At 53.0% G+C, this 141,902-nt stretch overlaps 2 protein-coding genes across 11 annotated transcripts; one reads left to right on the plus strand and one right to left on the minus strand.

Moving 5' to 3' along the window:
- Nucleotides 1–10,947: 10,947 nt before the first annotated feature.
- On the minus strand, nucleotides 10,948–93,177 carry BCOR (BCL6 corepressor). 10 transcript variants are annotated; one of them, XM_048289367.1, is made up of 15 exons: nucleotides 92,960–93,177; nucleotides 50,155–50,284; nucleotides 48,579–48,657; nucleotides 44,825–47,653; nucleotides 44,077–44,130; nucleotides 43,440–43,623; nucleotides 35,223–35,504; nucleotides 34,472–34,825; nucleotides 28,447–28,775; nucleotides 27,856–28,125; nucleotides 21,796–21,962; nucleotides 14,848–14,993; nucleotides 13,633–13,710; nucleotides 13,270–13,420; nucleotides 10,948–12,071 (listed from the first exon to the last, which is right to left on the minus strand). In XM_048289367.1, exons 2-15 carry the CDS (start codon nucleotides 50,238–50,240, stop codon nucleotides 11,777–11,779), a joined length of 5,304 nt encoding a protein of 1,767 aa, XP_048145324.1. In that variant the 5' UTR covers nucleotides 50,241–50,284; nucleotides 92,960–93,177; the 3' UTR covers nucleotides 10,948–11,776. The 10 variants fall into 10 exon arrangements, with proteins under 10 accessions (XP_048145324.1, XP_048145316.1, XP_048145295.1 ...); XM_048289359.1 differs by lacking the exon at nucleotides 92,960–93,177 and adding an exon at nucleotides 69,624–69,680; XM_048289338.1 differs by lacking the exon at nucleotides 92,960–93,177 and adding an exon at nucleotides 69,013–69,591.
- Nucleotides 55,766–58,709, plus strand: LOC125321173 (homeobox protein engrailed-1-like). Its single transcript, XM_048293567.1, has 2 exons — nucleotides 55,766–56,330; nucleotides 56,788–58,709. Exons 1-2 carry the CDS (start codon nucleotides 55,766–55,768, stop codon nucleotides 57,015–57,017), a joined length of 795 nt encoding a protein of 264 aa, XP_048149524.1. The 3' UTR covers nucleotides 57,018–58,709.
- Nucleotides 93,178–141,902: the final 48,725 nt, after the last annotated feature.

Raw genomic sequence — 141,902 nt, forward strand, 5'->3', positions numbered from 1 at the left:
GGCAGAGAAGCTCTTGTTTTGCTCAGGCACCATGCATTTCCCATCCTCTCCAGAGAGAAACCCCACTGTTGCTTCCATGGTTGCTGTTGTGCAGGCCTGATGTGAGAGGTGATGCTTCTCTTGCCCAAACCGTGGCAGTCTTGTCTCCTGAGGGACAAAGTGCAGCTACTCAAGTGCTTGTTCTCAAGCAGCATGTCCAGAGCAGACTGTCTGCTGCTGGGCGCTCCAGGGGCTTGGTGCTGAAGGAAGACTCCACTGAGCCTCAGAGCCACAGAGACTCTTTTACACCCAGTCTTCAACTAGAGAGAAACCCAGTTTTCAGCCTAAAGGTTACGTGGTTTATGGCTTTTGGAATGTGTTCTAAAGCTCTAATGTGTCACATGTGGCCCCCTGCATGGCTGTGCAAGCATCCCAGCATTTTACTGTGCAGATACTCCTGCCTTCAGATGGAAGGGGATGTTGAAACTAATGAAAAATAGTCTGATTTTATACTAGACCTGTAACAAAATAATTTGAGGGGAATGTGTTAACTTTTGTTTTATTTAACTTTGCCAACTTTCAAGTCAGCTCTCAAGCACCCAGAAGGTTTTAGAAAATGTTTAATCTAACTCAGACAATTTCCTGAACTCCCTAACTGGACCACCCCATTTTCTGAAACACTGCCAAAAGGCCTCAGTTACTTACAGGCTCCGGCGTGCTGCTCTTTCACAACTCCTTGCTGTCCTCTCACCCCACTCTTGAGCCGTTGTGTGTGCCTTAATATAGTCCAGAAAGAGGAACCTCCCAGACCTCGCTGTCAGTGCCTGATGGAGCAAACGCTGCCGGCAGGGCTGGGGTGCCTGGTGAACCACTGCCTCAGCTGCTTCCAGGCTGTGCATGGTGTGAGCATGGGCACCCAGCCTGCTTGCTTTAGTCTGCTGCTCCATATGTGCCCTGCCCACCCTCCCAGCTCCCTGCCTTTGGCATGAGCCTCTGAGCTCAGTGTCTGTCCCTAGAGAGGCAAGGGAGACTCCCTGTTGGCCCTACAGGACAGTGGTGAAGCCTTTCTTCACCCTAGCTCACATGCTGGGTTTGCTGTCCTGATGCCTCTGATCCTCCCTGCCTGTGCTTGGCAAAAAGCATCAGGGGCTGTTTCCCATGGTCCCAGGACAGAGACCTCTCTTCTCTCACCTCCCTCACCACTGCACGCTGAGTCCATACAGCTGTACACACAGGGGGCACACACAGCACACACGGATGCCAGAGCCCTCAAAGATGCATCTTTCAGACCTTAAGAATTATTTCTTTTTCTAGCAGAGCCAGAGCATAGCACAGTTTTAACAAAGTTGCAGCAGACTGGGGTTTTGGTCGCTCCCTCACGGAGAGGCGCTTTGCTGTTTGGGGACTTACCATCCCGTGATAAAAGTTTCCTCCTCAAACTTAGTTTCCTGCTCTTCTCCTGTGTTTCCCTCTGTTGTCCACCCACGCTGCTGATTCCAAATAAGGGCAGTGAGCTCTCTAGAGCTCTCCACCACCTACTCATCACCCTGCTGTCCTTCCTCCGCTGCCTACTTGCCCTGTCCCCTCCTGGTCACAGAGGAAGTGGAATGACAAGAAAAACCGGCTCAGCTTTTCCAGGGATTTCTGGACGAATTTGTTCCCTGGACCTGGACCTGAACCTGGACCTGACTGACTCATCTTTAGGATTTTTACTGGAAGAGGTGTTAGGCACCCACAAATCCAAATGAAATAAAAAGCTGGGGGGGAAAAGGATAAAGACAGCAATAAGAAAAGCGATTAATGAAGCTGCTAGGGTCTGCAGCTTCTTGCTGGTTAAAACTGTCACAAACCTCACCAGAAGCCATCCAAAGTGCTGGGGTCAGAGCTTGCCTTGCAGCACAGTCCTGCCATGGGATGCTCAGTCCCAGCATGTGCAGGAAGCTGGTGGCGCTCCCAGCTCCCCAGGGAGGGCTGGAAGAAGCAATGAAACCTCCAGGGCACAGGGCTTTCCTCCCCCCTCCCATGGGAAGAAACTTTGCTGCAGGGAGGGGACACTGCCAGTAGGGAACAGTAATTTTGTGAAGGCAAAATATTGCCAAGAGCAAGAGCTTTCCTGGAGGCAGAACCATCTGGGAATGGTAGGGCTGGGTTCCACATACTCAGAATGGATGGCTTTCCTTGGGTCTTGTAGGTGACATGCAGCTCTTAGGAGGTTAAACCTCCTGCTTCCACTCACTGGAAGTCTCTGCTCTGATCGGGATGGCACACAGGGTTCCACAACTTCCGAGTCAAGGAGTTATTGCTCAGATATAATTTCCCTATCCTTCACAGAATTATTGCAGCAGGGAGAGGATTAACAGGTATGCAAATCACAGTGGAGGTCGGGGGAGAGCTATGCTAAAAAATTAATAAATGCCACAGTGGTATTGCTGTTCAAGCTCTCGGGTGCCTTTTTAGGAAAACTAATGTGTTTGCAGGGTGACTGCAAGCCCGATGGGAAGAGAGAGCCGAGAGCCAACCTCCTCCCTCCTGGCTCCTGCTCTAGGTCAGGTAATAGGATCTCCTGCACAGCTGGGGCTGGGAACAAGCAGCTAGCACCCCCTTTACGTGCACACACACACACACAACCACAGACTGTGCACAACTGCAGCATGTCCCTCCTCAGATGCTCAGGACTGCTGCATGCTGAGGAGGGGAGGTGGCAAATGATGGCAGAAGCACAGCCAAAGCTGCCTGTTAAGCCAAGTGAGAGAGGGAAGGCACTCACCAGAGTGTCTGTCTCTGCTGGGACTGGCTGTGGTCCCTGACACGCTGGGCTGCGTTGAGACCTCATGTCATCCTGCAGCCACACGGCACAGCCTGCTCCTGCCGTCTGGCCGTCATCTGGCGGTGGCCAGCAGGGCCAGGCAGCAGCCGGGGTGAGCAGGCAGGTGAGTCCCTCCTTCACCCCGGGTCCCTCCTTCACCCTGGGTCCCTCCCCAGCCACTCTGTCCCAGCTCCCTGCCCAGGTCTGATTTAAACCAGCGGCAGCACATCTGCACCCCCACCTCAGCTACCCCAAGAGAGCACACAGAGTTTCAGGGGGTGGCTAATGGCAAGCCAGAGTGATTTGAGTAAGTCCCTTAGTGCCCAATCTCAATTTCTAAATAAGTCTGCTTTAAATTACATTGATTTATGATTCACATATTTTTATTTGATCAGTCAGTGGTGCTGCAAACCTTCAGGCGCTTTAGGTGTTTCTAATCTCTCCATCCTGTTGGATGGAGGCACCGCTTGCAAAAGGCTTGTTTTTAACCCCTGAATCCACCAGCCACTCAGCCAGGATGGCCAGAAGCCTGTCTCCTGTCCTCTTACTGGGGCTCTTTTCCTGGTGTCCTGGTGTGATCATAGCATAGATTATCCAGCGTCTCTAGAGTCTCCTGCTGTCACACCAAGACACTCAACAAGAAATCGGGGTGAGGATATTTTGGACACTGGTTGTGACAGTCCACACCTCTGGGAGTTTACATTTTAACATTTGTACCAGGAAATCAGTTCTCTCAGTGTCACGGGGTTAGACAAATACCTGATAAAGAAATAAACCTGTCAAATAAATTTACTTTACAAAGGACCAAGCCCTGCAGAAGTCTCTGTTGTGTATTTTAAAAACTGCCTCACGCCTTCACAAACAGACTGCCTGGGATACTGCATTCCTGTGCACTTGGGAGCCGCTGGCAGCCAAAGAGGGACTGTCCTTGGGGCTGTTTTGCTGTGATTCAGCACGAGCTGCTGAGCAGGTCCGCTCTGCCGATCCTCCTCCCTCACATCTTCATCCTCATCCTCCTCCTTTTCCCCCAGCACTGGCTGGGTGAGGGATGGGGCTGACTCACTTTGTTCTGCCTCCAAAGCAAAGGGCCCTACGGAGCACCAAGAGTTACTGCAGGTGAAGTGAAAGCAAACACTGAGCAGGAAAGGCTTTAATGTTGTTAGAAACTTCGTGGGGTGTTTGAAGCCCTGGCAAGTCAAACGTGGGCTGAGCGTGAGGCTGCGTTTTTGAGGTGATCTGCAGCTGGAGAAATGAGCCTGGGAAGGGCTTTCTGGATTCCCCCAGCCTGCACTGCCTGTGCCACATCTCCTGCTGTGCTCTCAAGACAGCCTGGGAGTGCCTGGGCGGCGGTGGTTCCTTCCCTCCTGACAGCTCTTGTTTACTATTAAATAACCTTGAAGACGGAGACGCTGCTCTGTGTCCACAGAGCCGTGCGCTGGTCTGAGCCGCTGCTTTCTCGGGAATAACACACTCTCCCTTCTCCAGCGTTTCCCAGCACACAGAGCGGCTGCTTCCCGCTACCCAGGGGCCCAACTCCCAGACTTACAAAGCACCTTTTTGCTGCAGCGTATTTGCATCTCTTTGTTGATTTTGCTAATCAAGCTCACTCCTGAGCCTTTGAAAACAGCGGTACTCAAAGGCACTCCGTCTCTTTTGGCATGGCAGCCATTTCAGGAGAGGTAACCCCTTGGGGACCAGCCAGGTTTGGTCACCAGGCTGTTAGGGGCTGTGTTGGGAGCACCAGCTGGTGGATGGGCAGAGCATCCAGGTTTCGGAGGCACAGGCTTACCCAACTTTCTGAGCCAAGGTAACGCCACACTGCCACCAAAAGGGCAACATTTCCCTGCCTGTGCCTGACCCCTCGCCCTGCTCCCAGACCCAGGCAGCACTGCCTTCTCCCCTTGCAGGGGGATGGGTGATCTCCCACCCTTTACCATCCCTCCCTGTTCTCACCCACCCTGAGGGGCTTCTGCTGGTTTAGGGAGTGCAACCAGCCCAAGTGGGGACGTTCCCAAGCACTGCCGTGTGCTGAGCTGGCCCTTCAGGGAGGCGCCTCAAATCCCCAGGTGCTCACAGCAGCCACTGGGTAGCACAGGTACAGTCCCTGGGCTGGGGAAGCCGACTTGTGCAGGGCAGCCAGGCAGCTACAAAGCCACCCTCGTGCCATGGAGCTAGGGGACAGAAGGATGAACTCACCCTGGAAACCCAACTCCATCCCTTGCTTAACTGCCCATGGGTTGGCCCAATTCAGAAAGAAGAATTACGTTTGTGTAGACTGGCAGGTCACGAAGATACTTAAAAGTGATATTTACCCTAAGATGTCGTGAAGTGGGGAGACAAGATACCCAGCTCCAAACTATTTGTTTCAGTTCCCTTGGTGCTTTATGCCATCAGTTCCAGCACCTCAGCAAGGGAGCCCAAGCCCAGCCCCACTGAGTGGTCAGACGCCAAATGCCCATTAGATTCCTGTGATGGTGGAGGAACTTCTCCTCAACAAGCACCCACAGACCACTGAGATAACACGTGGCAGTGGCAGCCCAGGTCTCCCCACTCCCCGTGCTGGGCTCTGTGGTTTGAGAGCAGCCAGACCAGGCTGTCACAGAAGAGTCCCTTCGGCTCATGCTGGCTCCAGCACTGAATTTGCATACTGTATTTGCCAAGGGTTATTAGTGTTGATCAGCTGTTAAATAATCTGCCCTTTTCATTTCAGGAGGCCTGTCAGGACTTGTCTTCACAGAGGTTTTACTTAAACAGGAGTTTTATGGCACATTGGAAAGGGGTTTTCATTAGGTAGCCTTTTCCTTGAAATTTCGACAGTTACAAATACTAAACACTGTCTCTGACATCATGAGCGTCTGACACGTGTTGCCTAACCCTCTACATCCTCAGTGAGTGGAAAAGCCTGCAGCCACAGAGCAGTGGAAATTGGGCTGCAGTCCCACTGGCACTCCTCATTGTGCCAAGGGAAGACCCAAGCCAGGAGATGAAGATGAAAGCAGATCCCACATCAGAAAATTAAATTATCCCCTGTTGGAGAAGGGCTCTGTGAGCTTGCTGTACACAGGTTTTAAAAACAGCCTCACCCTGCTCTGCACCTGCAGGGATACAGTCTTTGGGGTGACTTCTGGTTGCATTTCAGAGTCCTTGGTTTATCTGTGTCTCTTCAGGGCCATACACACTTTGCCATTAGCCAGAAACAGGAGCTCCAGAGCCTGGGGAGGCTGGGAGCACAGGCTGGTGGTTTAAAGAGGGGGGCTTGTGACTCACAAGGCAACTGCAGGATGGGGTAAGAACCGCATTTTGTGGTTAGGCAACACCGTCAGTGGACTCTGGAAAGTCAGGTCAGGAAAAAAACCTCACTTCAAGACTGAGGGGAACTGCAATAATCAGCTGGTTTCCTCACATGCAATTATTCCCACTACCCTACAAATTTTTAGAAGAGCCAGAAAGGAATGAAAAATATGGATGTGGTAGTAGGGATCTGAAGAGGGGGTTGCTGTGCATACTGGATCATCTTGAATAGCCCAGTAGAAAAAAGCTGTGCTACTTCATGGGCAAAGGACCTTGGCTGTTACCAGCAAGTGAACTAAAACACCTGCCTGAGGACAGCCCTGCTCTCCACACCTCCCGTTCCTCCCACCTGCAGATTTTGGGTGCCTGTTGAACTCCAAGGGCTTTTCACCACGGTTCCTTCAGCACAGGGGAAGAAACCCACGGTGCCAGGGGAGTTTGCTGCCCACTGCCCACCCACCATGCTGGGGGCAGAGCTCTGCCCTCCTCCTGGCCAGGGCTGAGCCAAAGCTGGTGTCTCTGCCTGCTGGCAGAGAAAAGGGGGAGCAGGGAGGTCCCTGCAGAGCCAAGATGACCATATTTTCCTCAGCCCTGCCCAGTAAGACAAGAGGGTGACAGTGGGTACCACAGCAAGCTCAGTCTTCACTTTCTCTCCCACCACTCCTCTGGGGAGAAGAAACAAAAGCGACTGTGAAAACCAACCAATTTGACTGTAACGAGCCATAAAACATGGGATCAGCTCTCCACCTCTGGCTCACCTCGCCAGCACAGTGGCTTGGCTGTGCCTTGCTGGTACTGCCTGTGTTACGGTCATCAGGCAACAAAGCCAGCATTTAGAATTGATTAATTGATTTGTACATTAAATAGGTATTTGTGCTCAATTATTGGCAGGTTTGTTAATGGATTACTATTTAAACAATTGTGATATTTTAAATTACACGTTATTTTATAGATGCACATTTACTTAAAAAAAGAGCGCCCCTTGCATCTATTAACATATTAAAAAGAAAATAAAACATTCAGGCTGTTATAATGCACAATGTGGCATTACTCTGGGCGCTTCCTAAGCTAGGGAAATCTTATTTGTTTAATAATAAGTTAGCCATGAATATGCAAATCTGCATCAGTGCAGTACCTCACTGCTGTCACTATTAATGAGTTGCAAATTAATGTGACAACAAAAGGAAAATCTATTTAGTGACAGATTTGTGGTTCATACCTGGCTCAAGAGAGCAACCGTCTACAGTCACGTCAGTCTGCTGGAGGAAAATGTGCACATGGCGTGGACGGGGTTTTCTTCAAGACCGGCAAAACAGAAACAAGCAATGGCTCTCTTCACCCCAAGGGCAGAAGGCACTGCTGCTCCTCAGGATCCATCACTTAACTTGCAGGAAAATACTCTCTTCACTATGCAAGCAGGGGAACCCGTGCAAACCACTTTAATGGGTGAAACGCAGAACTAGCAAGACTGATGCAGATGGGCATCATGGTGGGGTGCTTAGAGCTTCATCTTCTTCAGATCTCTTTGGAGATTTTTGTCCTTGACATCACTCCAAGTGAAACTTGTCGGATGCCTGTTACCTTCTCCTGCTCCTCCTTCTAGCAGAAATGCAACAGTGAATGAGCACACTGAGAAAAGATCTGTGTCTTCACAATTAATGGCATTCAATTCTCCCACCTTGTGTGGTGGTGCCAAGCCCTCTCCTACCACCACTGGTCTCGTACTGAAATGAAAATATGTTCTGCAAACAATTTGAAGCAGACAAAATGCTATTTTTCCAGTTACCTTGGATCTGTGCAAGTTTAAAGTAATAATGTGTGCCTTTTCCCTGTGCAAACTGATGATGCTGAGTGTTTACCAGCAGCTCCACAGAGCCTGGGAATGGCAGCTGCCTGCACTTACCACCCCAATCATTAATGCTCAAATGATGGGTCTCATCTATAGTTTCATTATTTAGCACAGAAATGAAGGGAGGAGTCAGCTTCAAACTCTTTTGATTCATGGAGTGAGCTTGGCCCCTGGGAGCAGTTTTTAAAATAATTTCCATCCTGCTCCTGCTAACTAAAATCATAGAATCATTAAGGTTGGAAAAGCCCTCCAAGATCATCAAGTCCAAAGGTTAACCCAGCCCTGACAAGCCCACAACTAAGCCATGTGCCTAAGCACCACATCTACTCTTCCTCTGACCCTTGCTTGCCACTCACTGCATCAGTGTCCTTGGCACAAGACTCCAGCTCAGCCACCACAGCAAAGCAGAAGAAATGAGAGGAGTGGCTGGAGGGAGAAATGACCCGAACGGGAAACTCCCAGGGCTGACCCCACACTGCAGAACTCCTGGGTAAGGCAGGAAGGACAAAGAGGGGTTCAGTGTTTTGGTCCTCAGCAGCATCGCTTATCTCAGGGGAATCCTCTCAGCGCTGCCGGTGCTGTGACTTCCCCTTAGCCTCCCCACCAGGCAGCCAGCCTGGAACTGGGTATTCCCTGGGATTTCCCAGCCAGCAACAAGTAAAAATTTCACAAAGGAACCTCTTGTAAGCGAGGCTCATCTGCCGGCTTTAGCTGGAAGTAGGGTTTTTCCCTATTGCACCAGTGGTTGTCCAACACCTCCACAGGGCAGCACAGAGTCCCAGCCAAGCAAATCCAAGTGATAAGCAGGGGAAATTCAAGGAAACACCTTGGCTTTGTCCCCAACAGCATCAACACCATGCTCTCACCTTGCAGAAGGCAAGAAACAGGCTCAGCAGGGTTTTACCATCCCCAAAGGCTGCGTTTCCATTTCCTTGGTTTTTTATTAACCTGGAGCAAAGCCAGCAGTGTGAAGCAAGCATCTTTGGCCCAAGGAGGATGCACAGGAAAGTGCTTTAAAGGAGAGCAGTGTGAGATCAGAAACTGAACCGCTGAACACAGCCCCCACGCTGGCTGGAGCTCACCCAGTTCCAGCCCTGCAGGATCCAGACAGTCCCAGCGCTGGCCAGTGTTTCACTGCCCTGCCCACACTCAGACTGTCACAAAGTTCACTCCCTGCTGGCACACTGCCATCTCTGCTCTCCCAAGGTAACTCTCCCCTCGGCTTGCCTCCTGCAAAGCTACACCTGCATCCAGCCTCTCTCAAACCACCAAGCACAGGGGCAGCCAAGCCAGCCTCGTGTCTCCTCCTGCTCCACTGAACCCTCTGCGTTCCCTCAAGCACCCTCACACAGCCAAGTCCCTTTAAAGAAGTACATCCCAGAGTATAAAACGGCTACGTTATGCCAAGGGACAGCGCTGGGATCAGGTGTTCCCTGCCATGGCCCTATTTTTAGAGCACAGACGCCCAGGGCAGGCACACACACTCGCATTACAGCAGCATAAGGCTGTTACTGTATTTGAGCACCAGGCAGGAGCCAGCGTGGAGAAGGCCCAACTGTACCCGGTGGAGGCGGGGGAAAGCTGACTAAGCAGAGATGCTCGGGGAGCACGTGCTCAGGATTCTTTGAGGAGGAGCTGGCCAGAAGAGGAAGCCGTGTCAATCTTTTGTTTGCCCGAGGGGCTCGGCGAGAAGTGAGGTGTCTGCCACGCACCCCGGGAAGTGGCACAAAGCTGATTTATACCCAGCTTAAGCCATCCAAGCATTACACAGCTGATCAGATAAAGATGTCTGTAACAACTGCTTTTAATGTTCTCCCTTGCCTTAAATTTTCTGGCCCACCTCTTTTTGCTGGGAAAACCAGGGGATGAAAGCAGCTGGCACTATAGAGGTGTCTGTGTTTCAGTTCCTTGCAAAGCTGGAGACTGTTTTAAAAGGAAATACAGCATGCACATAAAAGCTGTGCAGGAGAGACCATCATCCTCCTTACCCAAAATCTGGAAAAAAGATGTCGGCAGATGTATTAGGACTAAAAACTCCCTGTCCCGGGCAGAAATGGGACTTCAGCTTCCAGCAGCAGGCAGCTCTTGGACCCTTCTCTCACCTCTTGGCTCAGCTACAAAACCACCTTACCCACAGGAACAGCCCCGCTGTAAAGCCACACAGTACAAACGTTTGGCAGGAGACTCACCAGCAACGCACCGCAAGAGGCAGCAGCTCTGAGTCTTCCCCTCCAGGGCACCTTCAGAAATGAGACATCATTCCCCCTTACCTTCAGCCTTCAGGACAATGGAGAAACTTCTTCCCAGATTCTTCTCCCAGACTGACCAGGTGCTCTGCTCAAGACCCTCTGGGTGGGGTCCTGGCCCTCATCAGAAGAGCAGTGTGATTTAAACACCTCAGAAGCAATTGACTATCATAGGACATACTACTCTTAATAACAGCCCCAAATTAAAACTCAGGAGTTTGAGTTCACAGCAAGAACTTCCTTCCACAAGGGGAAGGCAGAGAGGGTCTGCCCAAGCCCAGAGAGCCCAGCCTCTTAGGTGCAAGTTCCCAAGCTATGCAAAAGTGACATTCTGGTCACTGTCCCTTTAGATCCCCCCAAAATGTGCTCATAGCTTCAATGCTCCACATTAAAACGAAAGCATTTCCCCTGCTACTGTTTTCCTCCACTCTGCAGGCTTCATTGAAAAGAGAATTAGCCAATGGAAGTTATAAGGATGTCAAAGGAGGGAAAATGACCCAACCTATTCACAATTCTTTAGCAAAAAGGTGCAGAAGGTATTGTGAACACCATTTTTAAACCTCTGTCCCACCAAAAAGCCTGCCTGATGTTTTCTTGCAACATTGAATTTAGAAAGCCAATACAGATTGTATTGGCCCCGATTTCATCAGCTGCTTTGCCTGCACCTCTACCAGCCCTGCCCCACTTCAGAAACTACTCCCTCCTTTCATAAACACTAATGAGATGAAGCTCATGTCACAACCAGGCATGGAGTTAATGGGAGTCACTTTAGCCTCTTCATTTCTCAACAGTTTTATTGCCTTTAAGAAAATTTTTGTAAAATATAAATACAAAGGCAGAAGATTTACTTACAAAGTTAAAACACAGATCTCAAACATGAACACACAATTCAGAAAATTTAGTTTATGTACAGTTTCAAGCAACTTCAACATATGTTAGTTTTTCAATATTTTACAAGGTACAGAAAAAATAGTTCAAAGTCTTCTTTAAATAAAGAGCATAAAATGTTTAAACATATATAAACAATCCGGTTTGATGTGTGAAAACTAAATTTCACAGCTTTTAAATTAGGATATAAAAGTTCTTACAATTAGTTGATGCGTATGGATATGGTTTAATTTATATTACAAACTATTGAATTATATTCAATAGTGCTTACCTGGCCAAAGCAGGTAATTCTGTAAACAAAAAAAATGAAAATAATATCACCAAGTGCCTTACCGAATTCTATCTCCCAAACAAGCCACACGACTTTGATCACATCACCTAGAAAAAGTATGTTCTGTGTAATCAGTGCTTTGTATGAAACAAAGTCAATGTGTGTGGGTGTGTTCTTTAAAAAAAAAATGTGTTCCGAGTAATAACAAACTTATCCCAAAGCCTGTGTGCATTTAAAGAAACATTATATAACAATTTTGTAAAAACTGATTGAATTTAAAAAAAAATTCTTCCAAAATCCATCCAACTGGAATTCAGATCTCTTATATAAAGGAAAGATATTTTCATATTTAATAGTGTCCTTTCTTTACAGAAACAATTTCATTTGAACACATATACATAAAGAAGTAACTGTATAGAGCACTGTACATTAAATGGCCTGAAGGTTCACCAGAGGATGTCGAAGGGAGGGTCCTCGTGCGGATGCAACCAGTGAAGCTCGGAGCCGAGCAGAGTCTTGAGCTCGCTTGTGAACTCTACCAAGTCCAACAGCTCTTTGCTCTCTGGGTTAAAGGCTTCAAGGTCCGTAGCACAAGAGAACAATTGGCTGAGGGAAGTCTGTTTGTAAAACTCTGCCTCCGTGATGGTGACGACTTCCAGGTTGGGGAAGTTGCAGCGGAAGATGCGAGATGACATTTTTAGCCTCTTCACCACGTCCGAGAGCAGAAGCCAGTTCCGTGGTCTGCAGAAGCAAAGGAGAAAGAGGCTCCAATAACTGACATTAAGTCACAGGATTGCTCCAATTACTGACATTAAGTCACAGGATTGTTGACTCTTCCCCACACTGCTCTGTGTAAAACCCTCCCTGATCCCACAAACGACCCCTCTGAAATCAAGGCTGCTGCCCAGGGGTCAAATGTAACAGATGAGCAGGTGTGTATGTATTTATTCAGAGTACTGCTGCCTGCAGCTTTGAGGAAGGAGGGATCCAGGCACACAGGGGCACTGGAACCTATAAAACGTGGGCTCCTCAGTGCCCACGTGGGCCAGTAGCCACCCCAACTCATACAGCTGAAGGTTAGCCCAGCTGAGCCCAACTTTCAATCTGCAAATTAGTAGATGACTTATAACCACAAAATTCAGCACCTCTGACTTCTAGTGATGCCAATATTAAATAGAAGTCAACAGTGAGTTGGTTTTTTGTCAGATAAACAACACAGTTTTTAAATTCAATCTTTGTAGTTGTCTACTTCAGGGAACTTAAGTTATATCCATCACACAAGTAACAAAATCATGCTAAAACCCACACTCCTGCATGATGAGTATTTAAAACCAGCTGTCATCAAAATCGGTGCAAATGGTGAACAACAGTTGTATACAAATCTAATTTATATCTTAAATATAATAGATAATACAACTTTCCAGGTCTTTGCTTATTATTAAGTATCATAGAATCTTCCCAAAGAAGCTTATTTGTTTATTCCAATTCAGAGCTTTAAACCAGTTTTGCAACAAAGTCTAGAAAAGCAGTAATGGTGTCCTTTTTTCATCCACAAAAGCGTGTCCACTCAGCAGCAGAACAGGAAAGCCCACAAAATACAATTAACACCTTACAAACATGATATCCAAATTTAAGTGCTAGAAGCACTTCTATTTTGGGAAGTTATAAACAAGATGCCTGTCTGGGATGAGGAAAGGGATTTGTGTTCAAATGTCACTTGTCCTGCTTCAGAATATGGCAGTAAAAACTCAGCCCTGACAAACCAGACCCTCTCACCTCCTATTAGTTTATTTCCAAAAAACCCCAGCAGCTAAAATATTGATCTCTCATTTATGTTAAAAATGTATGTCTTGTGCTTTTCCCCACCATCACAAACTGCCACCAACCCCAAGCAGGACATCCCACATGTTTTTACCCCAAAACCTGTACTTGTTCTTACCCCTGAGAGAGACACACTTGAATGTTGTAACACGGTAAGGGAGGCTCATCCAAAAATTCAAATTCAAACACATCACTGAAGCCATCTTCATCTTCATCACCTGGGCCAGGAGGATTTGCCAAGACATCAAATCCAGATTCATCTTTTGGATCTAAATAAAATTGAATAAAGGTGCTAAGTCAGCAATGAAAAGACTGTTGCAGGTCTTGCTTTTTTTCTCAGTAACGTGATCTGTAAACAAAATCAGTTTGCTTCCTTCCTAGCTTCCTCCACCACAACAACAGAACAGCCCCCTCCACCCCCACGTGCCCCATGTTTTTAAAGTCTCTGCATACAAAGAAATAAAGGGCAACATTTGCTCACCGCACACAGAGCTGCCATAGAAATCCCAGTACAAACCAGGGTCATCAACACTTCGACCTTGCAGGTCAGTTAAATACTCTGGAGAGGAAAAAACAACAACAAAAACATACTGATGAGAACAAAAAGCTGGCAAGTTTAGCAGACCGTGCGTCACAGAGCCTCAATACGCGTCCTCCATACCTTCCATCAAAAAATCCCTCACCATATTCCTGGCACACATGCTACAAACAACAGCATATACACGCCATTCCCCCACATCAAATAATGACACACCACATCAAAGGTCTAACAGGGACAGATCCAAGCTTCAGCTTCAGAAACTGAGAGCAGCATCTCATTTTTGTGAAGATCTCATTTTTTTGGCCTTCACATTTTACACCGGACACCAACTTGAGGGTGAAACTGTGGCCCCCAAATAAACTGATGAACAAGGTTTTTCCACACAGATATGTTCAGAAGGTGTAGTTCTCTTCTACAGATATAATTTGGGAGATTTACAAGCTGAATTGGTGAAAAGATACTGGGATTCAGGATGCTAGGAAGTCAAAGATGCTGGACTTTGTATCAGACTGGAGTCCTGATACACTTATGTGCCTTCTATACTGCACCCTTTAAACAGGTAAAACAGGTGAATACTTAAAACTCATGGACTGTGAATGCTCAGAGGTAAGTTATTAGGGAATGTAAGTGTCTTCATCCAAAACTAAGAGGAAAAAACCCCTAAAACCATGTTACAGCATGGACATGTTTAAAGACAAGAGCCTTTAATGTAGTTTTACAGTATTTCAGATATAAAACACGGCAGAACTGGCAAAACCAAAAATAGTCCAAGATAAAAAGCAAGACCATGGGAAAACATGAGTATGTTTAACAAACAGCTATTTGAATTGGCAAGGTTCTTGTTTTCACATTTCAAGCAGAAAACTGAAGGCACTGAAACAGCCCGCTGACCTCCTACCCACCTATCAAATCTGACAGTGGAATAATCCTTATGACTTATTAAGAGTTTCAATTAGAAGGAGCCCCCAAGCATGGCTGTGCTTCCCACCTGCAGCCTCTGGGTTTTTGCAGGCACAGAGGGAGCTACTGCAGCCCACCCCACCCCATGGCTCCTTGGCATGAAGTCACCCCTGCCAGGAGGGTGGGACTTTTTGGGACAGGGAACAAGCCCCCATCTGCCAGGACCAGAAAGCCCTATGCAATGTGGGCACAGACCTGTGAGGAAGGTCTCCATGAGTTCACTGTGGGTCATTTTCACAATGGTCCTCCCAGAGTAGGTTGCAAGTGTTGGATCAGCACCATAGGACAGTAACAGGCGGACAATTTCCAAGTGGTCATTTTCGACCGCATCGTGGATTGGTCTGGTGTGAAGGAAAAGAAAAATCACCGTGTTACATTTTGACTCAACAGTATTATGCAAATGTTTTTGACAAGAAACTTCTGACTGTAGATCAAAGTTATTTATAGAATGTAACACTATTAATACAGCTGCCAATCATCTTATTGTCGGTTTTACTTGCACATCATCCCCTCCCCTCTTGTCTTCAGTCAGATTGCTCAGGGCAGGTATTTCTGTTACGTCTACTCCTTGCTGTACACATTTTCGAAGGACAGTAAAATAATTACACCGCTGTAACAGAAAGCAGGAGTTTGTGTGAAGCCTCACAAACATCATTTTGCTGCAAGTCACTCTACCGTTCCAAATCTCTGCCAATTTAACAGCGTGTTGTGGAGAAAGGCTCATTCAGCCTGCCTCTGGGCAAGCACGGAAATCAGTTACCCAAAGCTTCTAAATTACGTACACAGAAATAAGTTATGAAAATTTGCTAGGAATTAAACTTCCATGCAGAACATCCTCTTTAAACAATACTTGTGAATATATTTGCAGCACAATTCAACCCTTCTAATCAGAGAATAGAAAAACATGTTATTTTAAAGTGTAGTCCACCCAGAAATTAACGCATTTTATGCGGCATGAGCAATCTATACAAGCTCAGACATAGATTTTGTGAGCCTTCAGAAGGATTATTCATTAATATACAGCCCTGCAATTCCAGGTTTAGAATTCCTTATCACTAATTATAAATCGCATTAACTTTTGCCTTTAAAATTGATTATATGTAACGGGGAGTTGTCTGGAAGTAGAACATATTACCCTTCAGACTAATGAAGATGTGTTAAAATCCCATCTTTTCCTTAGACAGCAAGAGCAGGGAACTAAAAGCAGAGTCCAGTGTGTGGACAGGGATCATGGCAGTCCAACTCAGCTCAACACTCCTCCTTTGGGCTGTCAATACTGCTACCCCCCAACAAGGCTTTCAAGCTCTCAGGAAGCTTGTATTTAAAGGCAAGGAAGGACTTTAACCGGGATCACACACTGCCTTCCTGGAAAGCTTTCACAATGACGTTAAAAAGGGGAAGTCATCTGGAAGCACAGCCAAGCAAACCTCTCCGCTCCATCTCCCCATCTGCCAAGCGACGCTCTGCTGACAACCGGGGCTTCAACTCTCTCCTGCCAAGAGGTCACATCCCACCACTCCTGCCTCACATGGCAATGTCCCCTCTATGTCACCACTGCTTTGGCGTGACCTGGCATCCACGTGAGCTCAGGACAGAGGAGGGGAGGATCCAAGCGGTCAGAAGACAACAGCATACCACTGTTTTCCCATCTATCACACCGCACTGCTGGTAGGAAGGGGAGGAGGGGGACTCTGGTAAGTCTCTAAAAGATGTTCCAGATATATTTACTCCAAGTACTTTCCAGTAGGCTGTGTGTGACTTAGGGTGACTAACACAGGCTACACGTGAAGGGTTCTTGCTTGCCCCCATCTTGCTGGAAAGCTGCATGTCATACCGGTTTTGACATGTAAACAAGAGACTGACATGAGGAGGTGTACTTGGGGACTTGCTGGCTTGTTCCCTATGGAAAGAGGGCTTATCCCATGCTGCCTGCCTCCTATACACCCCATGCCAGCAACAGAGTGAAGAAGCAGGTGATCCTCGAGCTGCTGAGCACAGTCCTCAGTCCAGCTTGTGCCAACCCTCAGACCCTTGGCAGCAGAGAGCACAACACGTGGACGCCTTCAAATCCCAACATATCACTCTTCAGAAAGCCACCTTCACATTTTAAGACCAGAGAGGTCCATGAGGATCACTTGCAAAGGGTCAGGATATCCCTTTCTCAGTTTCTGAGGGAATGTCTCTAACATAACACTGAAACTGATGCCTTTGACCCAGACAGGGCTGGAGGAGCCAGCATTCCCAGGATGCCCTGCAAGTCTCACCTTCCCACCTCCACCTACTGACTCAGTGCTTCCCCACAGGGGAAGCATCACATCCAGGATCTGGTCAGTGCTGTATCACAGTGTCACATCCCAGGTGACACCAAGCAGGAGGCAACAAATAACAGAGGTGCCGACACAGAGGATGCAGAAGTATCGGGTGTTCCTTGCTGTCAGCAAGCATCTGAGGCCTGAGCTGCTGGGTCACGGCACTCTGAGCAGCTACAGCAGCAAAGGTCAGCCTTGCTGCAAAACCTCCTGTCCTCCACTGGGCACGAAGCATCCCTGGCTGAAAGTCTGGCAACAGGCACCGGGAGCAGATGAGAGTTACGGCTGTTGCCAAGTGCTGGGAATGCCCTTTCTCCCCCACTCCCTCGCTTTACTGGAGTCTTTAATTTTGAACTCTCTTTAAATTTTATTTCAGAATTACAATTTTCTGGTTCTGGGAGGGGGTTGAGGAGTGTTGTGGGATTACTGGTTTGCGGGTTTTCTTGTTTGCATTTGGGTTTTATTTTAAACTGACTTACCTAAGTGGCTTTTGAAGCAGTAATGAATTCAAGATGATCCCTTAACTTATTAAAAACAGCATCTAAATCACCGCCCAGTGTTTCAATTGATTTAACGACACTCAGACGAGTTTATTAAAGGGTGCCTGGGCATTTCCCAGGAAGGAAAAATTGCAGCACATGGGCTGTAACCCTGTGATGGAACCTCCTTCTCCCTTTTTACAGGTCACCAAGCCCAACGCGGTGCTGCAGACAGAGGCAGCAGGGAAGGCAGACCCAGATTCGTCATCTAAGAGTACACAGGGAGGCTGCCCGGGCATGAGAGGGGAATTTATAGAGGCATGGGGAAGGAAAGGCGTGTAAAGCAGTGCGGAAGAAGGAAGAACAATAAATAGAAGGAAGGAAAGAAAACACTGGCAGGGAGAGGGGGGGAAAGGAGATTCCCCATAGATAAGTTAAGGGAGAAAAGGCCAAAACAGAGCACTGACAGACTCTTTTACTGGCTAGAACAGCTTCTTGGCAAGCTCAAGAGCGGGACCATGCAAAGGCACAGCTACTCGTTTGCTTCTCCCAGCAGGGCCAGCAGAGGAGGGAGTATTCTTCGGTCTTGGCAGAGTTTAACCATCCTCTTTGTAGGATGCAAAAGCAACTACTGGAATAGGCAACTTTTTCAGAAGTGGGGGGAAAAAAGATCCCTGGGAGTCCTCTCCTGGGCTGCTTTGCCCATACAATCTCTTCTGCCCTGAGCTTCGTGGAAATAAACACTCTCTATCCCTAACGGTATAGTTAACGTAGCACAGCTCGTTTCTAAAACAAACCCTTCAAAAGGCCCCAGAAGGATCTGAGGACATTCAAGAGCTGCAATATCCTACGAAAGACACACATCTCAACCCTCTCTTGTGTACTGTCGAATTCTTCCTACTATTTTTACCACCACTAGAGTTAGGAAAACATTTCACTGGGGGTTTATCATTCCACCACCAAAATTATAAACTATTTAGACCAGTCAGGGTTTGCTCTCAGCCTTCCAGGCACCACCAGAATTCTCCTCGCTGCAGTAAGAGGTCCTGTAACTCGCCGAGCAATGCCATATTTTGGCGTTGTGTTTTTGTTTCCACCCGCTCCGTTACGCAAGGCTGCCCCACGGAAGAGGCACAGCACGAGTTGCAGGAGGGCAGCTACGCAGGCTGACTCTTCTTTAACGCAATTAGCTGCTGGAAGGTATGGCTCTGCCAAGACCAGCTGAAAGGACACAGGAAGAGAGCCATCTTGGCATGGTCCTCGCAGGGAAAAAAATAAAAAAGGCTGAGCTCATCAGCTGCCAGCGGGAAGGATACAGCAAAACTGGCTGCGGAGAGAGAATCCAGCGAGCGAACTCTGAAGCAACGTGAAGCCCTCGCTAATAGGCAGGGGACGCCTGTATTTCTGGCATGTGGCTTTGTTTCTATAGTGGCACGGGTTCAGCTAAGGCATGCTGCAGAGGTAAGAGGAGAGGAACAGCGAGATGAGGCCAAACAGACGCGGCAAACAGCCTTGCTCATGTCAGTTCGAACACCCCTTGTCGAGCTACTGCACTTTCTGGGGTCCTGTCAGGGAAGGGAAGCTCTCACCTCTTAAGCACGGTCTATTATTATTTATAGGTAAGACGATTAAGAGCCCTCAGTGACTGCAGCACCTCGGAGACAGGTCTTAAAGATCTCCGGGTTCTACAATAATCTTTGATTAGGCACTAATTGAGCAGCAGAGTGCTTGTGTATTCAGGGTCTGCAGGCACTGCATGCGGTCTATCAGCACAGAGTTTAAGGGGAAAAACATCCAAGACCTACCACATATAGCCTGGCCAGATGTGCTGTGAATAGGGCAGAGAGGGACATCCTGTGCCGAGCTGCGGTGAAGAGAAGGGCTGCACCATTCCCAAATGCTGTCACCTCCTTGCCCCTACACCACAGTCTGGCGCTTTGTTTGATTCTGACTTCACCGAGATTCCTGATACTATCAGGAACCAGAGGCTGAACGCGTGCCTCATCCCAAAACACACACATGCAAAGCCAGCACCGTGATCAGAGGACCCGCAGCACTTCAGACAGGACTGAGAGATGCACAGAACTTCCCTGCATCCTTCACACTCACGTGGACATCCTGTACAGACCAGAGCCATATCCTCACCTGCCACAACTTTTCAGAGTGTCCTCCAAAAAAGCTGACGGCAGAGGCAGCAAATAAGAGCGCCCAAAGCTTCAGGTGACCCCTCACTGCCACAGCTGCACTAACACAGCACACGCAGTTGCATCACAGTTACATCACCCCTGTGCGCTGCTTGACACTAACTGAACAGAACTACACACACCCACTGTCACCGTCTGCAGCTTGAGAGCTTCCACAGCACGACCAAAAGTACCTCTGGATAGGTGAGGTGGCAGAGGGGAAAACAAAAAGCATATTAAGTGTCATTTAAAGAGCAGGGGAGGAGGACAAGTCTTTATGGTGAGTTATTTTGGGTTTTATTTTGGGGTTTTTTTGTTGTTCTGTTTAAGACTTTATTGTATTTCTAAGCGTTGAACATGTTCAGGAATTTAATTTTAAAACCAACACAGCTGAGGAAGACTGACACATCTTTCCTCCTAAAAGTTAAAGGAGAAAAACTTTCAAGAGAGAAATGGGACTTGTCTTATGAATGTCCTGTTTTACTCTACAGAGACAGAGAAGTCTGGTTCCGCCAAAAGGCAGTGCATTACACAGACCCAAAGTTCCTTACAGAAGCTTCTGCTCTCTCTCCTGCCCAACTCAGACCATCTTTCCTCTGTATATTAGTTGTGTTTTGGATTCTTGCTGTCTGTTGGGCAGCTTTCCAAATGAAAAGTAAGTCTGCCCTCAGAAAAGAGAGGCTACAGCACGCTGAGTTCTGACATTATCATCTATGATCAGATCATCATTATGTTCATTTCTAAAATCCATTTTCCCCAAAACAACTTTTCAGGGTACATTGGCCAAGTTTCTTTCTTGAAAATCAGCTCCGTCTGTGACTAGAAATCAAAGGTGGACTCTGAACTGGCGGGTGATTAAGACCGATCAGACACTTCCCGGGGATAATTTTCTATATAGGTTATTCCAGCAAGTGAGACAAAAATAATTTAGGATTCTTTTTACGGCAACTCGCTGCTGTTGGCACAGGTCACGTATTAAAGCTGAAGGCAGCAGAAAATGCGAGGCTGTTTGGCAGCCTGGAGAGCTCAGAACTCTTACAAAGAAGTGGGCGACAGAGGAGGAATCTGACAATCCAGTCAGGGTTTTAATGTTTCTCCAAAAAGCTTTCCTTTGGGCTGTAATGAGCTGGTGATGGGCCGGTAACAATGGACCATCATGAACTTTTAATGGACCATCCTAACCAGCTCTCTTTTTGTTTTCATGACTCCTCCCTTCCCAAGTTAATAAATAAAGAGCTTAAAAACAAAAGAAGCAGGCTCTTAGTTACGCTAATTTTACCTCCCTGGCTATTTGGATGGTGATAGGGAAGGCGATAAACCATTTAAGATAACAAGCTGCAGGAGATTGGCAGAATACAAAGCGACCTGTCCCCAAAATGCATAGACTGAGTAACGCTCTGCATATGCTCAGGACAAGTTACCCCAAGGTCAGCCTCGCAGAGGTGGTCAAAGAGGTGCTTTAGGAGATACACAAGAAGCTTAAAAACAGATCCGGAGCAGCATTTTTTTTCTCCACAAAGCAAAAAAAAGAAAAGCTCGCTATCTATTCTGGCAGCACAGGAACTAAGCACCCCTACTAATCTGTGAAGGAAACTGGGAAAAAAAAAAAAAAGGCTAATTCGGGATTAAAAAAAGAAAAGAGAAAAAGTAAATCCAAAATATCAAAGGAGCAGATAGTTTAACAGTTCAGCAAACAACATTTTTATACAGCATATACAGGGCTCGCACACCCGATCGCCACAAAAGCCTGAAGTGCTCTCAAAAGTAACCCTGCTAACAAGGCAAACTCCACTCTTTTGGCACAACTCAAAGGACCTGGAGGGCACATGAGCAGGACTGCAGCTCAAGTATCACTCCTTCCTGCCCTGCAGCTGGCAATTCCACTAACTAACAAAAAACAACCAAAGCACAACTTATTAAAATTCCCAGAAGAAAAAAAGAAATTACCCTGAACCCGAGTCACAACAGAAGCGTGTCCCCACTGCTTTATTAACCGGAGAGCAGAGGAGGTCACCGAGTCCTGCACGCCCCTGCCCAAGGAGCAGCAGTAAGGCAGCGCTACCTGCTTTGAGCGTCAGAGGGTGGGATGGGGGGACAAGGGGAGGATAAAGGAGAGGCACAGAGGGAAGGGAGGTAGTGATGAGCCGCGGGTGGGCCAGGGGTGCTGCTAACCTGGTTCCATCCTGAGCACTGCAGTTCACGTCCGCGCCGTACTCGAGGAGGTGCCGCACGATGCTCAGCCAGCCTCTGGCACAGGCCTCGTGCAGGGCACAGTAACCCGCGTTGTCACGATGATTCACATCACACGCCTTGTTTTCCAAACAATACAGAACCACTTCCTGGAAACAGGAGGGAAGACAGATGAACATCGAGTTATTTCTTGCTGTGTAAACGGCGCAGATTTCTCTGCTCGAAGGAAAAGGGGGGGGGGGGGGGGGGAAGGGGACATAAACACAAAACCCGTATGATATGCTAAGTTACCCTCTACGAGATGGGCCAGTCAAAAGGAAAATAAAAGGGAGCTGTTGACAGTCCTGTCTGTTCAGGAGACAGCAGAGACCACGACTTCCCTGGGCAGACTGATTTGGGCAAAGTGACATCGAGAGCTCCATGACCCACAGAACCCTGTAACCCTCAACATCAGGAACTGTCACAGAGGGAGAATGTGAAAATTTCAGACAACACTCATGATGTTCCACTTCTGAAGACTTCCACACATAAAGCTAGAGGGAAGGTTGTTACTCTTACATCTGCATTTTTAGCAGAAAATTCTGCGAGTGTAACAGCAGCACAGCCGACATCAGTTTGATTTTAAAAAGTGCATGACCCGAAACATTTAAGACACACAAAGGATGGTTTGCTATCAGCAAACAAAAACCAGCCCGGCTCTATCGAGATCAGGGAAATCCCATTTTCACCCACCCCGGTTTTCTGCATGCAGAACTAAAGCCAGGCGCCAGGTTCCAATAACGAGCCCGGCGCCGCAGGAAGCCATGTGAATTTAACACAATTCATCTTGCAGTCAAATACACCACGCTCCAGAGCCTGGGCCAGACTCAGCTCTGCACTGCCATGCAGCCTTGGAACAATGACTGCTCCATCACTCAACCAAAAATTTAGGATGGTGCGAGTCTTCCTCGACTTGTGTCGGATGCAAAAGAAAGCAAAAAAAAAAAAAAACCAAAACACATTTCTAAGAGATGTTGAATGCATAAAACAGCCCCCACGTTCCCAGATTAGTGGTAAACCATTCATTTTGCATTTGAGTGACATCCTTGCAAAGCCAGATACGGCACGGAGGGGGCGAGTGCTTGTTTTGCCAAAACAAGAGAATAAAACAGAATTGTCGGGCGCAATGCATTTGTTCTTCTCGTTTCAAAATAAACCGGAAAGCCCGCAATAATCTGTGCTCTGGGCACACCTGACTCGAGAGCCGGTATCCAGGATACAGCATGAAGCTGCTCTTTTAGCAGGCCCCCACTAACCAGGCTAGAGCTGGGAGCTAATGAGCTGCCTGTCCCAGGCTCCAGAGCACCCCCTCCACCTGCCACGAGGGATGCACCCACCTACCCCTGATGCACCCCCCGGTTTAACCCGGGACCCCCACAGTCCCACCTCTCACCAGACAGGGGCTCTGAATGCTCCTACTAATCAGCCCAAAGGCCAGAAATCAGTCCAGAACGGATGCTCTTTACCCTGCACATGCTCGAGCCCACAAGAAAGGGCTGTGCAAATTATACTCCAGAGGTATGAATTTTCCTTCAAAACCAGACCACCCTGCCAGGCAAATTAGCAGATGGATATAGGTAGCAGAAGCAGCTGCTGTATTCAGCTCCACTTTTAGCATGCAGTCACCATTTAAAATAGATTTTGCAACTCAAAATAAAAGATGTTTCATCTATTTTTGTAGAAAGGAAAGGCTCATCCTAGGGTGGAATACCTACTACTGGACAAAAAAGCTAATTTTGTCGGGCAGTTCTGTGTTAAGAGGCTATAAGAAGAATGTCATTAACCACAAAATGTAACCATAAAGACCATAAAACTCTACATTGTTAATTAATTAAATGCCTCATTAACTTTTTTTAACATGATTTATTCAATTCACAAAAAAATTAGCCATCACTGCCGAATACAGGAACATGTGGTGCCACAAACACACTTTTGGTTTCACAAGCATTTCTCACTAAGGTTCGGGGAAGGCTGTGAGAGTTGCAACAGGGCACTTTAATGTCTGTTCAGGTGCTCTATTTAAACCAGCAATCTGAAAATCACTCGCAGTTAATCCAAAAAGTCAAACCAGAACATAACTGGACACTTCCACCTCTTGCTGCTTGCAACGCCAAAATGTGCACATATGCATGATCCATCCTCATATGCAAGGAGCTGCCCTTCTTAGGTACTCCTTTACCAGGGGAAGAGGTCTGCATCCCCCATGCTCCAAGAAGCACAGTTCCCCCCACACCCAACCTGGAAATGCCCTTGGGTGAGGCATTATATGCTGAGCCTTAACAGTTCCCCCAGCATCACAACAAACCCCAGAAGCGTTGCCCATTGCTGGGCAGGATGCAGGAACGCTAGGGGAGCTGTGCAAGGGCAGGATGATGCTCTGGAGCTCCTGCTCCTGTGACAGTGACACTGGGAACTCCCCGTGCCTGGATAAGCTCTGCCTTCACGTGTGTTTAAACACCCTACCACACACTCCACTAATTTCACTGCCTTCCCAGGAAGGATTTAATACCAAACTGATGAGAGAACTTTCCAAGTCCACTGTCCACTGGTTTCACCCCAGCCAGCAGCCAAGCCCCAGGCATCCACTCAGTCACTCCCCCACCAGCAGGACCAGGGAGAGAATTGGAAGGATAAAAGGTGGAAAACTCATGGGCTGAGATAAAGACAGTTTAATAGGGAAAGCAAAAGCCTTGCAGACAAGCAAAGCAAAACAAGCAATTCATTCACTGCTTCCCATGGCTGGGCAGGTGTTTGGCCACCTCCAGGAGAGCAGGGCTCCATCACGTGTATCAGTGACTTGGGCAGACAAACACCATCACTCCAAACGTGCCCTCTTTCCTCCCCCAACTTTATACACTGATCCAGGATGTCACATGGTCTGGAATATCCCTTTGGCCAGTTTGGGTCACCCATCCTGGCTGTGTCTCCTCCCAACCTCCCATGCACACCATGTGTACATGCCACACCAGTGTGGCAGTAGGACAAGCAGGAAAGGCCTTGGCTCTGTGTAAGCCCTGCTCAGCAATAACAAAAACATCCCTATATTATCATCACTGTCTTCAGCACAAATCCAAAACACTGCCCCATACCAGCCACTGGGAAGAAAATTAATCCTACCCCAGCCAAAACCAGCACATCCAGACACACACGAAAAAGCAACACGAGGCACAAAGACAGCCAGTGTTTCCTCTCATGTCAAATTCATTACACAAGCTTTTTGTAATTTTTTTTCCCAAAAAGACTCTACGCTCCCTGTAATTCCCACTTCACAAAAAGTAAATTACAGTTTTAAGACTACCATTATCTCAAGTAATTTGTTTTAAATGGGGGAAACAGAACGGATTCAAGAGTGTCCATACCCTGGGATGGGTTGGTAACATCCTGCTGAAGCATGGCCCGGTGCAGAAACCTAGGAAGGAAAAGGCAAAGCTTCCCACCAGCTTCATCAGGGATTTCCAGGGCCAAAGACCATTTGCTGCACTGTCTTTAAGTAGCCTTGGTGGCTGCAGCCCTGCAATTTATCTGACCAGACACAAGCCATGCTTGTCCTTCGGCATTTCACACTCGCGTCAGCTTTACACACCGAATCATATCCACTTGTGTCCTGCTTGTGTCCTGCTTCCTACGATGCAAATCTGCACTGTGGGACTGAGAGAAGGACAGAAGCTCATGGCCTCGCAGCATTTGGGCTCCCCACGGGCCCCAGAGTGATACACACAGCTTGCCAGCACCTCTGCGTGCTGAAGGGTTTGGAGTGGGATCTCTGCACAGCCTCAGGGCATCCCTGCTGCAAAGGCAGGCAGGCTGCCAAGGGCAGGCACGAGCTCATCCGGTCTCAGGGCAATACAGCATTCCTGCCAGGGCTCAGTGGTGCCCTGCGGTGCCAGCCACTTCCAGCTCCGAGTCCTGAATCAGCACTCGGCTCCCTCTGGGAGCTGTGGCCCTGATGATGCAAACTCGTCTGCCTCTCCTGCCACCCAGCTGGTGAAGGGCCGCCAGGCTGCCCTCAGGCTGCCATCACAGCAGCCAAGGGAAGCCCCCATGTGCCCCCAGAGGTTGCTGCCCTGCTAACAGGGGTGGAAGAAAACTGACCTGTGTACTTGCCACAGGTCACTGACCAGCATATTACCTCAACTCATGCAGGTTTTTCTTTTTTTTTTTTAATAGAGGAATTACTGACTTCTTGGACATCTCTCTCTTTCTGCAAACAGAAGAAATTCAGCTTTCTACTAACTGCAGTAGTCTCGTCGCTAGCAAGAAAAACCCCTCAGCTATGGAGCTTCCATGGATGATTAAACTATCACAGCTCACCATGGGCCAAACAGCTCCAACAGGGTGGCACAGCCACCCCCACTCTGAACCTTGAAAGACATGGACAACATCAGATTCTGGCAGCAGTTTGGGTGCATGGACTGGGCTCTTTCCCTGCCCCACGCTCCTCCAGCAACAGAACTGACTGCTGCACAGTCAACACCACCCAAACAATCAAATCAAATGGGCTGAATATTTAAGCCTATTAAAAGCATGGTGTTCGCTTGAACTTTTGTGTGAATTCAAGTCAGAAAATCAAAATCCTCAACCAGCTGATACTGGAAAGGCGTGGTGGCACACAATGTTACCTACACCTTGGTGATCCTGGGTATCCCCACCTTCCTGCAACCAGGCAATGCAGCAGAGAGCTCCTGTTATCAAAGCAAATGGAGAGCCCTGGGTCCCTGCTTGAACAAGATGTCAGCCCATCATTAAGTTCGGGAGCTGCTCCCATTGAGCAGAGGTGGCAGGCACAGAAAGCCAAGTGCCCAACAGCCTCACCCTGACAGACCCCATGCAGGAAGAAAATACGCACCGATAGTTTGGAGCACATCCTACAACACATTTTGATTTTGAACCCACAGAAAATAAAACCATTTAAACTATGGAGAATCCCATAGCAATGTTGTAACAACCACTTCTCCCAGCTAGAGCTGAAGTGCCCTGAGTTAGAATAAGCTTTTGTCTAGGGTAAACGAGACCTTTCCAGTAAACCCTGCCTTCCAGAGCTGGACAAGGCCTTGCTCCACAGAAAGCTCTCTCCAGCTATACAAAGGGCATTTCAAGGTTTCAGCAAATCCCCAAGGCTGGGCAGGCCCCACCTGGACCTGGGCTGATGCCACCTTCCCACGTGGGGCTCAAGCCCAGCTCCATGGTCCAAGCAGCCCTCCCACCAGCACAGCAAACCCAGCAGCCATGCCAAGGGCAGCAGTCACTCTCTGCAATGAAACACCTCTGCACCAGATCTGAAATCAAGCAACAATGGTGCTCATACCTACATGCCCATATTTCCCCAATAAAAGCGTGCTTCAAAACAGCAGAGCTAAGGGATTCATCGGTTTCTGATTTTTGTAGCAACAGGGGGTCCCTTTCATTAGACAACATTGTTCCAGCTATACCAAGCAGCTCCAGACGCTGAGTATAAAGCATGCAGAGTGCTCCTACGATGCGTCTGATCATGCAAGAGGACACTCCAAGCGCTACATCCTGTGTCACATACCAGATACTCCTTGGAGAGAACAAAAAATAAAACCCTTCTCCTAAACTACACGCTCTTCACGAACAATAAAAGCAGAAAACATACAGCTCATTAAAGATCACCATAAAGATTACTTGGGGGGAAAAAAAAATAAATAAAAGACATTTGTTCTGTTTGCAGATGGTTTATATTTAAAGGGAAGTGAGGGTTACCAATAAAACTTCACCCTTTGCTCATTCCCACGGGATGCTGCTCACCCTGCATCCCTGCCAGCTGACCCAGCAGCGGTGGGGTGTCATTCCCACAGCAACCTGCCTCCAAACCCCACACGCCAGGGAAGGGAAAGCAGCAGGGCAACGGGGGCTACAAGTTTCGACGACCCAATTGAAAGCAGCTACTTCACAGAATTTCCATCTACAAAACCAGGAAAAGGATTTTAACTTTTGAAATATTAAAAAAACCCATCCTCCCGCAGGGCGCCGAGGGAGCCTTACCTCATAGCCCAGGCGAGCCGCCCGCTGCAGCAGCGTCTCCCCCGCGTTCTTGTTGACGATCAGGCGCCGCGCTTCGGGCGGCATCGGCCGGCTCGGGGTGGTCTCCTGCGGGGGGCTGGCGATGGGCAGCTGCGCGGGCGGCGGGGCGGGGAGCAGCGAGGGCGTCTGCGGCAGGCGCTCGTACGGCTTCTGCTCGTACGGCTTGGCCGGCGAGGAGTCGCAGTCTGAAGTCGGCTCCGGTCGCTTCCTGACTTTCCTCGTCACCGTTACCTGTCAAAACCATTATGGTGGGGGGCTCTTAATCTCTGTTTGCACGGTACAGTGATGGGACTGTGTTTTGTCAGCAAGGAATTACACCTTTCTACTCGTATTTGATTTTTTAAGAAAGACCTGCTACAGCTTTTAAACACAAGATGCTTCACCCCTGCAACAACTAAGGTTAAGAAAAGCAAACACAAAATGTGCAAAGCATCCACAGACGAATCTGAACGCAATGCCCGCTACCCTGCATGCACGACAGCGCGTTGGTTTTAAGCAAGCTGGCTCTGCCTTCTCAGAGGCCGGTGGACAATTAAGTCTAAATAAAGATACCTTATCTTCAGCATTTTCGATATCTGTGGTGTCATCCCCTGTCAGAGATGACCTCCTTCTCCTCTCCTGCAGTGCCAAGTGTTTTGTTTTACACTGACGTTTCCCTGATGGCTTCTCACACTCGCTGTATTTCGGCAGCAGAGATGCATGTTGGAAATCCTCCTCTTCGTCTGTGTACAGCCCATCTGTCTTCCGGCTTTCTTTAATTTTCTGCTGTTTGGCAGCCAACCTCGAGGCTGGAGTACAGCTTGGCTGAGCCTGCCTTTTGCTGTTTGCATTGGTGGATGAAAGGCTCTTCATGTGCGGAGACACCGGGAATACGGGCAAGCCTAAATGGGAAGGAAAGGCATTACACATCGCATGGTGCGTTAAAAGGAAAATGCATTGCTAGCACTTAACACAAGCTCCTCGACTGCTTAAGAGATCTACAATTACATTTTCAAATCATTAATATTTTAAGCGTTCCACATCCAAACTGTAAATAGCATCTCGCCCGTTGATGCTATGCTAACAGTTATCGGGCTCTAATAAAAATCCCTGAATGAAATGCCCCGCGCAGGTGCCGGGCAGTGCCAGGGCCACAGGGATGCGTGCCAGGCCAGCTTGGCAGTGCCACAGCCCGGCCACCACGGGCGGAGTGGAACCGCTGCAGCACCGCCCCACTGGGGGAAAAACTCGCCTCCTTACCTGGGACTGGACTGCCTGATCTGAAAGGGAACCAACTCCTCCAGCAGCCTGGGCCCAGCCCGGGTTGTCTCAGTGGGGTTTAAGGGCAGACACAAGGATGGCAAGGGAAGAGGGAACAGGAAGAGAGGTGGGAGCATGGATCAGATTTTAATGGGACAGCACAGGTGAGGACACTGAGCTTAGCCCCAGGATGGCCGTAAGACAGGGAACATCTCCTCGGCAGCATTCTGACTTCAAAAACAATCCAAGAGAAGAAAGACTACTCAAGGAGCCATCCTTGAGAAGCCCTGTGCAAGCTCTCTATCAGAAAACACAGGGATTTTGCAAGAAAAGCAATCAGATGGTTTTTTTCCCCCAGAACTCCATCCAGAAGTGAGTCTCTCTGGGACATTGGGACAGTAAGGCCAGTGCTCTGCTGCCTGTGGCAGGATACTGGTAGGGCTGGGTTTTCTCTGGGGGTTAGCTCCAGCAAGCTGGATCCCACAATCTGGGCCACATGCAAAAAGCATGGTTAGTTTTGGGGTTTTTTTCAGAGTGCAAGCAGGCTTACAACAAAACGACGACAGGAAAGTTGACTTTTTATAGTCTGAATTTCCCTTGGGAAGAGAATTGAGGTGACCTCAGAACCAACTCCTCTGCAGAAAAATTAAAGGTTTCTGGAAAGGAAGGGACACTTCAGCCAAACAGTACCACACCACCAAGGGAAAGCGTGGAAAAAACCCTGAGAACTTGGAAGAGGCTCCCTTGCTCCAAGAAGTCTCTTAAGTGATGCTACTTTCAGAACACAAGAGATGGCAGGAGCAAATAAGCAGGTGCTCAGAGGAGAGACACCCTTACTTAAAGAGATTTGGTCTGGAACTAGTCAGTAAAAAAGAAAATAAAATCTAGAATCCTCCTGGTGGGCAGTTTCACACTTTAGTCTTCCTTTAAATAGATCTGTGAAAGCAACTCACAGAAGGCTTTCTAGATTAAGGATGAAAACAGAAATCCCTCAGTTCTTTTGAGCCACTTTCTAGAAAAAGATGCATACCACGGCTTGCCAAGCAGATGTCAGGGAATTTATGGGACACATGATGTGCAGATTGTTCAGCAAAAATCATGTAAGTTTTTCAGGCTTTGCAACACTGAAGGAAGGCACCTAGTCATAGGCTGAGCCTATGGATGCAAGGCTGTCTTTCCAACTCTGTAGACAGCACAAATTAAGGAGTGTTTAATTCTCATGTTCCCAACTAACCTAATTGAGTAATGTGAAAAGCACAATTCCAATGCAGAAGCACCATCATTACCTACTTAATCACTTACTAAAAAAAAAAAAAAATGGAAAAGATGCAATGCAGCAGTGAGGAGCTCTGGTGAGTGCAAAAAGAACCAACTGCTGCATGCAGAAAAACTACAATAGAATGAAAAACTCACAGGTCTGGCAAAGGACAGGAATACTGAAAGGATGGAGGAAAAAAAAAAAACACAGGAAGCTTATCTCAAAGAACTGCAGACTTTCCCATGCAGAGATGCCGAGGCATTGAAAGCAGAAGTTTAATCACCACAAAACCTGTGTACCCCTGCCTGCAAACTCGTCATCAATTCTGCTTCACTTTGACCCTCCACAGTGGTGACAGCAGGCACCAGGCTAAACATGCACTGGAGCTAGGAGATGGAGAGAGCTATGCTATGCCCAGGAGCTTCAGGATCAGTAACACTGCAAGAGGCCAGCACTACACAGAAAAAGCCAAGCATCAGCCTGGGAAATGCAAGACAACACGGGCAGAAAAGCAGCAAGTGGTTAATCCTGAAATCCCACCCCGTCTTTCTAACCACGTGAAGGCAGAAGAAAAACAAGAGTGAGGACGAATATACCTAAATATCCACGGAAAAAAAGAAAACCCAAACCAAAACCCCCAAAAAACTCAGGCCTCTGACTGATGTGGGTTGTGGCAAGTCTGACTCAGAGCAGGACCTGTCTCCCTTCCCGCAGGAGCGGGCTGCTGAGAGGTCCGCGCGGAAAAGCAGCTGCTGCCGCGTCACCTGAATGCTCGCTTGTTCAGCTCCCACCCCAGCAGCTGCCTCCTCCTGCCTGCCAAGCCCGGGGCCACCACGCTGCCTGCAGCCCCAGGCAGCTCCGAGGGGCTGGCACAGGCTTCCCGGTGGGAGAGATCCTCCTGGCTCCTCTCCTCAGGGCTTTTGTTTCCGCGCTGTTCGAGCTTTCTCCTCGCACCGGGTGAGCGGCTGCGGCTCCCCAGGGGAGCATCAGCAGAGCTGGCTCTGCACCGCCAGCAGCACAGCGTTATTGCCCAGCTGGGACCCCCACAGAGACCGTGGCTTCTGCCTTGGTCATGGGGCTGGGCAAGCAGTGTGATGCCCTGAGGCTGCAGTATCCCCATGTTCATGGACCTGCTGCACCCCGGAGAACCAGCACGGCAACATCACTTTGCAACAGGATCACAGAACCACAAAATGGTTTGGGTTGGAAGGGAGATTGTCCCTTAAAGATCATCCAGGTCTAACCCCCCTGCCATGGGCAGGGACACCTTCCACTAGACCAGGCTGCTCAGAGCCCCATCCAACCTGGCCCTGAACACTTCCAGAGATGAGAGATGAGGCAGCCAGTTTCCCTGTGCAGCCTGTTCCAGTGCTTCACCACTCTCACAGTCACGAATTCCTTCCTAATAACCTAATCTAAACCTACTCTCTGTCAGCTTAAATCCGTTAGCACTTGTCCTATCACTATATGCCCTTGTCAAAAGTCCCTCTCCAGCTCTCTTACAGCCCTCTTTAGGTACTGGAAGGTGCTCTATGGTCTCCCCAGAGCCTTCTCTTCTCCAGGCTGAACAATCCCAACCCTGTCGGCCTGTGTTCATAGCAGAGGTGATCCAGTCCCCTGATTATCTTCGTGTCTTCCTCTGGACTTGCTCCAGAGCAGGTCCACGTCCTTCCCACGCTGGGGACCCAAAAACTGGACACAGCACTGCAGATGGGGTCTCACAGGAGCAGAGCAGAGAGACAGAATCACCTGCCTTGACCTGCTGCCCACACTGCTTTGGATAAATATAACTGGGGTGACAAACCCAGAAGTCAGAAACATCCACATTCCCAGAGATTTGCAGGCAGGGGTGGCAAATCATCCTGATAATGTCAGACTAAGGCTTCAGAGGCACAGAGGCAACCCTCATGTCCTGTTACAGCCTGTTCCTCGGGATACAACCAGCTGCCCAGCAGCAGAGACTACCACAACTGCAGGCAGTGCTTGAGCACAGAGAACAGCTGTTCCCAGCCCCAAATTAAAAAAAAAAAAAAGCTGCAAGTGATGGTGTATATTCTCACATTGACAGTCTCTGCTTGCTTAAGAAGAGTTTGAGGACTGGTCCTGAGCAAGACAGACAAGCTGGAAGTCTCCATCCCCATGAGACTGTCATGCAGAGGATGCTCTGTCACACAAATGTCCTCATCCCAGTCAACTAAGAACAAGGAGATTAAAAAGTTTACACTTCAACAGGGCTGGAGAAGTACCAGCAAAATTATCTGGATGATATCCAGTGTCTTTGAACAATGAATAGCGAGGTGCAATTTAGTCAAGTTTATGGTTTTATAGCAGCTTCCCAACCTAAGAGTTTTTTCATAGCCACAGGGCAGCAACTGAACCTAAATGCCTTTGGGAATGGTGCATAAACTGGGAGCCACCTCTTTTTCTTTCCCAAGGTCATGAGCCCATCACTGCCACAGGAGGCATTGCAGGGGAAAGTGAGAGCATCCTTACATAGTACAGCTTCTTGTCAGTGACCCTCGTTTAATCTCTACAAGGTATCTCTCTCTGAAAGTACAAAGGTGAGGGGCAGGGGTGTTTGAGCCGACACCATGCCCGCCAAGGCAGCACATAAAGCAAGGAAGTAAGACTCAAGGCTCCTTTTAAACCAAGTTTTGATCTCCTGCTCCACAAATCCTTTTGGAGAACCTTCCCCATCAATAAGCATCAAAGTTTGGGGGTTTCTGCCTCAGATAGTCCTACCAAGGAGAAGGACAGATGAGGAGCTTTAGGACTGAAGGGAAGCTGATATTTTTGCCTGTGACTGTTTCACAGACACTACCAAGGAAAGTCCTCACTGGCACAGGATGATCTGGACTCGGTCCTCTCCATGGCACGGGACAAGAGGATCCACTCTCCTCATGCTTCTCTCTTTAAAGGGGATCTCAGCTAAACTACAGGTTAGGCCAGCTGGAATGTGAACATCTTCCAGTCGATGAAGCTTCCAGGTTTGTGAAGGAGGAAGGAGCCCAAATGCCATACATGGAGCTCTCACTCCCAGAAATAGTCTTTCCTCAAAAAAACCCAGAGGGCTTGGAGAGTAAGAACAGAAGAGAAAGAAAAGAAAAGGACCCTGTGGACTGTGTGATTCCATTCCCCATCAGTTCTTCAGCCAAGCTACAGCAGCAAAATGTTGCAGGGAAGGAGAAAAGCATCAGAGAAGAAAATGTGCCCAGGGGCTGAGAACAGTGAGGACAGGAGAGTGACCTGTCCATCCCAATGAAAATCTGGCAGATTTTTTTTGGCAGAGATCCACAGGTTCTCCCCCAGGGTAGGTAATTGACAGAAATGGGAGGGAGGATGGGGAAAGGAGGAAGTGGAGTGAGGGGGAAAGAAGAAACCAGAAACAAGTCAAGGAAATGTGTGATACGCTTCGAGGAAGCAATCCCTTAGGAGAGAGCTGCTGGAAGATCTCTGTCAAGGGGCCGGGAAGTAGGGTGACAGGGGTTTACAGGACATGCTCAGGACGAACCAGCAAAGCATCCTTCTCAGGAGGAGGCTGAGCTTTGCTCTTGAGCATATGTCCTGGCAAAGGCAGGGAAAGCTAGCAGAGCTGAGGGTGCTGGAGGTGTTGGGTTCCCGAGATCAAGAGCTGCTATAGCTGTGCTGACTCTGTTTCAGAAGCTCACAGCCCCTCAAGTCCTATGCGTGGTTAAACACCCTTACACCAACTAGCAGCCTGTTTGCTCCCTGTCTCACCCAAAAGCATGCCCACGTTTTATGACCCCCACCCCGCTCTCCTCTAGAGCCATAAACTTCATCTTCACATCATCTATGAAAATATTTAAAGCCAAAACACACACACACAAACACATAGTTACACACACATACACAAACACATTTTCTTGTCTGACAAATATCAGCTACAGTGCCATTCTTAAAGAGGTTTCAGTCCTTATACAAATGGACATCTACAGAAATATATATAATTTAAAAAAAAAAAGAAAGAAAAAAAGCTCTCGACAATTCCTTAACATCGGTGGCAGCATGCGTCACTGTAAATGCTAAAGCCAGCTGGTTTCCCTAGTAGTCTCTGCATACCTTGTTCATTGTCACTTGTTTTGAGGGACTCTTCAGACCAACTTCTATTGCTTTTGGCCTCTGACCTTTTCTTGGTGTGCCTTTCTTCTGTGAAGTCTTTGACCTTTGCAGTGGCCTCTGGCTGAACAGCCTCAGCTAAATCTTTCCTGCTTTGCCGGCCCAACTTGCCGGACGGGGATCTCTCTGGTGACACCTGCTGCTCCCATAGTTCCCTAAGATGCTGCAGGTGACGCTGCTTTTTGGGATGGAGCCCTGTTAATTCAATGCACACCTTCAGGTTGGTCACCTCATTACAATTGGGCTCTTCTAAGTGGTTAGAGGAATTGTTTGTCATTTCCCTCTCAGGCCAGTCATCTAATGGAAAAATAACTAAAAATTAATCAAAAAGCCCCCTCAACTTAAAACAAAAGCTACATTTCACTTTCGGGGCATATAGTCTCAGCTTTAGCACCACACTATGCATTTTAAAGGTTCGCTCATTAAGGGTTACATGCACTACAGTAACTTGCACTGCTGTGGCTACAGTGTCCAATGACTAGTGCTTTATCCTTACATACCAAGTTTTTTTATATATACATATATATATACACATATATATACATACATATATATACATATATATAATTTAAAGTGAAATGACAGTGCTCACATTAGTAACTAGCAAGTTCAAAAATGGAAACACATTAAGCCAAAGCGACGTTCCCTTCACAAGACATTCCTTGAGAGAGACCAAAGCAAAATGCTGTCTTACCTTTGGAGTTCTTCTTCTTTTTTGCTTTTGATATAACTTCATCCTGCAGTTCATCCACAAAGCTTTCGTTTTGGCTGCCATCATTTTGCACTCTCTCACCAGAGTGTTTACGTTTCCTGTCCAGACGTGGACATGAATGTTGGCCAATATCTTCTGTTGGCTGGTCTTCTGCCTTTTCATATACAGAATGCCTCTCTAAATAACATTTCTCATTTGAGAGATCTTTTTCCTCTGGAGTTTCCAGAAAGTGACCTCGGTTGTTTTCAGTACTAGTAAAGTTACCTAAAAATAAAAAACAAACAAACACCACAAGACCTAATAAATACAACACAATTCACTGTGAGAAGGCTTTGCTCTCAGATCTCTTCAATGTCATCTCCATCATGACTTACGGCTCATGAGGCATGCAAATAAACACAAAACTGTACTTGGGAACAAGTCTCCTCTGGCCAGCAGTTTTCTCAACAGTTAAGCACAAAACCCCCAAAAGCACACTACTTTGTGTTGTTTTTACATTAATTTAAGAAGCACAACATTCACAATGCTTGTATCCATAGAAACATCACAATATGCTTTTTTAAATAAAGAAACATCTTTAGATACTGAAAGCACAAACCCTTTTCAAAAAGCAACCTCACCTCCCTAAACTGTGGCAAGTAACAATCCAGTTCAAAAACACCTTCTGATGACAACCAAGTATGAGTCCTCCCTTAATTCCTAATCTTTCACTAACTTCTCCCATCGAATTGCAGAGTCTGACTTAAAAGCATTCATCCCTTCTTCGGGAGATATAAATGGGATACAGAACACACACACACGGACACAGAAATGCCACTAAGAATAGCTGTGATATTTTGCAAAAAAGCACTACTTGAATCCAAGGTTATAAAAAGGCTTCCTCACTTCAAGTAACCAACCAGTCACTGTACCTCACATGATCTCTGTCACCTCCTTTTAAAACAGACCTCACTTTTTTTCAAGGAGTATTTCCAGCAATAGCAAGAGGGTGAGCTCTGAAAAGCTTACTAGAAACTAGTCTGACAAATTAGCCACGAAAACACCCATGCTGCCTCGCCTGCACTAACTCCAGCTTCCCTCCAATACTGTTTGCCCAAATTCAGAGACAGCCTATGCAATTTTAAATGGATGCTTGATTTAAAATTACACTTAATCACCATCTTGAAAAATGTTGTTTTCTTGGGTTCAACCAAACTAGCAAAGGCAAGGTTAGGCAGAGATGCAGTGCAGACTGCAACAAAAATAATCAGCTCCCATTTACAATTCTCACAAATAAGTTGGGTTTCCCACATGTTTTAGCCCTCCTGGTCAACCAATACTCCACACCTCTGCCACTGTTTGGCAAACTCTATGTTCCATCCTACTTTCCCACGGCTCTCTGCCCCTTTTCCTCTTCCTCCTTCTTGCCCTTCCTCCCTCTCCCACTTCCCTTCCTGCAAACACATCTGCTGGTTTCCTATCTGGACTCCTGACAGCTCTGCTGCCCTTCCCTCCCACGGATCCTCTCTCTCTTTCACTCAGTCTCTTGCCCTGTCCAGCCTGGCCTTCAGCTTCTGCTCTTCCCCCTCATCAGAGCTGACACTGTTCCCCTCTCCCATCTCCCCTCCTGTCCCCTCCAAGACCCACCACTGGCAGCATCTGGATGCAGCCCAACTCTATCTCACCTTATCTTGACTGCACCATCCTACAGCTCTGCCAACCCCTCCTGGTTTCTCGACCTTCCCTGAAATAGCTGTTGTCAGTAATGGAAGGCTGGGGGCGGTGGGAAGGGGAAACTTCCCTGGTGAGATTTCTCTTCACCACAACCTGGAAATGGCTCCAAGTAGCACCAAGGGCTCTGGAGATGTTTGTGGGCACCAGAAGACACCCCAGCATAATTTTTACGCTGCTTGGGAAGCTGCCTGCAGGGCTGCTTATAAAACAGCACAAGATATGGGCCAAGAAAAATCAAAACAAAAGCTGATTTTCTGCAGGCGAGCGGGATGCTTGGGCTGCTCCGCTGTTTGGCGATGCTCCTCTCCACAAGGCCGTCTGGCCAACACATGCTCCCTCCCAGACTTTAAAATGCACTTTGTCACACTTCTTCCAGCCAACAACGCTGAAATGTTCCAGAGAACAGGTATCTCAGCTTACTATGACGTGCCTCTAAATCGCAGCGTCCCCCCAGATCAGAATGGATCTGGCAGCACCCTGTGCTCGCACATCTGGCATGAGGACACCGCCCCACAGCTGTACCCTATAACCACACCAAAAGCATCAGCAGTCCTGTTTCACACAGCATAAAAGCAGCTGGACCAGTCACGTTTTAAGTATCACTATAGAAATAAATGCGTCTATCAGATTTCATTTTACATTTTTAATGCAATCTGCTATTTTCCTCCTTTCATAAGGAAACATTATACTTCTCTGGTCAGTTTCCCTGAAGAGATCAGGTAAGGGCACTCTCAGCCACGCTCCTGCTGTCTTAGAGCCTTCTCATCTCCAGCAGCACCAACAGCTACAGGCCATGGTTCATGCTGAGAGTCGCTACACTGGGATAGCTTTCCTGCTCCTAACACTGTCTGGCCTGAGAAAAGACAGGCACATCCTGACCAATTCCCAGAGAAGCTCTTGCAGGGTCAGAGGAAGTAGCAGGGTGTAGGGAGGTGGCGGGGGGGCGGGGGGGGTGATGGTCTTAATCTTTATGGCTTGCAGGAAACAGCAAGCTAATTCCAGCCTGCCACCACCGAAAGCGACCTGCTGCAGAGATTAATTCCTTCTCTATCTGCAAGAGGACTTGGCACGGGGACGCCGAGCGCCGCTCGCTCAGACTGTGCTGAAAAATAAAGAGGGAAGAGACCTTGCTAACAGCTTGTCACTGTCAGCGTTCCTCCGGGGCTCCACATGCTGGGAAGAACAGCACACACCTAACTGCGGTTCATCCAAAAAGCCCTCGCTGCCAGCAGCTCCGTGACACCTTGGCCTCCGCTCGAGAGGGACCCTCAGGGGACCAGAGCTGCATCTCCGCAGCTGCCGAGCCAGAAATCCCTCTCAAGGACCGCCCGCTGCACACGCGGCTCTGAAATCCGTCCCGCTCGCTGCAGCTAAGACCATTAGGGAAGCGGCATCTCCGCGCACTAATCCCGGTTGTGTAACCACCCTGCATCGACGCGGGAGCGCAGCCCCGGTGCAGCCAGGGCGCCGCGCGGGACGCGTCCTCGCCTCTCTGCTCCGGCGCTCCCGCCTCTCCCACAGCTGGGCTTCCAGTGCGAAAGAACAAAGGTCAGTTGCTGCTGGGGACACGGCACAGCCCACAGGCTGTCAGGCTCTCCTCGCAGCCTGCACGGACACGTCGCAAGCCCAGAGGCTTTTCCCCCTGGCACAGCTGCAGCTGCCTCACGGAACGCAGGCTCTATTAATATTTTACCACCGGATTCCGCTCTGTCCTCAAACTGTTTTGCAAGCAACCGGGATCAGACGCCATGTCTCCCCAAATTAAGATATAAATGTCAACAAGAAGCACAGCAACATAAGCATAACATGCGTGCCCAACAAGGATGAGGAGAATTTATCTGCTTTTGTTCCCACCACCCCCCTCCCGTGCCATGTATCTACAACATCCTTTTCTCTGCCTGAAGAAGAAAACAACAACAAAATACTTGGGAGTTTTTATATCATCATTATTCAAACAGTGGCGAGGTAGCCAGAAACACAGGATAAATGCTGAGTTCTCATAGCAACACACCTCTATGAGTAAGGAGATTAAACTCCTAAATGTGTTCCTTCCTCAAGCCTCCAGTATTTGCCAGTCTCACACCAGCTGTGACAACCAACACCAACAATTCAAACCATTTCTCACTGTCCTACCAATCTAGAAACGAGGACGAATTAAGAAAATGCTTCTTCACATCTGGTTTCTGTCTGAAGGACGGGCTTAGACACGGGCTACAATCTCAGGGCTTTCTGTCTTCGTGCACGGGCTACAATCTCACAAGAAAGTTACACGCACACACAAACACACTACCCAAAAAAACCTTTCTTTCATTTTTCCATCTTCCTGTTGCTGTCAACTGCTTGAGACCAGGCCCTCCCATGCGATGCAAACAAGGAAACACATCTTAGTGTTTAAGCTGCAGATTCTTTTGTTCAAATAACATGGCAGCTAAAAACTGCCTTTCCTCTTCCCTGGAGCAACCTCTCATTGCGCTCACTTATGCAAGGCACCTTTTATTCATCCAAGAACAGTAATGACTATCGAAATGCTAAAACCCAGTTTTCAGCACGGAGATCACAACAACAGTAAGAAATTCCATAAGACATCCTCAGAATTCAATTCTGAGTATCCCATGGGGCAGAGGGAACCCAGCTGATTTCACTTTTCCCTCCATGTACCTCTGCTTGGGAGCTTTCTGCATTTTGTTTCATTCTGCCCAAGCCTACCACACTGCACAAACAAGCAACCACCACTCTTTTTCCCTTTTTCTTTTTGCACTATGTCCTGTGGCAGGAAGGTAATAACTGACCAGGGCAAAGGACATGTTTACTGCCTCCATCTTTCATTTGTTCCAGTGCACACACAGCTCAGCAAGAAAAAAGAAAAGCAGGGGATCACCATGCAAAGAGACACCAGCACCTCGCTACAACGCTAAGATCAATTGTGCAATGTGTTTTGGCACATCACACCATTTACCTTCACACCTACAAACTGCTTTAACTTCTTCCTCATAACCTCATGCCTTAAGAGCAGGCTTTTAATATATCGGGGTAATTGTGCCCAGCTAAGGTTTAAACAGGCAGTGTCTTCCATCCTAAACAACTAAATAAACAGGTAAAGTCATGCTCCCCAACCAAGAAATTCACAGCTTGTAGAATTTATTCAATCTTTCACACTCAAGCATGATTTTCAAAACCTCTGGAAGAGCTTTGTTACGAACCAACATGCGATCATCACATGCCCGTATTGATGCGTGTGTCCATGCCAATAGCTTAAATCACTTGATCTCTGAACAATCCTATGACTCATGACATATGCATCCCATAATTTATCATGTTTGTGCTATGAAAATGCACTGGAGCAGCATTGCCTCAGCAACATTTACAAGTCACCTTGGCAACAAAGCAGCTTTGCGGCTGCTCTCAGATGCCCGCTCTCAGATGCCCAGCAAAACCTAAACGAGATGGGAGAGAACTGAAGCACTTCTACTTTACTGCTCGGCTTTAATTGCTCATTAATTAACTAACATGGCTACCTGCCTTAAATTGGGCCTTTAAAAAAAAAAAGGCAAAACAAAAACCTAAACAAAACAAAAGCCCACCTCTTTTACCCTTCTCCAGAAGGCTCGATGAAGCTTAAGGAGACTCCCAGTACAACAAAGCCATGCACTGCCAAGTCAGAAGAAAACTTAAGGAACCAGATATTATGCCTTCATCTGCTTCCAAAAAAGTCTATACACGTGCAGTACAGCTAGGAAAATCAGCAAGTCCTAGGACAAGCTAAAAAAAAGAGCAGTTTCCATCCCATCAGATGCCTCTGTAAGCATCACCTGCCTGTGCTATTTAGCCCTTTGTTGCACTGGTAGGTTTAGAGGAGCCAAGGGGGCAGGCAGCTGCCAGGGCCCCGATCAGCTCTGGTGCTCCATGCCAAGCACGGCTGCCACCGTGCCGAGGCGGCAGCGGGGGAGCCCTGGGAGTTGGCTCCATGCCACAATCACAGTTTTGGATGCAGTTTCCTTCCTCCCCGCCGACATCAGGCAGGTGAAGGCAGAACAGCTCACCGGTTTCACTCCTAAATTCCCTCCTCACACAGGTAAAGGCATGGCTGTTTCAGCTAGTGCCACACAAACATGAAACAGGGGGAAACAACTTTTCAAGCAGCAAGATCGCTTGCAGGAGGCAGAAGGGAAACAGACGAGGCTGCAAACCATCAGCTCGTTCCCGTTCAGGAGCTTTAAAGCCAAAAGCACCAACAGCGTGGTCAGAAATTGAAGGCAAAGGGAAGGCAAAAGATAAGCAGCCCTGGCTCTCACCGAAGGGGAAGAGAAGGCAGAGCTCCAGTCGCTCAGTGAGAGATGCATTAAGGCTGCCGGTGGCTTAAGCCCCAACAGAGAGCCCAAGCCACCACAGTAGAGGCATTCAAGAGGTGTGAAACTCGGCTTCCTGATTTATCAGCTGCTATCCCAAGGGGCAGGAGGTGGACCACCTCGATAAAAAACTTTTACTGAGACCTGAATCTGTACTGGTAAGTACTTGCTGCTGCCCAGAAGGGCAAAAAAAGGAGCTCCCTCAGCAGAACACACCCGTGCTTTTAGGAGTTTAGACATTTGGCCAAAGTCTGAAATAGCCTGTTAAGTCAGAGCTAATTAGCAGAGGAAAGGAATGAACTGAACATACTTTCCTTGCTTCCAACAGTTATTTAATAGTCTCAAACACATTTTAGCCAGCAGATTCAAGTGTCAGAGATCTCACTAAATGGTGAGTTTACAGACAAACCGTATCATCAGCCTTTTGCAAGGATGGGGGGAGGGGTTTCAGCATACAATTATGCTCTAACACTCATCCTCTCCACAGCCCCCTGCCATCCTTCCACAAGCAGCCCCATGTCCCTGAGCAAGCCTGCCTTCCCTCCCTCTCTTAATCCCCTGGGCCCCTCCCTCAGCTCCACAGCCCATCATCCTCCTCTTTGCTGAGCCCTCTCTGCAGCCAGAATAAGCTGCGGGACTGCTGCCGCCGCTGCTCTTCTAGCTTTCCAGCACAGCCAAGGTGGAATTTAACAGATTTTGGAAATCACCAGGGCATCCCAAGTCCTCTGAGGAGCAAAGAAGGCTGCAATGGGGACAGCAAGGGCGGCAGCCTGCCCAGCTCTCAGCTTTTACACGGGGACTGCAAAGGAAGCTGTGCCTTCCTCCCTGCAGCTACCTCAACAGAGCTTGGAAAAGGAAAAGGCTGCCCAGCTTCCAGAGCCTCAGCCTGCCTCTCCCCACCCTGGTACCCTCTCCACTTCCACAATTAAAACTTTTCCTTGCTGTTTTGCCAGGCCGATTTTTGTTGAGGCTGTTATTTCAGCAATAGCAATACCACAGTAACTTGATTTAGGTGAGTAACTGAGCAAGTACGATTGACCAGCGTGCTCTCTGCCAAAAGCATTAACCAAAGACCAGAACAATAATTCAAAGTTATTAAATTGCCTGAACGAAATTTTCTACTAGCCCTACCCATGAATCTCCACCTACAGAAGAGCACACTTAACCACTGAGTTACACAGTGCACAAACACACACACACAAGGAGCAGCCTGCAGTGCGTTTCCTCTTGTTTTGCAATGCTTTCAGCACAGTTTTTTTTTCTGAGTTGTTCAAAACAAAGTAGCAACAGAAGGAACTGATCCATTCCTCAAATACATAGGTAAAACAAAAAAAACCTGTGGAAACTGACAGAAGCCATATGCTTACCAAGAGCACAAACAAAAAAGAAGTGATCTTTTCTTGCATACAGTAAAAAAATCCCCTAATACCATTTGTTTATTTTAAAGTTCATCTTAGTTTTAAGATGTTGCATTTTCCATAGTCCTCTGACACCCTGCCACAGCCTAGAGGGAACTGACAGCCCCACAGGGAATTTCACAGACTCTGCCTGCAAGAACCTGTGCCTCACATACCTCCCCAGCCACTGCAGCAGAAGTCACCCTGGCAAAGTAGCTTCTTATCATTTGGAGTCGTTACTGGCAGCTTTTATGGATAAGCCAGCCTGGCAGATCACATCCTTCCCCACTTCCCATCACTCTTCTGTCCTCCATCCCTGCTTTGCCTGAAGACTGCAATACTGGCATATCTCAGTGCTACTGCAACTTCAGGAAGCTGAACTCCTCCTTGCTTTCCTCTCTTCCCCCATCTCCCTTCCGTATTTAAAATATAACCTTGGACTTTTGCGTTCACTGGCTGATGCAGCACCCCATCAGTCAAAAGGAGGATCTCTCTAAGGCAGGAACTCAGTGACAGGCAGTTAACTTATCTCCTGAAAAGCAGGTACAATGGCAACCAGAAACTTGCAAACCCCAAAACAAGCACAGAGGGCACCAGCCATGGCAACTCAGCACCTGCAGAGGATGAGGTCAGTGACTTTCACCAGCAACACGGTGAGAACACGAAGATTTGCTTGCTTTGCTGCAAGCCGCCATGGCACAGAGACACATACACGCTTCAGAAAGCCATCTAAATTCGCTTACATCTGTCATTGTCATTTTGGTCAGCAATGGCATCTTCCAGAGCAACAGACTTTGGCTTCTTTTCACTGTTTCCTTTCAAGTTTTCCCAGTCTGCCTGGCTGAATCTGCAGACCTCTGAGTCTTTGGTAGCTGTTTGGCCTTCTCTCTCTTTCATCTCCAACTCTGAGAAGCGCATCATTGCACGCTAGAAAGAGAATTGATATGAAAAAAAGTCTTGCAATAAAAACTACTTCATTTACCTTACCTTATATGAAAGCATTTCCAAAGAAAAAATTGACTCAAAACCAAGGTTTCAGATAGATAGTTAAGGGTAGGAGTATAACACACCTGACTTGTAAAACAGCGTTCTAGCATCTTATAAGCAAATAGCCACACAATTCTTTCATATATAAGTATATATATATAAAAGATTATATATAAATGTATATTATATATAAAACAAAAACATTCCATTTTGGAGGTAAAAAGAGACAAAAACAAAAAGAAATAAAGTAAAATAAAATAAAAACAACAACACAAAACCATACAATGAATAAAAAACGACCATGGCCCACAAACTTCCCTTTGTGTATTTGGAAATGAAATTTAACTCAAAGGTTTATGTAAGAGTCTAGTAATAAAAATTTGAAGAACTGACCTCACAGTAAGCAGCAGGTAGACATAAAATACTGTCCTCTTGTAATCCTTCCATCTATGTAATTAAAATGGGCACTCAATGGATCATTTAGATAATTTCATCCATTTTTATAAGCATAAACCAATTCTTTTCTTAACAATGCAAAACAATTTGGCTTAACTCATCCCTTCATTATAAGTAAAACACCCTAAGAATATTCCTACACAGCATCTGTCTATCATCCCTTAGCATCAACCTCAATACCTCTCCTACTCTTCCCTACGCGCTCGCTTGGCACCAACGTTGCCTGAGACCCGCTAATGCATGGCTGCGACTCCTTGCCATCCAACAGCACATTTGGCATGCTAATCACAACTTCTGGGTACGCTGTGCTAGCTGGCACTACAGGCCAGCCGAGAAATTACAGCCAGCACCAAGGTAACATGCATGCCTGTCCGACTCCCCTCGAAACTGCACAAACATTGCATTGACGTGCATTAACATTTGTATCAGATCTTAGTAAAAGCCCTTTAAAGCTCACTAGCCCATACATACCTATAAGCCACACATACTATTCTTTACATCGCCTCACTCTCACTAACAAACTTACTTTGCTATTTAAAACCATTTCCGGCGAGTACAACCCAACAAAAAGAATTTCTGGTCTCCCCACTTGTGTTGCTTCTCTCAACTTTAAAAACTCAACTGTGACTTGCAACAGAGAAATAACAACAAAAAGCGCGGCGGTCGTTGGACCGCGCGGACTCACCTGCAACGCCCGCTGCTCCCGGCTGAGCTGGCTGGAGTCAGCGTAGAGTTCAGTCGTCACACACTTGAATCGGTCACCTACATAACCGGCAGAGTTTGCGATCCTCTTGGCCAACTTCGACGGCTTGGGTTTCAGTATTTTGCCATCGGCAGACTCCGCGTCGTCAGCTCCATCTTTGGTATAGGTCTGGTTGGCATCAATGCTCGGCGGCGCAGTTCCCATGCAGAACGGCTTTGCGTCCTCCTGCACCTTGCCAAAAGCCAGAGCTGGAGTATCGCTCTCGTGCACGCTTTCCAAGAAAACAGGCGAAGGCTGGACCGCCACTCTCTCTTTAGGCTGGCTCACAGATAAATCTTCTTTCCTTAAGCCGAACACTGATGAACTCTGGGCTTGCTTGAAATTATAGGTTTCATGAACATCATTATTTCTTCCAAACTCCTCTCTCATTACAATAAAATCTCTGTGCTGCGACGCCTGCTCTACCTTGTGCTTTGTAGGGTCATTAGTCTGATTACTGCCTTCTGTAGCAAAGCTGGCTTTCGCTGTGTTTGCTTCACTCTTAGCCTCTTGCTCGTCTCGCAGAAGATCCGGGAAGAGGTGTTTGTCGCTTTTTGCAGAGTTTTTGCTATGGCCAGAGCTCTGGTGCAATTTCACGCTCTTGTCACTGGGCATTTCGAAATGCATCTTCCCACCACTCTCCAGGAGCTCTGGCAACCGGCCCCGCAGAGCAGGGTCCTCATAGCGGACTCTCTCGTGAGACCGTGACCTCCGTTCTGTCTTCTCCTCTTTGTTGATCTCCAAAGCAGAATGCTGCAACAGCATGGGGTGCACCATCCCCACTCCCAGTGCATCCTGGTAGGTCATGAACTCCCCCCTTCCAGCTGGCAGGCTGTAAGGGAGGCCAGGTTTGGGAGCCAGGTGGGTGGGGTAGAGGCTGCCATTGGGCAGCAAGACAGGGTGTGGGTAGACGTGTCCTTTCCCATGGAGGGTGAGAGGGCTGATGGCAATCCCCTCCGGCACTGGATATGGGAGGTAACTCCTGGGGTAGGGCAGAGGTGGGGAGCGAAACGCCTCGTTGGGTGGCAGGAAGATGGGGCTGGAGGCCAGGGCAGTCTCAGTCGCCTTGAAGTTGGCTTCCTGACCACAGGATTTGGCCACCTTAGTGCTGTGTTTCGCAGGAGTGGCGACGGGCTGCCCGACATGCTGTATAACCGAGGCGGTGCTCTCCGCAGAGCTCCGGGCCGTCTTGGCGCAATCCGCGTTGGCATTGGGAGCTGGTGACGCTGATGCTGGCCGCCCCCCCGCTGACACCGCCCCCGAAACGCTGCCGACCACTGCCTCCGTGCCACCCATCCTGGGGCAGGAGGAACTCCGCGGCTGTGGCATAACCCAGTCCAGTGCCTTGTTTTTCAGTTGGACATTTTTCCCAGCCTCCTCACTGGGGCTGGGACCAGGAACGATCCAGGAGGATGGTGCCGTGCTGATAATTTCAGGCCTGTAGATGGGGCAGCTGTTCCCAGGAGAAATGGTTTCTTTCTGAACGATGTCACTGCCTGGCAAGTGCGTCCCCCCTCCTGCCCTTCCATGCACCAGCACTGTTGGCATAATTTTCTTACCATGGTCTGACTTGCCAGCAGTTTCTGCATCAACCACTTTTGCCGACAAGTCCAGCGGTTTGTCGGTGACGTCTTTGGTCGGAGTCTGCTTTTCCAGGAGTGGGGGAGACCTGCTGTCTTTCCGGTCATGGCCAGCCTTCCGTGTATGGGGGGCAGATGGCAGGGGTGCCTCCCCAGCATCACTGCCTTTGGGAAGCTTCCCGTTGGAGAGACGAGCAGGTGGAAATTCACTGCCGATGTTCACATAGGGCTTTGGGAGCGTAACAGCAGAGGAGGGAGAGGTGGTGATCCTGGGGAAATGTTTGTGGAAATCGGCATAGGCATCCCCAACCTGGGTGGGCAGGGGGAGGCGAGGGGACGGCCGGGGCGAGTGCGGCAGCAGGAGTGCGGGATCTGCAGGCAAGTTGGCAGGGGCTGGCTTGGCGGTGGGGACCCGGGGCTGCTTGCTGCTCTGGATGTGGGGGTAGGCATGCGTGTCGACAGGGTTGCCTGGGCTCACCCCCATCTTCCACGATAAGCTCTTATCCGGACAGTGCACCAAAGGTGGGATTGCTGGTGAAGCTGAAGCAGTCGAGAGCCTCATGGGTGATGCCAGCGACGAAGGGATGTGAGGGGCAACGTAGTGGGAGGGAGGCAGGTATAAAAAACGTTCACCGTTTGTACATACGGGCGAGTAAGCCAGGTGCTGCGGTAAGCTGTAGGTGGACTGCTGAGGTAGCAATGCCTTGTACATGTTCAACGAATACTTATTTGGTGAGTCAAGGAAAGGGTATATGGTGGGCGTTGCGCCCTCCATGTAGGGGTTTACCCAGGGGAGCCTTAGGTAACTAGCACCATTGACACCAAGGGGACTCTGCCTGTCACCTGCAGCTCGGTCCAAACCCAGTGTCTCTCCTGTTGGGACAGAGTTTTTTTGTATTCCAGGTGGCGCTTTGTATATAGCGCTGAAGCCGTTCGGGGCTTTTCCAGAGACAGCTGCGCTTTCCACCGCTTCGGGGGGATTAGACTTAAACTGTATCTCTGGATTTCTTTCAGGAGTAAATCCCAGGCTGGCTATCGAACCCGTAGCATCCCGTGATTTTTCCGAGCCAAGTCCGCACAAGCTGGAATAGACAATGCTGCTGGGGACTCTGAGTCCTTCTCGCATGAGTCCAGACCTGTCCATACTCAGAGCTGCAAGACTGTCAATGCGATGTGCTGTAGTCGCATCCACCTTTACAGAACAAGAAGCATGTTACTTTCACATCTCACTAACATGACTACCATTCAGGCTACAGATAGATCAGCATTTTGGAAGAGAAACAGTAACAATGCAAACATGCTGTTTTTGTGAAAACGTACAGAGGCTGATTACACTGGAAAATAGGAGAACAGGAACCTACGGAGCAATATGTATAACACCACAAACATCAACACCAATCTCCCCAAATCCAAAATTCAAACAGCCAGGAACAAAGGCGTGAGGACCCAAGCAGCCGGAGTGGCCCAGAGACGATGCTCAGTGGCACCGCTCCTGTGCAACCACTGGCTCTTCAGCCCCAGCCTTGCCAGAGCATGAGGATGTGGGTTGTGGCATAGAGACCAGAAAGAGAAGGATGAAGGGCCTCTCCTCCTCATCCTCATCCTCCTCCTCCAGGACCTCTCCCTCAACTGCAGCTCTGCTCTGGGGCTTGCCACCGCCACACGATTCATGGCACAAGACATCTGAGGATGCAGCACGAAGAAAGGTCTGCCATCGAATTTCTTTCCCACCTGCTGCTCCCCATGTAGATTCAAAGAAAGGAAAAGCCTCACCAACTTTGCTGGAACATTGATGTTCTTAATGCTTACGTGAACTATTTTTGTTACACATGCTGGTATTCCGCATGGCATTATTCGTAACAGCAAAATTAAGAATCTGACATCATACAACAACACACATCACAAAGCATCAAGAGATTAACGAGATAAATAAACAAAGCCCCAACTTCACTGTTTCACAGAAACAACGTGCATGTGCCCAAACCCACTAGGGCTGCAACAGGAAGGTGTTTTAATCATTTCTCCAAATGGATCGCGTAATAACAGCCAAGGGCAGGAGTCGCGGTGGGGAGGACAGGCACGGATTCATCTGCAGCACGAAGCTTTTAACTTCTTACCACACTGTGATTCAGGTGATTTTCCTCCCTCAACTCCAGTCTGCTTTTCGGTGCATCACCATCATTAACGGGAATTTTCCTATTGAAAAACAGAAGCTTACTATTTGAAAACATCCTGTGCATCTTGGATCAGTATGGTATCATATCACCTCCGTATTTTGATTCCCCTAGAGAAGTCCCATGAGATAACATATTTATCCTTCTCCGTACCCATACATGGCGACTACTTTGAAAAGCAAGAACCATTTGAAAATAAGCATAAAGGGGTTTGACGAGAACACACCAAGCACATCTCAGAGCAGCCTCCTCCAAAGCAAGCAGTTTTTGTCAAGGTCTTCTCTTTTGCTCCTTGCCCTTTCCTTTTTCCAGGGTGAGAATATCCCATTTTAAACACACTCTGTTCATATACCATCCATAAACACTGCTGAGGATAAAATCAAAACACACACGCTAATATCATACGAACATCAGCTCTTCCATGCTAAAGAGAGAGCTGCACATCTGTGCCATACCAGTGTTGCAGCACTGGGACTTGTTATCACAGAAATCACCAATAAAGAATATACCTTAGTGCCGAATTCCAAATCCCAGGGATAAAAATCGCTGACATGCAGCAGAAGGAAAGTTTCAGCATTACCCAAAAGAACTCCTTTCAATCAAAGTGCTTAAAGGCACATCAGCACCATAAAGCAGAAATGCGATTTTAATCCATTTGTTTTTAAAAGATGCACCTTCCCTGCAAGTAGCACATACAGTTATTATCCCTAAACAACTGGGAGGAAAGTGGGGAGAGAGGGTGAGAAAGCTCGATGAGAAAGTGAGATGCTTGGTTGTTTTCTTTCAGCTTATGTTTGCAAATAGTATTCCCTGCAAAGACCAAAAACTTCCACCAGCTTTTTGGAGGCTTTTCACACAACAGTGAGAACAGGGAATGAGAAGACAGAAAAGCACTAAAACCACACAAAACTGGCACAGAGAACTGGAGGCATATCTGCAGCTTCTGTCCAGCATCATTTTGCTTTTTAAAATGCTGGGATTTAAGGTAAGGGGACACCTGCCAGTGCCTGTGTCACCCCATTGAAGACTGTAATTTTGATCATCAATTGAATTACATTCAGCAGGAAAAAAGGTGGGGAGGAGGAGAAATTCACTTGTGGAAGACAGGCACTACTGATCCTATCTCACATGACAAGCTGTTGGTCCAAAGGAAGGGAACACCAAGTTGCAGGCACAAGCCCCTCTGCTGCAGAGTCACGACAAGAACACGTGCACTATTTGGTTTAATTCCCCTTCACAAATGCAAAATAATAAGTTAAGTGTAAAAGCACATTCGAAGGCTGCTTTGGGGGCATCCCTACTTCACTGACCCAGGTTGCCTGTTCAGTAGTAAATCAGCATCTGCTCTACTGCTCTCAGGCACATCTTGACTCTCTCCCTTTGCCCTCCCTCCAAGCTGGGCTGATCTCGATGCAAGGTGGCAGCTTTCTGCTCCAGTGTTAGGGAAGCGAGCAAACTCCAAGACCTCGCTCTGCAGAATTACAGTGTGGTTTAACTTGCCAGAAGCTTAAATATTTACCTGTCTTCATTAATTCCACACATGCGGACCCTTTCATTGCTCATCCAGCTATGAACGTTGCCATACAGGGGAGTTGCAGAAAGCATGACGTCTTCTTAAAAATCAACGCTTTTCTTCACGGTTTTATATTCTATTAAAAAAAAAGAAGGAAAAAGAAAAAAGGAAGAAAAAAAAAAAGTTGAGCAGATTTGTCTAGGAGGAAGTGCAAACATCACAGCGGAGCAGCCAGCCTCCCTCCGGGTGATTAATAATGAATGCAGGATTGGTGCGGGGAGTGAGCTGCCTACGTTAACCGCTAAGGGAGATACCCGGCAATAAAGGAGCAAATTGAGGGCATTTATAGGTCAGAGGAGATAGATCTTTTCCCCAGCGCACATCCAGAAAATTAAGAATCATTCCAGACTATCGACAAATAAAAGTTTCTCCACAGCATTTCATTTCCACAAGAAATAACTCAGCCGGCCAAGTACACACCAGCCCCCAAATCTTCATCTCACATAGACTGAACCAAGGAGGGAGACCCCATGAGCCTGGGGGAACATTCAAACAACCCACAGGTGCTCACAGAAGTCCTGCACTAGGAACACACAGGAGCAGGAGGGCATGGCAAGAACAACCACATACCGCGTGTATTAGCTACACTGATTGCTGATAAGGCTTTTACACGAGGACTTAAAACTGAAGAGACACTGCTACAGAAGGCATCTAAATAAAAACCTCCCTTTTAGCGTCTGCACATGACTAACTTGGAGAAAGGGGTTAAAAATAGTAAGTGGGTTGGCGAGCTCCCCACCCCTTGATTTGATTAAGCACGGAGCCCTGGTGGCTTCTGCATCGGAGCTGCTGCTGCTGCTGCTGCTGCTGCTGCTGCTGCTGCTGCGAGTGCTTTCAGTAATTCAATGATGCCTGCTCACTCCAGGGAAAGAAATCATTAGCGGGCTCACTGGAGAAGTATTAGCAGTCCAAGAGGATCGGCGCCGTGTGCAGCCGGAGAGGCAGGTGAAAGGTAACCACATTTTCGCGTCCAGCGGCAGAGAGGGAAAAGGCTTTTCCTCCCCTCTACCTTGCCTAACGCCACCTCCGCTCGCATTAAATTCTAGTTTGCTGCATGAGCGAAGTGTCAGGACAAGCTGCGTTTTATTAACAGGATTATCGCGGCGCATGATTTATTCCAGTGCAAGATTTTAATTGCTCTTCGGAGGTTGAGTCGTTTCTTTTGACTGAGCTTCAGCCTGCATCCTGCTGCTAAATGCTGGGTTAATAAGTAGGGGGAGCCTTTAATGCACAGGATATCCCTCAGCTCTTCCTCTCTCACAAAAATAGAAGCCTTTAAGCAGGAGGCATGATACTCCTTTTACACACACACACAAGCCAGTAACGGGCGATTGACCACTGGGAGTTTAATGCCTAACGTCTCCCAAAGCATCCATGCTTCCCCAGCAAACTCATTTCCTTTGTCAGGCTACAAAATATGCAAATGATCACTTTGGCATTTAATGGGGAAGAAGCCCAGATTGGGCCTTTAACACAATACTTCACACACGTTCAGAGAGGTTTAAGAACTGAAACGGCAGGAAAGCCTTGTTCCCCAACACTTTTTTCTCCCCTCAGAGAGGCCTTTTGTGCAAAACTCCACGTCTGGAACAAATGTATATTAATGAAACGGCATGTTGACCCTCCTTTCTCCACAACGGTTAGCTTTTCCTAATGAAGTCCGCACAAATCGCCGCGAGGAAACAAAAATCCGCGGAGGTTAGTTACCGCGCTATCATTCAAAAGGAGTTATTTCACTGGAAAGACGTTTTCTGGACAGATTTACTGGTTTCCAGATGCGCCGCTCGTAATGTTTTCAATAGAGGCAGCAGCAGCATGGAGAGAGTGATTTAGGGTTTTACGTAAGGTTAGTAGCCACCCCGTGCGCTGCCTCATCTGTAGGGGACAGACATCGGCTCGGAGAAGGGCCTCGACAGCGCACGGCCCCGCTCCCTGTGCCCCGCTTTCCTTTGGGGCCATGGCTCCTCAAGAGGGGCTGCCTGTGCCCGCCCGGTTTCCTCGGTGGAAATGTATCATTAAGATAAGGCGAGGTGCCTGAACTAGAGCCCATCAATCCCCTGACACGTGTAGATAGCGAAATGCTGAAGTTGCGTGGGGGGAGCGAGAGCTTCCCCAGTCAAAGCAGTAATCAGGAGGCCCCATGTCCCACAGCCACCACCACCCGAGCAAGGGCAAAGCCCGCCCGAATGCAGGGAGGTGGTGGGATGTCCCGGGGCCACTGGGCAGGTCAGAGCCCGCGCCCCCGACGGCTGCCAGCCCCCGCCCCAAAGCCACCCCTTGTCGCTGCGCGCCCCGGGTCCGCGCGTGTGTGCGGTTATAATCATCGCCGCCCTGATGAACTTCTTGTGAACTGTTTAGAAGTGGAGGTCTGCTGAACGAGCAGCGGCGCCACTGCCAGCCATAATTTCATTGCAACAAGCAGCAGACTTTTAACTCTTCGCACACCCTGTCCCTCCCCCACCTCTCTCTCTCCCCACAAGCAGCTGCCTGTCGGGGATGCCGGCTCGCAGGGGACTCCAGAGGCTCGGCCAAACGCCGGCAGTGCCACAAGCGCTGTGCGCTGCGGGGACGGGAGGGACAGTGGCGGGGGCGTGGGGGGCACTGCACCTATTTATACCCAGCTTCCGCGGGGGTGGGCGCAGCCGGTCCCGTTATGCAACCCCGACGGCGGGCTGAGCGCCCCAGCGCACGGAGGAAACCGAGGACACGTCTCTCCCTCCCTCCTCCTGTCACCCACCGGGCCACCGCCAGCGCGCCCCAGGGCGCCGCAGCCCCCCCCGGCCGCCCCCGCTGCGCTGCGCGGCGGGGCGCGGAGCGGGGCTCGGCAGCCGGAGCGCGCACGGCATTTCCTCCGGGAGGTGTCTGGCCGATAAAGCCATTTGCGGCTAAACATAGACGGTGATGCACGGAGGAGGGAGGGAGGGAGGAAGAGAGGGAGGGAGGCGCGGGGAGGAGGGGGGGAGAGAGTGAGACGCGCAACGCACACGCGGTTCCGCAGCGATGCCGCCGTGTGAAACCAGTTGTGAAAAGCGCCTGCAAGCACTAACCTGCCTCCCGGCGTGGTGCCGAGCGGGGCCTCGGCGTGCCGAGCCGAGCCGCGCCGGGAACACCCACTCACCTCCCGCGCTGCCCGCGCCCCGCCGGCCCCGCGCCGCAGAGGCAGGCACAGGCACACACCGCACTGCTCGGGCAGCTGATTAAAAAGGGAAACGTTTGGGTCTCCCTCGCAACGTCAACAGACTTTTGGCAGCCATTGACGCCAGCAGCAGCAAAGTTTTGTTAACACGCTCCTGGCGTGGAAACGAGAAAAACCCGATGCCCGCGGGGAGGGGGAGAAAGGAGGAGGAGGAAGACTCCACTTCTCCGTGCCTCCGGGGGAAAGAGGTGGGGATGGCATCGCCAACCGGGACAGGGCAGCCTCCTCTTCCCCCCTCCCCCTCCACCCCCATGACCCCGGGGTGCCCGGCGGCGAGTTTGCGAGGTGAAAGTCGCAGCGAGGGGCGGGGGGGGGGAGGTGGGTTGGAGGAAGCCCGGCGGGGCCGGTGGCTGCAGCGAGCCAGGAAGCGGGTCGGGAGGAGAATTGCAGCGGCGCACGAGTTCCCTTTTGGCGCCTTTACTCTTTTCCACCTCCGAGCTCCGCCTGGCAGCCCGCCAGTTTCCACTGCACAAGCCACGGAGCCGGCAGCAGCAGCGGCAGCGCAGCGGCAGCCGGCGGGGAGGGCTACGCGGGGTATAAAAAAAACCTCTGCGAGAGCCGATGGCACCAACGGAGCGCCGGGAGCTTCGGCAAACAACCCGGCCTTTCGGATATTAAAAGCGATGCGATAAATTACCGGCCTCTGATCCCTCCCCCACATCTCACACACCCACACCCTCACTCCCTCCCCCCCCCCCCCCCCCCCCACCGCCCCGTCGCCACCCGGTTCCAGGCCACTGGAAGGATCATTTCTAGATTTGTGAAAATCCCTGAGAAAGAAGTGAAAAGCAGTCGGGGACTCGTAGCGATCTACTTCGATTAGCCCTCAGCCCCGTTCATCTGGAGCTTGATTTAAAGGGCAGCGCTCGCACGGTATTTATAAGCTTAAATACGGGCTGATGCTTATGAATGTGTTTAGGTACCTCGTTTATCTTGTACCTCCGACTTACATATTTACGACTTACAGAAACAACGATCTGTGCCCCGGCTAGAAAGGAGACTTCAGAGACACCGTATTGCTGCACCGTTTACAATGCGCCGTATAAAGCTCTGGCAGCAGCCAGCGATCTAATATTAGACAAGTGTTTAAAGAACAGGGTTGGCTGCGCTTTTTATATATATATATGTGTGTGCGTATATATATATATATATATAAAAAATAAGATATACTGTGGGTTATTTTTTGCAATCTCCACACGACATCACCGCTAGTGACACGTTTTGTAAACCAGAGGAGGAAGGTGCAGACTAAGTAGCCGCCGCACGGATCCGCGGATTAGAGAAGAAGTTTGACCTTTACCCGGGACGTGTGGCATTTCATTTAACCATAAAGCTAAGCACAATGCGCCAGCGAGATCGCTAAACCGATTTAAAATACATATTGAGTCATGCACGACAGTAGTGCATCTCGGTTTAGGCAGCGTGCAGGCAGCACAAGGGGGTCGGCGACTATTTTAAGGCTCTTGCCGCAGCCACCCCCTCATCGTTCCCGTGTCCCCCCGTGTTCCCCCCTCCCGTGGCTCCCACACCGTCACGTGTCGAACAGCGACCGGGACTTTCTGCCGTGTAAACACGGCGCGGAGGAGCCGACCGGGGGCACCCGGGGCCGCCGAGGCAGCGCCAACGCCCGCAGCAGCGCCAGCGGGGCATCCTCCCCTGCCCGGGCACCGCCACGCCGGGCTGCCCGCCGCTCTGCGCCCGGCTCCGGCCCCACGGAGACACCCCCGGTGCAGCGGGGCTCTGGCGGGGGCGGCCCCTCCGGCACAGGGGGCCCGAGGGAGCGGCGGCCCCCGCGCCCCCCCCGCGCCGCCTGTCACGCCTTGGACCCTGCACAGACAGGCGCTGCGCCGTAGCGGCAGCGGCGCGTTCCCCTTCCCATATGCTGCGAGGCGAATCATTGCATCGCTCTCAGCTGCCGGCGGCAGCCAAAAAGGGGGAGGAAAAAAAAAAGTTTTCAATTAATGATAAGCCTAGGAACTGGGGAAGGGGGCGGGGGAGGAGGCCAATGAGGGAAAGTTAAAATGGCTGGCGATCCTTCAAATAACCCTGGCTGCCTCTCCCTAGAGCCCGCACGGCACTGCCTGCCGCGCAGCCTCGGGGGAAGACCCGGACCCCCAGGCACACGCTCCTCGGGGTCAAGGCTGCCTCAGGGGGCCAAGGATGCCTCCGCACACCGCGATGCCCATACCTGAAGGCTACGGGACATTCGCATGGCGGGGGGACTCACATTCCCTCCCTCCCTCTCCCTCCCTCCGGTTAAACCACGTCGTGGGGGTGCGACAGAGAGGCTGCAAAGGCTCCCACACACACAGCGGGGGGGGGAGCTGAGGTGGCTGGTACCTAACTTTGAGGCATCACCGCATGAAGGATTTCCCAGAGATTCGCGGGAAACACCGACCTCGTCCGCCGCACTGGCAGCCCCGCACCACCGCTACGGCGCCCGCCTCCGGGGCCCCCTCTCCCCCCCTCGGCGCGGGCGATGCCTCTGTCCCCCAGGCGCACGCCGCGGTGGCGGGCGGGCGGGATACGCGCTCCGGGGGGGGCCGGGGGATTCCTGCCGCCGCTCCGGCCGTGCCGGGAAACAAGGCTACTGGAGGAGGCGGTGGCGGAGGAGGGAGCCGCAAACGGGCTCAGCCGCAGGAACCCGCGGGCTCCCGCGCAGACGGGGCCCCCCGGAAAGAGCCCGGGCTCCGTCCCGTCGCCCATCCGCCGTGGCATCTCCCTACCCAGGCCGTCCGCGCCATTTTAAACACACACACAGACACGCGCGCGCGCGCACGGGAGCGAGGTTTCCGCTGCCAGAGACAACAGGCAGCGACCGAGCCCGCGCTGCGCAGGCGGAGCAGCGGCAGCAGTGGGAGAGGGACACACACACGCAAGCACACACACCCACGCACCGCGGGCCAGGCAGAAATGTGCATTTCAGGTAATTTAAGGCCGCATTCCCGGCGCGGGGAAGGAAGAGCGCAGGCCTGTGCCCCCCCCCCCCCAGCCCATTAAAACCCGCCGCGCACTCGGCATCCCGGGAGCCCTTCATTGTTGCCTTTATTCCATATGGCTTTTGCTTCCCTAGAGGGGGATAGAAAGAAAAAAAAAAAGGGGGGGGGGGGGGAAGAAAGGGAAAAAAACAGAAAAATACCACCAAGCCAGCCCCTTCCCCCCGCTCGTCCCCCATTGTTCGTCCGCGGGAAGCTGGGAGAGCGCAGCGCCACGGGCTCGCCATTAGCCGGGCTCCAGCGAGTCCTCCCCTGCCCCCAATAGCTCGGGAAACTTATGAGGCAGGGTGGGGGAGAACCCCCCCCCCCACTGAATACAGAAGTCCCAGCGCTCATGCGAGAGTTGGGCGAAGGCCTGCGCTCACTTCCGCAACGTTATCCTTGCAGAAATACCGGAGCACGGCCCCCGTTTCCTTCCCCCAGCCCCCGCCGCACCCCAGGGGGGTGGAGTGATTAATAGGACGTACGCCCTTGGTTTCCCTCCGGCCACCCCGCACACCGCTCCCCGGCGCGGAGCCGCCGCGGCACGCTGGGCGGGGGCGGCCCCCCCACGCATCCGTCGGGGACGTTGGGAGATATTGATCACGGACGACTTCATTTTGCATAACTACGGCTGACAGGGCCTGTGGTTCCCTCATTTACGGAGCAACAGCTTCGCGGGGCTGAAGGGTAGGGAGCGGCTCCATCCGCTCCCCCAACACCCCCTCCCTCCCTCCCCCAGCGCCAGCCTCGCAGCCCCGCCGGGGGACGGCGGCTCCGCGCCTCATGCAGCAAATGGCCGCGCACAACAGGCAAATATTAAACTTAGGTGCCTTCGTCTCTCGTTTTACCTAGCGCAGCCGGCCTGGAAGCCTCTCGCTCCCCGCAGGGCTTTGTCTGCACAGCCACGCGAGGGCCAGGGCCGGGGCACGGGGACCTTCGGCGACCGCATGCAAGAAAAAGTGCTTGGCAAGTTGGGGGGGTTGTTCCTTTTTTTTTGTTTGTTTTTGTTTTTAAATTCCCTCCTCCTCCTCCCAACAACAAACAAATAAACAGCTCGGTTTCTACTGAACAATGCATAAAAATTAGCCTCGCCCCAAAGTTTATGTCGGGTTTATGGCGCTAACGTTTCGCCTTAATGGGAAACGCTTTCCCGAGCACTTCTGGAAAGCGCTGGCGAGCCCTCAGTTACGAAAGCTGCATTACGAGCACCTCGACTAAACGTCTCCGCAACGTGTCCCGACCTCGCATCCACCACCTTCTCCAGACCTTTAGAGGAAACGCCTGTCCAGGGTGGGCAGAGCCAGCGCCAAATACCGCCCGACTCAGTGTGCGGAGAACACCGGGGGCAAAAAAAAAAAGGAAACCCAACAACACACGAAAAAATATGAAGATAAAAAAGGAAAAAAAAAAAAAATCGGAAGAAAAAGGACATTAAGGACATTAAAAGGACATAAAGTTGCCGGTAGCAGCGGTGCCCCGGCGGAGAGGAGGCAGCGTGGAGGCCGCCACCGGCCCTGCCTTCCCATCCCGGCCCTGCGCACCGAAACAAAGCAGCGAATCAACTGCGATGCAGATGGGCGGCTATGAATTTTTTGCTGCTGCTTAGAGCTTTAATTACTCGTTCTTGATCCGTGGGACTACGACACGACACCGCCAAGGTTAAAATGCCCTGAACAGCTCTGAGCAGATGTGAACGAGTTGGCAGACGCGCAAATGAGGTCTGCCTCTAAGCATGATAACAAGTGACTAATACATTGCATATCGCTGAAAGAAAATTATTTTTCTCTAATTTGCATTAGCTTCTTTTTTTTTTTTTTAACGCCGCCGACATTCCCTCCTCAGAGGCAGCAGCATAATCCTGAAAATACTGCTCCGTGACTTTAAAAGATTTGGAAGGAGGCAGCAATTGCCAGTGTTTTGGCTATGCAAGTGTTTTGGCTATGCAGGCTTGTTTATCTTTCCGCCTTTGCTCCAAGGCGAAACTAGTTTCGCAAGCAGTATTCTTGCAGAAAAATGGCACATGTCATATAAAATACCAGTTTATAGGAATTGATGCTAAAATTGTTGAATGACTACTGTTGTAGTTCTGCCACTAATAGCACAGTGTAATCCATAAAGGACTAAGGGGACAGTCAAGGCCAAAAGAGAAAAAAACGTAATAGATTGACTGGAGAGAAATAGATAAAGACAACCCATCGACCAAAACGACTAAAAGGGGGGTGAGGGAGGAATAAACATCTCCCCTTACCTGCTTTCCACCCCAGAGCCGCCTCGTCAAAAAGACAGTAGTATGTGGAGGTCACTTACTATATGACACACAGAGGTTCTTGTAGGTAGTGAAATTATGTCAGGTACAAATATAGGCCAGAACCCAGTTCTCCAAGTTCCCTCGACTTTCCAGAGGCTCTTCTGAAAGGGCCAGGAGATCACTCTTGGTATTGGAGCAAACTTCAAGAACAGACAGCATTTTATATCCTACACTCAGAAGGCAAACTGAGGGACTTGGATGCAAAGGCTTTGAGCAGAAAATAGCCACTCGGGAAATCTACGCACAAGGAGTTTTTCACTGAAGACCTACTCCAGAGGTCTCTGCACGTCCAGGTTATCGGGGGTCGTACGCTGCCATCTCAAGCGATAACAACTTCTCTGCCAACACGTGTTTGTGAGGGAAACGCGCTGCCAGCCACCGCACCGTGCCGTGCCCCAGGCCAGCCGAGGCTCGGAGCCGGGCTGCCCTCTCCAGCCGCGGGGCTGCCGGGACGCCTCGCCCGCCGCTCCCGCAAAGTCACCGGGGCCGGCGCAAACCTGCCGCCGGGAGGGATTTCCCAGCGCCGGGGCCGGGCACGGAGCCGGCCGCTCCTCCAGCTGCCTCGCTGCGCTTGTAAATCAAGCGGAGGCGGAAAGAGGGGCCGGGGGGGAGGGGGAGGAACGCTTCTCCCGGGCCAGCGGCGTTTGCTTAAGCGTCGCGGCGGGCGGCAGGGAAGCGCGGCTGGGCGCCCCGCCGCCGCCGCTCGGGATGCCGCCGGGCCTCGGGGCGCCCCGCCGGGCCCCGCAGCGCCGGGCGGTGCCTCCGGGAGCGGCGGAGCGGCCCCGGGGCCACTCCGGCCGCAGCGAGAGCTTTTGTGTGCGAGTGCCGGCGAGGCGCGGGCTTTTCGCGCTCCAACAGCTGTCACATTATTTGCACTGGCTGTAAACAGCCTTCGCCTTTCTCCCCCCCCCCCCCCCAACCCCCGCCTCCCTTGCCACAGAGTTAAATCCAGACTAACAATCCCCAGTTAGAGATCAAACCAACAACAGCAGCATTGTGTCTGCCTTCATTGCTTTACCATCAACTACTGCAGCTGGTTTACTCAAAACAAGGAACACCCTCTACCCACCTCCCCCGCCCCGGGGCCAGAAACGTGCTTGTTCCCGGAGGTTGGCCAGGCGGAGCCGCGCTGCCCCGGGGGGTTCTGCGGGCCGGCCCGGGGCTGAGGGGTGCTGCTCCGCCAACCCGATGCGGGCGGGGTGCGAGCGCCGCGGGGCTCTCCCCCACAGCACAGAGGGGTTTCCAGTCAGCACTCACGCCCGACGAAACGCCTGCACAATCACAAGTTGAGCTCCGCTCTCGGTCTGGCTTTTGGGAAAGGCGAGGGGGAACCCCGCTGTAGCGGGGAAAGCCGCGCCTGCAGCTGCGCAGCGCCCCGCGCCACACGGCGAGCTCGCCCCCGCGGCGCGGCGCGCCCCCGAGCAGCCCTTCCCCGGGAAAGCCGGGCTTCCCCCGATTCCTGCCCGGCCGCCTCGCACCGGGCCGCCGCCGGCAGCGTCCGACCTGCTGTCGCAGCGAACCTCCCGCCGAGGGGCCCCTCCGCCAGCCCTGCCCGCGGCGGTGATCCCGCAACCCGCGGCGGCCCCGGCCCCTCCGCTCAGCCGGGCGACAGAAACACGCTCCCAACCTTCTCCTTTCCATCGTAAGGAGAAAGAAAAACTGAGAAAAGAAAAATGCCAATAACCTAAAGCACGACTCCAGCTTCGTTCATGATACAACCACCTGGCAGCAAAGGAGTGCGCTGCACGCTCTCAGAGGGCGTTTTTTTGGGCACAGCTGGAATTTGAGCGTAAATCCTCGTACCTCCTTCCCTGCCCTTACTTATTTTTACATCAGCAGCAAAGTTGGAGGAGACGTGGAATTTACTTTACAGAAGCATGGGGAAAATAAATCTGTTCGAGGAAACCTTTCCTTGCCCAGTCTGACTCCTGGCATTACCCAAACTGTGTATCTCTTAAGAGAAAACCAAGACACGGCAACTTTCTCTGAAATTTGTGTCCCGCACAAACTCTTTACGAGGCCACAGGAGCTGGAATAACACTCTCTATGTACCTATATGCACTTTGGGAGCCGGCACCAGTAAGGAAAACCAGCTGATTTTACTGGAAGCATGTCTCCATCTTGGCCTAACTCCTGCCAAAGGGCAGCACTACCCAGGCAGGTAAGGTGCTTCACGTTCATGTGATAAGTCTCCAATCGACTTCCGAATCAGATTCCCCGCCCAAAGATGCCAGTACATATTCGCAGGTCAGTATCATCGACTATTCATTGCCTATACGTAGCTTGAAATCTGCTGGCCTGGTAAAAACCACTGCTAACAGAACAATGTCAGCAAAGGCTGCAACACAGTCTTGTGAGAGACAGGCGATTCGTGCCTACTGAGGCTCTTTCAGCACAAAGGCTTTTAGAGGAAGAAGAGAGAAGGGGGGAAAAAAGGAGGGAGGGCTCTCGTGTTTCAGGGCTGCTGTCCCCTGGGAACCAAGAACCAAGTGTAGCTTCAATCAAATGCTGACTTCTCCTCTGGGAGCTCAGTAGGAAACCTGATCTCACTAGCTCATGCCTGCCTCCATGCATATAGGCTGGGTTTTCTTTCATACCAGCAATTTGTATAAAGAGGGGAGCCAATATAGTTTATTGCAAACGAGATCTCGCAGTAATGGATCTAGAGAGATATTTCTGTAGCTAAAATAAGACAACCTTCAGCCACCTGCTCAGGGCAGGCCGCGCCACAGCCGCCTCCAGCTCTGCACACAGGGCTCCGCTGTGGGTGCCCCTGGCACTGCACGGCACAGCCTCCCACGCATCTCCCCGAGCTCTGCATCCTCCCCAGCTGGCAGCAGCCACCCTGGGTTGGGGTTTTGTGCAATGCCAGGTTACACTTCCATTAAAACGTTTACCCTGGGAGATCACTTCCTGCTTGCAAGTAGTGTTCCGGCTTCCCCTGCTGCTCCCAACTTTAGCCAGAGGTATTTCTCTCCTCACCCAGCGAGGCGTGGAGACCCCGGGAAGCATCCACCCCTGCCCGCTGGTCCTGGGCTGCCCTGGCACGGCAAAGCATAGCACAGCACAGCACAGGAGGTCTGCAGCGGAAGGCAGGCTCCGCATAACTTCACACCGGGCTGCTTAATTCTGCACCGGGCTTTGCTAATCCACTTTGTGCTTGACTACTGAAACGGGAGGAAAGGAAAACACTGCACGGGGAGCACAACCAGGCCAGAGCAAGGTGAACCTGGGGGACTGCAGCCTGTGGGAAGGGCTTTCCCCAACACCCAGCTCAGCCTCCCACTGCTGTGGGCAAGCTGGAGAAGCTTAAAGCACAACCCAGCACACCGGGGCGTGGGAGCAAAGGGGATTGCCCGAGGATCAGAGATCCCTGTAGGATCTCTCCATAGCCGGGAGCTTTCACATGGAGAAAGTTTGGCTCAGGGAGGGAATTTACGCTTAGAAAGAGGAGCTCAGCCCACCCCTTCTTGTGCCCTTAACAAGTTCTTTGTGAATTTCAAGGAGAGCTGAGAATACACCCCCCCAGCTTTGATTTCACTTCTCTGTCCCTACCTGTCACCATACACAAATGCCTTACTCAAACCACGACTAAACAAGCCCCGCAAAGCTCTCTCAGCCCTCCAGAAGACTCCCAGATGCAATGCCACCCCACCCCTGGGGAACACAGAGGAAACACAGCGGTGGGTGAGGGACAGGCAGCCCCGTGGCACCTGTCCACACAGGCAGAAGGACACCCATAGGGCTGCCCCAAGCATGGAGTCTGCTCTCTGTGCAAGTACAGGCATACTTCTCTGCTATCAACTATGCCAAGTGCCATCTACTCCAATACTCCCAGTGAAGGTGGAATTCTGACTTTGAGGGTAACTGAGGATACAGGCCCAAACGTTTTGTAATATACGAATACTTGAAAGGCATACAAGGTCCCCAGGTGAGGTACTGGGGTACGACCATGAGCTACTCCAGCTGAAAACGAAAAGCAAACCACGCTCTGAGAAAGAATGAGCTGGCTGGCAGACTGCAACCCACCGTGGGCTGTCTAGAGGTGCATGGGGAAAGACCCCACCACAGCACTGAGCTGGTGCAGCTCCTGGATATGGGAGATTGCTCCAAGGGCAGCAGAAGCCACAGGAAAGAGAGCACCAAGGCTGGGAGCACTCTCGCCCTCCTGGCCGAGGAGAAGGCACAGGAAGCACAATGAGGCTTTCCCAATGCAGGCTCGGCCGTGGAACACAGCCCCGAACCTCCTCTTTCCCCTGTGCTCTACTGAACACACTCAGCTCTTTATACGAGCTGTTCCCAGTGTGGCTGGTGGATTCTGTGCTTTCCACTTTAATTGTCTTATCCAAATAAAGCTTTGTTTTCCTTAGCACGACAATCCCAACATTCAGACGGAGATTTTCATTGGACAGAGGAGATATTTTATTCTCTGATTGTTTAGGGAGTCAGGGCTTACACGGAACAGCCCCGGCTTGTGTGCCTCCACTCACAATGGGTGCTTTGCAGCCCCTTGTCCCATCGTGTAGATTCATTTTACGGAGTGATAGGGATGAGAATCATGTTTCTCTCAATTTCATAGCTTTCCAAGTCTACCCTAGACTTTAACAAGTCTTTTAGTTTGCACCTAGACAATAAATTTAGTTTAATTTAGCTTCCGGTCTTTAATTTTAGCAGGTCTTCTTTTTGCATGCAAATCAATATGGCAATTACCATCTAAAAGCTCGCCCAGCCCTAGGTCAATGTAAATTGATCATTGTCCGCCTTCTACAAAATAACACCGGGAGTCTGTGGTGCATAATGAGATTATACTGGAAACTGTCTTTCAGATCACAAATTATATTTCATGCTGTCAGGATCTTTTCCAAGCGGACTTCCTTGCATGTCTAATCACACAGCACCAAATCTGTCAGCTCATGAGGTAGGTTTGGGGTGCAAAGAGTGAAGGAGGAGTCCCAAATAATTCAGACAACAGTTTTGGAACACAAGCGGGCAGGTACGGAGGCGTGCTCTTACTCGCTAACTTTTCCAGCAGTGGAAGAGAGGAGGGGAAAAACATCTCCACTCAGCCAAGAACTGCTGTCCAGCAAACAAGGAAAAATGAATTCCCTGCTGGAAAGCAGCAGAACTTTCCTAAAGCCACATTTGCAAGGAGTTCTTGGCCTCCTCCTTTCCGTCCCCACCTCATCTGCTCGGCCATTCAAAGGAGCGCTGGCTGCCTGCTCCGGAGAAACCCGAGGAAGGATGCACTCTCCTGGCAGAGACCTCCCTGCCCGCCGCAGCCCGGGGACCTGAGCAGGTCAGGTCGGAGGGAAAGGTCGCTCCGGAGCAGCGGCTGCTGTAAGCCGGTTCCCTGAAAGGCCAGAGGATTAACGGGATCTGCTCACGGCCAGGGGAACTCCCCCTGCCTGCAGCCCGGGCCTCCGCGTTCCCTCCGGCACGCACACGCGATGCAGCCAGCGAGCGCTGCTAGGCGTAGTTAAAAAGGGTAAGCCCGGCTCTCCGTGCCTCTACTCAGGTTCTTGCAAAACCAAGAAAGAGGGGAGGAGGCCTGCTCTGGCCATCAATTATTTCTAAAGCAACACCAGCCTAAGGAGGAAGTACTAAACTCGGCTTCATGCTGCTCTAAGCCCACACTAAAATGTGATGTATTGCAGTGTTCGGGGGAAAGACAGCACATCGCACATCACCTGTGCAACCCAACTATGCTGCAGGGTCCCAGCAAGAGCACAGACCTCTGTCGAGACATGCAGAAACTGGAGATCACTTGTCCTCCACATTAAGCACCGATTTACTCCAAGCCATATTTAGTCTGAGAGCAACGTGGCTGCTTAGCTATGACCTGAACTGCAGCCGGCCTTCTGCCTGTCTTTGCAGGGGCCGCTCATCGGTCAAAGTTGAGAGACCTTGTAAACGACAGCCACAGATTGCCAAAACTACTTTGGTATGTGCAGCACTCAGTATTTTGAGCTGTGGTGACCTGGGTCCATTTTCTCTGCAAACGGAGACATGAAAACGTAACAACTTTGTGCAGTCTCACAGCTGCACAGATCCAGAAAGTTTGCTTGCATGGACGGTACAGGAGCCCCTGCAGTTCAGTCACTGTTAGGGGACCTTGGCTTCCTCATCAGTCTTCAAAAAAGTGAATTATCATGGGGCGGAGGAAGAGGAGGGAAGAGGGATGACAATTTTGAACTGCCTGAGAAGCTGCAGCTCTTGGCACATTGGTAAAGGCAGATAGAGTGTGTGACACGGAGCCTGGATTGTCCACCAACACAGGAATAAAGCCAAGGCACCAGTATTGTTTCAAGACCCAGTCCATATTTGGGCATTCAGCTCACACATCACAAGTATTGCTTTAAATATTAGAGACATTTGCCAATGTGGTTCATAATGCACTCAAATGGGAGAAGTCATTTCTGTTCGCTCTCAGATTAGTGGCTTGGTCTTGATGGTGGGGGTTTTTTTTTGGGGGGGGGGAGAAGAGAGGGAAACCCTGCTGAGTCTGTTTGCACTGGTCTCTATTAGATATGCAACAAATCTGCCATTTCCGGCGTTGCTTCTATCTAATTAGAGATGTATTTAGATGTGACGTGTAAATAAGCGCTGAGCTGCCTGCTGCCCTGGCTGCGTGGACTGCTCGGGAGCATTTCCAATAAGGCTATAGCGCCCGGAACCAGGGCTCAGACAAAGAGGGATGGGAATGGTCTGCGCTGCAGGCGAATCCAACAAAACCAGCTTTTATCTATCGCTCTAAAGCCTTAACTGCTTTTAATCTGTACCGCCCAGGCTTGCACGCCAGGATCGCATCTCATCCACCGAGGACGTCTCAAGCACAAAAGGAAGTGCACACGCACGGAGGAGCTGCCAACAAACCCCGGCCCACCCGAGCTGCAACACAGACCCCTCTCTCCTGCTGCCCTTGCCTTCCACGAGGTGTGTTTGCTACCGTGGGCTTCCAAACATCCCGAGGCAGGTACGCCCGGCTCCTGCCTGCACGGACACGAGCCGAGGGCTGCCCCACGCTGTGAGCACACATGCGGCCCCGTGGAGAGAAGGGCGCCGAGTTGCCGGGGGAGAAGTTGACGGAACCTGAAGGCGGCCATGGAAACTCGCTCCCCCCGCGGGCCCGGGAACCTTCATCTCGGGATTTCCACTGCGGCCCGCGGGAAGAAGGGGGACACGGCAGGGCCGCGAGGGGCGGGGAGCCCCGGGGACGCCCCCGAGCCCGAGGGCGCCCTGTGGCTGCCCGACCCCGGCTCCAAGCGCTCCTCGGAGTTTCCAGAGAGGAAACTCCTGGGAACGAAATCATCTGGCACTCGTCTCGTGAACTCTCTTCCTGTTGTGGGAAACATCTCTTATAAAGCCATTAGATGGACGGGGCAGCGCCCGGGCCCGGAGGCGCGGTACCGTCCCCCCCGCTCCGACATCATCCCTGCGATCGCCGCTGTGCTACCACATCGTTCCAGGCCGGGATAGCCAGCCCCGATCCCCTCTGGCGTGAAGGGTTAACAACCATCACCACAAAAAAAAAAAAAAAAAAAAAAAAGGCAAGAAAGAAAGGAAGGAAGAAAAGAGGGGGGGGGGGGGGAAGAAAAAATATCGCGGTGACCTTTTCCTCTCCGTCTCCCCCACTCTCCCTTTCAGACTCTGGTTCCTGAGCTCGCAGGGAGCCTGAGCGGCTGTCTAGACCGATCTATCACAGACGGACAAACAATACCAGGAGAAGCCCCTGCCCGGTCCCTCAGCCTCCGCCACTCACCTTAGAAATGGCGAAGAACAGAAAAGTGACCGCGATACAATCCTCCCCGGTATATTTATAGCCTTCCACACAGCCCACCTTCATGCCTGACAAATGAGATTTTGTCTGCTCTCTCAACGTACGCTCCAATAAACACACACACTTTTTTTTTTTTTTTTTTTTTTTTTTTTTTTGGTGTCTTGTTTGTTTTTTGTAACATTCCCGGCTCGTCCCTCCGATCTCGGGGCGGGCAAGGGCCCACCACGCCCGTGCGTGACGGCAGGTTTGATAGCGGGGGCGGGAGGGACTGGGGGAGCAATAGGAGTCCCGGTCACTCGTCCATATACAACCTCCCAAGCTGGAAGCTTCAATGTCCGTATTCATCACGCCCCTTCGCACCCAGCCCCCCTCACCTGAAGTGCTCCCTGGTCCGTGCCAGCCCTCCAGGTTGCGTATTAAAGAGGTATACGGGGCGAGGAGCCGGAGGTCCAACGCTGCAAAAGGCTGGGGAATAACTAATGAGCTGTGCAGCCCATTGATCCGGTGCATACTTCCTAATTAACTCTGAGTCACCTATTTGTGACAGCAATTCAAAGAACTGCACCAGGGATAAACTGCAACCCCGGCGCGCGAAGGCAACCCGGCGGGGGGGGCGGGGAGAGAAGAGGCGGCGGGCGGGTGGGGGGGAGCTGGGGGAGGAATTTGCTCCTAATCCTTCTAAAAGCAATTAGGGTGAGCGCTGCGCTGGCTACCTCTCGGGAAGAAAAAAAAAAAAAAAAGAAAGGGGGGAAAAAAAAACACCCAGCGGCTCCAACAGCAGAACCGAAAGGAAATGAATCGGTGTGTCGCAAGGGCGACAGCACCGCGCTCCAGACAGACAGACAAGCCCCAGCATCTCGGGGACGAAAGTCGGCGAGAGCGGCGGCCGGAGGAAGCGGAACGCCGGGCTCGGCGGGCAGCGGCGCGCACGGAGCCGCGGGAGGAGCGCGGGCGGCGGTGACCCGGGAGCGGCGGAGCCACTGGCGGGGGGTGCGGGCGCTGCCCGGGGGACCCAGACCCCGCACCGCCCGCCTGCTCTCGCCCCCAGCTTTGTTCCCAAGCGGCTCTGGCGGGGCATTGCTCTTCCCGGCCGCCCCCCGCGGTAGGGCCACGGGGAGGGGGCGGGGAAAAAAAAAGTTAATAGAAACCTTTGGAAAATCCGGGCTTGGCTACGTGGTGCGGGTTGGGCTCCCCCCGCCCCCCCCCCCACCCCCCCCGCTTTTTTAATGCAAACACGAATACAAAAGCTGCGGGCTCTAAAGAGCAGATGAAAGCAATGAACGGAGTTTCTGGAAAAGATTCATTAGTGAATTAATGCTGCGAGGAGCTCCGAGGCGATACCATTAAAGTCAGTCCCCACACTTTGTCAGTTTTACACTGCTCACTATGGTCGGGGCTTTTTTTTTTTCTTGTCGGGGTAGATGGGGGAGGTGCTCTTCGCCTTCCCCTCGCCCCCTCTGCGATCACCAAACCCAGGATCCGACAGACATCGCGGAAACGAGAGAGAGGGAGGGAGGGAGGGAGGAAGGAGGGGGAAAAAAAAAAAAAAAACCCAACATACACACATCGAGAAAGAAAGAGGAACGTGAACGCTCCGCAGCCCTCGCCCCCGGACTCGCTCCGCGAACATCAAATGCATGCCTCATATGCTGCGCAGAGCCGCCCCACTTGGCCCTGGCTTCACAAAGCAGCCTCCGCTGCCTCCCCGCCTGGCCGTCCCCCTCCGGCCGGCCCTTTGATGGCAAGCCCCGAGCCTCCCTCCGGCTCGCTCATCCAACTCCAAACTACATTTTTGGGCTGACAAAACTTCCGTGTCACGCCGGACCTCACGCCAGCACAGCTCCGCGCACGGGAAAGCCCCGGGCCGCCCTGTCCCACGTGCGCCGCGGCGCCCGCCCCGCCGGGGCGGAGGGACAGGGGGGAGCAGCGCCTCAGGTTCTCCTGGCGGGGACAAGGCAGCCAGCAGCGGGCTCTCCCGGCGGGAAGAAGGCAGCCGGCAACGGGATTTCCCCGCCGCTCACCTGCCTGCCGCCGCCGGACTGCGCGCTGCTGTCGGCGGGGAGCGCGGAGCCCGGCCCGGGAGCTCTCCCCGCTCCGCGAGCCGGCAGCGCCGCTCCTTGCTCGCCCCGTCCCACGGGAACCCCCGTAATGCCGCTGCTCCGGAGCCTTCCCAATCACAAAGTGCGAGACGACGAGAACACCGCCACCACTCCCCACACGGGCGCACCGGAGCCGACAACGCGACCGGGTGCTTCCCCCCGCCTCCACTGCCCCAAACAGGCATCTTCACAAGCAACTGCCTCCAAACTTCCCCTCCGACACCGCAGCCCCGGAGGCGCTCCGCTAGACCCTCCTGCCCCCGCCGCCGCCCGCCCGCCACTCCCGCCCGAGCCCCGCTGCCCCGCGCCGTAACTTTCTGCCGCGCCGCCGCTCTGCCTTCCCCGCGGCCGGCCGAGGGGAGCCCCGCGACCGCCCCGTCACCGCGGGACTCGGCGGCGGCGGCGGCGCTTCCGCACGGGAGCTGTTCGCGGAGCGGAACACTGACCTTCCTGCCGCGCCGCGGGGCTGTGGCGTGCGCGGTCCGAGACGCGGGTCCCCACACCGTCGCCTGGCCCTGCTGCTCTCTCTGGAAGGGCAGCCCCGTCGGGGTTGGGAGGAAGAGGCGAGAAAAGTTTCACGATCCCTCTCCCCCTCTCCGTGGGTGCGTGTGTCGCGGCTTGCCCCAGCGCGGGCGGGTCGGGGAAGGGGCGCGGAAAGACCAGGGAGCTGCGGGGCGCGGGGGGCAGGAGCGTGGCCACCCTCTGCGCCGACGGGGCAGGTGCCCGCGGGAAGGGCTTTGCTCCTCGGCTCGGCTGGGATCAGCAGCGGGAGTGGGAGCGGCAGCCCGCGATGCTCATTCCGGCTGCCGGCTCTGGTTTGGCAGCGCCATGTTGCTGGCTTGCTCCGGGCGAAGTTCCTGCGCTGGCGAGCGCGGCGCTCCCCACATCTCGCCCGCGCCGCCGTCTCCCGTGCCCTGGCCGCCGCGGCTTTGTGTGTGTGTGGCTGGGGATTTAATTCTCCTCCTCCTCCTCTTCTCCTCCTCTCTCTCTCTCTCTTTTTCTTCCTCTCCCCCCCCCCTCCCCTCTTTAGTCCGCCGGGAAAGCCGCTCTTCCTCACCTTGCCGCTGGGAGACCGGGCTCCGTCTGCTGCACGCTGCGCTCCCCTCGCATCCCCCCTCCCTCTCTCCCTCCTCCTCCTCCTCCTCCTCCAGCCGTCGCCTCCCCTCCCTTCCCCTCCCCCCGGGCAGGCGCTGCACCGAGGGAGCCGCCGCCAGCAGCAGCAGCGGCAGCAGCGCCGCCACCGCTTTTTCCCTCAGCAAGTTTCCCCCTCCCCTGGCTGCGTTTCCCTGCTCAGGCAGGGCTCGCCCGGCCGCTCGCCCGCTCCCCCCCTTGCCCTGACTAATTGATTTGCCCCCCCTCGCCGCGCCGCCAGCCCCTCGCCCGGCTGGCACAGGTCGATGCCAAGCTGCGGCGCCCCGGGGGGGGACTCCGCGCTCCCCGGCCGGCAGGAGGGGAAAGCCGCCCCCCCCGCCCCGCCGATACTCCCCTCTCTCGCTACCCAGAAGGCCAGTGGAGAACCGCAATTACCATAAAGCTCCGTTCACTCCGCTCCGCCAAGCTGTCAAAACCCCGGCGGCGGCGGCGCTGCCAGACATCGCTGCGAGCCTCCGCGGCGGGTCGCGCCGCGCTGCCACCCCCCGCCACCCCGCTCGCCCCCGGCCCCTCCGCCGGGCGTCCCCGGCTCCCCCGCCCCGCTCCCCCCGTGCTCCCCGCGGCGCCCGGGATACCCCCCCGGCGATGCAGCCCGCGCCCCCAGTCACACCCGCCGGCTCCGGGTTCCCCCCGTCGCGCAAAGGCATCCCCGCTCCCTCAGGACCTGCCGAGGGCTCGCAGCCGTCGTAACCCTCCGCAGGGGTCACACTACGCGCGGACCCTTTCGGCCGCAGCCTCCTACACTCGGAGAGGGGGGTGTGTCTCCCCTCGACCCCGGGGCCCCTCTCTGGTCCCACCCGCCGCCCCCAACTTCGCGTGGTCCGCGGCTCGGCCGCGCTGATTTCCGCGCTTCCTCCCGGTCCGCTTCTCCGAGCTCTGAATCGGGATGGGAAAAAAAGCCACTCGTTTGTCAACGTCTGCATTGCGGGGGGCGGGGGGGCCGAGGGGGACCTTATTAAAGCGCGTTTTCGCCTGATCCGGCTTTGGCAGCCCTTAACGCGCTTTTTACCCGGTGTGAGCAGTGTGGCAACCCGGGGTGGGGTGAACGACTGAAGCGCCGTTTCCCTCGCTGGCATTTCCACGGCTGCTTTAAGATTTCTGCCCGGATCGTGGAGCCCTTTAATCTCCGGGTTGGTAGTTATCGGCTGCATCTATTTACTTTGGCAAGGCAACTTTTAGCTCGGCGAGCTCGACTCGTAAATTTTACGTTCATAACGCCCATCCCCGCTGATACTCCCAGGTTTGGTCCTGCAGAGCCCGCGGCGTGGAAGCTCCCGGGGCGGCCCCGGCCTCAGGGGCAGGCGGGCTCACGGCCCACTGCTCCCCCGCACCTCCCGGCGCCTTCCCGGGGAAGCGGGAGTTCTGCCACCTCAGCGCCGCTGGCGCCGCATCGAGCCCTTCTCGCCGCCGCTCCGTGTGGGAGCGACTGCCAGCCAAACGCCAGGCGATTAACGCGGACAGTTTGCCCCGGGGGGGATTTTTAATCGACTCGTTCAGGACCCTGCGCGAAAAGGCTGTGGAGACGCTACGAGCTGCAAAATCTTCCCTCACTGAGGGCGCCGGAGCAGCAAGCAGGGCGATGGGAATTCAACGCCAGAGCACGACGCCCGGGGCTGCCTGCCTGCTCTGCGCCGCCGCTGCTTATCTCTGAAGATGGGAAAATAAGAGTTCCCCAAAGTTGTCCCTACTAAAGCTCCCCCCCTCCCCCGCCCCAAATCTAGAAGCCTGTAATCGAAAAGCTACACTACGTCTGGGGGAAAAAAAAGTGGGGGTCGCCCAATGCTCGGGAAAAGGACACAGAGTCCAGAGAAAAGCACACACACATCCCATACATACACACATGCACCCGGGTCACGGCCAGAGGGTTGGCATTTCATGAAACTGCCATCACAGGCTTTGGAGTTTCACTACGTCTCTTAAAAAACTCGCCTGTCTCAAAGCAGAAGTGAAATATCCACCATCTGAAACCCGAAACGGCAGCCGCACCACTTCAGCTTCCTCGCAGGGGAGCCCCGGGAGCCGCCGAGCACGGGGAACGGGCTGCGGTCCCACTGTGCTGGCCGACGGGGAGCACGGCCCTGGGTAGCGGCCGGGTTTGATCCTGGCGCGGCGGGCCACGCATCTGAAAAGGCTCCCACACGTTTTTTTAATCTCCAATAACAAGCAGAAGGACACCTGGCCTATTACGCTGTAAAGCTATTTTTTATAAAGATGTTTTAGGGCTAGACATTAAAAGTTATTAGACTGAACACACGTGAGTTACAGGCACACAGCTGGAGGGGAGGCCTCTGTTGGATTTTTTTTTTTCCCCCTTTCCTAGGAAAACCTCATTAAAATTGCTTCTTTCGATATGAAAGCAGAACTAGCGAGCTTCCTGGCGAGGTGGCCGCAGCCGCGGGTTCCCGGCTTCATTGATCTGGGCTTTGTCTCTTCCCACAGGTCTGGATCTGCGGTGCCAGCGGCCCGCACTTGCATCACAAAAGTCGCCCGATTCCCTTCCCCTGGGCTGCGAAGTCCGGATCACAAGTGTGTGCCTAGAGCATGGGGCTGAGTGCTTGGGGCAGGGGTGGTTGTTTTTTTGTTTTTCACTAATGACTTAAAAGTTATCTCGGGGTAAACTTGCTCCGCTTTTATTTTTAACCGTAAACTTTCTTTGTGAACGCAGCTTCCTTCGTGGCGGGGAGGAACAGACTCGCGCTTGTTCGCCTCTGTGCCTTTTTTGTTCCCTGGGTCCCCGAGCTTTGCAGCGGGAGGCTGGCGACTCCCGGCGAAGACATTGGGGCTTCAGTTCGCTCCTCCCGCGGCCTGCCCCGGCCGGCTGCGCGCCCCGCCGCCTTCCCCAGCGCGGGTCCGGCGGGCACCGCCGAGCTAACCCCGGAAAATTCAAAGCATGCTCTTGCCTTGCGGATTACCGGGCGGCCTCCCCCCCTCCCACACGCCCCGGAGGGAGCTGACCCCCGGGTCAGGCCGCTGCACACTGCTCTCTCCCCGGGAGGGGAGGGGAGGGCTCCGCGCTGTCGCTGCTGTTGCGGCCGCCGAGGAGCCGGGAGAGGATGCGCTCGCAAAAACGGCTGCTCCGATAATGCTAAGTACTTAACCTCCTCGTAAAGACAAATCCATTGTTAATGGCAGAATAGGCTTCTCGCAGGAGGCTTCCAAGTGGGATGGCTTTATGCCGGCTCTCATTTACCTCCAGCGCCGCCTCTAATTGGAAGCTTCCCCGCGCCCCCGACCCACGCACCTCAGAAAGTTGGGGGTTAAACCGCAGGAGTGGCGAGGCCGGGCCCTGGCCGCCATCCACGGCCTGCTCCCCTGATCACCAAACGGCAACCAGAGCACGCAGGTCCTTCGGGCACGGGAAATGAGACAGAGGGGAGATGGGTGCTGCGAAGGTAAAATGAATTAATGCGAGCGAGGTGCTCAGACAGCCTGGTGATGAGTGCTAGGGAAAGCCTATAAATAACAGATCACTGTCCTAAGCTCTGAATTGCCCTGCTTGAGTGTGTCTTAAATCAGACCTTTATCATTGGTTATTGTAAGGCTATTTTTAATGGAAGTGTAGAAATCTGAATAACAAAACAAGACAAGCCTCAATTGGCGTTATACAGGGTCTGCAGCGCTTTCAGACCTGACACGGCATCAGCATATTGTTACACCGCCATGCAAACTCCCCGTGCAATCAAAGCGGTTTTGCATAGCAGAAGTACTACAATTTTATTTCGTAGTTCAGGGCTACTCCGTTGACAGGAGATCCATAATTTTCTCTCCCTCTCCCCAGAAGAGCCCGAAACGCGCTCGGTTCACGGACTAAGCGCCGCTATCTTTCTTACAAAGGCAAATGACAAATCGCTCTGGTTGCGTTTGCTTCGCTCCGCACCCCTTCCCCGCTCCACGGAACAGCAGAGATGCCCGCGGCCCTCCGGCCCCCGCTCGTCGCCCGGACCGGACAGCCCGCGAGGGACAGGCAGACAAACACTCGCACTGTCGGCCTGCCCCCAGCCGAGGAGCTCGGCCTGCCTGCCGCGCCCGGGAGAAGCGCTCGCCGGGCCCGGACAGAGCTCGGAGCGGAGGGCGCAGCGCCGACCCACCGGGGCTCGATGCACGGCCCGGGCCCGGTCTGGGGAAGGAGGGCGGCAGCCCAGCTGTAAGAGGAGGGCAGGCTGGCTGCGAGCTGCCCCCTCCACCTCTCCCACTTGCATACCACGGCCATTTTGTCTGCTTGCGGCGCGCCCGTGTGTGTGTGTGTGTGTGTGTCCCCGTCCCCCGCCCCCGCCCTGTCCCCTCGGGCTGCTGCGGGCGCTGCCCCGGGTGCAGGGGCCGGGCCGTGCCGGCGGTGGGGCCGGCGGGGCAGGCGGAGGTGAAAGGCGGGCAGCCCCGGCGGCTCCTGCGAGCGGAGAGATGCAGCCGCTAGGCAAGGCCCTGCAGGGGAGGGGGCGTGCGCCGCACAAGTCTGGAGAGGAGTAAAAATAGCGCCGGCGAGGTTGTCGCTCTCCTCGCCTCCCCCCAGCCCAGCGGGGGGCAGCGGTGGGGCTCGGCGGGAGGGCGGCGTGGAGGGCTCAGGGGGCGAACAGGAGCGGGAGCCAGACAAAACCCCGGCCCGGCGGAAAGCGACGGGGGCGAGGTTGAGCCTTCGCCTTTGAAGGCGATGCGCGGGAGCTGGAGGCTACAACCCCTTTTCCCGGTGGGGTCCCTGAGCCCCGGGGGGCGCGGACTGCGGCCCGTCCCCGTCCCTCGGCGGCCTGGGGAGGAGCAGCAGCGAGCGGTGGCTTGACGGAGGAACAGAAGCCACCGTGCTCCCGAGTTTAAACATAATACGGCGGCCGGGGGAACCGCCATGGTTTGAAGGTGTGTTTGTGCAGACTACAGCTTGTATGTTAATAATTGGATACAGTCGATGAATCACCTCCGTCCTCCTTCTGGTTTTGTTTTTGTGTTGTGTTTTGTTTCGAAGGGGGTGGGGAGAGAAAGCGAGGAGACGGTGGCTCGGCGCTGAATACCAATTCCGAGCCCGGGTTCATAAACACTGGGGTTATTCAGTCCGCCCCAGAGGTGACAGCGAAGGCCTCCGCCGCCCTCCGTGCCCGCGCCCCGCGGCGCGGCCCCCGGGCTCGCCGGCGTGCCGAGCGGGATTTGCGCCCCGGCTGGAAGCCCGGCAGCGGCGGGTGGCTCGTCGGGGTGCATACATATGAAATGAGAGCCTGCAACATCAAAGCAGCAGCAGAGCGAGGGCAGGGAGGGGCTCTCGGTGCGTACACGTGTGTACCTTTCCAGAGAAAAGCCCCTAATTTTTCAAATCGGACCGACCCCCCCCCAGCCCCTTCACTCGTATGGCAGACACGCGGAGAGATTCTTTAGTCCTGTACTTGACACTTCACAGTGTTTTTAGCAATTAAGGCGAGAGGGGGGTGGGTATAAAGATAAGCCACTTTTTCGCCCTGCAAGTGTGAAAGATAAGATAACAGTAAGCTGGGGCAAAACGTCTGCTTACAACCTCCCCCCAGCGATTCTGATCGGTCACCTCTTATCGCAGAAAATGTTCATTTCGAAAGCAGCTTCAAAAATCCAAGGGAAAATAAAAGTATTTTCCGTTCAGAAGTGCCATTTAAAACCCCGTCCTCACTTCATCTCTCTACATCGTCGTTCCCCCGCGCCCCCCCCCCCCTCCCCCCCCGCCATCACGGCACCCAAACAAGGGCAGCAGCCGCTTCATAGAGCGCCTCTCGGAAGCCAAATCACGCAGGTAATCAGAGGACCGAAACCTGTCAGGCGCCGAGATTAGCGGCTCCCCGCCGCTCCCCGGCCGTGCCCGCTCGCCGTCCCCGTCGCAGGCGGGGGACCCGGCCCCTCGCTGGCCGTAGAGAGGGCAGAGACCCGCGGTAGGAAAAGCCCCGCGCCGGCCCCACAAGCCGCGGCGGGTGAGGCAAAGCGAGAGCCAGGCTGCCTTTCCCAGTTCGTTTCGCTGCAGCACCCCCGACGGCGACACTCCCCCAGCCCGGCCTGTCCCCAGCCAAGCTGCAGGATCCGCTGTGGGCGGCGGTGCTCGGCGTCGAGTCGGTTCTGATTCTGAGCCTCTCAGCCGCCCCCGCTCTCCGCTGCCCGGCAGGCAGAGGCGGAGGCCGTGTGCGGGCAGGGCGCCCGGTGCACACGGCGGTGGCCCTGCCCTCTGCGGCACCGGGCAAGGCCCCGCCGCGCCCGCCCCGAGGCCCGCGGGCAGGATGCGGGCGCTGTTCCGGCCCGGCACGGCGCGCTTGCCACGGCCACGGCCGGGGTTCTGCGCTGCTTCCCAGTCCCCCGGGGCCTCCCCTGGGCCCGGAGTTTCCCCCTCCCGTCCTTGAGCCGTCGGCACCTGCGATAAAACGAGATATCGAGTAGAAAAGGCTTCCTGACACCTTCCCGAGGGCAAGGCGCGGCAGCGCCGTGTCCTCGCTGCCCTGGGAAACCTCCACACGGGCCTCCACGCGAGGCAGCGGAGTGTGTGTGGCGTGGGGGTGTGTACGTCCCCTTGTCCGCCGGCAAAGACACATCGAGGGCACCGCACAGGAAACGTGATAGCAGCGACCCTGCGCTGCCCCAACGTGCTCAGGGCCGGAGCGGAGCCGGGGTGGCTCGGCGGGGAGCCAAGACGGTGGGGGGGCTTCCCTGGCTCGCCGCACCCCCGTCTCCTCCTGCCGCCCTTCTCAGAAACCCGTCGGTGCCGTGCTCTCGAAGTGAGTGGGTCAGCAGCTGATGACAAGGGGAAAAAAGAAGAGAGCGAGCGAGAGAGCGAAAAAAAAAACTCCCTCCCAAACCCTAGCCTGGCGCGATTACTCATCCCCAGAGTTCCCCTAAGTCAGAGAAACTTGGCGAAGTCCCAAGGCCGAGCCGTTAACACGGTCTGAGGCTCCCCGGGCACCTTCCGCCGCTGGGCCGGGGCCGAGGGGGCCGGGGCTGAGGGGGCCGGGGGCCAAGGCCATCGGGGAATGCACGTCCCCATCCTCGGCGCTGTTCGCGCTCGAGTTATTGTGGAGCGTTTTATCTTCACAGTCACATCGGCAGCTAACGAAGCTCGGCGGCTGCAGCCCACACGACTTTGGTTCTCTGCATTTATCCTTCAATAAAAGCCGATTCCTTTATTAGAAACAGGAGACGTGTCTCCTACCGCCCCTATCAAATCCCAACTGGCAAGGCGCAGCCGACACCTCCCCCTCAGCCCCCCCTGCCCGAGAGGGGCAGGCCGCACCACCCCATGGCCTACGTCCCCCCTCCCGCCGGACCCCCCACCGCGAGCATCCCGCACTCCCCCGCTTCAGCCCCCCCACGAACAGGGGCAGCCCTCATCCCCTTCCACCGGGGCGGCCAACGCCCCCTCCCCGTGATCCCTCCCGGGCAGGAGCAGCCGAGGCCAGCCGGCCCCTCCCGCCCCAAACAGCCCGCGCTGGCACGGGCAGCCGCCACCCCTCCCCTGCCAAATCAATCGCCCCCACCAGGCGCACCCACACGACTTTCGTTCCCCTGCATTTATCGTTCAATAAAAGTCGTTTCCTTTATTAGAAACAGAGGAGACGCTTCTCCCACCGCCCTCACCTCATGCCCCCTCCGCGGGCGCAGCCGGCGGCCCCCCTACCACGTCGCCCCCCGCCGAGCGCGGACCGCCCCACCCCCCTCGCTCCCACCACCGCCGCCCCCTAAAAATAACAATAACAGTAATAACAATAATAACAGCCGTCGTCCCCAGCAGTCAGCACCCCCTCCACCGAGCTCAGCCCCCCCCTCCCCTTCCCTCTCAAATCCCCTATCGCTAGGCTCAGCCAACCGCGCCCCCCCCCCCCCCCCCGCCCGCCTTTCCCCAGGCGCAGCCAACGACCCATCAAATCCCCTGGCCAGGCATGGCTCGGCCCCCGCCCGCCTCGCAGCCCCCCCGGGCACCGAGCAGGTCTGCGCGGCGGATGCTTGTGTGCGACTCCGATCGGAGCTGCCGCTCCATCGCTACCGGGCGGGGAACGTTTCCCCGGGCGCCGCCGGGAGAGCCGGCGCTCGGAGGATGCCAGCCCGCTTTGCCGTGCCGTGCCCCGCCGTGCTGTGCCGTGCCCCTCCTCCGCGGCGCGGAGCGCCCGGCGGAGATCTCCCCGCTGAGGAGGGGCCGGGAGGGAGCGCACTCTGTATCGCATTAAATTAATCGCTCGGCTCCGGAGGAGGCAGGTGATTCTGCCAAACACAATGAGGGGTTTGAGCGCTGCGGAATAAAGCGCTGTTCATGGGGCCGTGGGCGGCGGTGCCCGGCTCCACCGCGGGATCGCCGGCTCCCGGGCGATCTCGGCGCTGCTCCCCGCCGCCGGCCCCAGTGTGGGGAGCTCCAGCTCGGCGCACCCCACCCTCACCCTCGGGATGGATAAAGGGAGGGCGCGGAGGGGAAACGAGCAGCCGCCCTGGCAGCGGGGGAGCAGCAGCCCCTGGGGACGGGAGACGGGGGGTACGGGGGGTACGGGGGGTTGTAGCTAGCTTTCCACACCCTCCCCCCGCTGTGCGTCCCCTCGGGGGCGGCCCTTTGAGACTGAAGGGAGGGGGGGCCGGCCAGAATCAGCCTCCCGAGAGGAAGCAGGGGCCGAGTGACGGGGACCGCGCAGCTCGCCGTACAGGGCGCCGGAGAGCGCGGGGCCCCTGGGCGGCCTCCGGGCGGACGGTGCCGGGCGGGCGGCGCTGCCAGGGTTCAGGCGGTGGCAGGCGTTGTTTTCCTCGGAGAGCGGAGGAGGAGGAGGAAATCTCCGGGTTTTTAATGAGGGGGTGCAGAAGGGCTGAGCGCTGGGATTACACGGCGCGGAGACAGAGCTGCGGGCTAGTGTGTGCGCGCAGGGCTGGTAGTCTCCGCCCGTCTGCCTGCTAATCGCACGTTTTCCGCTGTTAAAAAGAAACCGAGACACTGTGGCCGAGCCCAGCGCTGTCTCTGTGACTGTGACATGAAAAGATGGCGCTCTCTCCCCTCCCCCAGCCTCCCTCTCGGTTTACACTTCCTCCCCAACAGCTTTTGCCTTCCAGTTTTTTAAAGCCCTCTTTGCTCCTTCCTTCCCCCCCTCTCCCCCGGCCGGATACCACCAGCTTCCCAGCCGGTCGGTGGGTCCCTCTGTTGCGACCAATTTTTTTTCTTTTTTCTTTACCTCGCTATTTTCGCCTCTCCCTTTTCTCGGAAACCTCGATCTCTTTATGTCTCGCTCTTTTGTGAACTTCAGCGGCAGTTTGCAGGAGGCGGGGGGGAGGGGGGGAGGGAAAAGCGGGGAGGGGGCTACCCCGTCGCTTCTGCCCCCCATCCATGTCCTCCCTCTCCCCAGGGGCAGCGGGGGCAGGAAAGTGAGCCGGATCTAGGTGTGTGCGTGTCGGGGCGGGCAGCTGGGAGGCTCAGGGAGGTGCCTGCCCGCGCCGGCGACCTGGTCGCGCTGCGGTTGCCCTGGTCGCCACAGGAGCGCTCGCCGTGGGGGCGAGCCGCGCTGAAGCGATGCAGCGGGAGGCATCTCCGTCGGAGGAGTTTACCTGTCTAGAAACCTGCGCGCACCAAGGTGGTCCCGGCTCCCGGAGAGGGTCCACGGAACTGGCCGCGGCCCCGCTCCGAGGCAGGAGGGCTACTCCGCCGCCTTCCACATCACTTCTTGCGTTCATCAGCAGACCGCTCCTAAGTGCTAAGGGTTTTTTTTCTTTTTTTTTTTTCCCCTAAGCCTGCAAATTAAATTCAGCGCCGCTCTCCTATTTTAGTGTCTGTTATGTTAATTGCACTTAGCGCTGGGGCGCTGCTCGCCAGAGATGTATGAAGGCCTCGGAGATTAACCGCAGGCTCTTTCTCGGACTTTTCTGAGGCAGCAGCAAGTTCCGAGGGGCTAACAGGGAGTCTTCAAGATCCTATGTGCTCTCGGGGCGTGCCGCTGCTGGCCAGCACCTCTAAACTCGAGGCCAGCGACTCTCGGCTGGCAGGTCAGGCTGCCAGCAGCTCCCTGTGCGCCCGCAGATCTATTTGCGTAAGGATTTGCATTGCGGGACGACAGGTATTTTTCCTTCCCGTGGATGGTAAAAATGCAAAATTAGCGTGACTGTTTCTAGGCAGAGAAGCCACGACTACGTGATCTCGCTGAACCTGTCGGTTGTGCTCTCTGGAGCAGCAGGGAAACCGGACACCTTTATCAGTGACCCCCGGAGCCGTTCTCCCGGGAGTTTGCTGTATTTATCGCCATCTAACCCTGGGCAACCCGCAAGTGCCGTGTCACGGCCCTCTGCCCTGCCCGGGGATGTCCGTGTGGCCTGCTGTGCCCCGCGGTGGTACCCAGCCACTCCGGGAAGGAGCAGGCATGTGTGGCCTTTCCAGGCATGTCCCTTCTCCGGCATCTACTTCATCTATTCGTTATCAGGGGACAGCGTGTGGAGTGACTGAGCCTAATAAGTTGTCCACTTGTTCATTTCAGGAGCATTGATTTCTGGTTCCAAGGCACTCTGTTCTAGCTCTGGCTACAGCTGCGGGGCATTTCGCAGCTGGTCTTTCGCCTAGACAAATATCAGCGAGAATGTGAGCGTTATTAGCCACATAAATAAATCATTAACGTGCACACAAATGTTATTTTAGCATAACTTCCAGGGAGAAAATATCCCGGCGGGGCAAGGCGGCGAGGCGTGCTACGCTGGACCGGCCTCGTCGCGGGCTGCCCGGCAGCGGCGGGCGGGGGTCGGCGCCCCCCCGACACGGAGAGGCACGGTTCTCCGGCTCCCGATTGAACATTAACAGGGCCGGCCGGCGTGGCACGGCCGCAGGGCCTTGCTTCGCAGACCTTTGTCTGCTCTCCCGAGGCCGGGCGAGGACGCTGGGCGCTTTACTCCCCAAACGCGACGGCACTAATGAGATTACCGCCCGGCTGGGGCTGGGAAGCGCCGAGGCGGCGGGCAGAGCCCGGCCCGGCCCGGCCGCTGCGCCTCGTTAGCGCGGAGCCCACGGCTGGAACGATATTTGCTTTTGGCCTCCCCCGAAGGGCCGGCGGCTCCCCCCGTGCCCCGGCGGCGGCGAGCGGGGAGCGGCAGCCGCCGCCGCCCGGGCCGCGCTCGCCCTGCCCCGCGGAATCCCGCGGGTGCCAGTAAAGCCCTGCCTGGGAGCCCTGCCAAGGCGGTCTCGCTTTGATATTCCGCGCCACGGCCGCTCCTCCGCTTGCTCCTAATCACGCAAATGCGAGCTTGCCCCGGCACTCTCCATAATAAACACTGAGCGCGTTTCGCTGGGCTCCCAAAGTAAATAGTGTATCGGAGAAGCGGGGCTGCGCTGGGAAGCTGAAATCTTCCACTTTTTCGCACTTAGCAACAGACTGAGGCGTCGTGCGCGCCCTCCCCGAGCCAGGCTCGGTGTGATTTACTTTCTGGTTGCAATGCAGATATTCACTTGTCAGTTCAAGGGCAGGACAGAAACTGTGCAAGCAGAGTCTTGTGAACGGAAATCTCCCATTTACGAGGTTCTGCTCCAGCACCAAAAGCCACCCTCCAGCACCTTTGTTCTGCATGCAGCTGCTTTTACACACACACACCCCCTTCGCCCTCCACCCAGCCACATCACCATCCAAGCCTTCTTCCCGCGTCTCACTCCTCAGATGGATTCTCAGTCTTTTCCCGACTGACCCTGGGGGAGGCGGCGGGGGGGAGCAAGGGGGAGGGAGCCCGGGAGAGGTTGATGATGAATGACAAGGCAAATGATAAGAGCCGAAGCGACAGCAAAAGCAAACAGAAGTGGTCTCTCGCAGGGCCCAGAGCCGTCCGCGGCCACGGGAGTTGTGCCTGTGCCATGAAGGCAGGGTTGGCCTCCGCAGGCCGCCCGGCTTCTCCGGGGCGAGATAAACACATTTCGGTCACGTGGTGAGCCTATACGGTGCCATGCTCCTATTTGCCTTCCCCGCTCGCTTTTCTCTTTTCATAATAACATGCCATCCGCCAGCCAGCTCCGAGGCTAACCTCACCTCCCTGGAGCCCGGCCAGCCCGCCCGGGCCCAGCCGTGCAGGGAGAAGCCGCGACTCCCGTGGGGAGGTTGCACCCCGGCCTGGGGCTGGCAGCAGCCCAAGCCAGAGCTGGGGAAGCGTCCGGCTGCATCCCGGTTTGGGGCTGGAACGGGAGCTGGCTGCACGGGGGCGGGAGCAGGGGCCAGGACTGGCCACATCCCCAGGACAGGGCTCAGGAAGAGCGCGGTGTCCCCGCAGGGTGGAGTTTCGCCCGGGGACCGCAGGTGCGGGGCGTGTGCGGGTGGTGCCGGCTTCAGGGCGGGGGGAACCCGCGCATCTCCGTCAGGATCGTCCGGGCGTAGAATAGGCTCCGAAGAGGGGAGGGGGGAACGGGGCACCCGCGGCGAGACGCCAGCTTTGCCTTTTTAAAATGGCTGAAAAGGGTGTCCCCGGGCATCCCCTTCCCGGTAGCAGTAGCGGCGAACCCCGTCGCCCCGAGCACCGCGGGCGCCGGTAGCAGCCCCGGTTGGTTACGGGAACAATGAGCCACCGCGGGCGCGCCCGGTGCCTCCCCGCTGCCGGGGCCGGCCGGGGGCAGCGCCGCGGGGCCGGGGGTGCAGGCGGCGGGGGAGGCGTTCGGGGGGAGCGGGAGGCTGGAGCCGGCCAAGTGCCCCCCCCGCCCGGCGGAACGAGCGTGCCGTTTAATCCCTTTATCCCCGCTCGCTGGTGGCAGTGCGAGCCGCCGGGCCGGGAGCCACCCGCCAGCCGCCGGGGAGGCAGCGTGCTGGCTCGGCGCCGCAGATGTCGCGGAGTGGGAGCAGGGAGCCGACCCCCAGCGGCACCACCTCCACAATGGCAGCAGCCCCCGGGGACCCGGGCACCGCTTGGCCGCGCACCGGGGCGTTCGCACCCCTTCGGAGCCCCCGAGGGTTTCCTGCCGTCGGGCACCGCAGCCGTGCCCCAGCACCCACCCTGCTCGGGGCCCGGCCACCTCCGTATCTCGTGCCCGGGGCAGGCCTCTCTTCTCTCCCCGCGGGAGCACGGTCTGCAACCTCCCCTCTCCCCGGAGCCCCTGGGCGAGCGAGGAGCAGCCCCCGGTGAGGTGCCCAGGTTGCAGCCCGTGTTCCGAAATCCGGCAATTATGCAAATGCCCGGGATGCTCTCCCCTTTGATCTGAACTTCCTCGGAGTGATCCCTTCTCATTACAGGGCATGAAAATGCCTCTCGGACGTGTAAAGTGAGCTACAGAGCTCCTTTCATTCCCTTTTGTTACCCGCACCGGGCTCGTCTCTCCAGCCCCGCATTCCCCAAGCGCCGGGAAAGAAGACGGAAAGGGGCTCCCGGGGGAGGCGGCGGGACGTGGGAGCAGCCCGGGCCGCCGGTTGTCATGGCGAGGCCAAGCGTCTTCCCAAGTTATGTGCGACTAATGGGTTTGTGCCCCGCTCGGCTCCGGGTTCACCTTTCCCCCCGCTGCTCGGCTCCCCGCCGACCTCCCCGCCCGCGCCCCGGGAGGCAGCGGCGGCGGCCCCCGCCCCGGCCGAGCCGCGGAGCCTCGTCCCTCTGACTCACCGCCTGCGTATCAAACGCCGCGGGGTTAGGGGCGCGGGCGCAGGGAGGCGGCTGAGGACTCCCATCGACGGGAGCGCAGTCCTCGAGCGACTTTAAACTCCATCTTCTGCTGCGCTCCTTACCACCTCTTGTTTCAGTTTTGATAACTGAGGCTAACGAGGCACTGAATGTATCAGAGGTTTAGAATGTCTACGCAACCGTGGATATGATTTTCAAGACTCCCAAGAGCCATGGCTGGGATTCTCTGTTATCTTATTTTCTCTCTTCTCTCTCTTTTTTTTTTTCTTTTTCCTTTAAAGGGATATTAAGAAAGTTTATGCTGTCTTGAAAACTACTCCTCTGTAAGAAAAACATTCTGACCATTTGCTGGAGGCCATTTTATGAAACCTCAAAGAGGTTAATAGCTTACATAATTTCAGGAATACCAGGTCTCTCCTTAATATCTTCTCATTCTCTGCCATTTACTCAGACAAACCAGGAGCTCTGTAGGCCAAGCACTCCCGTGACAGACAATGGATTCCTACCTATCTGAGGGGCCTGCACCAGAAGACGGATGGACTTCCCTGCTCTGCTCATGCACGGTGCTGAGAGAAAGCCTGCAATGTATCTCTGAGACTAAGGGATGCACATGGAAGAGGACACGGTGTAAGGAGCCCACCCTAAGTATGGAAGTTGCGTTTTTCATTTTGCTGGAATTTGCTATTTCATCTAGAGAAGCACTGGTAGATGTGGCATGAATGAAATTGTGCTGCTGCAAAACAAAGCTGAGCGAACGGGAGAAGGAGAATTATTTGAACTGTTTCTAAAATGCTGTCATGTTTGTTAATAGCTGCTTAACTCTGGTGTCTAACAAGCTCTTGGAAAATAAGTTTATTAATAAAAAAAAGAAAAAAGCAATGCCCCTGCTTGCGTAACAATTAAATGATGACAGCTTATAATGTATTCCTTTGAGACCTCCAGTAATATCAGGGCTCAGGGGACTTGAAATACCTAATTCATAGATTTTTTAAACCAAGAACGGACTGTTATGATCAGCTGGTCTGACCTGCCACATATCATGGGCCAGTGAATTTCAGCCAGACATTCTTGTATCAGACCCATAAATTCTGCCTGAGCTTTTAACCTGGCATCCAATCTTGCTCTGAAGACTTTTAAGTAACAGGGAAAACCACTGCTTGCCTCAGTTGTTCCAGTGGTTATGTCCCCTCACTGTTTTTTTTAAAAGCACCTATTTCTCCTCGGAATTCATAGAGCCTCATTTTCCAACATAGGATCTCATTATGCCTTTGTCTGCCATATTAAAGAGATCTTGACTATCAGAAATCTCCCCATAGAGACACTTAGGGCACTTAAAGACTATGATCAAACCAAGTCATAGCCTCCTCTTGGATAAATTAATAGATGGGATTTCTTTAGTCTTTAGCAATAAGATGTAATTCCCAGACCTTGAATCACTCTTCTAGCTCTTTTCTGATCCCATATTAATTTGCCAATGCACTTTTAGCATGCAAACACCACAACAGAGCTGGACACAATGTTGCAGCAACAGCCTCATTCATGTCGGAAGCACTAATGGCATCATTAAGTTCACTTGTTTAAAACCCTATGCAAGTAACTTTTGTAGATAGCCTTAGCAATACTGACTTTATTAAAACTCCATTTAGAAAGTCACCTCTCTTCATGCAGACTCGTGTTCTTCATCAAAATCACAGTGCTGAGCATCGCTTGACCAAAATCCAGAACTAGCTTAGTTTTTCTAGCTGGGGCTTTTTCAGTGCTCCACCGGCCCTACCCTTCAGTAGGGCTTCATATTTTTTTCTTCTGTCTTTAAGGAGCAACTGCTGCATATTCTCACGATGGCACTATCCCTGGATATACCACAACAGAGAAGCATAGACAGAGCTTCACTACACCATTCCCTCTTCTCCCTGTTCCTCTCTTGCTGTACCAAAGCCCTCATTAAGTTGCTCCAAGACTCAGAGTAGTTCAATCCTTTCAGTACCCCAGTGATGGGGCTTGGTTTTGAGACACTCCTCCCCAGAGAGCTCACAGAGAGATTCCATGAGGGCTTTTTCAACCACGTGAAAGGGTCTGCTTTCACACCTCAGCCCATTGCCCATCCACCTTCCCGTGAACCTCTGCTCCAAAAGACAGACATTAAGCATGGTAGGGCTGTGAGTGACGTTGCACTGTGTGCTGCAAGCCTGGACTCCGTTCCGCATGAGAGGTGGCCTGAGTTGAAGCCAAAATGCCCTGGATTATTTGAGTAAGACAGGCTCTCAAAAGCCTCAACAGTAGCTGGGACTGCATTGTGCTGGGCTTTGTACAGCAAGGATGAAACAATCTGACCCAACAATCTCTTTTCATAAAAAGAGAAATATCCTCAAAAGCAGAAAATCACATAGGTCAGACTCATTCTAGGAAATGGCTGAGCCTCAGCTCATACATGATCTCTGTGCTTCCTAGCAGGAGTCACACCTGAACAACACTCATCTACTTATTTTCCTCCCAAATTATAGGTCTTTTTTCATGGTCCCAGTTAGAGATTCATGTTGGTCATGGTCTTGCATCAGACCAAAGCTGCTTTTCCTACCAAAGACAATCAGACTGGCACACGGCATCTTCTAGCTTGCTCAGTCCCTGCTGAGATCTGTGCCCTAACAGAGGTCATGGCACATGCTGGAGACTGGTGAACATAGTGGGCCTGCACTGTGGTCACCTCCCAGTGGGAAAGTAGCTATGGCCTGCCTGGGAAAGCTGGTCCCCATATAGGAATGATTCTCCATTTGCACAGAGCTGCTTAAGGGACTTGCATGCTGCTTATTCTGCCACTGCCTCTGGGGATGTGGTGACAGAGCATAAAGCCTGTGTAACTACACTTTTTGTGCTAAGGTGAACTTAGTATGTGATGAACTTAATGTGATGGAGCTCACATTACATTAGAGGGCCTTGAAGCTGCTACTGCAACGCCTGACAAGGCCCAGCCTGCATAAACCAACGCTAAGACAGGGACGGCACAGGGTCAAGAGTTACGTTTCTTTTTCGCTTATGCCCCATCTCACGTTCTGCGCCATGCGGTTGCACCATAACTGCCCCTTTAAGCATAAATTATCCATGATCTTAAATTATTTTTCCCATGATACACAGCACAGCCTTCATGTCCTACTAGTAGCAGCCCTCCCTTCGTTTATACTTTCCGTGTGCCCTCGTTTTACTATGAGTCAGACACACTTGCCCTCTCTTCCTATGACTTACACTTTCCTACCTCAGAGGACACATATATCAGAAGACACATCTGATGGCCTGGTTTATGGATATCCTCTCATACAATGGGCATTACTCCTTTCCAAAACAACTGCTAGATAGCCATTGGGTTCAAATCAAATTCTCCATTAGACCTGAGCATGAAAAAGCGAGTACAGAGAAGTCACCTTTGTTATAACAAAACACCCTTGAGTTGCACTTAATTCTAGTAAGCAGCACATTATCTTTTGTACAGCACTTGCTGTACGAAAATGCAATTTATAATTTTAAAAAGCAATAATCATTCAAACCACCAGACCTGCAGCTTTGAGGCACCGCATACTGCGGGATGGGATTGCTTCTCTTCTGTCTAATTTACCTGCAAGCACACGTCGCCCAGCCACTCGTGACAACCTGCACTTGCTTCTTTCCAGGCTAATGCCACCAACAGCATTTGGGTCTGAACAACTCTTTTGGGGTCTGCTCCCCTCCAACCCTCTAAGGGGTTTGTCAGTGGTTTTCATAGAGAGCAGAACGAGGCTCTATGTGGAAAACCAATATTGACATTTCCTTGTTTAAATATCATACATCAGAGGGGGGTCACGGGAGCCAAGGCCACCAGAAAGGGTTCCCCCACAAGCTATTATTTCCTTTTAAAAGGACCAGGGACCCAACAGTCTCAGCTGGGTCTCACACCTGCACGTCTGCCCTTCTCTGTGAGCTGGCTGGCTGGCTGACTGCTGCCAGTGCCACTTAGCAAATACAGATGTTCAGGTCTTTTTCTTTCACCACGGGCTTCACTCATCCCTGTGAGGAGGTCTGGTACTAAATGAATGCATCGTTTAAGCCCTGTCTTCAAGGCCGTGTAAAATGCACACCCCATCCACGCTCACCTCACTCTTTGCTTGCAAAAATCTACAGCACTTTCCTATCAAATTTGAAACAAATGGCATTCAAACTTATTTTAAAAATTAATTGAACCAATACATCAACAACTTTCATGTTTTCAGAGCGTGCACGGCCCTCGCCTGGGAAATTAGAACTGCAGGAGGGTAATTTTGCATTTAAATCAATGGAGCTCTCTCTCCTGACAAGGTTGCCTTCACACCAAGCCAAGCAGCTCTACCAGGCTTCCAAAGAAGGGAGCCCATTAGATGTCCTGCACCTATGGCACACCTGATCTCCCTGCCAGGAGAGTTTCCTGGGAAGCTGTGGAAGTGTAACCCTCACATCAGCACCATATAGGGCAATGTTCTTGGGGGGTACTTCTAGACCCTACCCCCTAGTTCCTTTCCCTTCTCATTCATCCAAGCAACACCTCACCTTCTGTGCCTTGTTCCATGTGTTTTCCCCCTGCTCTCCTTGTGAGAATGTGTCACACTGACAGTGAGCAGGCTCTCAAGGTGATATCAGATGCTGAGCTAGGAAAAAGTGTGTTTGGGGACCGCTCAGAAAAAGGAGCAGAGAAAGTGACAGAAGACATGCCCTTTCCCAGGGAGGGAACAGCTGCAGGATTTATCTTTTTATCTAAACCCCTGAACAGATTTGCTGCCAAAAGAAAGATAATCCACATTATGTGGAAACACAATTACATTCACATGAACACACACACACAAACACACACTGTTCCCTTCTAAGCACAGGACACAGACTTTGGGAGTGGTGGCCTTGGTGAGATATAGCAAAGGAGCCCATAAATCCAGGAGCTCACCTGCCTCCCTGTGCCACCAGCATAGCACTCATGGTCATCTGCCTCTGTAGACTTTCCAGTTTTTCTTTCATTTTTGGGGCAGCCAGTAGCAATCTGTTTTCAGAGTGCCCAGCACTCTAAAGCTGCTGGCACATGACACAACATTTGTGAACCTGGAAAGATAAAATAGCGCTGAAATTTAGAATATGTCAATCCCCCTATTTATCTCTGTGTGTCCTGAGCCTTATCCTATTCCAAAACTTCTCCTTACTGTTTTATATTCTGATGACAGGAACAGTACATTAGACGATGCAAGGCAGAGTCTACCCCAAAGAAACAAGACAGGCAGCATAAACAGAGTTTCTAAGAATATGAAGGCATCATTTAGGTGGTCATGTAGTGGTCTTTAAGAATTCTCAGTGGCAGGACTTTTGAAATCGTTTTTTCCCTTCTCAGAAGTGTTCTGAGGGTGGTGAGATGTTAGGAAGCAGTGAAAAGGAGAGACAGGACTTGACAAACTGTAACTGGGAGAACATCAAAGGTGTAAGCCTGGCTGCAGGAAGGCCTGCAGGCTGGTAGGGACTGGTGCCTGCAGCCTGCTACTTCTTGCAGAATTAAGACAGGCAGCAAAGGGCTGGGGTTAGAAGAGGGGCCTGGGGTGCGCCTGTGTTCCAATCAGAAGATGCTTTCATACCTTTTGGTGTCCCAGCCAACTGCTCCAAGCCACTGGGGTTTGCCCATTCTGCTTTAGTAATGTTCTCCACTGCGTTTTTTCTGAGGTTTAGCCATCACCATGTAACACCACTTCCAAGGAGATTTTAAAATGCCTTTGGGGCAGCAAGGGGAGAGCAGTGGGAAGGCTATCTGAACCACCTTGGTCTGAGACACTGGGACTTAGATCCATCCAGGCATTAATTCAGTGAAAGCCAGACAGGATCAGGCTGAACCTGGCATAATGCTCTGTTGGAAGCAAATCCACATAGTTTCAAGTACACACAAACTATTTTCTATGGGACCTTGGAGTGCTTTACAAGAGCGCTCAAGGGACCAGGTGACTTTTAGCATGGTGAATTTCAGCTGCATAACCGAGGCTTAACACTGTGACCACGGCCCTCCCTGAGGTAGGGATGACTGCAAAAGCCAAGCCAACAAGTTGGAAAGGATTGTTTTCCTTTTTCATTGCTACTGTCTGGTTTTCCAGCTTCTTGTTAATGCATACTGCTTGAAAACTGATGTATCATCACGACACAAGCCTGTATGTTCCTATCCTTTCTGAAATGCTGGGTGTACCTACTTAGAGTGCAGCTCCGTGCAGAACCTACAGGGAGGTGTGGAGACCCTGGGGCCACTTTTGCCTACTGCTCTTCAGGTTGCTCAGAAGTTTCAGTCCTGCCTTCAGACAGTGAACAACAAGGCTCAGGGCTAGGAACACTGGTGGTATTATATCCCTGTGCAATATCTCTCCCCTCACAAGGCAGGGACCAATCAACAACACCCAAACCCCATCAGGCCCCTGGGAAATGAGTTGTAGTATTGGTTTGCCACAAACCTTGCCCCAAATACGGAAGAAGGACCTTGTCTCAAGCAAACCTGAAAGAGTTGTATTGACACACACATATCTGCTGTTGTCTCATTCTTGCACTCTTCTTTCAGGCGCTTCCTTGCCATGGGAGGGGGTATTCCCAAGCCCTCATTCACATGTGCCTACAGGACTGCTACCCAACCACAGTTTATATTCAGTTTTCCCCAGACAAGAGTTACTCTGACATCCCACGCACACACACACACACACACACACACACGCAGAGGGATCTTTCTGAATGCCATGTGCATCATCTTTGCTCTCCTGCTCCCAGGCAGACCAGGGCTCAGCCTGCCCAGGCATGTGCCACACCACACCTCGTCCCAATGGTCTGCCCAGAGTCCATCCCCACTTCCTGCACCTTCCACTGTGCCCACACCAGCCACGTCTGGAGGACCAGAGCAATTGCTCTGGTGCAAGAAGGGCACGTGAATCATTTATCTCCTAGGCAGCCGGCTCTGCAGCAGGAGTGGCACAGTGCTCTTGCTCCTGCCTCTTAAGCGGCCCTCAGAGGTACAGGGCAGGTTATAGAGTTTTGCTTCTCTCTGACTTTTGGGCTCAGCAGCAGTACCTTGTGCTTGTCAGGCCTCACTGTTTGCAGGGCTGCACAGGCAGCTGGCTTGCTGCTGTGCCCCTTCGCTTCCTCTGCCGTCCCTGATGCGTTAAAACTTCCTCCAAAGGCCAAGGGGGTGGAGGGGAGGAGAGGGAGAAGGCAGAGCTCTATGGGACACCGGGGATGGGAATTACTCCAGGGTGCTGGTGACAAGGATGAAGGCAGCTGGTTGGCTCTGCAAGAGTAAGGCAGTCGGGAGCAGGGGGGCGCGGGCTGGAAGGTGTCACTTGCATGACCTGGGGCTGGGGCGATTACCGGGTCGGGGGGCAAACCACCCTGGCTGGCTCCCGTCGGGCTCCCGGGGGGCAGGGGCACAGCTCAGACACCGCTCCCAGCCCCCCGCCGTGCTGCACATCCTCCACGGGGACCCGGGCACGTCTTACCGGGACGTCTCTCGGTCCCGCAGTCCTCCGGGCTAGCTTAGCCCCGGCGGACACCCGGAGAAGCCCCGTCCCGCTGCTGCCGCCCCCGGCCTCAGCCCCGGCGGCACGGCCCGGTCCGGCCTTGCTTTCCTCGCCCAGGGCTACGAGGTGGTGCTGGCCTCGGGCAGTGCTTTCCGGGCTGAGGAACGTGGCCTATATCAGCCCAAGCCAAAACCCCGGCCGTGCACGTCACCCCTGTCCTGGGAAGAGCCTGCGATGCCCTGGCTTCCTGGGGGTAGCAGGGAACTCCAGAAAATACCAAGTGCGTGCTTGGACTGCATCAAAGGTATTTATTTTGATTGTCCCTTGGCTATAACTTTCATCGTTCGCCTTTGTTTTATAGCTGCTCAAGTTTACTTGTAGAATTAAGACAGATTGGGGGGGGGGGGGGGGGGGAGGGGGAGGAAGGGGGTAGGAAGCCTTTGTTCTCCGGAGTGTGCTTGTCTTACTTTTGCATCATGTGGCCCGAGCGGCACACACACACATCCCCCCCACCCCGACCGTATTTACTCTATCTCGAGTGAGTCCTTTGAAGGAGAGGGCAGAGTCGTCGTTAACCCCCTGCGTGCCTGCTGGGCCCTCCGCCGGCAGAGCCCGCCTGTGGCGGGGACGCAGCCGGTCCTGAATCCCAGAGCCACGGGTGTCGCTTTGACGGACGGCATCAGTCGTGTGTTTGTACCCCCCCCAAAAAGCCCACAGCGGCCATCCCGTGGCGGTCTCCGCTCCAGCAGCACGCACGGGGAGCCAGCGGCGGTGGGCCTCTCGGAGAGAGCCCGGGGATACCCCCTTGATCACTTGCAGACTGGGCTGCTTACACGAGGTTGGAGATGCCTACAAACTCGAAACAGCTGCTGGGCTTTGCTCTGGCCTGCCTGCTAAAATACGGCGATCTCCTTTTAATCTGTTTCATATTCACAAATTAAGCACTTAGCCTAGGTAATAAATCATGAGGCAGTTTACGAGGCTAGCAGGAGACAAACAAGTGGAAAGGGAAAACAATCGCCTAAAAGTAGATTCCGTATAACTGAAAATATAACTCGGAAATGTAACAAATGTAACTCGGGAAACCTAGCCCGGGCTCCCCGGGGCGGCGGCAGCACCCGCGGTCCCGGCAGAGCCCCGGCACTGGCGGGGGGGCCACACCGGGACCGGCCGAGCCCGCACTTGTCGGCGCAGCAGGGCTTCGGTCGGACCCCGAGCTCCCGCCTTTGTCTCCCCGGGTACCGGCCGCCCGCACCGGCTCCACCTGGGAGAGACTCCCGCGGCAGCCGGCCTGGAAATAATGACTCGAGCTGGCGATAACCTCGCCTTGCACACACGCACACCGGCTCGGCTCCGGCTGGGGCAGGGGGCAAGGAAAGTGATGATGGAAAAAAATAAAGTGCGGGCTCGCCTCACGCCAAGCCGCTTGCAGGCGCCCGCGAATGATGTGGCACTCCCCGGTGTCCCCGGGGACGGCAGCTCCGAGCGGTGCCGGGGGCTCCGGAGCGCACGCGCCCGGCCACTGGGCACAGGGGCGGGGAGCAGCTCCAAAGTAGCGCCGTGGCTACCAGAGTTGTCCCCTGCTCCTCTTTCCGGGACGGGCGGTGGAGGGGGGCACCGCGGCTGGCGAGGGACACACGCCCCCCCAGCTCCCCATGGGGCACTGTCACGCTCATCACCCATGGGCGTCGCGGGCAGGACGGGGCTCCGGAGGGCAGGTCCCAGCCTCAGCGCCTCGGTTCCTGCGGCGGTAAAGGGGAACCGAGAGGCGAGCGAGCCTGCAGAAGTGCCGGCCGGGCGCTGGCAGCGGGGGGGCCGGGGCGCTGCTGCCCGCGGCGGCAACCCGGGACTCCCCGGCACTTTGCCCAGAGGCTCTTCCCGGGAGAGCCGCCAGCCGCTCCGGGGCATGAAGCCGAAGGCCCCAAGACAAAAGATCCGACGCTAAGGCCCCTCCTGGCAAAGTCGCAGCGTGCCGAAAGTATTTCACCAGAGAGTTTCCCCCCTCCCCCGGCGGAGCTCCGCGCCGGGCCGGGGGCGCCGAGCCGTGCCGAGCCGTGGCAGCGGGGCCGCAGCCGCTTGCGGGAGGGGGAGCGGGCAGGGGAGGGCGGCAGGGCTGCTGTGTGGGGGACGGTCGGGAACATCCCCCGGGAGAGGTGAGGGGGGAGTGGAGCAGTGATTTAAAGGAACTCCCGCGAAAGGGAGCGACACAGACCTGCGGCCGTCCACCGAATCCAATCTGCCGAGCTGTGGGTGCGAAGAGGCGCTGTCAGGGGCTATTTGTCTCTCGCCGGAGCGGCGGCTCCGGTCCCCGCATCGCCCGCCGGTAACAATGGCAGCGGCCGGCGGCTTTCCACGCGCTTGGGCGGCGGAATGGATGGCGGAAGATGCCGCCGCGCTCCGCTCACACGGGCTCGTTCATGCATCCCTCTTGGCCAGAGCCTCTCGCTACTGCCGCTCCGCCGAGAGCTCTGGCCCGCTCCCCCCCCCCCCCCCGCCCCCCCTCCTCCACCCACCCCCCACAGCCCGCCCTTCCCCAATTTTCCATTTTCAGGACTTTGGCACGGAGCCAGACATGTCAGGAGGGGATGAAACTTGACACAGAGATCTCAACCCAGAGCGATTTCCTCCTTCCCCCCCAATCCCCACCTCCCCCGCCCCCGTCCCCAGCCCCTAAGTTAACTTGAAGATAGTTTGGCCATATTTCAGTTTGAAAAGAAGGGGAAATTGCAGGTCACTGGTGCATGGTCGGGCCGGGTGCATTTTTTTAATTTAAAACGGTAGACATCGAGGCCTGAAAAGCATCTGCAGCCCGTGCACTTTAACTGCTCCTCCCGGCCGCGGCGCGGTTAACCCCTGTGTGCCTCGGCCGCCTGCCCAGCTCCTCCGGCGTCCCCTGCCCGGAGGGACTTCGGACCCGTTCGGGCAGCGAGCCCAGCGCGGAGCTGCGGAGGGCGGCCGGGGCGGCGGAGCCGAGCGCTGCACCAGCCTTCCCCCCACCCCCTTCGCCAGCAAACGTCGGGGCTGGGTCGTACCCGCCGGCAGGATGAGGCCCCCGGCGCGGAAGGGTGGCCAAGCGACAAGGAGCTCGCTGAGGGGGGTCCCCCCGCCGCTCCCCGCTCCCTCCGCCTACGTCTCCGCCCTCGGGCGGACGAGGCAGCGCTCCCCGCGGTGCCCCCGCAGCGCCCGCGGGGCAGCTCCCCGGGCAACGGGAGCGATGCTCGGCTGCTCCTTTCGCCCTCAGCCGGCCCCCTTCGGTCCGGGACACACCGGAGAACTTCCCTCGCCCCTGGCCAGCTGGGCATGCTGATAAGGGGGGGGGGGGGGGAGGGGGGGGGGAGGGGGACGGAGTCAGAATAAGGCAGGGAAAACTCCCGAGATGAAGAGAGCAGGGAACGGAGCCCGAGCTAACTCCGGGGAGGATGCCTCAGCACTTTCTCTATTATGCATTTCCAGCACAAGGAAAGCTAATTCCTCCGCTGAGGGCCTCAATCAGGCATTTATTTGACACTCATGATGCATGAACGGCTAAACACTAGTCTAAGCAGAGGATCAGCTGCTAGTTTATAGCTCGCGAGGTTTTTTTTGATGCAGGTGAATTATGTTGATCTCTGAATGCCTCGTATTCCTGGTGGCGGCCACGGGGCGGGGGGTGGGCGGGGGGGGAAGAAGGGAAGGAGAGAAAAAGAAAACAAGAGGGGGAGTGTGGGGGAGATGAACTTCTTCAAGCTCTTGTACCGCACGCACTGCCGGGAAACACTTTGGCCGGGAGTTTTGGCTGTCACCCCTCCTCACGGCCCTCTCCTGACCCACAGTCTTCCCCTGCTGTTCCCGCTTGCCCCTCCACTCAGCATGCTGGCCCGACTGAGCCCCTCAGACATTATGGCCAGGCCGGGCCGAGCCGGGCCGCTCTGCGGGGCCTCTCCACGTCGCGGCGGGGAAACGCTCCCCCGGGGAACGGAGAAGTAGCGTGGAGTGGGGAGAGTCACGGAGACAACATGGAGGGGGGAGAAGAGGAGAAGGAGGAGGAGGAGGAGGAGGAGGGGAGAAACCATATGGAGCAGGAGGGAGGGAGGCGACACGGAGCGAGCGAGCCGGGAGAGCAGGGGAAGCAGTGGGAAGCCGGGTGGCCGCCCCGGCCCGGGGCGCTGGGGCAGGCGGGGGCGGCCCTCGAGGGGCCTGTGGAGGCTGGGGGGCTCGGCGGAGCGTCGGCCAGGCCCTGCTGCCCTCCCTCCCTCTCTCCCTCAGGGCTGCACTTTCTCTCCATCTCCCCCGCACTCTCCCGGGCACTGCCCTTTATTCCTCTCGCCTTCCCCCCAGAGAATTTATTTTTAATTTTTTTCCCTCCTGCCGGCCTCTTTCCAACTGTTGTTCCAGGACCGAAAAAAAATAACAATTAAGTAGGAGTCATGTCTTGTGACTTGCACAATCTCTTCTAACGCCTGAGTTCAATTTTACACAACATTTAATACAAATATTAAAAATCAATAAATCAAGGGGGTTGTTAATGAAATGTTACAGTGAGTGTGTGTCACCAGATAGGATTTCGGTGGGAAACATGTCTGATTTAGCAAAAGCTGAATGCAGTTGTATTATTTATCCTTCTGCTAAAAACAAGAGATAAAGGTGTTCATTAAATCATATCAAATCGAATTAAACTCTATTGGCGGGTCCCTCCAGCAGAACAGAAGTATGAAAAGCAGGGAATGGAAAATGAATCTCAATGCATCTCTTGACAACGGAACAGGAATCGGAACGCATTAAAAATAAATCAGAGCGCTGCTGTAGGTCACAACAGAAGGATTCGACTGTAGTGGAATAATGGGACGAGAGACAGAAAGGCAGAGACTACCCTGCAGGTACACCCTGGCACTAGAAGGGGAAGCCAGATTTTTTTAAACGATGGGTCACACCAGGTCTGTAAGAAAGTCTTTGCCCCATTCTGGCTGCTTCTTCATGGCCCCTTCCCTGGCTGTCGGGACTGCAGTGCTCCCCAACTTCTCGGCATGCTGCCAACTCAGCATTTTGCAGGCTGGTGGCTTTGCCTGCCGCCCCCCCGGGCTCTTTGCACCTCTCCCTTTTCTCCGCCCTGGCCGGTCCCCGCTCTCCCTGGCTCTACTCTGCCGTGCTTTAGCCGGCCTATCGCACTATTCAGCTATTCCCCGTGACCCGTCTCAGCCCTTGCAGGAGTCCTTGGGAGCCGACTGCAGAGCGATCTGCCAAAAAGCTGGCAGCTGTCCGGGGGGTGAGGAGCGGGAGCGCCGCTGACAGCGGCCGCCGCCCTGCCCGGAGCCCGTCCCGGTCGCAGCCCCCGTTGTCTCCAGCTGCGGGGAATGGCGTGGGTTGACGGGACCGGGGGGGGATTCTCCCCTCTGCCGCGATGTGTCCGAGAGATGATGGTGGCTGTGTAGCTGCCCTGGGAGCCCAGGCCGCGGCTCCGTGGAAACTCGAGGGGCGCGGCTCACTCCCGTGCTTCGTCCCGGCGTACCGGGCCCCCAGCTCGGGCCGTGCTCCGGTGGGAACCATGGCAGCAGCGAGAAGTCCTCTCCTGCCACAGCTGCGCCGGGAAAGAAAGGTCTGTGACCGCCGGGGCGACTGTTGCCGGCCTCTTCTCGAGCTCTCGTCCAGCTTCCCTAGGCTTGGACTTCGCTCCCGGCTCTCCTGACACAGGCTCCTTTCGTCCTCCTCTGCTGAGGGCATGCAGAGTCCCTTCCTCACCCCGGGAGCGTTGGTGCTTTTCTGGCCCTGTTAGCAACTGGATGCTAAAGTGATGTCCCCTCCGAGACGCCCATGAGCAGAGGGGCTGCACAAACCCTGCTCAGGCGGGGGCCGCCTCTCCTCCCGTGTGGGCCTGCGGCGGCCGACGCTGCAGAGACGCTTGTGAAGGGCGATCGGAGGAGCAGACCCCCCCCCCCCCGCCCTTTCCGGGCTGGTTCCTCGAGCAAGACGTAAAGGCCGGGGGCCATTGCCACTGGGGAGGCTGCGGGATCAGCTCTGCCCTGCCGCCTGCACATCCGGGAGTGAGCGAGGCGGCTGCGGGAGGCAGCGGGGAGGCTGATGCGCGGCAGCCGAGAGTGCTCGGCACCGAGCCCGGAACGCGCCGCGAGAGCGGGAGCGCGGCGCCCCCGCGGTGCGGCCAGCGGGGCCGACACGGCCGAGCCCCGGCGGCGGAGCGGGAACCCCCGGGCATGGCTGCAAACCCTCCGGCAGACGCCGTCTTGCCGCTTCGCGATCGGGAGGCTCCGCTCCCGCTCCCTCCACCTCTCCCTTCCTGCCTCCCCGGGGCCGGCCGTGCCGCACAGCAGCGCTTAGGCGTGCAGCACCGCCGGAACGCGATAAACAAGGGTGGCCATCTGCCCTCCGCCCGCTGCCAGCCCGCCGGCACCGCGCCCGGCAGCGCAGGGGGGGTGCTTGCCCCGGCCCTGCTCCTGTCCCGGGGCCGCGGGAAGCCGGCGCGCCCCCGAGGCGAGGTGAGGGGTCAGGGGGCCGGAGATGCTCTCCGCGGCCGCTCCGTACGCGGCTGCACGTTCGCCCCGCGGACCGTGCCGCGGGCTCATCTCGCCGGGAGCGCAACTTCTGCTCCGTCCTGAAGTTGCAGCTCCTCTGTTTGTTTATTTCCCCGGCCGCGGTGGCCGGCTGCCAAGCACGCCGACCTTGCCTATTAAAAACCCATTTTTCTTGCCCTGTGCGGAGCAGCAGTTTGCTCGCCGCGCTCTGTTGTTCCGCTAAAATAAAGGGCTGCAAAGTCTGTTCGGGGGTGCCGAGGGAGGCTGGTAGTGGGGGTGGCGGTGGAGCTCTGCCCGCTTCGTGCGTCCCGCCCGGGGCCGCCGCGGTCTCCGGGGCGCCTCCCGGCGCAGCCCGCGCCGGCCGCCGCAGCCCGCGCCGGCCGCCGCCGTACGCCGGGATCGCGGCGGGGCGGGGTGACCGCCCCGGCTCCCCGGCCAAGCCATTTCCTGCCCTCCGGAGCCGCGGCCCCTCGCCGGCAGCCAAGCAGTAGCTGGGTCTGGCTGGGGGACGGCGGGCATCGGGGCCGGGCGGAGAGGTTGGGAAAATCAACACGCGGCAGCGGTGGCGGAGGGCAGTGGCTGATCCCATTAGCCTCGTCAAGCCGGAGCGGCTGAGCCGGAACAGCGGGGTCACCGCTGCCAGGGGCGCCCCGGGGCGCCGGCCGGAGTGGCGGGAGGGCGATGCTCGGTTCCTCCCCTCGTTGCCCCGGTGTCCCTCGGGGTCCCCACGCCCTTACCGGCCGAGACAGCCGAGGAGGGCCGCGGAGGGATCGTTGCTGCGTACCCAGCTCCGGGGGCAGGAGCCCGACGGCTTAGTGCCGCTGGGTGCAGGGGGCCTTTTCGCCTCGCCGCTTTGTTCGGCGGCGGCGCTGCCTGCCGGAACGCGCTCCGGCCGCCCCGACCCGGCCGAGCCCCGGCTCGCAGCTCCCTCACCCTTGGCACTACCCCTGTTCTCCGAGCTTCCTCCAATACCCGAGGGTGGCCTCTCTCCCCTTCTCCTCTAGGACGATCTAGAAGTCGTCCGAAGCAAGTTGCTTTTAGAGCAGATACAACAATAAAGTATATTGAAATAAGTCTGCGGTTGGTGAGTTTCCAGCGATACTTAATGGCACTCGCTGTAAACAGTCCCTCTCTGTGCGAGCGGGGAAAATCATCCAGACACAAGCACATTCCACCCTCTTTAGGGCTCCCTGGCTGTTATTATAATTATTGCATTACTCTGGTGTAAGCCTTTTGTAACTAAGCTTCTATAAAGCCCCGCTTACAAGCACCCTGATTAGAATTTTCCTTGCCAGTAACCAAAGGCCACCCGCTTTCCAGTGCTATACAGAGGGAGCCGTCAACAGCCACCCCTCTGAATGTACGCTTTGTTCCTGGCAACAAGGAAACGAGTGGGCTTCTATTGGGGAGAATGCAACCCTTCTTTTAAATATCACACAGCGAGAGCTGGTGGGGCACTGGGCTTCGGAGAGGCTGCGATGGAGGGAGAGAGACACGGCGGGGTCACGGGAGCGCGGAGTGGCCGAGCCCTAATGCTACCCACGAAGCGGCTGCCACTCAGCCGATGGCCGGAGGATCATCTGGCTGATCCCGGCTCAGGGGCGGGCGGGGACGGAGCCGGGGCCTGGAGGGAGAAGAAAAGGAGGACGCCGGATAATGGTTTCCAAGCAGCACACACCGTTCCGGCATCCTGTCTTCCAGCTCCCCAACCACGGGGACAGCAGCGGTTCGCGGGTCCGGGGTGGACCCCAGTGCAGGGAACGGTGGTGACCTTCCCAGGAACCCACCCAGCACACCCAGCATCCCCACTCCACCCGTCCCGCTGCCCCTCCAGGGATGCTTGATGCCCTGGGAAAGTAAACGCCGAGCGGGTGTAGACATCGCCATTTCTGCACACACGGCTTAGCTGCCGGGCACCCCCATCTCCAGGGAAGAGGAATCCCCCGGTGGTGAGGAAGGAGCCCGGCTCCCCCGGGGCGCTTCCTGCATGCAGCTGCGGCCCGGCAGCCGCGCCGGCAGCGAGCAGGAGGCGAGCGGGCAGCCGGCCTCGTCTGGAGGGCTCCGCAGCCAGCCCGGCTATTGTGAGCGCCCATCTCGCCGGGTGTAAGTAATTACTGAGGTATGTCCAACATATATGCTAGTGACATTACTAAGGAGGTGAGAGCTTGGCGCTCAGAGGGCAGAAATGCTGGGCTTTCGCTTTCGTTCAGGATGTGTGTAACACAGAGTCTTTTCTCAGCTCGTCTGATTTTTAACTTCCTCTAAACCTCTCTCTCTCTCTTTTATTTCCTTTGCTCAGAGAGCAGCAATGAGAGACCGAGAGGAAACACGCTGCTGCTGTGCAAAATGCGGACCATGTGTGGGAACTATTTACTCAGAGTGCAACTGCAGGCACCAGGCGAGGGGCTGGCAGAATCGGGGGGCGGTGGAGAGAGAGAGGCTACGTCTCTCTCGCGCTTTCCCCCCTCTTGCCTTCCCTAAAGCCAAACCACGTCGCTCTGTGTGTAACAGTGCGTTTTACTGACTTCTCTCTGGGCTTGTGTAGGGGTTGGGGGTTTTTTTCCAGTCCAAGGCTTTCACGATCTGCTTTTGTGCCTCACCCACCTCAAGCCTCAAGCAAAGGGTTAATCTTTGGAGCCCTGCAAGGAGCAAGAGTTAAAAAAAAAAAAAAAAAGAAAGAAAAAGGCGGGGAGAAAGGAGTGAGAGCGTGAAGAAGCGGGCAGAGAGGGCTGCACGGTCCCTTGATCGTCCTTTTGACGGCTGCAGAATAATAAAAATAATTAATAATAATCCCTAGCCTTTCTTTTCTATTTGGCTGTACCAGGAAGTGCCTCTGGCCTTGAAAGTCCCTATTACCTCTCTTTCCCCAGCCCCCGTCCTTTCCTTGGGAAGTGAGAAGAAAAAGGTCTGCAGCTGACAAATATTATCCATCCTTTTCATCGATCGGAGCATATACAGATGTGATAGCTTGATGTACGCTGCAAACCGGCTGATCCATCGCTTTCTCCCTTTCTGGCTGGCTCTGGTTCGGCCCCCTCCTCCTCCTCCTCCTCCCCCTTTGTTCTTCCCCCCCCCCGCCTTTCCCTCTCTTTAAATAGATTTCAAGGCGCTGCCTGTTGGAGAGCAGCTCTCCAGAGAGAGCGAGCTATTGCTTTCCTGCCGATAGCCTCCCCCTTCTCCGGTTTCCAAACAGAAAACAATCCCCGGCCCGAGGAACCTGTGCTGGGCCTGGCGGAAGGAGTTAAACTAGCAGCGAAGAGCGAGATAAGGAGGCAGCTCGCTGCACCATCGCTTTCGAGTCCTGTGTTAAAAAAAAAAAAAAAAAAAAAAAAAAAAAAAAAAAAAAAGAAGAAGAAAGAAAAGAAAATTAAAATAAAGAAAGAAAATGAAATTAAAATAAATAATAAACAAATAAAAATACAGTTCGTGGCTCCCTGTCCTGCACCATCACGAGGAGAAGTGGCAGTAGTTTGTCCCCGGGCAGCGCCCGACCTGGCCCCGGCGGAGGTGCCCCGAGCCTCAGGCTGGCCGGCACGGCGCGGCTCGGAGCGGGCGGGCGGCTGGGAGGCGGCTGGCGGCGCGGAGCGAAAGGGTTAAGCCTCCTCTCCACCGCCCTCCTCTCTCGCCAGAGAATAAGCGTTCGCACGAAGCGTTTCTGGGGAGGCAGGCTGCGAGCAGGCCTTTCGCAGCGGATCCATGGCTACCTCGGTGCTTGCCACCGAGACGCTGACCCTCCCCTGGTGCCTTGTGCGGTCAGTGCGGGCCGCTACCAGGCACTTGCAATCAGTTTTTCGAAAGGTTAGCCAAGGTCCCCGGTCCTCGCAGACGGGAGGCATTACGAAACCGCCTTTGTATCTGCAGGAACTTACATAAAAAATAGGCGAGAAGGAGGCGAGGGAGAGAGAGAAGCTCTCTCCAGGCGGGGACCGAGTCCGGGCGGTGGGCTGGGGGCTCTCCCCGGCCGGGTGTGGGTACCCTCACGTACATCTCTCTCCGCCAGGGCACTGCGCCGCCCGGCAGGCAGCTCGCCCGCGGAAGAGTCGGGGTAGCCCTCGTCGCCAGCCCCCCCAATCCTGCCCGGTGCTCGCCCAGTGCCGGGGAGAGCCAGGCGGCGGCGGGGCTGCCGCGGCGAAAATGGAGTGGGAGGAGGGAAAAGTGCTATCCGGAGAGCTGTTGTGACAGATGCTAAGCTTTGCCCTACGCGTTCTGGTGAGAGAAGGAGTTAAAAGCAAGCTGCTTTTTCGATCGAGCTGCTTCCCCGAGCGTCGGAAGGAGCGGCTTGCTAGAAAGCCGTCCATCAGCAACCAGTCCAACCTGCCCGTGATAATATGCGATCAACACCAAATCACCCCCGCTAGGCACGATCCATCATCGCTACGATGCAATGGGCCCTTGTATGGATGTGTCTACACGGGGGGCGGGCGGGGAGAGAAGGGGAGGGAGCGGAAAAGAGAGAGGGAGAGCGTGTGTGGATGTGTGTGCGAGGGGGGGACCTCATCATTCACCGGAATGGGAATCGCCGCCTCCCCCGGTTCTCGGCGAACGGAGCTGCCCGAGCCAGCGGAGCCGAAAGTTGCTGGGCCGGGGCTGAGCGGGGAGCCTGGCACTCGGCCCCGCCGCCGCCTCCGACTGACATCAGCCTCCCCTCCCCCTCCTCGCTCCTCCTGGGCAAGCTTGACTGGCGTAAAATTAATAATTAATAGGGTGAAATTGATTAAAGGGCTGGGCGCGCGATGGGGGCGCTCCGAGAGCCCTTCCCCTCCCCGGTCGCTCCGCATCCGCCTCCCCGCCGGCAGCTGCCCGGGAGCGGGGACTGGCCGCCGCCGGCGAGCCAGGGGAGCTCCGGGGCAGCTCAACCCGAGCAGGAAGGAAAAGGGCGGCGGGGACCGGGGAGGAGGAGGAAGGCGGCGGTTGCAGCAGCCAACCCCGCTGAGCAGCTGGCTGTAACCGAGATCGGCCGCACGGGCAGCGGCGGCGGCAGGCGGGGGCTGGCCCCGGGGCTGGCTCGGCTCAGCGCAGCTGGGTGTGTGTGTGCGTGAGTGTGTGTGTACAAAGCCGGGTCCCGGGAGGGCGGTGCTCGGCAGCACAAGGCCAACCCCCCCGCCCCCCCGCTCCCCCCCCCCCCCCGTTTCTCCCCTACCGTGATCAGTCTCTGCCACGGAGGGAGTGGGGAACCGCAGGGGACGCGGCCGGGCCAACGCACGCCTCAGCCTCCAGCCCCGCGGAGGTGGGAAAGGGTTAAACGTTGGAGGGAGACGGGGAGGAGGACGGGGGATGGGGAGCGAGGGAAGGGGCGCCGCCGAGCACAGCGCTAAGCGCAGGGAAACCACAGCGCACCTGGGCTCGGCTCGGGAGCCGGAACGAGCCGCCGCCTCCTCCTCCCTCTTTCCCTCCCTCCCGCCCTTCCTCCAGCTCGGTGCCTGCCTGGCCCATATCGCGGCTCTATCTCTGCAGCAGCGGGAGCTCAGCTCCTCTGTTTCTATCAGCTGCTCCCTCTAACCCCAGTGACCCAGATAAGAGCGGCGGCCTCCCCCCACACCCCCGCCCGCAAGCGCGCCGGGGGCCCCGGTCCTGCTTCTCACAGGCCCTCCCTGCCCGCCGCGCTGCCTCCCTGCGGGGCCGCGGGGCCGCCCCCGGCCAGCCGCCTCAGCCCCAGCGGGTTCCTCCAGGCCCCGTGGCTCCGGCCCCGACCTCCGCGGGAGGCAGCAAACCTGGCCCCGCGCCCGCCCCCTCGCTGGGCTCTTTCCCCCCGGGCTGGGGCGGCGCTGCTCCCCGGTGCCCCTCTCGGACAGCTTGGGGTTATTGTTTGCCTGCGCTGCGTCAGCCTGCCGTCAAAATAATAATTAAAAGCAAAACAAACACCCCGATCCGGTCTTTCCTGGACACGCGGGTCGGAGCCACCGCAGCCCAAGTGTTGTTATTCCCGGGCTGGAAATAGCCCTGGCTCCGCCCTGGACAATCGGCTGTCAGAGGCCTCTTCTCTCCCCTCCCTGGAGGCCCTTCCCTGCGCTGCTTTATTTACTTTTGAAGTGTCTGGATTGATGGAGAACTGCGAACGGCACTTTCTTCTTCCCCCGGCTCCCTCCTGCACCAGGGCTCCGCCGGAGCCTCTTACCGCACCCGGCGCTCCGCGCCAGCATGACCCAAGATAACCCGGCCCCGGGGAGGCCGGGGCGATCGGGGGAGGGCGCTTAACCAAACCAAACCAAACCAAACAGATCGATCCGTCCCCAGCCGGGGCCGCAGGAGCCCAGGGCGGGAGTGGGGGTTATCGGGGCGCCCCTCGCAGCGGTCCCCGGACGGGCGGGGGGAGCCGCCGTCCCGGACTAGCCTGTACACCCAGCACTCCCGCCGGGCAGGGAGGGCGGAAGGGAGATCGTGGCAGGGCCCGTAACGACACAAGGGATAAACACCAAAGTTATCACCAGCCGTGACCAAAATAAATGCCTGTGATAAAAAAGCACTGACAGGATGATCCATTACGCGGGTGTCACTGCCTACAACGAGGTTCAATCAGATACGCCGGTTGCCGTGGACAACGGGGAAAGCGGCGGTACCGGGCTGACGACTTTTCTGGAGAGGCGGGTGGTGGTTGCCATCAGGGAGGTGACACGGCGCGATCTGCATGAGGGTGGCCCGGCATCGCGGGAAGGGACAGACCCCATCTCCCGCGGCCGCCGCTCGCCTCGCGGCCCCCCTGCTCGTCCGGGAGGCAGCCCCGAACCTCCGGCACATCCTTGGGGAGAGGAACGTCTTCCCTTACAGGCGGCCCCGCGGATGTGCGCACACCCTCCCAACTGGGATTGCGATCGGGTGCCACCCCGGTTCGTGCCCCCCTCGCCCCCGCTGTTGCGGGGCCGGGAGCGCGGCACGGCACGGCTGCCCGTTCCCCAGGCGCCCCACGTTCCTCCGCAGCCCGGGGATGGAAATCAATGAACGTTTGTTCCGTGCGGCGCGACCGTCTTGCGAGCGTTGCCCTGCTATTAGTGGGGAAAGGGGGAGAGAAGAAAGGCTCTCTGCGGACTCCTCCGCACGTCCTCGCCTCCGGCGGGGCTGTTCGCAGGTGCCGGAGCGGGGGCAACGGGGGCCGGGCTGTCAGCGCCGCCGGGAAGAGCCGTACCCCGGGGCGTCGGGTTAATCGCATGGCAAGGCCAGCTCGGCGGTACGCCGCGGCCCCGGGCGGTGCGATTAATGAAGGCTCAGAGGCAGTGGGGATGGGCTAAGGGCTGGTCCCCCTTATGCCACATTCCTCTGGATCGGGCCGGGCCGGAACTTGCCCCACACTGGGGAGGGGGCGGCAAGAACAAGGTCCTCCGAGCCTGGGGGAGACCAGCCCTTCTTCCCCGGCCGTCCGCAGGAGCGAGCAGCCTTTGGGAATGGCCGTGCCCGAGCTGGGGCATGGCAACAAACAAGGGACGATGCCTCTCCACGCCCGCGGGAGGAGCGATGCCAGGGCCGTCCCCGCCGGTACCACGGTGCGTGACACGCCAGCCCCGTGTCTCCTCGGGGTGAGAAACTTCCTGGCTGCTAGCGACGGGTGGCTGCGCCGCAGCAACGCATCTTTCGGTCCCGAGATTCCCCCCCGAGCGTAAACGCATTCCCCCCGCCGCCGCCGCCCCCTTCCCGTCACGATTTAATGCTTTTCATGTTCTTCAGCAACTGCGTTTCCGCAGAGAAACCCCGGCGCGCTCCCAGCTCGGCTGCTCAGCTGTATTGTGGCGAGCTCAGGCACAGCCGGAGTGAATCCATTACGCCTCGATCCTACAATACAGGTTTATGCGGATACCCTCTGATTTACATTTAAAACAGTGCACGGGCATTGTCTGCTAGCCTGAAAAGAAAACACAGCCCCGTAACTTCAAATGACCTTCAAAGCAATGCAATTAACTCTCGTAATTATCAGTACACGCCTTTTAGAAAAAGACACAGGTGCTCGCCTCGGTGCTGTTCCACCTGGTTAAGCAGCCTCGTCCTACCAGAGAATGCCCCCTTCTCCCCCTCCCCCGCTTTGGAGTCCCCAAATCTGGGACTCGCTCCACCGTTCCTACATGTCGAAACCTCCCTTCACCCTCCCCTTCCCCCGCCCGCCGCCTGGGCTGAGGGACAGCTTGCTCAGCGCGGCGAGGCTTTGTCACACCGCCACACACACACCACCACCACCACGTCGCTGGCTGGTGCCGGCGGCGGGCGGCGTGTTCGCTTTCCCGGCTCCCACAAAGCGCTCCCCTCCCGCCGGCCCCCGGACCGCAGGCCACGCAGAACCGAAATTTAGGTTAATAGGATGGGCTTTGATCCGTGGTCCCCTTCGCCCGCCCCTCACCCCGAACGACATCGATCCACTGCATTTACTCCCGCGCCGATCGGCCCCCGGCGCTCCCGCAGTCACTCTCTGCGCGACCGGAGAGAATAAATAAATATTCCCGAAACACCCAGCCGGTGGCGGCCCCCGGTCCTGCCTGCCTCGGCCCCGCGCACGAGTGGCCGAGCCCCGGCGGCTGAATGTGCAGTGTCATGATGGCTCCTACGGCCCGCGGGCAGTACCGGGGGCGATACCGGGAGCGGCGGGGACAGGGGCAGCTCCGGGGGGGGCCTGCCGGTCCCGCAGGAACCGCCACCCCCCCTCCCCTTCGCCCCTCTTTTGCACACACGCACACACAAAATAAATAAATAACGAGGCGGCTGGAGCCATCTGGGGTTGGATGGCTTCTCATCTCATTACAGAGCATTAGGAGAAACAGGCAAATATACAGCTATTAAAATTAATCGCCTCGCGCTGTCAGCTGAACATAATGGAAATTATTTATAGGCTGCCTACGATGCCTTTCTCGTCACGGAGGCTTGGTGCGGAGAGACGCACTCGCGGCTCCCAGCACTGAGAGGCGTACGGGGCCGTGCGGGGGTCGCCGGGCTCGACTCGGCCCCGACCAGAGAAGTTTGGGAGGTCAGGGCGGGGAGGGAGAAGGAAAGGGAAAGGAAAGGCAAGCGGCAGAGGCGCTGCGCTGAGCGAGTTAGGGTGGCTTGTTTTCAGGGGACTGCAGGGGAACGGTGGAGACGCAAATAGGGCAAACCGCGGTGCTGGGGGCCTCCCCGGGCTGCTCTGGCGGAGCGTCCCCGGGGAGGTGCGAGGCGGGGTCCAGGGCAGCGGGCGGGCTCTTCCAGAAAGAAGTCTCCTCTGCAAACGGCGCGGAGTGCTTAGCAGGCACCGTGCGATGCGGCGAGGGCACGCCGCGGGAGGGGGCGATGCGCTTCCCGAGCGATCTGCCTGCAGATCTCTGCTACCAGAGGAAATGTTGTCAGCCCTTCCGCTTCAGCCTTTGGAGCAGGCTCTCGGAGCTGTTTGCTTATGCCCCCGGGGAGATAGTGGTCTCTTCCGCTCCGGGAAAAAACCCTAAACCAAATCGGCTGTGCCAAGGAGAGCTGGACTGTTTTTCCGACTGAGAAAGAAAGTGTATTTGGGAAGCAAGCGGAAACGCTGCCCGTGCATTTCCCTGCTCCGTCCGGGGTCGTTTTGGCCAAGACAGCCACCTCCAGCTCGGCCGGGGCGAGCCGCCTCCTCTCCCCGCAGCTGTGGGGCTCATTGCGGTGCTGCGCCGATGTGAGGACTGAGAGCCTCTGAAGGGGCCGGAGGAGGCAAAGTACGGCTGCCAAGGGCAGCGGAAGCCGCCGGGGCAACCCGGGTGGCACCTGCAGAGTCAGAGGGAAGGTGCGAGAAAGGCCGAGAGAGAGGCTGGAAGCGCATCTTAGCCAGGCTTGAGAGGTTAATAAATACACCCGTCCCCCTCTTCCCAGCCCGCCTGAGGCTAAGACTCGCAGCTCAGCGGGTAATTGACAGTCTCAATCCAAAATTGAAACATGTGTTAACAACAACGCCACGCATCCTAGGAGCTACCCGGGAGATCGCCACCTCACGGTCTTTATATATTATTTGAATCCACCGGAGGAAAGTGTCACGAGATTTTCAGAGCACGTTTCACCCCTACCTGTAAATCAGCTCTTATCACTGCTGGCTGCTCAGACAGAGCCAGCCTCTGCTCTACAGCGCAGGAGGAGGAGAGCCATTGCTCCCTCGCAGCGCTGCTTTCCTGCCGCCTCCATGCAGAGCCCGCCGGCACCCCCCGCCCCTCCGGGGGTGAGCCCAGCGGCCAGGCAGCGCTCGCTAGCCCGTGTCCGGGAGCGGGCGAGGATGAGCGGATCCGAGAACCGGACATGGCCGGGGCTGCGCGGCTCCTCGGCGTTCCCTCTCCCCCCCTGCCAGAGCAAGCAGGACCGGTGTCCGTGTCCCACCCTCCCGCCAACCCTTTCGGGCGAGAGTCACACAGCCGCAAGTGGGAACAGGCGCCCGTACCAGCGCAGCATCCCTCCCATGCAGCTGCTCGTGTTTTTGGGATCCAGAGGAGCAGGAGCAGATTCCCGTGCCGAACTGAGGGCCTTGCTCCCGGCAGCGCTTCAACAGCCACAGCGGGGTTGCCTGCGCCCTGTGGTGTAAGTAAGGTGGGGATTCCCTCCCCCACAAAACCCCTCTAAGGGCCTATGTTGTCTCTGGCAGGAGGGATCGGGCCGAGGCAGGAAAACGCAAACTTGTGCCGAAGTGGTTGGACGTGCAGAGGCAGGACAGGACTGGCAGGGTTCCCCGGGAAGGGCAGGTCTCCAGGGCCTCCCACCGCCAATTCCATCCCTTCACCCCGCTGTTGACATCGTCCCCTTTTCACACCGGGAGCTCGTGTGAGGATTAGCGTCCTGCTCCGGGGAGGCGGCAGCAGCTCCCGCTGCCCCTGCATTCCGGCCCCACTCACGAGAGCCGGTGCCTGCGAGCTCTGCGCGGAGGTCACGACCAGCGGAGCAGGCAGATGGAAAATCCCAGTTCCTGCCGCACATAAACAAGGTGGGGACGGGCAGAACGGCCCTCGGCGCTGAGCGGGAGGGGAAGGGCGTGGGGTCCCTCCTCCATGGCCCGCTGCCCGCCCAGCCACGGCTCTCGCCTGCCCCGGGAGCTCCCTCCTCCGGCGGGCGCTGGCCGCGCTGCGCTGCGCGGAGGCGGATGGGCCCGTGGGCTCAGTCCGGCGAAGGGACGGGACCGCCGGTGGCAAACAGCCTCCGCGGGCGGTCCCGGCAGTGGGGGCCGCCCGGGCAGGGCGCCAGCGCGGCAGCGGGGCACAGTTTCTGCCCAGCTTCCTCGGCCCCGCCGCGCGTCCGCCCCCTGCGCGGCTCGGCAGCTCTCGCCCACGCGTGCACTCACACGGTCGCACGCTGAGTCACACGGGCACGCCGCCTCTCGTACACCTTGTCACGCATACGCTCCGTGTGGCACACACACTGCCGCTTCTCGATTGTGCCGTGTCACGCACACGTTCCGTGTCACACTCACGTTCCGTGTCACACGCACATTTATTCCCACGCACACTCGATGGCCCTCTCGCACGGGCACTGCATCCTCCGGGGAAGCACGGCAGCTCTCACACATTAGCTGCTTCTCTCAGCTGGGACACACGCCGAGGACCTCTCACGTTCCCTTTCTCACACCCGGGCTGTGTCACACAGCCACACACACTCACGCTGACCCGCACACGCGATCGCACAAGCGCAGGGTTTCCCACGCAGGCACACGCGCACCGCCTCCCTCGCAGCACGCTCCCTCTCCCCACGCACATCGTCTCGCAGGCACTCGCTGCCTCAGACTTCCACACACACGGAGCCGCCCGTCGTCCCCGGCTGCTCTCCGGGCACGTCACCACCCGCACAAGCTCCCCCCCCGCCTCCCCACCCCCGCACACACACACGAGGCCCCCGCCGCTCACGACCGCTGGGAGCGGTCCCAGCGCCGCGCCCGGGCGGCAGCATGTGTGCGCTTGCGGGAAACCCGAGGACCTTCCCTGCGGCCTCTTTGGCAGAGCTCCGCCGCCACCGCCGGGCCAGCTGCGCGGCCCCGGTCCGGAACAGCTTGTGTTTGTTCCCACCAGACGGCCAGGCGGGCGGGGGGAGGAAGGGTCAGCAGGTCCCGCGCCGCGCAGCTCGGGGCTCCGCTCCCCTCAGTGGCCCCAGCCCCGGGCTGAGCGGGGCGGCGGCGCAGCCTCCACCTGCCGCCGGGCATCCCCAGCCCGGGGAAACCCCCACTCCTCTCCAAACTTCGCTGCCACGCTTTATATCCCCGTTCCCCGTTCCAGGCTGATGCTGAGCCTGCGGCCCGGGCCCCGGGCGGGTGGCCCCGGCGGAGGCAGCGCCGTGCGCTCGGCGGCTGCGATGTGCGTGCTGCCAGAGCCAGCCGGGGAAAGGCCAACGGCGCCCGAGGAGCGGGCAGAGGTAGCGGCTGATCTCTTGGCAGATTCAAGAGCGATTTGGCCGCCACAGCCGGGAGGCCGGCCCGGATTATTCATCATGGGCGGACGAACCTCCCCCCTCCCCCATCCCCGTCAGCCCTGGATATTTTGTCCCGGCCGCACAAACAATATTCAATATTGTATCCTCTTCCTTGGAGGCACCGGGAAGCCGGCGGCTGCCAGGAACAGGCTCCCGTGCAGCGCACGGCAGCGGGATCCTGTTTCCCTCGCAGCTGGCGGAGAGCGGCGGTCCCGCGGGAAGCGGGCGCTTTCCGCCCCCGCCCGGCGCACGGCGGCTGCCCCCGGGCCCTGCCAGGCGTCCCCGGCGGGGCTTGGCCGCCGCCCGGCTCCCGCCCGCGGGCGGGGGCCCCCGGCGTGCAGCCGCTGCTTTGCAAACCGCACGATCGCAGCCCGCGGAGGGCGGCGCGGCGCTGGCAGCCGGCGCTGCCTGCCCGTGCCAAGCCGCGGGCACAGCGGGGCTCGGCGGCCCCGAGCGCTCCGCTCGCCAGCCAAAGCCGAAATAAAAGCCAGCTCCGCAAACGCCCCCGGGGTTTGCCTGGCGCCGCTTTCCCCTTTTCCTCCCCTCAGCCTTTCTCTAGTGGGAGCCGCCAGCGGCGTGGGGGGGTCCCGGGAAGCAGAGCTGTCCCTGGGCCCCCGTGTCGATCCCGGTCCCCGCGCGGACTCGGAGCCCAGACGGGCTTCCCTCGCCCTCTGTTGGAAGCCTCCACGCGGTGCGGGGCCGTGGCGGCGGCGAGGTCCCCCACACCCCCCCAACTCCGACCGAGGGGACGCAGGAAACGTCGCCTCCGCGCTCAGCGGCGAGCAGCGGGGGCGGCACAGCCCGAGCGAGGCCCGGGGGCCTTCTTTCCCTTCCATTCCTCATTCTTCCCCTTTTCCCTTCCTTCCCTCACAGTTCCCTTTCCCCTATCCTTTCTCTGGCCTCCTCTCGGAGGGCCAGCCCGAGAGCTCACTCAGCCGAGTGCATCTTGCTCTTAAATCAAGCCTGGATATTTAAAGCTTAACTCCCAGTTTATTTTCGTCCAAGACCAAAGGCGCTCACTACTTATTCGGGAAGCTATTTAAATACCTCTCCTGACCTCCCCTCGGGGTTATGAACGTTTGCTGCTGGAGAATTTCACAAAGATATTTGGTACCGTCGCCCCGGCTCACCAGGACGCACCGCGGGAGCCGGGGAGCATTGCCGAGGGCGAGGGGGGATGTGTTTTAAGACGCTGAAGGGAGAAGACCTCTTTTTAGCCAGGGAATCGCGGTACTTCACACTCACTTCATGGTTTATTACTACGGGAGGAATCTGTTTATAGTCAAACCGTATTACATTGGGCCGTATCGATTTTCCAGCAGTACTCCCCACCGATTTAATTGTTTTTAGGAATGTCAATTGCAGCTCTCATGTTCCCTGAATTCATCAGTGTTCAATGATAAACCTCATCATCGCTCTAAATCATACGGCAATCTGCTCGTTACTGGCTGCCTGTCCACCCCTCGAGCTGCAGCCCCGCACACCGACCGCCCTGTACGTGTGTCAGGGTGTATCAAACTTCACGCAGAGACACAGCAGTGCGTTCCCGCCTCTCTCCCTTTCACAGCCTCTCCACTCCATCTTTTAAGGTTTACTGTCTTAAAATGAATGCACTGAAGAAATACACCCCTAAATTAGTCACGGTTCCAGGTTTCGGGTTCTACAGCTCAAAATCCCCATTGCAGCGCAGAGCAGACAAAACCAGAGGGAAAAAACCCAACAACCATCCAGCCAAAAAAAAAATCACAAAAAAAAAAAAAAAAAAAAAAAAAAAAAAAAAAAAAGCAGCACAACCCACACAGAGAAGTCATCGAGTCTTTAAAAAATAATTAGGAAGAAAAACAAGCTGGAACTGCGGACAAGGCGCTGGAAACTCCATGCTGCTGCTGCTCGTGGCTGCGCTAATCCCGGAAGGCGCGAGCAGATGGAAGCCTTGCCCACTGCCCTGCCCTCTGCGTCCGCGCCCGGCCGCCCGCACACGCGTGGGCAGCTGCGGGGGATCCCGCAGCCCCCGCCCGCGATCGCTGGGCTCCGAGCTCCTCTGCAGCTGCCCAAGGGACACCGGAGGGTGCGGAGGCGCAGTGACGCCCCTGAGGCAGGGACGGGATCGGAGGGTCAATGTGGGGATACTCCCGGGAGGGCGAGCGCAGCCCGCGGGAGACGAGGGTCGCGGGCAGCCCCCTGGGGAGGGCACGGCTGTGGCCGAGCGCCGCTTAGCGCAGCTATTTCGGCAGCTTTTCCTTCTGCTGCTGCGGCTGCTCGGGAACCACTTCCCCCCCTCCCCCCCCGCCCCGTCACAAACATACCCTGCGGGCAAGCTCAGCCCCCACGGCGGCTTCCCTCCGTGGCAACCTTTGCGCGGACTCTCGGCCCGCTCGTTCCCAGAATTATAGTGAAGTGCCTTTACGGACAGCAGGTTAATTTGTGCTGTCATGCCAGCCACTATCGCTTGGGGCGGCTGCGGGGGGGTTTTGCACGGGTGGGAAGTGAGGTGGGAGATGCCAGGCCGGCGGCGAGCCCTACATTGCCCGCGGTTAGAAGGATGACTTAGCGGGGCGACCCGCGAGTAGGAGGCAGCTTCTCTCCGTAGTGAGTTTGGGACGTTTAAGGCGACAGCAGCGTCTGTCCTGAAGGCAAGAGTTATCCTACAAACTCAGGCCGGACATCCACCCCCAGACTAATCAGACGTACGGGCCGTTTCCCCCCACCCCCGAAGTTTCGGCGCAGCGAGGGGATCCAGCACAATAAAACATCACCCGCACTGGCGCCGGGAGAAAGCCCAGGCGCTGACCCTTCGCTCCGCTCAGAAGCCCCCAGGGCAGGACTTGATGCCGCGTCTGCCATCCCCTTTGCACGGCACCCCCCCGCTGCTCCTTCGCGGAACGGCAGGGAAAGCCTTGCTCCCGGCTGCGCGCAGCCACGGCCCGCCGGGAGGGCTGCGAACCGCGCGGAGCCCGGAGCAAGCTGCGCCCCTGCGGAGTGCCGGACGGGGGTACCGGGATGCGCAGGGACAGCTCGCATCTCGCTCCCCGCCGGGTCCGGAGAGCGGCGGCCGGGGAGAGCCGTGCGGCGGGCATCCATCACCTTCCTCTGCCGTCTCCCGCGGGCAGCCCTCGGCTGCTGTTTATTTTGTTATCAAATCAATTAAGCTGCCGCTCTCGTATAAAACAGGGGCGGGAGGGGAAGGAGGAGGAGGGGGTTTGGAGTAAAACTGTGGCCACTCCTTTGACATCGTCTCACCAAAGCAAAGAGCTCCTCCTGTTGGAGAAATGGTTTCCTGCCGGATGGGAAACCCTCGCAACACGCGATTTCATTATTTTATTTTGTGTAACGTGGCTTTATGCTATACTATGTCATTGCTTTGTTTTATTTTATTTTATTTTATTTTATTTTATTTTATTTTATTTTATTTTATTTCATTTCATTTCATTTCATTTCATTTCATATCAGTCAGTGGTCTCTGCACCAACAACCATGCCAGTCACTTGGTGCAAATGCTCTTGTGTGGTCTACTTCTCTATTGCCATCATGTATGGCCACTGGTGCCTGGTCAAACACTCACTTCAAAACAGTGGACCCTTCCTGTGCTATGCATAATGATCCAGCCCTCGTAATACCAGCACAATATTTGGCACCTTGTGAGTAACATTTAGCAGATGTAGAATTTTTTGGCTTGATCCAAAGTCTCCCAGATATCTGTCCCCGTCGCTGGATTGCTGGAAAAATTTGCGTTGGCTCCAGAGGCCATCAAATCAGCTCTCATGCGGGGTAATTTGTAATTTGTGCGCCACTAAGTTCATGTCCACGATTATGTTAAAAGTTTTTTAAACTTACCGTTATTGCTAAATGAGGTAAGTTGAACTGGGGACCCACTAAAATTACAACTGGTATCTTTTGGGGAAACCGTGCAGAAAAACCCAGGCATTTAAAGAGCAAAGAGATTCTCCCAGAGCCTTGTGATTTGCTGGGAAGTGCTGCCCTGAAGGCAGCGTCTGGCTGGAAGCATCCCTCTGGCTGCCAGAGGAGAGTGCCCAGCCAGCCCACCCTGCAAAGGGCAGGACTGCTGGGTTTCAGCAGGGGCTTTTGCTCTTTCTGTCTGAACAAGCTCTGCTCTTTACCACTCTAGTTGCTGCCTACCATTTAGGGTCCTACCCTACTAAATGGTGATACATCATATTTGCTTCTTTTATAGTGGTGCAAAGAGGATCCAGATCTCCCCAGTTGCAGAACTCTACATTCTAAACTTACCCTTTTTTAGTTTAAAACCAGCTGCAATGCTCATTACAGATATTGACATCCGGAGAAAAATGGTGCTCTTGCTCCCTCCCTGTTGTGAGAACTCTAAAGACAAAGCCCAGTGCACTGGATAGATACCTCATGGGAGACACTTTCAGAAAAAGCTAGTGATTATAAAGGCCTGAATTTCTCGGTACTCAGCTACAGCCCGTATGGAAAAGTGGGTGCACTTGCAATCAGCAGCTATTTAGAAAAATTCCAGCTTAATTCTGGTTGGCCAAAAATGGATAAAAGTGCTAAAACATGCATGTGCAGTAATGTTGGAAGATGGTGAAAACTGTGAGCAGAGGGTGTGATTCAAGATATTTTCTACTGTTTCTGCACTGTGAGATTATCCCTTTGGAATAATTTACTTTACTACCTTTGCAAAATACAGTTGAGTCCTGTTTTTTAACCAATGACTTCACTGTCTCAGGACATCTGCTCCTCCTACCCAATGCTGCAGCAGCCCAGAGCTTCATGAGATGATAGGGACACATCCTGGCCAAAACAGAAGTGCACTTTCATTCACAGTGGGAGAGTGAAGCCAACAGGTGTGACCTTAATGTGTCAACAAAGCAACAATTTCGAAAAAATGGCGACTTATTATTTTCTTATGTTTTACTGGTTACTCCTTACCACCACTTTCCTCCTTCCTCAAAATTTACTGAAAAGAGAAAAAAAAGAATGTCTTACCTAACCAGGCACTTCCAAAGCCATAGAAATACTCAATGAAGTTGCTAATGTAGCCTTCAGCTATCTGCGAGCATGATTTCACCTTCTCCACGTTACGTCAGCCACATCCACCACCCACAACCCACACACCTCCTCCCCCTGTCCCCACACAAGCTGCCTAACCGTAAACTCAAAATGTGCAGTGTGGTTTGCAGGAGGAGCAATTGTGTGGATTGGTGGTGCCCTGAGAAGCAGGAATTCAGGGTACATGGTCTCAGCAGCTGGTGGGAGGGAGCTATGTACGATGATGCAAATGGTTCTTGTTTGTTTTTAAGTGGGAATCTATTGTAGGAGAGTTCAAAGTTTGGACAAGTTCTCCCCTGCTGCCTGTGCTGGTGTGAGTTAGGTGGTGCACTGAGGAAGAACGATGCTGCATTTTGTTTTCTTGGCAGGAGAGGTTTGCGTGCAGGGTTCAGGTTAAAGGTTTCAAGTGGGAAGGGAGGGAGGAAGCCTGTGGGTTCTAGAAGTCGCTGGGGTGATGTGCCGAACGTGAAACTGCGGTTAAGGGCTTCAAACCTAAGTGAAGGCTTGGCCAGGGACTTCATGGCTTTCTAATGTTTTTGTTGGTGGGATGTGCCACGAGCAACTTTAATGGATTTTAAACAGTATTTTTGGTTTGGTGGGATTTCTGTGCAAACATTGACAGATGGCATGGCTCATGTATTTTCATCTCTGTTCCTCCCCTAGTGTCTTGCAAAGCCCTAAATCTTCACATACCGCCTTGCTTTCTGTATGACCTCTTTACTTGACTCCCCTTCTCTCTCTCCTTTTCCAGACCATGTCCTGGATTAATTCTATATTCTGCTGTTCCTAGGGCACAGACTAACTCTTTTCTCCTGTTTTCTAACTCTTGCTCAGCTCTTTCACTGCTCATTTATACAGAATCACTGGAGAGTTTATATATTATGGGCACAGAGGAAAAAATAAAGGCAGTGAGGGAGCAGGGAAGGAGAAAGGGGAGATGTGTGGGACAGTAAGGAGGGCAGCATGAGAAGAGGTGGTAAAGATATTGAAGTGTAGGTGCGGGCTTGTCTGTAATGTTCTCTGTGGGTTTGCAGGACTGACAAGCTCCAAGGGGGAGAGGTGAGAAAACTGGCTCTGTAGTCAATCTGGACCCAAGCAGGGAGAAACAGAGGATCTGTGAGCTGACAAAGCCTGGGCAGACCCCAACTTTCAAACCCTGAACAACTCCTGTGTAAGCTCTCCTTCCCCTTCCATGCTGCCTCACACAATCCCGTTGCTGCAGCTGCCTGCACCCCTCTGCCCTGCCAGCTGAGCTTCCCGAGGTGCAGATAAACCACATGCCAGGGACAGACTGTGTGAGCAGGAGCAGGGCTGGGTTCCTGGAAGGGTAAAAGCCCAGCAGCCCTTAACCCCATGGCGTCAGCTCTCAGAGGGAGCCCCTTGCTCTCGCCTCAGCTTTGTGGGGCAGTCAGGGCTGGTGCACACCAGCACAAAGTTGCAGCTCCTTTGGCATGGGCTGAGCGCAGGAGAGTGAAGGTGACATGGGCGAGACTTCTGCAAGGACAGCTGCAAACACTGCTGATCTGGTGCAGAACCTCAGGGCCCAGAGCCAGGCTTAGTCCATTCCTCCTGTACTGCAGAGGTACTGGAGCATTTGGGGCTTAGTGGGGCTTAGCCACTTCCACCCAGTGCTGTCACTTGCTCGTCACATCATGTGCACAGCACCCGTATCCCACACATCTCACTCCCCTGTTACCTTGAAAATCCACCTCCGTAATTTCTATTATCAGGTGAGCAATGCAAGAGGTGGAAGGCTTTTAAACTCACATTACTGGCAAACCCAACCATTCCCTTTGGCTAAACTCAGCATAATTCGGACCTGCCACCCGAAGCAGGAGGAATGATTTGTGGTGCCTGAAATTCCCCAGGTACAAAACAACAGAAACCTTGAGGTGCCATCTGATCTTCCATCTGTAAAGTCTGGTATTTACAATTATTTAGAAATAAATGAGAAAGAAAATGAACATAATTTAGAAATTAGTTGCTATGCCAGAAAATAATGTTAACCCCTCTGTGCCTTATGCAAGAGCTAGTTTCTAAAATCTGGAGATTAAACTCAGCCAGGGAAGTTTGATACAGGGGGATTTGATTCCTCTTTTGGCTGCAAATTCCAGACTGGCTTTAACTATGACCTTAGCACTGACATCCCCCCTTTTACTTGATTGAGCACAGTTTATTTGAGCAGTATGCACACCAGCTTCCCCTCCTATGAATCCCTGCCATAAGAAATCACTGGCATCCCTTCAAAATACCATGGAAAGGTTTTGGTCACTGCTTGAGAGCAGAGGAGGTATTTGAAATGGAGAACATGACTGAAGATGGGGTATGGAAAAGGAAGGATTTAATATTTAAATGAGGCTCTTGAATTCCTCACATTACAGAGACACCAGGAGCAACATTCAGCCCTTGCTTTGCACTGTCACACACAGTCTGTGACAGCCACTGTGCCTTTTTTGTGGTGCAAGCCAGAAGAGGAACTGATCCAAGCTTTCGAGCAACAGGCTGTGTGTTGTCAGCATCACAGGGTGGCTGCTTTGTTTATACAGCTCCTAATGGAGGTAATGGATTGGCCACTCCTTTTGCACCCTGCTGGTGCTGGAAACCTCACCTTAAAAGAAGAAACTGCGCATTTGCCTCCATTTTCAGTGTTTTGAACCACATGGCCACAGCCAGACAAAACACAGGTGTAAGCCGGTTTATAAAATGTAAACATTTATTGCAAATCATCCCAGTAACCTTTTTTCCAATCTCTTCAGCTTGATGTTGCTAGGTAAGGCAGCTGGCAGGGCTTAGTTAAGCGTTGTTTTAAATGCCAGATTAAAAAAAAAAAGCAAAATTTCACCAGATTGTGGAAGATTGGGCTCTCCTTTGTCAGCGATTCTTACTGAAGACAAACTTTAATGGTATTCCTGCCTAAAAATATTTTAAAACCTGCTTCCTGGGGAAGAACACCGACTCCAGGCGCCTGACCACAACAGTAAATTGCTGTCAGTGACACAGCCTATGCATATTTAGGGGACCCATCTCTGCCCTCTCCTTGACAGGATAGCGGGTTGCCTTGGGGTTCATCTGCTCATATCACTGTCATCTGTCATGACATATTCATATGGGACCCAGCTGCTGAAGCTTACACTAAGAAAGAGAAAATGTAAAAATAATTGGTTGATGTTTATGTCGTTCCTTAGGCTACACCCACGCAGCCCTTTTCAGGGTTCACTATTTGAAGAACCATTATCCTTACATTTATATATATTTTGTCCTATATCTTAAGTGATATACCCTTCTACTTTTAACCTTTAAATAATGCAAGGACAGAAAAAGCCTTGTCACCACTGAGCACCTCCCAGGAAAATTTGGCTGCCGTTTAATGTTGATAATAAAAGCATCATAACATTTTAGTAAACTAGTTTCTGAGGTGGGATTGATTTTCTTAGATTTGCTGGGAGGTTAGACAACTTTTCAACTCTAGAGTTTTAGAAATGCTCATCACTGGAGCCAGCAGTCTGAAGAGGATGAAAGCTTTCGTACCGGGGCTGAGCTTGCTGGGCCTGCTGGGTTCACCAGAGGGTGACAAAGATGATGAAGGGACTGGAACATCTTACTGAGGAAAGGCTGAGGGATCTGGGCCTGTTCAGCCTCGAGAAGAGGCAGCTGAGAGGGCACCTCATCCCCCTCTGTCAGTGTCTGCAGGGAGGGGGAAGAGGATGGACCAGGCTCTGTTTGGTGGGGCCCAGCAATGGGACAGGAGGAACAGGCAGAAACTGATGGCCAGGAAGTTCCACCTGGACATGAGGAAGAATTTCTTCACTGTGCAGTGACTGAGCACTGAACAGATTGTCCAGAGAAGGTGTGGAGTCTCTCTCACTGGAGATATTCCAGAACCATCTGGACACAATCCCGTGCCATGTGCTCTGGGATGACCTTGCTTGAGCAGGGAGGTGGGAGCAGATGACCCACTGTGGTCCCTTCCAGCCTGACCCATTCTGTGATTTTATGATTTTGTGATTCTGGATCATTGCAGTAACAGCAATAGCAAAGCAATGATCATTGATTTGAATATCCTCAACAAAACGCTGGGTTTTAAATATCATCATTAACCTGGCTAATACAGTTATATGGGAAATGAAGTGTGTAACCACCATCTTTCACTTAAGAGATGGATTAAACTGAAATGGGTAGCTATGGAAATAAGTAGAAAAGGATGCTTGTATGTATGACAAATAAGAGAAACCACATGGACAGCTTCAGGAATGTCAGCAAGCAAGCAGTAATCGTAGCACCACTTGTAGCAGGACTGAGAAAACGCTCAGAGAAAAAGCTCTGGGATTAAAGTGCTTCCAGAAACAAAGTTGAAACTGGAGGAAAAGAAATTGTTTCCTCTTGTTTGATCCCTCCTGCATTCTACATGCCAACTGTTTGCAAATAAACAGGGCTGCACCAAAGAAATAGCTCGCTCTTTCCAATTTCTAATAGACATGAATGCTGCATTTTAGTCATGCTGCCCCCCAAAAAGAGCAATTAGGCATTGAAGATGACACAAAAACATAAACACATTTTCAAGGAGAGAAAATTGTCCATGTTCCTTTTTGATAGCTCCTGAATTGTGTTTTCTACGCTACCTCACCTCTGGGTCTGCAAGGGAAGAGCAGCAGAAAAACCTTTCAGATTAGTGATACAGCAAAATGCCCTTATTTATGGTCTTTGACGCTTCTGAATGTTGAGCCCCTGTCTGTTGCAAAAGAAGTGGCTTCAAGGAAGTGCTACCCTGGGTCATTCCAGAGGCTGCACAAGCTCCTGTGCACAGGGAGCTCTGACTGCTCCCCCTGCCCAGCACTGCCTCGGTTCCCTTTGCTCCCAGCAGAGTTTGTACATCAGCAGCACTGGCAGAGCCTCGGCTTGGGTTATGTGCTGAGCTGATACCTTCTGCATATCACAACGTGCTGCACGTGTGTGGTATTTGCTTAGGCAATTTGTCACTGGCGCTGGGAAAGGTTTAAGGGGAGCAGGGAAGAAGCACAGCCGCTCAATGCAGGGAATCACACAGCAATGGCTCTGCGAAGGAAAGCCCTGTATCCCCAAAACACCATTCCAGATCTATTGTTAGAGCGTGAGAAAGGCAGTAATTACAACTGGAGACCAATTGTGCTCTATTGCCGGGGAAGATTATTCTCACCTCAGTTACACAGTTAGCTCTATTTTTATTCTCTCATTTCTTTTTCTAGCATGCTGAAAAACCGAGAGAGGAGAAAAAGTGACAAACAGCATTCAGAGATGTCCAAGTACAGTTACTTTGGAATGAAGAATAATCCATCAGGACACCATTTGCAGCATCTATTTTAGTAAAAGTCCCCAGACTACGGTTCTTTAGAATTAAAATAAATATTGATATAATGCATAATATAGGCAGCTGGTTTCTGGATTGTACCGTGCTGTCATCTATCACTGTAAGTAGTTTTTAATGTAAAAATGAAATATATATTCTGCTGCAGATGCTTATGTTTTATACTGGGTTGTTTGCTTGTTTTTAACCATGTTGTGTTAGGCAGGGAACACGAATTGACTGTCAAAGGGCCAGGTTGAATAAAGGTCTTTTAGAACCACTAGCCTGAGTGACTCCTTGTGTGAAATGGTATTAGATGAGATCATACTGTGCTTGGTGCATGTCATCAGCACCCACAACACTATAGTAGGTCATGGCTGGGCACTGGGACTTGCTGAACTGTGGTGCCAGAGCCCACAGGGGTGACGTGGCCATTTGTGAGTTCTGCCCCATTTGTTGCTGCACATTGACCAGGCAGCTCCAGTCTGTGCCTACTGCCACAAGTGCAGCGACATGCTCAAGTTTTGTGGAGCTTGTTACCCCAGCTCATGAATTAGCAGGCAGTTTGGACTTCACTTGGCATAGGTAGATGTGCTCTCCTTGAAACAAAATGCAGAATAGGGTTATCCTAAACACATCCAAACACTACTTTTTGGCTTAAATGAAAATGTTTGTTGTACAAAAAAAGAGACATCACAATACAGAAATGCTGAGGGAAAGAGGTGAACTAGAAATATACTTGTTAGGTGAGCTGGAACCTGTGTTTATATCATCTGAGCTATCATTTGTTCTAGAATACAATAACCCATGATCGCAGACCAGAAATAAAGAACATTGAAGTGTGTGCTCCACAAGTGCATTTCTGTATATCCCAGCTCCTACCTGTAGCTTCCTATTGTGGAGCAGAGAAGACAAAAGATTTATTCAGAGGCAACCTTGGTTTTGTCCAGTACCAGCATCTGGAGGATACAGCCAGAGCAAGACACACCAGGACCAGCACTGGTGAAGCTTAATGCCATCTTCAGAGAGATGGGGGAGCATCTTCAGAGAAACTCTGCAAGCCTACAGAAAACTTTCCAAAACTCCAAGTGAGAGACACAGAAGGCAGGTTTGGGTAGCTGGGGATACCCAAGAACTGACAAACAGCTTGCTGGAGTCATCTGTGCCACCCTACACATTTGGGAAACAAGCTTTTCCCAGTGTTTAACACATAACTGCAAGGGCACCTTCACAAACCTCCACAGACTCCTGGAGACTGCTTTGCTTCTCTGAGTTAGAGAAATAGCATCACTCTTGCTTCACTGGATTTTTTTTTTTTGAGAGAAGTGGAACATGTTTCTTCCTTTCCTGACTGGTACAGAAAGAACATTTTCTCTTCTAATCACCATTTGACAGAAAAATGGAAGAGCAAATGACCTATGTTTTTCCACTGTGATTGTTTTTTGCTTCCTTTTATACCTTTCTCTCTGAAAAGTGTCCATATCCCCCTGCCCCCTATTTCCCAAGGTTTTTCTGGTGATCGTGTGTTATTGTGGGGATTAATGCACGGGAAACTTGAAAGCAGAAAAAGAAGCCTGCAGGCTCTGTTGGGTATGAGGGATGGGCTGTTATCCCTCACACCTCCTTGTTGCAAATCCCATTTGGTGGTGTGCTGCTAGAGAAAAGAAAACCTGTCTTTTGCAAGTGTTTGGATCAGTCAGGGGAGAAAAGAGCCTGTGTCAGGGTTGGTTTTAGCAACAGAAGGGTCTGACTTTGCTCCCACACTGCCCCGTCCCCTCCTCCACCTAGTGAGAGCCTTCCTGAGAACTCTCACTGCAGCTTTGTCTCGCTCTGGGTTTGGCTTTCCCTTCCACAGCATCTTCTGTGCCAAGGCTTGAGCTGGGCATCCTGGTGGATCCCCTTGGTCCTGCTGCCTGCTGAGGTGGGAGCTGGGACAGCACAAGGTCTGGCAGGGGCAGCTGGTCCTGGGCTGAAAACCTGAATGCTGTGGAGAAGGAAACAAGATGCTGTCCTCTATTGTGAAAAATCTGCCCAGCGGGTCCCATCCTGCCTCTGCCAACATCAGCAGGAGCTTGGCCATTGATTTGGATGAGCCTAGCATTTTCTGAACTCCTTCTAATAAGTTCTTATTAGTTAGGAATAGTTGAATCCATCGTAATAGTCTTTCTCTGCTCACAGACTACACAGGAGCAGGTTTCCCTTTGTACAGCCTTGTGATTTACAACCTTCAAGGCAACTTAATGCCGATGATTTAGCAAATTAATTTTTTTTCACAAGCCAGTTGCTAAGGGTGTTCGCTACTTGCTATTCTCACTGTGTGTCTGGGTGCTGTATCCCAAGGACTTGTCCCTGCTCCAGGACTAGCCCCACCTCAACTCTGTAAACCTGAACCCCCTCTCTGCTCACAGATTGCTCACAAGCAGATTGAATTGTTTCTTGGATCCATTTTACTCACCAGGAAAAGAAAAAACAAATAAAAATGGAGGTTTCCATTCCATGCAGAACTGCTTTTGACACAAAGGCTCTCATGAGCAGAGGGTCGTGCCAGCTCATTCTATTTCCTACAAGCACTCTGGGGAATAAAAATGTACCTGGGCACCGCTGAATAATCTACATAAATCACTAACAAATATAATAACAATAATAATATAAAACAAATTTATATAAAAGAAAAGAGATGGCAAGTAGCGACAAAGCCAAGGAGGAGACTGATTCCTGGGACAAAAGTGAAAGCCCTTCTGTAGTGTTCACCTTGCTGACACAGCTAGGACTGGAGGGGAACGCTAGAAACCAAATCTCCTTCGCAGCCAGCACAAATGGTTTAATAGTATGTTACGTAGACTTCCTGAAATAGCTGCCCCCTGTTTCCTCAGCCGCGCTGGAGGAGGAGGTGGGAGGGAGCACACACGGATGGTAAATGCCACCGCAGGCTCCCCTGCGCAGGCACCCCCATCGATGCCAATTTTTGATCCAGCAGCACAGGGCGGATTAGCAGCGGAAGATTAATTCCTTCCTGTCATCTCCCCAGGGAGGTTAAATGATCTCAGGAGCAATTTCTCTTGCTACGAACACTGTAATCCCGAAGCAGGCTGCTAACTGCTACAGTTTATGTGGGGCTCTAATGATGGCAAGGAGGTTCCAACTTTGGAGAAGGGTCACCGTTCAAAGAGATGTTTATTTAATTAAATGGTGATTTCTTGCAACCCTTCTCTCATGTGAAACCTGCAGCTTGAAGGAACCGTCTGAGTAATTTTTAAAATGTCTGAAGGAGAAAAATCTTTATTAATTAAAAAGGGAGTCCTAGCGAGTATGAGCAGTTGAACACAGTCCATGGGCTTGGCCTTAGCAATGCACATTACCCGTCTGTGTCCTGGCCCTATTTACCCAGTACAGCTACTGGAAAATGAAACTCTGTTTGGAACCTTTTTACTCTGTCATGCAGCCTGTCTGCACCCAGGGCTTCCCGCCGATGTGCTCCTCTGCAGCCTGCCACACCAAGCTGCTCCGAGCCCAGTCCCCAGCCCATGCTAGAAGGTGGCCCTGAGGAGGGCGGATCAGCTGAGACTTGAAGCAGCTGTGTGACACTTCTGCTCCTCTTCTGCCTTACTCTTGATCCAGAAGGCTGCCTTACCGGCAGGAAGAAAACATGGGAGTATTCCCAACCACAGAATCAGGGATAATAGTTAAAAATTCATCACAACACTGTCCTTTCTGCCTTCAGATGATGAGGTGCCTTTTTTTCCAGGTCCCTTTTTTTCCAGGTCCCTTCTGCACAGTGAGGATCGCGCTGTCACATCACTCCTGCAGCGCAGCAAGTACGCGTGGGGCTTCCCTGCCCCAGAGCATGCGCTCACAGACCAAAATAAAATGCAAACGAAGAAGTGAAGAGTAAGAAAGAGCTGAAGAGAGATGAGATGAGAGGAAGGCTCCTGGTAATCATGGGTTTGAAATGGAGTCTCAAATAGAGACGGTTCTTGGCAGCAGGAAACAGAAGACAGCTCTAAGTGGGGAGAGACGCGTGAGCGACATACAAATGGGAGCGTGGGAGCAGCCAGCCCCTGCGGCTGGAACAGCAGCAGGGAGGGGAGGGGGACCACGGGCAGGGAGAGTGGAGCCATCAGTGGACGTTGGATACTCCTGGAACTGGAGGAAAGAAAGAAGACTGTGCACTGGGATCTGTGGGCACTCTTATTGTGAGATACACCAGCGTGTGGATCGACAGCACATCAGCCAGTGTAATACAGTGCTTGTGTGCCTGCTCTCACACTGGAGATGTGAGAACAGGACTGGCACAGACATGGGGTGCGTTCACTGCAGGTACCACTGGTTTGCAACCAGCTTGTTGTCCTGAGGTAGCTGACACACAGTAGCTCATTGCTCCCCAGAAACCTGTTCCTCTGTTGGATTTCTTATTCAAGGGCTCAGTTTCTATTTAAACCTGGTTTGTAGGGGTTTCATATACACGTGCAAATTACTGGCTCGTTAAGTCTTGTCCCTACACAGAATTTGTATCACTCTAGTTTAAATCAGACAATAAAACAGTGGAGAGCTCTCTGTAGGTACAGTGTTCAAGTAGATTCCAGGGGTTTATTTGCTTGCCCTGTATGTTTTCAGGTGTAGAATAAGCTTATGTACATATTTCCACCTGTATGTGACTATTTGTAGAAATGGACCATTGTAGATGAACTGCCTCACCATCCTGCCTTTGGAGAAATCGTGGCAGGGAACACCAGAACAATAAGAATGGAGGAGGGGGAGGCAGGCAAAGCAATTTTGAAGTGAAAAGCAGAATGAGAGATGGGATGGGGATTACAGAGATGAAAAGCAGACCATTAAACCCAGGGGTCTGATCCTGTCCCCTGCTAGGAATTAATAGCAGTCATTATATGTATCTCATGTGAGGGTCTGGCACTGCGTCTGCATTGCCAAGGATGAATTTGAGGGGGATAACCAGCAGCAAAAGCAGTAACTCACTGGGCTTCTTTGCTGACCATGCCTTCTATTCCAGTCACTTCATGCACTAATCCAGTCAAATATGTACTTGTCTGTAGGCAGAGGAGCAGTTTCACTGATTGCAAAGGCGCTGCTCAGTTGTCATAAACGTGAGCATAAGCTTGAGTGCTTTGCTTGCGTCATCAGGCTTTCCTAGAGCTGGTTACACAGTCTCTAACCCAGCACCCTGAATGGTAGCCTGGCACTGAAGTACAGCCACTGGGAATTAGAACAGAGGGAAATCAGAGACATGCAGGGTGGATGCTTTTTAAGTAAATCGAATAGGTTGAAGGTGAACTTCCTATGTATTAACGTATTGGGAGGATTTACATGTGGGTTGTTCCCCTAAAGTTTCAGGGTAGCTGCTATTCCCTCAACCCAACAAGTCACTAGTGGCACCCAGTGGCTAGAAGGGTTAGTTAAAAGTATACCTTTCTCCCTCATGAGTTCCCTAGCACTGAAGTTAGTGTTTAAATGCAAATACCACTGTCTTGGTATTACAGGTACTAAATCCAGGCATAGCTATTTTTGAGTGAGGTTTCATCTGGAAAGTATCTCCTGAGTAATGATCACAATTCCTGTTCACAGAGGCATTGAGTCTGCAAGGTAAAATGCTCGGGCTTCTAGTGCAGCACACAGCAGGCTACAAACCGACTGCATTTTGGCGTGGTTGCGGGATAGTTAATGCTTATTTATTCTGTGAGAGCACTAAGCCTGCACAAATGAAAATTATGCCTGTTGTAAGAGTTCCAGGACTTTCCTCTAGAGAACACTTCCCAAAATTTGCTGACTTTCAGTACTTACGGAATTTCAAGAGCCAAGTGATCCATAGGAAAGTTAAAACCCAGATAGTAAATGAAACGAGCAATTAACCAAACTGATGAGAGGGAACGCCAAAACTCCATAGCCATCGTTTCTGGATCTTTAGCCTCCACGTGGAGCATATATAATGAAAACATGTGTCTTTTAAAAGACGAGTAAAAACGACCTGGTTCATTCCTGAATGATACATTGAACAGGCTTAAAGTTTGTGCCTGACCCTGTGGGCTATGGGATTCAGGAGGATGAATCATGTGACCTGAGTCTGCAGGGGTTTGTGCATTACATGTTTATGGTGCCAGCAGAGGGAGAGGTTTGTTATCCCCATGCACTCCACTATCTGTGCTAAAGTAAAGCCCCTTCACCCCATGTTGAGCTCCTCAGCCACCCTTTCCTCCAGCCGGTGGCTTGCAGCAAGTCAGAGCCACTGTGTCCCCACATAACCTCACTGCTATCAGGGTAATGACAATTCCTATCAAAACACACAGCTCTATCTTTACCCCATTTTCTACTCCCCCATCCCTCTGTCTGTCAAAAGCTGCCATAGCAAGAGAGGGAGAAGATGCTAATCTCATCCCTTCTCTGTTTTAGAGACAGGAATCCTATGTGTGGTAGGAGGATAATGCCAGGAGCCTCAGTTATGGGGTTTGCTGTAGCTGCCTGCAGTGGTGCAGGAACAGAGAGGGGCAGCAAAGCCATCTCACCAGGGTCTTGAGGAACGGAGTGGACGTGCAGGAATCCTATCTGCCAAACTCCCCCAGAGCATCCGAACAAAGGCCATGGCAGGCACTGACAGCCAGTCAGTGGAGCCTCTCGGGACCAAGGGACAACCAGCCAGCCAGAGCAGCTTCTTGGGACCAAGGGACACTCACACCCAAGCCCAGGCAGTCCTGCAGCAGCCACTTTTCAGAGGCCAACTACCAAACATGAGTCAGAGAGCAATGCTCCCGTTCCTCTGACACCAGACAGCTGGTTTTTGTTGGGGTCTCCTGGGCCGGGAACAGCTGGTTTTGCCTGTGGTGTGATGTTTTGTAGGCTGCTATGGCTTCAGGGAAGCACTGATCTAATTTCCCATGCACTACGTGCAGGACATCTTTGGTGTCCAAGAGCTCACTGGAGCAATAGGGAGTGTTCACATCTGTTTTAGTAATTTTGTACATTCCCTGCTATCACAAGGACCCAGACCACCAGTCATACCCTTTTCAGCTGCTTTTTACTGAATATACCACTTATGGCTGCAAGTCATTGACTACAGTTTGTGATGGGTTGCAGAGAAGTATTGGTGATCCCAGTGTGGGGTGGACGTTTTGCAGATCCATTTTATGCCTCTATTCATGACTTTTCCAAAACTGCAATAACAAATAGAAATGTAAGTTTTTGGGTAAGGACTTCCTGACCATTATGGTTGGATCTCTGCAATCACAGGTGTTATCTGTCTTTCCGTAATGGAAGTTAATTTCTCCTTGCAATAACCTCTCTGTGCCTCAGTGTCCCTGTCTGTAAAATGGGTGTCATCAGACAGGAGTTTGCTAACGGGAGGGCAGTGCTGTTTCTTGCCAAGCACTTCGTGATCCACTGGGATGCATCAGGAAAGTGCATGCTAGCTTTTAAAACTTACAAACCCTTCCAAATGGTCTCCCTGAAAAGTTTTTAGCCAGTCACCATCATCACTCTCATCTCTCAGCATGTTCCTTAACTGAACTGTATGGCTTTGCCTTCATTCCTCCCCTCGTCCCCCCTGCCCTTCCCTGCCTTCTCCCAGGGTGGGTGGGACGTGTGTGTGCAGCAGAGTGCTCTGCCATGGTTCATTGATCTCTCTTGTTTGTTGCTTTCTTTTCTTTGGTTGCTTTCTTTTCTCTCTCCCCAAAGAAAGAAGTGAGTGGAAATGCAATAGGTGATGTAAAATTTGCAAGCCAAATAGAGCACAAATTCATTCCCATGTGTGCTGCTTAACAGGAGGATGGAAACTCTTCACTGGCTCTTCTCGTCTGCGTGAGAAGAGCTCCTCATCTGGCCGGTGAGCATGGAGTTAAATCCATGTAGGCATACTGGTATAGCAGGGCTCAAATGTCCTTTCTGGCACGTCAGCACATCCTACCTCAGCCTCAATTATACACTTTCCAGCTTTTCATTAAGAAGTCATAGTTCTGTGTGATGTCTCGTGTTTGGAGGTGGTTACAAAAACCTGTCAGGCACTGGCTGCTTTCTTAATACAGTAATCAAATGCAGAAGTGCCAAACCATTAATTCTAGAGAATCTTTCCTTTTTTTTTTTTTTTTAGGCCCTCAAGAGTATAAAATCCAAAGAAGACTTAATACAATTATTCCTAGGGGATGTTGTTCATAAATGTTGTGACCATCTGGGCATACAGCTGGCTAAACATAGCGTCTACTCCATCTCCTCCAGGAGAAATCCTTAAAAGGGGCAGAAAAGGGCTAAAACATTACAAAAGACGACCTCTTTTCAGTAAGAGCATCCTCCCTGTTTTGGAAGTGTTGATTGTTTGGCCTCGCTCAGCCACTGAGGCTGCTTTATTGTGTATTTATTACTCAGATGAAGGCTGGAGCCAGAGTTCTTTGGCCCATTTATAAAGCAATTTAAATGAGCCGGCTGCTCTGGGCGGCAGTGCCGGGGCCCGGGCTGAGCCGCCGCAGCAGGCTGCCAGCGGGAACTGCCCTCGGCTTTAGGAGTGGGGATTTACGGTTCACATGCAGTTCAAGCACGGCTCCTGCCCTGGGATTATGTACGTGGCCAGCACCAGGGCATGCCAGACAAGCTGCTGGGCAGTCCCAAATCCCACAGCCAGGGAGGGGGGCTGCTGGCATCAGGCTCCTGCATGCACAGGGATCTTGCTGCCCGTAAAGCAGAGAAGCCCAAGACCCAGGAGGTACCGTTTTGCTGCCTCAGCCCTCGGCTCTCCCTGCTCCATCCCCAGTGGATGGAGGCCTCAGGAGCTGCCTGGGTGTGTTGCCCAGACTGGCAGGGTTAATTGACCACCCACAGCTCAGGTGGGCAGGGAGCACTGTTTCAGAAGAGGGCCACAGTTTGGTAGCTGAGTGGCAGGAAAGAACCTGCACCTTCCCTAATGATGCTGGTCTTATGCCAGAGACACACAGGCAGTGCCAGCTTTTTGGGCAGACATCCTTAACCCCGGGATTTCACAGCTGCAGTGTCACAGGAGGGGCAGAAACCCTGCTGGGACCAGTGCTGGCCCTCTTCCCTGCCATTTCCGCTCATCCCAGCCCCGAGACGAGGCAGTTGGTCCATCCCATCCACCCACACCGAGCTGTGGGATCACTGCACCTTGGCTGCACTCTTTCAGCTTGGGGCCTTTGGTGGCTCTAAATCACCAGCTAAGACTAATTTACACCACAGAAAGATTGACATATATGCTCAAGCCAGGAAAGCCCAATTATTTAAAAAAAAATTTTAAAAAATCCAATTTGTTCCTGCTTACAGAAGCATCTTTCTTATCAGGGCAATCCTTCAACATCTTGCAATCACCAGCAAAGCCCAAATTCACTATCGATCCACCCTCAGCTCTCACATACCTTCTACACTGACAGCATGCTGCCTTCAAAGCCTCCAGATCTCCTCTTCCCCAACCTTGCTTCCAGCATCTGCAGCCTGGTGTGAAGACCAACCTCCTGATCCCAACCACCAGCTCAGCCATGGAGGCACTGCCTGGTACATAGGGCAGCAGCAGTACCATCACCTTGTTTTTCCCAGAGGAGTTTGAGAAATTTCATGCCTTTCCAACGCAGTTTGAAAAAGACTGGGCAGGCACCTTGTGTATTATAATATACCTAAACAAAGAGGGACTAGGTTTGACAGATAACAGATCAGAAAATAAGATCTACTGTGTCAGGTCATATCAGAGATCCATCTGAATTGGTCAGGCTGTTGGGCCAGATGATCATTGCACGTCCCTTCTAATTGAAATATACTATTCCATTCTGTTCTATTCTAACCCATTGTCTTGTCTCCATCAGCATCTAGCCACAGCTGCACAGGGAGGATTGCAAAGCACAGGACACTCACACAGTGATCCCAAAGTTAGAAATATTTGCTCAGCCTCAGCAAAGTTTGGCTCAACATCTCCTGCCTTACAGCTATTGTGCTGGCATATCAGACTTTTGGCTACAGGAGAGAGAAATGTATGAGTTAAGGCTCCAGGACCATGCTATCTTGGCCATGGGCACAGGTGTAGTTCTTTCCCATGTACACCTTTTCGACCTAAAGCTCTCCAGACCAGGCAGCCTGCCTGAGCATCCCTCTGAGCTCCTGCACTAGGCAGGGCGGAGAGCAGCCCACCTCACACACTGAGGGAGAGGTACTCTTTGCACCCCTACTTCCATACATTCCTGTCGGTGTTGGTAACAGAAAAGAAACACATCACCCAAATCAATGCTTATTTCCTTTTATATACAGCTGAACCTCTTGAAACTGTGCCATCTCAAACTTTCAGCTTAGTGTCGCCCTGCCCTCACACCCCTCACAGATCTCCTGTTAGTCTGGCAAGGCTGCATTGCAGCAGGGTGTTAGCAGGGCAATGGCATCCCCACCTACAAAGAAACAGCTCAAATCTCCTCATGGAATGAGACAAAATCCCTCCCCACATTTTTCCTTATTGAAAAGAAGGAAGGAAAAGGCTTCAATCTTGGAGAGTATTTACAAATAGCGCTAATAAACCCACATGTAAAGGGTTTTTTTTCTTTTGTATACTGTTTTTTCCCTTCCCTTGGAAGGAAATAGTCTTATTTGCTTTTTTTCCCCTTTCCTTTCCCCTGAGGCAGCAAGGACCAGGGAGAGTTACAGAAGTTTCTTGCTTTGTTTTGCTGAGAGAATCACAATGCCTCCCAGGTAAATTGTCTCATCATCAGTCAGACAGAGCACAGGAGTCTGTTATTAACACAGAAATGTGGGGAAAAGAAATTTTTCACTTTTACGGAATGTAAAAGTGGTCAAATGAGGTCTCTTCCTATTTTTCCTTTCAGACTGTTGAAACACAATGTTTAAATGCCAGCATAAAAGTGCCACGTTGAAGAAAGTTAGGAGCACTGGAAAAGAATAGCTATAATGGAAACAGCAGCTGGAACAGCTGTGACAAGTAGGATAAATCTTCCAATCAATGAATGATTTGTCAAGCATTTTGCAAATATATATACATATTGCATATATATCTTATGTGTGTATGAGTATAATCAATAAAGTGTGTTTACAACAGATGGATGGATTAGACAGATAATTATGTGATTGCAAGTCTCCCATTATATTTATGGTCACCCATTAAAGCCACTTGTGGGTTATCCTTCCTCACCCTGCTCCTGGAGATAAAGGTCACTAATGCCATCAGCCAGCAGGGATGCCTCACACCCAGCCCAGCCCCAGCAGCAAGTCAGAGATCCTGATGCTGGCTTCTGCAGCCTGGGACAGCTCAGTCTCCTTCATTTTTGAGGAAACTGTAAGATGGAAAAAAAGCCGTGTTTTCATTGCCCACTGCAGTGGGCTGAGGTGCGAGAGTTGTGTTATTTGAGGTAGTGGAAAGTTGTCAGCATCAGCCATGGGGGGCCCTTGTGAAGGATGGATTGCCTGCTCCGGGCTGGCTGAAGGCACAGCGGTGCTGGTGGGTCCAGAGCCACGGATCCCAGGGCTGTGCCACCTGCGGGCCTGGGACAAAGCCAGGAGCCACAGGTGGCCCCAGCCCAGCAGATGTCGGGGGGCCTTGCTGGATTTGGCCCGGGCAGTCTGACCTCGACGTGTCAGCAGACCCGTCCCACACCGGGCAGGGGACTGCTGCCTTACCCCGTCCCAGCCACATGCCAGCCCCCTTGGAGGAAGAGGATTTCAGTCCACACCCATTTAGTCACCGGCGTCTGACTTGGAAGTATTTGACTAATTAGGGGTTGCAGGTACTATAACCCAGACAGGCTGCATTCCTGCCACCCCAGCCTTCCCTGCACAAATTCCTCCAGTCCACGAAGCAGGCTGAGGATCCAGCAGCAACGGGGGTGATCCACTGCTGGGTCCAGGCCAGGACTGCAAACAACTTCCTGCTCACTACCCTCACCATCCGGACACACAGCTTTGGCTGACCTCCCCTACACAGCTCACCTGGGTCAGAGAGGATGGAGGGGAAGTTCTCCCTGTACCCATGGCCAGCATCACAAGCTCCCTGCCCCACCAGGCCCCTGCCCCTGGCAGCACAGACCTTTCTGGGCAGGCACAGGGCACTTAGCAAGAGTGGAGAGGGACCAGCAAGCCTCAGCAGTGCACTGATCCCTTGGGGTCACTCTTAGCAGCTTCATCTAACACTTCTTTTTGACCTTTAAAGATAGTTCTGGATGTGGCTCAGCCCCTGCCTGACGTCAGATTAAGGGAAGCAGAACTAAGGCAGAGAGCAATGTTTTCTGAACTCTGGAAAGGACCTGCTGAAATAAATGATCATGGACCATCATGTTTCCTATTTTGCCAACAGAGAGAGTGAGGAGGATCACTCTAGTACTCAGCACAGTGGTAAATAAATCAGGTGAGGTCAGTCCTGGCCCCTTACCTCCAGCCCAAAATCTCCAGCAGTTTTGCTTTGCTGCAATGGAATCCTACATTTTAGATATAGACAAGACTTTAGATTTATAATTAATGGGTTTTGAGTTCAAAGACTGGAAATAAAGTATGTGACCTCAGGCTTGTATCCTGCTACACCACTAGCAGGAAGAGATGGATCTGGGAACCAGCAGTTGTTTTGCTGGCTGTGGTCTTACGAGTCCATGTGCAGCAGATGAAATGACATCTGCCAAAGTTATTTTACCTCTTGCCTCTCTGCAAGCTGCAGCTCAGCTGGGCCCATGGCTATACTCCCCTGCATCCTGACTCCTGAGGAAAATACAAAGATTGGTGATCTCTCTGCCCCTGATCTATTGGTGGACACAAATGACCAGTTTAACACTTTCATTTCCACACTGGGAATAGGGGGATTAAAATGCCACTATCTCCTGATTGTAATGCTTTTTATGTGGGCCCTAGGTAAACACTGCACAAGTCAACAAACCACTGTTAATAAAAATTGCTAATTAAATGAGGACCAGTGGCTTGTTTTATTGACATAAGTATTTATAGGCTTTTTCTGCTTTCTTGTACTTTCCAAGGCTCTGTATGTTTTGCATTTGCTTTTGCTCTTTGCTCCTGCTTGTCTTTCTCGTTCTTGCTTTATAGGGGTTTTGTTGTTGTTGCTTTAACCACCCTGAGTCAGACATAAGGATCTGCCTTATATCAAGCAAATTTTTTTCTTGAAAGGAGTTCTCTAACACAACACAATTATCTTGGTGTTTGAAAAGCATACCATATTTTTCTTAAATCCATCTTTTGCAGTGTGTTACTAGCTAAGATAACTTGGCTTTTTGGTACACAGTTGTCATGCTCCTCAAGAAGTGGGGCCTTAAACCCTGAGTGAAAGGAATTTTTGTTCAGCTGGTATCTGTGCTGGTTTACTAGTTGACTGCCAGGTAAAGAAAGGCACCCAAACTGCACCTCAGCAAGGGATCTCAGTGTCTTCAGTCATCCTTCTGCAGAACATGAAGCATGTACTACTAGCATATACAGTTATTTCTGTGGAAACCCACACTGAACATGGCACACAGGACTGAAATGGCACTCAAAAGCAGAAGGGTGACGATGGCAACTGAAGTGCCACACCGTTTCAGCCCTCAGAAAACTCCTGTGTGATAGTAAGATCTGAGCATCATCATCAGAAGAAGGTTCCTTGGCAGAGCATACCCCAAGGACCTGACACTGCTGCTGGTTGCCGTGGAAGCTAGACTCGCTCCAAATCCATTTCTCCAGGTCTCCCATATGCTATGTGCTATCCAGCCTGCCCTTCTGCTCTGGCACATCCTGTGGCTTCTGCCTGTGCAAGGTTTTATTCTAGAAGGCACCAAATCTTGTTACCACCTTTATATCATGGCCCTTTGTGGACTACAAATCGAAAATCCAAGCTATCATCAGAAGATGTGCTCTGCAGACTGATCTTGAGTAAGCACTGGATGGGAATATCAGGGTACTATTGAGCCAACGCTGTTGAGCAAGTAAACAAAATTGAATGGAGGTGAAAATGATGTAGAACTTGTGTCCTTGAAAGCTAATTTAAGCTCTCTTGGTTCTGGTGGGATGAGGGAGACAAGCAGCCGCAATACAAAAGATAAGTGCTGGAGCCTGATTAATATTGGTGTTTTGAAGGACCAGTTTTCACAGCCCATCTGGAAGTAATTTATTCCCACTCAGAGGTACCACCAAACACAGCCATTCCAGAAAAAAGCAGCCTCCAAAAAGATAGTCCTTAAGCTGCAGTGAGGAGAGGGGCAAGCACTAAGGGTATTCTGAAATAATCACTCCACTCAGCAGGTGAATAACAAGAAATTCCAGTTAATAAAAAAATAGCAGAAACTGCAATTTTGAGGGTATTCTTAGAAATAAATAGCAATAAAGGGGCATCAAAGAGAGGTAAACAGCATTTGAGCGCTAGACAGAAAGTCTGGCACACTCCAAAACATTGCAGAGCACCTTTCAGTCCCAAGGGAGATCACGAGTTTGAACACATGAAGAACTTACTGCTGGGTAACAAGTTATCAGGTGTCCGCTGATCCATGGCAACTGTCCCTGATGATTTGCAAGGTGGCAAATGTGGGATAATTTGAGATCTCTGCATCCTCATGGAAGATGAGAGAGGCCTGTGCTGGTGTGAATGACCTCACTTTTTCTACAGCTCAAGAGTTGTCATGTAGACAGTTGTCTTCTTCCACTTGACTGGTGGCACCTGGTTCTCCTGTGTTCTCTTGTTTCTCTGTCTGAGCCTGGATGAGTGTTTCATTGCCTGGTTTTTGGCCTTATAGGCATTTCTTACGTCAATGCAATTCTTTCCTCCCTCCTCAGGTAACCAAGTCAGTGAGCCCAGTGTTGCTCCTCAATAACAGGACTGTTCCTCTACAGAGGGTAAAGGGATAAGCAGACTGAGGTGAAAAGTGGGTTTGGGACCTTCTGATAAATAACCACTTTGTTTCTGACATTGCTATGGCATCCTTCTAAACACAGGTCCCATGTGGCCACTGATTTATCTTCTATCTGAGGCTGCACTTGGTCTGCAGGGCCCGAGAACATCTCTTTATTGGAAATAAGGCAGTGAAGAACATTTGTTATAGAAATGGCAACTACACAAAACTAACATGAATTTAGATTTCATTACAAACATGGAACCTGGCAAAGGTTAATTGAAACATTTGCCGAGGGCCAATCTAAAGTTCGATGGAATCAAAGGGGGACTTTAAACTGACTTTAATGGTCTTGGGGTCAGGTTGTAAGACAAATTTGACAAGTTCCAAGGTCCATAGGTCAATGGATTTTTTTCTTTTTTTAAATCAAAACCATGCCACGCTATTAGTCTAAAAGACATTTCAGCCATCAGCCACAGAAATCACTTGATATCAGTTCAACAGGAACTGGATCAGCTCCTGCAGGCCATGGAGTGGAGTCTGTAATGCCTGGCTCCTTGGGCATTATACTGCCCTGCTGCAAAATATCCATCTCTCTGGTGAAGAGGTAAGGGAGGAGCCAAGCATCACATACTGCTGGGCCTGAGATTCCCACCTGGGATGGCCCATGGCAGGCCACTCTCAAGAGATGGCCCTCTCTGATAGAGCTCTCCACTGCAGGAGACATCAGGCTGGAAACCTCCAGGGCACAACACAAAGCTGGTCATCTCCTCCCTGATGTATTTGCTTGAGGGAACGGGTGGGTGGGTTGTTTATCTTGTCAGGAGGAGCCTTTTCCTTTTGACTCTTGGGAGAAAAGGAACTGCATTGTGTATGTTTATTGAAAGTCCAATGTGTTCCCTGAGACATGAAGACAGGACACATCCTTATAAATCAGGGTGGAGAAGAAGTGAAACCAGAAAGAAATGGTCAGGGATTGCTGCAGAGACGGTGTGTGTGCACTCAGCCAGCAAGGGGAATGACACTGACACTGTTTCAAAGGAAGGTCATTGTGTAGACCATAAATCTCAAACATTTAGCATTTGCTTCATTTGTCTTTGTTGGCTTTTTTTACAAGAAGTTCAGCAACTATCAGAAAATTTTGAAGTTCTTCTTTATTTATGTGGCCTTTCAGCTGTTCATGGCTGGTGATTTAAAGTCTGATGCAGCCAAACACAGCAGGACTGGCCTGAGCCTGCCCATGAGGGACCTGCCCTTAGCAGGGTTGCTGGTGCCTGGGGCTATTCCATGCTGGGCTGGGGTGTCCAGGCAAATGGTACAGACACATTGCAGTATGAATGCCCAGGTGTGAGCATTCCCCTTGCCTGGGCACAGCCAGAGCAGGAGGAGAGCCTTCTGGGAGGGAGCAGACCTTTGCCACGGGCTTATTCCCATTTCAGGCCTCTAACTTTGGGCATTCTCAGGGAAACAGACTTGTGGTTTGAGGTGGTGGAACACTTCCAGTGTCTGCTGCTGGTCTAGTTTTGCTACTTTGACTCTTCCAGTTAGCTTTGGGCCCTCAAGGTTTTGCTGAGCACCTGAGGCAAGTTCATGAGGCAAGTTCTCCAAAACCCTTCTGCTTAGAGGAGAGAGTTTTCTCTAACTGATCACAATTAATGTAATCAGTGCTTTGCAGTTTTCCCTAGCTGTGTCACTGCCTTTGAGATCTTAGTTCATCTTAACACCTGTTGCCATTCTTAATTACTTTCAGTGAGCCCACGCAAAGAACAGATGTGTCATTCTCTTCTGTCATCAGCTACATGGAAATACTAGAAAGAGACAAACTGACCAGACTGAGCATTTAGTCAAATTGCAACTGTGCCATTAACTTGCACAGTGTCCATTGCAAGTCATTTCACTTAGCTCTGGGCTCTTTTACTCATATAGAAAATGGAAATAGCAAACTGATCCATATCGAAATCCTATTCCAGCCCCAACTGAGACGAAGCTTGGCTTTGCTTAGCTTTGCTTGACTTGGTAAGTATTTTTGGAAGTGGAAGCTTTATTATTCTGAAAAATCCCTGTTAATTACACAAGGAAAATCTATTGTGTTGTTTAAATAAGTAAACTAATTGGAGAAAAATAACTGCAGCCTTCTCAACCATTGAGAAGCAAATTCTGTAGGTCCCTGTTTATAACTTGCAAAGCATTCTGACCTCAGAATGCGTTCCACCACTGTTTCCACCCGGGTACTGGACTGCTTCGTTCAGAAAGTCCAGGCCCACCAGAGATCAGAGAGGACCTCAATTTAGAAGCTTAGTTTTCAGTCCAAGAGCTCCGTCCCAAGCAAATGGACGCTTTACACCAGGCCTTGCTTGCTAACTAGGAGGATGAATGACAAGCTTTCCAATTCCACCTCCTGCTACCACCGACTGTCATGCTTGAGCCCCTCTGTTTCCAAGACCAGGGGGCTGGAGACATCTAATGGCAAGTGCCTGCATAGCAGATCATCCTCCCCCACTGCAGCTGTCCTGTCCTGAAATTCCAACATTTAACTCTTACAGTACCTCAGAAAATTACGTGCACGATGCCAGTGAAATGACAATGGCTGTGTGGGCATAAAACATCTTGGCAACCTTCTTGAAGGAAAAGTAAGTGATGCAGAGCAGTCAGAGTCACTCCTGTGTTTGGAAACATCATGGAGCAGACCCTCCTGGAAACTATGCTAAGACACATGGAAAATAAGGAGGGAATTGGTGACAGCCAACATGGCTTCATTAAGAACAGAACATGCCTGACTAATTCAGTGGCTTTCTGTGATGGGGTAATGGTGTTGGTGGCTGAGGGAAGAGGAGCTGATGTCATTTACCTGGACTTGGGTGAGGGGCAGATGCCTCCTCAGCGAGTTCTCTGGTAACACAAGGCTGGGAGGAGGGGCCAACACCCCAGAGAGCCATGCAGCCCTTCAGAAGGACCTCGACAGGATGGAGAGATGGGCAGAGAAGCTCCTGAAATCCAGCAAAGGCACATGCAGGGTCCTGCATGGGGAAAAACAACCCCAGGCACCAGGATGGGCTGGGGCTGACCTGCTGGGAAACACCTCTGGGGAGAAGGACCTGGGGGTCCTGGTGGACAATGAGCTGTCCCTGAGCCAGCACCGTGTCCCTGTGGCCAAGTGGCCAATGGGATCCTGGGGTGCATTAGGAAGAGCACTGCCAGCAGGTCAGGGACATGATCCTGCTGCTCTGCTCAGCCCTGGTGAGGATCACCTGGAGTGCTGTGTCCAGTTTGGGGCTCATAAGTACAGGAGAGACATGGAACTCCTGGAGCAGGTCCAGCAGAGAGTGGCAAAGATGATGAAGGAACTGGAGCATCTCACTGAGGAAACGCTGAGGGAGCTGGGCCTGTTTAACCTGGAGATATCTGAAAGGGGACCTTATCCCTGTCTGTTCCTGTCTGCAGGGAGGGGTCAGAGGAAGGACCAGGCTCTGCTCCATGGTGTCCAGCAATGGGACAGGAGGAACAGGCAGGAACCGATGCCCAAGAAGTTCCACCTGAACATGAGGGAGAATTTCTTCCTGTGCAGAGACCAAGCACTGGGACAGATTGCCCAGAGAGGGTGTGGAGTCTCCCTCACTGGAAATATTCCAGAACCATCTGGACACAATCCTGTGCCATGTGCTCTGGGATGACCTTGCTTGAGCAGGGAGGTGGGAGCAGATGGCCCATGATGATCTCTTCCAGCCTGACCCATTCTGTGGTTCTGTGACTTCCAGGGATGCTGCAAGTTCAGCTCTACTCTGGGGACGGCCCCTTGCTAGCAGAGCTGGGACAGGAGTTGGAACAGGGCACTGCACTGACTGGGTCTGATCGAGACAATGGTCCCTTTGCTGCAACATTTGTCTTCCTAAGACCAGAACAGTGACACCCCGTGTGTTCCCCAAGGGTGCTGAGAGACTCACCACAGACATTGACAGGTGAGTTGTGAAGAATCTTGCTCAGCAAGATGAGAAACTGTTCCCATCTGTCCCTTCCCCTCCCAGTAAAATAACCACTGTCCAGTACACCTGGATGAGCAGTGGAGTTACAGCCCAGCTCTTCCTGACACCTAACACAGAGCCTGTTCCTCTAAGGCTGGTCAGAAACTAGGTAGCAAAGCAGTAGTGTGATTTTATCTTTTGCAATGATTTACCATTGTTTAAATATTATTTCTGATATCCAGTTATATGCTCTCTCCAGAGAGCTTCATGGCTTGTCTAAGGCCCATTTAATTCAGTGGCTTTGTGTCGGCTTCACTGAGTGCTGGATCCTACTTGGGCTGTGAATGTGTCCTTTAATAGCTACAGCTGTAAAAACATATTAGCTGCTTCTCTGTAGGCCTGTTTCTTTCTGTGAAAAATAAAAAGAAAAAAGAAAAAAGAAAAAAGAAAAAAGAAAAAAGAAAAAAGAAAAAAGAAAAAAGAAAAAAAAAGTGTATTTCAAGAGGAATGAAATTTCAGATCAAAGGAAATAATTTTCCATTTCAAGTTGAATTTGAGAAATAGTTATGACATAATTGAAAGAAAAGAAAGAGGGAATGCTGAAATTTTGACATATCCAAGCCATCTTGTTATTTTTCATGGAGTACCTGTTGGTCCATGATGGCTCAAGGGATAAAGTGCAATTCCAGAGCATGGCACACTTGGATATTACAAGCCTTGTCTGCTCATTTAGGAATAAAAATTATGACCAGAATCTGGTCAGTCCTTGCCAGGTGCAACCAGAGGGTTGTGCTCTCATGTCCTGGCAGAGCTATGGCACTCAGCAGAAAGAAACACCTGAACATCCATTATAGCAGGAGAAAAAATTAAAAAAGGACTTTATAAGTCAGTAACGAAGGCACTCACTTGTTGGTCCAAGTGCTGGAATTCTCAAACATCAACTAGGTACCCTGCTAGACTACTATGGGCAGTGCTCATGAGGTTTCCATCAGGAGACAAGTGGCTTTCTGCAGTGTGGATGATCAGACCAAGGTGGAGAGACAAGAACAGCTTTTCCTCCATAGTTTTATGAGCAATGTCTAAACTCATGCTTAACACCTGTGATGCAGTATTTTGTTTCTAAGCTCCTCCATTCTTATTTAAATCACCCTCAAAGAATCTTTTGTTCTCTGAAAAAAAAAAAAAATCACTAGGTCTTCTTTCTTCACTTTTAGAGCTCTACCACTGCACTGGAAAAATGATGTCTATTTCAAGCCAAGTCTCACATTTTCTTGCTAAGAGGTGTACGCTGTTCTTCAATACCAAGCTGTCAAATTCCATGGGACCCAGCTACCCTCTCCTTACCTCCTATTGATTCTGAAACTGGGAACTGCTGTATGAAACTGATAGGCTGACTGGGTGTTATCTTGTATCTTGAGGCAATTCAAGGGTAAAAAACAATCTAATGTGACAATATGTGAGAACTCAGCATTCAGGGTATTACCATTCCTGACGAACTGACAGTGTCATGGAACTGGCCTCGTGTCCAGCCACGGAGAAGGCTGGCACCATATCTCAATACCCACACAACAACCTAATCTGTAGTTTGAAGTAGACCTAATGCTCATAAAGATTTCAGAAAGAGAAAACAAGGCAGTGTCTGTGAAAAAGGATAGATAATAGCTGATTGAACCAGGCTTCAGTGGGGGAGAAAGATGACTAGCTGGGGGATGGAAAGAGGCTCTAACATTTTCTTGGGCTGGAGTCCTTTTGATCTTAAGCATGTCTTAAATCTTTGGGTTGCCTTCTTAATCTTAAAATGATTTTAAAAACTCCCTCAATCCTATTTAGAAACAGGCTGCCCCACCTGGACACAGGACAAAGATGTTACAGCTTTCAGGAAACGGCACATTTGTCAGCATGCAGCCCCCAGCTGAACAAAGGGCTGGATTCATGGATGGAATATCAGCCATGGAAATGTTCCACCCCTGCCCCTCCCTGGATTCTTACTCAATCTGCTGAAACAAAAAATGAATTGTTGGATTTTGAGCCTTTGAGCTTCCTCAGCAGATCAATACATCTTGAACGTGATCTAAGAAGCACAGAAACCTAAGAATCGCAGAATATTCTGAGGTGGAAGGGACAGGATTAGAAGTCCAACTCTTAAGTGGGATTGAACCCACAATGGTCCCTAACTTGAATGAAACGGCACAAGAATTGCAAGAATTTGACCTTAGATTATGAGTGACTTTTTGGGTTTTGTTTCTAATAAAAAGAAACTGCTACCGAAGAGGAGAAGAGAGGCAGTCTCTGCAGCAAGCAAAAGTAAGTGTGCAGTGAATTGCAGTCAGATCTGACTTTGCTCCCACACAGGAGCACCACTTCAAAATTTCCCTCACCCTGGAGGAGCAGGGTACCCTTTTGACAGGGACTTGGTGTTTGTTAATGGTGTTTGCTCTGCCTGACATGACGTTTAAAAGCTCCAAAGCTGTGCCACATTTACTCAACATCATCATATTCAGCAAAACATTTAAGCAGCTATTCAGCTTGAAGCACCTAAGTAGTCCCACTGTCAACAACAGGACTTCTCAAATGCTTAAATTTATGCTTGTGTTGAAGTGCCTTGTTAAATCAGGGCTTCAAACCCTAACAGCCTGCTGAACCAGAGTGATCATTCCAGTCTTCACCCCTAGAGCCTTAGAAACACCCCTGGCATGCAATGTACAAAACTAATTTTAGTTAATTGGATAAAATGGTGTATGTACACTCTGTGACCGCTGAGAGTTTTGAAAACTAATTGTGCTGGTGTCACCTTGCATGCCTGTTTTTGTGATTAGTCACATCCACCCATAGGAAACATGGCACTGCCGTCAGATACGCTCTGTTATCTGTCCTGGAGGCTGGCACATCTCCAGCTCCGGGTGGGTTTCCTCCACAGTTGTCACACAGCGTGGTGTAGCCACACTGTGATAACTGTGGAGCAGACAGGACTTCTTTTGTGCTGCCTTTTTCAACGTGTTTCACTACATACCCCTTTCAAAGACTAATAATTTCCGCTGGGCAAGAATACTGTCAGCCTGGCATCAGATAAGTTCTCAGGCAGAGAGCCGTACCCTGCACTGCCTGTTTTATCCAATAAAGACTTTTCCATCTCTTGTGTACTGCTTATAATTTAGCCTTCATAAATTGACTTGCCAACACGTTTGAATGGACA

Source organism: Corvus hawaiiensis, chromosome 2, assembly GCF_020740725.1.
Source record: "Corvus hawaiiensis isolate bCorHaw1 chromosome 2, bCorHaw1.pri.cur, whole genome shotgun sequence".
Taxonomy (NCBI): Eukaryota; Metazoa; Chordata; class Aves; order Passeriformes; family Corvidae; genus Corvus; species Corvus hawaiiensis.

Coding starts and splice junctions, on each gene's coding strand:
- BCOR (XM_048289367.1), bottom strand. CDS start 50,240: ATGCTTTCTGCAACTCCCCTGTATGGCAACGTTCATAGCTGGATGAGC. Junction 47,654..48,578: donor ATCACCTGAATCACAGTGTG/GTAAGAAGTTAA, acceptor TGTTCTGTAAAG/GTGGATGCGACTACAGCACA. Junction 34,826..35,222: donor AAAGAAGAAGAACTCCAAAG/GTAAGACAGCAT, acceptor TTTTTCCATTAG/ATGACTGGCCTGAGAGGGAA.
- LOC125321173 (XM_048293567.1), top strand. CDS start 55,766: ATGAAGGATTTCCCAGAGATTCGCGGGAAACACCGACCTCGTCCGCCG. Junction 56,331..56,787: donor GGCAGAAATGTGCATTTCAG/GTAATTTAAGGC, acceptor TTATCCTTGCAG/AAATACCGGAGCACGGCCCC.